Genomic DNA, 144,179 nt, shown 5'->3' with positions numbered 1-144,179 from the left:
AAAATAAAAAGTAATATTAAAATAAGTAAGTTGATAATATTATAAAAATCAATACTAAATAAATATATAATATAAGATATATAAATATTCATTAAACATCTATCATGTTATTATAATTTGATATAATGCAAGAAAATTAAAATATGTATATATACAATATAAGAAGAAAAAAATATAAAATATAAACATGGAAAAGCTAAATTAAATATCTATCTGAAAAATGTATATAAAAAATACAATATAAAAAATAGAAATATCACATTAAACATCTATCATAATATTAAAATAAATAAATATACAATATAAGAAATACAAAATATATTAAAAAACTATATGAAAATTGTATACTAAAATAAATAATAAGTAAATATACAGTATAAAAAATAGAAATATTACATTAAACATTTATCATTATATTACCATTAGATATAAGTAATAAAATTTGATTAAGTAAATAAACAATATAAGAAACAATTAATAATTAAGCCCTTTATCCCTAAAAATCAATAAATAATATGTAAATATACAATATAAAAAATGAAAAAACTACATTAAACATCTATCTAAATAACGTATACTTTTACATTTATTATTTCCAAATATTTTTATAAGTAAATGTATAATATAAAAATAAATAAAAATAAATATTTAATATAAGAAATAAAAATATTAATTAAACATTGATTGTAATATTTCCATTTAAAATAAAAGCAAGAAAATTAGAATAACTAAATATAATATACAAGAAAAAATAAAAAAATAAGTAAATATACAATATAAGAAAAAGAAAAACTAAATTAAACTTCTATCTAAATTTTTTATAATAAAATAAAAAATCAGTAAATATACAATATAAAAATATAAATATTACATTCAACATCTATCGTAATATTAGAATAAGTAAATATGCAATATGAGAAAAAATAAATAATAAGTAAATATGCAGTAGAAGAAATACAAATATTACGTTAAAAATTTATCTCAATATTGTTATTTAATATAAAAGCAAAAATATTAAAATAAATAAAGATGCAATATAATAAAAAAAATTAAACAATATAAGAAATAATAATATTACATTAAATATCTAGTGTAATATAAGTATAATTAAATATTCAATATATAAGAAATAAATAATAAAAGATATATAATATAAGAAGTAGAAAAAGTATATTAATTATCTATCTGAAAATGTTAAATAAAATAAATAATAAGTAAATAATTCATTAAAATATATTTTAGTATTACCATTTGATATAAAACAATAAGAATAGTTAGATAATTAATATTTGAAAAATAATATAATTCTGCGCGTAGCGTGAATTAATCTTTCGTTTTAACGAAAGTTCTTATATGAGCGATGAACAGGTTACAAACTTTCGTAAGAATAGTTGGAAAAAAATAAAATAATTAATAATGTTATTTGCACTAAATTATTTTCTTTATATCATTTTGCAATGATATTTACAAGTATAACGCTGCAACTTTTTTCCTTCCGTAAGCCTATGTTTAGAGATCTCGTTCGTACAATTGCATTGAAAAGGCTTTACTCCATACCTATTGTTTCTCGTCATTGTTATGTCTGACAATTCAATGCATTTATTAGGATTTCTGCAAGTTCCATTGTGCCTCTCGATGCAAAAACACACTGGCTTGAACTTAGCTTCCACATCTAGAAATTGATAACATCCGTAAAAATCAGCATTTTATATAAACAATTAGTAGCACAAACAAAAAAATGTGCTACTCATGATAAATTGTACTAGAAACCATGAGCACAATATCACACCTCATAATTCAATAAAATACCATAGAAGTTTTTTTACTTGGAGGAAGTTAGGTATGGGGAATTCGGTTCCTCATTTCCATTATATATGTCGGTTTTCATTTTTCCTGTTTTAAAAAAGTGGAACCATTTTTTTCAAAATGTTTCAGTTTGGTTCGGGTTTGGTTCCGATCGAATTAGGTAACCATTTGGGTATTTTTTGGATGTTTTTGGGTATTAGTGGTTACTTTCGGATGTATTCAAATATTTTTGTGTATTTTTTTTTGATAACTTTGGTGTTTTCGGTTATACAAGATATTGCTCTTCTTGGTTCGCTTTCAGTTTCTTTGGTTCTCAAAAGATGAAACCATTAAGATATTCTTAAGTCCAGTTCAGTTTTGATTCTGTTATATTATTCAATTCTTTTTTTTTTAACACTGAAAGAATATCATTCAAAGCCAAAGGCTGATGCAGCCAAATGTACCAGGGTGGACAAAAGGTGCACAACACCTATCAGACAGAAACAAAAGCCAACCCAATAGGGAGGAAACACTCATACGGAAAAAATAAAAGATGAAGCTAAAACAAAGAGACAGCCACTAAGAGTCTAGACCCTAGGAACGTGGCTCCGGAGACCAAGGTCTAGGCTTCTCCTGCAATCGCGTGCTGAAGCCAAGATGGACCATTCCGTGCTATATAAGATTGGTACCGATGATCAGAAGTTACACTCTCTGCAATTCTCAAAGCTATAGAGTTTCTTGCTGGGATGTGGTTGAGGCTCCAACCCCTCAAAAGATGTAGTTGAGATCTGATGGAACATGACACCCGAGAGGATTCAGGAGCACAAACCTGACCATCCCCGTTATATAATACGTGCCGTGCGTGAGCAAAGGAAGACTCAAATATTATGTTGTCAAGCCTCAACGATTTCATACTCTCAACTGCCATAAGATTGCCCAGAGTTCAGCTTCTTCAAGTGATTGAATCCTAGAGTAGGAGCGTCGACTATGCATAAGCACACTCCCTCTTGAGTCTCGAGTAATCCATGAGGCACCACAATTGACCACCCCACTCACCCAGGATACTCCAATATTACATTTAATCCTACCTGGGGGAGGAGCTTGCCAAGTTGTAGCATGCGGTTGATCAAGGTCCAGATCATGAGGCCTCATCTGATCCGGAAATTGGCTGCGAACCACTCCTCTGCATCTTCCTCAGCTTTACCCAAGATTGAAACGGAGATAAACGAATCTTGTCAAAAATCAATCCATTTCTGGCTTTCCATATATGCCATAAGATTCAGGGAATACTCTGTTTGAGTTTGGTCGGAACATCTTTGCTTTTAGTGCAAGCAACCAGATGATGTAAGTTAAGAAAAACAGAGTTCATAGACAAACCCAAAGGAGGCATAGGCAGTCTCGCTGCTCTCCATACATCTTGTGCCGCCGGACAAGTGAAAAGGGCATGACAAATTGTTTCCGGTCTCATTCCACAGTTCTTACATGTAGTATCTACTTGGATTCCCCTCGATCTCAACTGATCAGAGACAGCCAAAGCTCCAGCCAACGTTCTCCAAACAAAATGGCTTATTCAATTCAGTATGGTTCGGGTTAATATGTCCACCACTAGGAGAAACTTAATGTTTGCTTAGTTTTTGTCAGAGATTTGTGTTTTTCCTATCATTTCCTTTGTAGTAAATCTCTGTTATACAATCTGAATATAGGGGATTCAATAAAACCAACAAAGATATGATAGCCAAGTCAAAAATCATACAGACTGAATATAGGCGATTTCAGTTGTGTCAAAATCTTTTTTTTTTATTAATTATGGATATTCCATATTCATATAGTTGACCAAGTCAAAAATAAATAGGAAGAACCACTTGGTAGCATCAAAATGTGTTATTCAACTAAGTTTTTAAAATGCCCACCGAAAATGATTTGTTTGCATATAAAATAGGGAACAAAATTGAATATCAAATGAAATAGAATAAAAAATAAATAAAAAATTAAAGAAAGAGCTAAAGGAAATAACTTACAGAATTATATTTATTCAAAACTAGTGTTATCGATCGTAATTGCATATGTTGTAGTAAGATTAAAATATAAATGATGTTGTAGCTTTCGATTCAATCAATGGATAAGAAATTCGATAAATTCAAAGAGCCAAGATTGAATTTTAAACCACGTTTATTTTTTCAATCACAAAACAACGTTCTTGGTTAAGTAATAATCAATATCTTAAGTTATAAAAAATGGCATATTACCTTGAACATGACTCAAAACAAGTGATATGCATAAAGAAACCATGAATAAAGTACCAGACCTCATGGTTCACTGTAAATTCTATAAATTTTATACTTTTGTTTACTTTTTTTTTTGTAATAGATGTTTTTTGTTATTTTTCGATCCTCCCCTTTATATATGCAACTAGGTGATAATCCGCGCCTTGCGCAGAATGAAATTATTATTTTTAGTATTTATAAGATAAAAAGACATACACTACAAGAAAACGTAGCAGTAACAACGGCGGTTTACGACGAAATTATTTCCTCGTAACTTTACATGGGCTTTACAACGCAATTACGACGAGACATTATTTCGTCGTAAACTCCATGGTAATTTACGACGAAAAAATTTCGTCGTAAAGTCAATGTAAGTTTACGACGAAAGTACGTGGAATGCGAAATAGTTGTAAACGTTACATCGACATTACAACGAATCATGTTACCGTTATATAAAGGTGAAAACGTGCATTCAATGTGCTTTAACTTACCTAAATTCGTTGTAAAGTCGTTGTAAATGTTCCATGTAAAATCCATGTAAAACATTCCTTGTAAAATCATTGTTATATTTCTCTATATATATATGTCATTTCCCACAACTCTCTTCTTCACAACACACAACTCTCTTCCTCTCGAACCTGATGGCGTTTAGACTATGTTCCTCATTCAGCCACCAATTACTATTTCGAAGATGACGATAAGGAACATGAGTCATTCGTCTGTCTGCCAATTCAGTGGAGCGACAAGGAGAAGTGGACGGAAGTGCAGTTGGTTTATACTTGAAAGGAACCTCCAACCATCGTCAAAGGTTCCTCTCAAGTACAAACCAGCTGCACTTCCGTCCATTTTTGTGAATGTTAATTATATGAATTGCAGTTAATTATGTATGACTTGATTATTTGTTTAATTTGCAGCATGTTTGTATCTCAAGTTGAAGAAGCAATACCAGGAATATCTGCAACTGATGTGGAGACACGTAAAGATAAGCACTTTGTCAAGTGGTTAAAATCACAGGTACGTAATATATCTCATACATTGATTAATTAAGTAAGTGTTTTGATACTTCAATATTAATTAAGAATAACTGCTTTTTGCAGGTTGATTACGACGATCCTTATTATCCCGTATGGTTTCACGAATTGGTTCAAGGTCCAGTTGCAAAGGTCACCACATCACCTATGTATTTCACACGAGGATTTACCTTTCACACATACGAGTATGGGAGACATCGGGCAACGAGTAACTACGGAATATGTGTGAAAGGTGAAACGGACTTTTACGGGATCTTGCAGGAGATTATTGAAGTGGAATTTCCGGGGTTATTGAAGCTAAAATGCGTCCTCTTCAAATGTGAATGGTTCGATCCTGTTGTGAACCGAGGGATTCGGTATAACAAATTTGGTGTTGTGGATGTCAATTTTGGGAGAAGATACAACAAATTTGAGCCTTTCATTTTAGCTTCACAAGCCGAGCAAGTAAGCTTCCTTCCTTATCCTCGGCTTCGAACTTCCGGGATAAACTGGTTAGCTGCTATCAAAATTACACCTCGTGGACGCATTGTCGCTGGAGAAGAACCGCCCTTGCAAGAAGAAGACGCTATCAATGAAGTTGAGGTACCAGAACAACCAACTGATGAAATCCTTTTGATCGACCCGCAAAACTTTCAATATGAAGATATTCCCGAAGATGCGACAGATGAAGCACGTGAAGACGAGTTCGAGAGAAGCGACGATGATGATTGTAATGATAGTGATGAGAACGAAAACGATTTAGAGTGATGTAATATTGATGAGAACGAAAACGATTTAGAGTGATGTAATATATGTCTCTGATGTTGTATTTCTCTATTGTAACGTATGTTTAAAGAAATATTGTTTTTTTACCATCCTAATGTATGTGTAACAAATGTTGTTTTATATAATATGCATTTGTGTTAATTTTAAAAAAATTATTTGGAGTTTTAGGGTTTTAGAGTTTAAGTTGGAGAAAGAGCACAAAGTAGTAGAGAAGAAGAGATATGATGTTAGATGATATGTGACTTTGGGGTTTAGGGATTTCATTCTCGGTGTTTAGGGTTAAGCGTTGTAAAATCGTCATAAACCGATTTTTCGACGTAATTTCGTCGTAAATGGAAAAACGCGGGCCTGGTAACTTCGTCGTAAACGTGGGCCTTGTAAATTCGTCGTAAACCAATGTTTCGACGTAATTTCGTCGTAAATCGAAAAACACGGGCCTGGTAACTTCGTCGTAAATTAAAAAACACGGGCCTGGTAACTTCGTCGTAATGTTACGAGGAAGTTACGAGGAAACAGTTTTTATATATATGGGAGAAGTCGAAGATACGAGCACTGCTCGTATCTTCCTCCCTAACTCCTCTCCCCCTCTAAGGTAACTTTCTCTCCCTATCTTTTTTTTTTTTTTTATAGTTTAGGTTGTTAGTTTAGGTGATTAGTTTAGGGAATTAGTTTAGGTGATTAGTTAACGGAATTAGTTTAGATGATTAGTTTAGAAAATTATTTTAAACAATTCGTTTAGGATATATATTAATTTAATTTTTTAAATTTTCTAGATGGCTCCTAGACCGAGACCAGCAGCTCCTGCACCTACGTATGCGGATTTGTTTGGCGATGGATCTTCCTCTAGCGGTCCATCGTCTTCTTCCGGGACAGTTCCAGACTCTCACACATCTCGGAGAGTTTCTTCGACCCCTCCTCCTCTTCCATCTCAGATGCCTCCCCCACGAGCTCCACCTGTCGCCCCGGATCAGCCTGCCCCACCGGCTGCAGTTCATCCCGATTTGCGGGTGCCAGCTCATGCACCATTCGCAAGATACACCGTCGAGGATTTGCTTACCCAGCCCGGACGAGAGGGTTTACACGTTCTGGACCCCGATAGACCCCCGGGTACTTATTGGTAAGTACATAAAATTATTAATTTAAAATTTAAAATCTTTGATCAATTTTTTTAACAAATTTGTTATATTTGCAGGTTTGGGGCTAACAACCGTGTTAGCCGGAGCGTTTCAGAGACGATGAAGGGATATTATGACGGCCCTTATCCCAACTGGACCATGACTCCCGATCACGTCAAGACGACGTGGTTTAAATGTTTTGCGGTAATTATATTTACATATTATTAATATTTATATTGTTAATTAAATAATTATTATTATTTTTTTCTAATCTTTTAAAATGTTTGTTTTTTCAGCGAAGGTGGAACTGGTCCGTAGGAATCACCGAGAGGGTGAAGAGCGAATTTATTGCAAAGGCGAAAACTCGTCTTTGCAACACCGTCTCCGATTGGAAGGACAAGTGGGAGATTTACGGCTATGAGGGGAAGCCGAGCGGGGTCACAAAGGAAGCATGGGATGGCCTCATCACCTATTGGAACGAACCCAGCTCCATCCGCAAAGCCAACTCCTGCTCCGCTTCCCGAAGAACGAGGGATAAAGATGGCCATTTGCCCATGGTTCATAGATCCGGCCAAAAACCCCATGCCGGAATTCGTCTCGAAGCTGTAAGTTTTATTTAAATTTATAATTTTCATTATTTTAAACTTGTATTTATTAATTATATTTAATTTATTTATTATTGTTGTTTATTAGTTGGAGAAGACGGGAGTTTTGCCATCTCTCTCGGACTTATTCAAGATGACTCACGCCTCACCAGATGGGGTTTTTGTGGATCCTGCATCCGAGAAACTCTTCAACGCTGTGGCGTCTCGGGTTGAAGAGCAAGAGACGCAACTTACCCAACAGTCTGCAGATGGATTACCCGTCAAGTTGTCAACCGTAGAGGTCGACCGGATCTTCGAGGAGGTAAAATTTAATAATTTTAATTTTTTTTCTTTATTTTATTATTAACTCTAAATACGGTTTTATATATATACATATAGGTGGCTCCTAGAAAGAAGGGAAGGACGGTTGGAATAGGTTCCGTTAACGAAGTTGCAAGGGCGACTTCGTCATACTATTCGAGATGGGACCAGGACAACGACCGGATGCAGGCTCGCATGGATACCCAGCAGTAGCGTTTGGACTCTCTCGAGGGTTTGCTGGATGTGATGGCGGTGGGAAATCCAACTTTGCAGAGAGCTTTGGCGGAGAGACGAGCAGCTCTCGGGATGAGCCAGCCGGATCCCGAAGCAGGAACGTCTACAGACCCGAACCCCTCAGCCAACTACTTCGATGACCATGATGTTGGCCTTTAGTTTCCTTTTTTAATTTCTTTTGTTTTGTATAAAAAATTTAAATTCTATTTAATTAATGAATTTATAGTTTAAAAAAAAAAATTATTTGGTTTCATATTTAATTTTATTTCAAATATTTTAAATTTTAAAATTATTGTTTTATAAAATTTATATAATTATTATAATTAATTAATATTTTAAATATGGAGATGTAAATTCGTTGTAAAATTCCACGTTAAGTCCTCGTAACGTTTACGAGGAATTTACATGAAGTCGTTGTAAAGTCCTCGTAAAATTTACATCGACTTTACGTGGAAGCCTTACGTGGCTTTTACAACGAACTATTACGAGGTATTTACATCGTCATTTACGAGGGCATTACGACGAATAGTTTCCTTCCGCTTTACGAGGAATTGACTTCCTCGTAAACGTAACTAGGACTTTACGACGAAACCTCCGTTACGACGAGCGTTTAACAACGAAACGCGTATCGATGTTAATTCGTCGTAAAGCCCCTATTACGACGAATTTACAACGAATACCGCCCTCGTAAAAAATATGTTTTCTTGTAGTGATAAAGTCTGTTAAATGTGGACGTCAGTTTGATTGTATGTTGGATTTTATTGTATTTTACTCCTTTGCAATATAAGAACCATTTGAAAGTCTTATTTATTTTGGTTTGGAGAATTCAGAAAAGTGCTGGAGGTTAACGATGAAGAATATTGTAGAAGAAGTCTTATAAATTAAAAGCTCAATTTTATTAAGATGCATAAAGGTAAAACTGATAATACGATTTAAATATTGTCATAGACTAAGTTTTTGAAATATATGCAAATCCCCTATTCATAATTAACTCAATCACGCATATAGAAAAATAGGCAACTGTCATATAGTAAACTTGAAATAACCGAGCTGAAGCGTGATTTATCTTCATTGATTTCAATAGACGTTCCAACTCGGAACCGACTGGTTCGATTCGATAAACCCACAATCAGAAGTTCCAACTTGGAACTAATAACAGTCGTGTATGAATATAACTTTTTTTTTGTTTTTACGTGTCTCTCTTAGCCATTCATCTACAACAAACTACACAACACAAGAAAAAAAGGAGACTCTTCTAGTTTAGCTTGAAAGCTGTGTGTTTATCCTATAGATTATGTACCGATTATCAACTCTGTTGCAGAATCTCTATGATCTCATAAAACTTCGACCCTTTTTGCCTTCGCATGCACCGCCTTCATTAATTTGTACGTGATAATAAAGAATAAACAGTATGCTTAAAAGAACGTATGGTAGCTAAGAGTCTGCTGGCCAGCCATGCAAACGTAAAATTATTATCATTGGCAATGTAAAAATGTTATCACTTGTGTTTGAGCTTGACGAAAGAAAGGGGAGAAGATTTCGTGAGCTGCAGTAATTTGTCATAACGATAATTCTAAGTTTGACGAAACAATGACAAAATAGTTCTCTTTTTAACAGTAATAATCAACAGCTACGCACAAAGATGCAAAAGAAGTCGCCTCACAAAGCCGATCTAATGAACAGAAACTTACAGGTTCTCTTCTGCTCTTCAAGACTTCAACAATGGACTAACGGATGCGTTGGATTTCTCACAGGTTCGGTCGAGAAACAAAGTTCTTTTCATCTCCGTTTGCGTGACACTTGTCCACGACTAAAGTCCCCATCTCAAGAACCTCGCCGAGAATAACCTAGATGGATCGTCGTGTAGGCCATGCGAAGAAGGAAGAGGAGACTTCTATGTTTAGTTGACTAACGGATGTGTTGGATTTCTCTATTTTGCCTGAAACACACAGTTCTTTCATTTCAGTTTGCAATTTATAATCATTTATGTCTATAAAAATTGTCATCACCTGATGTCTGATGAAATATATTGAAACCTCGAAGGTGTGAAGAAGATAACAAACTGTTTAGAAAGTGTTTCAATCCTCAGGCTAATTTATAATCAAAAGTTTATTAATAAGATCACACAAAAAAAAAACACCAAGATACTCCAAAAGATGAAAAATAAGGAAACAAATATTCGAAAGTGTCTCTCTAAACGACATGTGTCAATATTGGTGTAAACGCATTAACTGCAATGCTCTTCTTTTAATATAGGGCTTTTTGCAAAAGTGACTCAAAACTTGGAGTCAAACAGAAAACTAACATTTTCTTTTGACTCCTTTTTTTTTTGAGATTTTAACCCCACACCTGCATTTTATCTACGAAAATGCCATTAACATTTTTTTTTTTTTTCAAAAATGGCTTCTTTACTGTTTCAACCTCATCTTCTTCAAGTATTTACAATATTGCCACTGCAATGAATAGTGGCAACAACCTTGTACGAACTGTTTGGAGCTTTTAATGCCCTTTAATGCACGTAAATCTCTTTACACTCTCTCTGTTTCAATTGTTATGAACTAAAAACAACATTTCTTTCACTTTCTCTCTATATTCATCCAAAAAACTCAAGCTTTTGATTCAAAATATGGGCTATGGTTGACAGAGCCATATTTCTTTCGTTTTGACTTACGGTTGCTTTCGTTTGAGGTTCTGGGTGGTTGGAGAAGACCCTGTGTGCAAACGAAGTCATCTCACCTAGTTTAAGGTACGAATTTGAATTTTTTTTCAAGATCTGTTCGCGTAGAAGACTTACTAGTAAGTCATCTGTATGTAGAAGACTTACTGATGAGTCTTCTGGTCAAACGGACGACTTAAATTAAGTCGTCCAGCTTTGTTTGTTAAAAAAAAACACTCCAGACGACTTATATATACGTCGTCTACGAGAAACGGGCTAGTTTTGCATTTGACCGAATCGTGTCAGATCTTTGACTATTTCTGGACGACTTATAATTCAGTCGTCTCTGGGAAAGTTAAAATTTCAATATTTTATGAAAACTTGACGACTTACGTGTAAGTCGTCCTAGGTTAGTTTTGTAATTGAAAAATAAAACTTCATAATTTAACTTTAACCAGACGACTTAATATAAAGTCGTCCCTCCAGAAGACTTAATTTAAAGTCGTCCGGGGAAAGCAAAGTCGTCCAGAATTTTTCCCAATTTTCTGGTCAAACCTTGCTTATCCCGGACGACCTTAAATTAAGTCGTTTAGCTGGACGACTTTCATCTAAGTCGTCTGGAGAAAGTTAAATTTCAAGTTTTATTTTTCAATTACAAAACTAACCTAGGACGACTTACACGTAAGTCGTCAAGTTTTCATAAAATATTGAAATTTTAACTTTCCCAGAGACGACTGAATTATAAGTCGTCCAGAAATAGTCAAAGATCTGACACGATTCGGTCAAATGCAAAACTAGCCCGTTTCTCGTAGACGACTTATATATAAGTCGTCTGAAGTTTTTTTTTTAACAAACAAAGCCGGACGACTTAGAATTAAGTCGTCCCTTTTAATTTTCAATTGCAAAAGTGACCTCTTTAGACGACTTACCTTTAAGTCTTCTGGACGACTTAATGCTAAGTCGTCTGCGGCAATGTTTATTGAACTTCTTCATTTTCTCTATGTTTACTAATGTGTTTTATTTTGAATATTTGCAGATGATTTTTCAGTTACATGCAGTGTATGGAGAATGGTTGTTGAGAGATTTCCGTTGGGATTTTGTGGTTGATGATCTCAAAGGAGCAAGATTGTTTTTATTGAATGAAGATTCAACACATGCTGAACTTGTTGCAATGGCTCAAGAAGATTATAACCTGGACATGAGAACAGTGAGTGTGGAGATTAGCTACTCATTACCAGCAGAAATGATGATGGCTCCAGGCAGTCTTCCCATTCATGTTACAAGTGATAGACAAGTTCGAAACTTGCTGGAGATACTCAAAACCCATAGAGTATGTCTTTGTGTATCAAGCCGCAGCAAGGTCGAAACGGTTTCAGAGAAAAGGGATATTGATGAAGCTGGTGAATGGGAAAAAGATGTTGGTGATAATGATGAAGCTGGTGAATGGGAAGAAGATGTTGGTGATGATGATGAAGCTGGTGAATGGGAAGAAGATGTTGGTGATGATGATGAAGCTGATGAATGTTTTGAAGATGTTGGTGATAATGAGTTTGTTGAAGATGAAAATCAAGATGGGGAGGAGGAAAATGGGGAGGAGGATGCTGATAATTCTATTGTTGGTGAAACGGATCAGAATGGTGGGGATTACAGTCTTTATGGAAAGGTTCCAGATGAGGACGAGGAAGATGATGATAATATTTGTTTTGAAGAAATCCAAAAGACATATGCTAAGACAAATGCTATTGAAGGAGGAAAATCGAATGGTACCAGTATCTATGTCAACCAGAGTTTTGTTAGCAAGGGTGCACTGCTTTCAGAGCTGCGGTTGGCAGCAGTGAGGGGTAAGTTTTCTTTCAGATTATACAAATCAACGAAAACTCTCGTTGTGGCAACATGTCCGGTTAGCTATTGTGGATGGAAGGTCAGAGCGAGTGTCAAACATGGGACAAACACGTTTTGGGTAACAAAGTATGTGGAAAAACATTTATGCTCAGCGGGAGACCGAATCGCTCAGCGGAGACACTGTACTCCGAAGTATGTAGGTAGTCTTTTCATTGATCGTGTTGGAATCATTGATGGGATAACTCCGCAGCATATCACTGATGCAATGAGGAACATGTTTGGCATGGCGCTTGATTACACCACTTCATACAGAGCACTGTTATATGCACAAAGATTGGTGAGAGGATCAGCAGAAGAAGGGTATTCGCGTCTGGCATCATATCTCGAGCAAATCTCCATTGCAAATCCTGATTCTATCACGGCGATAGAACTTGATTCTATGAAAAGATTTAAGTATCTATTTCTCTCTTTTGGAGCTTCTATCAAAGGTTTTAAGTATCAGAGAAGGGTCATTGTGGTGGATGGAACTCACCTAAGTGGAAAGTATGGAGGAACTATGTTAGTTGCAGCCGCACAAGATGGCAATTTTCAGATATTCCCATTGGCTTTTGGGATCGTGGATGAGGAAGATATACCTTCTTGGGAATGGTTTTTCACAAAATTGGCTAGTTGTATATCTCATGACAAGCCTCTGGTGATAGTCTCCGACCGGCACAAGGCCATTAAAAGTGCGTGTGATAAGGTGTTTCCTTGGGCAACCCGAGGAATATGTTATTATCACCTTCAAGATAACATTGTCAAAAAGTTTAAAGGGAAACATCTCATGTACTTGGTGAAAGGGGCTGCTTATGCTCACACGGTTTACGATTTTGACCGGTACATGGCTGAGATACGGAGTGCAAACCCGGAACTTGCAACGTATTTGGAGAAAGCCGACGTCAGGCTATGGTCAAGGGTTTATTGTAAGGGGAACAGGTTCAACATAAAAACAAGCAACATTGCTGAATCTATTAATTCCGCACTGAAGCGAGCAAGAGGATTTCCGATTACGTTCCTGCTGGAGTTCATAAGGCAGAAGTTAGGAAAATGGTATTGGAAAAGGAGACAAGATGCTTTGAGTCTCACAACTGAACATAGCCGGGCTGTTGAATACTTGCTTGCTGTTCGAGAAGAGATAGCGGGTATGATGACGGTCGAACCAATTGATGGATGGCATTTCTTTGTCAAAGGTGGCAAAATGGACTGTGTGGTTGATTTGGAACATGCAAAGTGTGATTGTGGTGTCTATGGAGTGGAGAAAATACCTTGCTCTCATGCTATAGCTGCTGGAATACATGCTGGTTTGCATATCTCCACACTTGTATGTCCACTGTACTCAAAGAATTATCTGTATGCAGGATACTCAGAGAATATATATCCTATCGTGTCACAACATATTGAGGAACGAGAATGCTTTCCTCCAGAACTAAAGCGTGGTCGGGGGAGACCGAAGAAATCAAGATGGCAATCTTGGTTGGAGCTATCTAGGATGAGAGGACACAAACCCAGGAAGAAACACAGGGCACGGAGATGCTCAAACTGCAAGGAAACTGGCCATACGAAACCACAATGTACACAACCAGTTGACTAGTTGTCCAGAAGACCTAAATTTAAGTCGTCCCGTCTTGATTACCCGTCCAGACGACTAAATATTTAGTCGTCCAGTGTATTTTATTTTTAGACGACCTTCTACTAAGTCGTCCAGTGTATTTTATTTTTAGACGACCTTCTACTATCCCTTCAAGTGTATTTTATTTTTAGACTACCTTCTACTATCCCTTCAAGTCGTCCAAACCTTCTAGACGACTTATTTGTAAGTCGTCCAGTTGGAAAACCTTTCAGACGACTTATAATAAGTCGTCCAAACCTTCTAGACGACTTATTTGTAAGTCGTCCAGTTGGAAAACCTTCCAGACGACTTATAATAAGTCGTCCAAACCTTCTAGACGACTTATTTGTAAGTCGTCCAGTTGGAAAACCTTCCAGACGACTTATAATAAGTCGTCCAAACCTTCTAGACGACTTATTTGTAAGTCGTCCAGTTGGAAAACCTTCCAGACGACTTATTTGTAAGTCGTCCAGTTGGAAAACCTTCCAGACGACTTATTTCTTCCAGACAACTTATATCATGTTCAAATACAAAAATCATGTTAAAAAATCATGTTCAAATACAAATCTAATCATACATGCCCACGAACTTATCACCATCCACATTTTCTTTCAGATGCTGATCAACAAGCTCCTTCCATATATCCACCGCCATATTATCCCTCATTTTCTTCGCGTTGCACCTAGCAAAGTCTTTAGGGTCAAAGGAGCCCCCGAGCGCATGACATTCAATGTACTTTACAGTGTACACGCCACAATCACCATTGTTGGCCGTGGGTACACCTTTCAGCGGTCTCTCATATGTGTATGGCTCCAACCCGTATTTGACCCGCATTTCGTCGGTGGCTGCGCACTCAACAAGCAGATAAGGGACCATCTGGAGAAAAGGCTCCATTATCGCATCCCATGCGTCTGGTACACTAGATGAAGGTATGCTGTCCCAGACGACTATGTGCCTCTTAGGGATCGATATCCAAATAGCAACCCAATGCTTGTCGTCCAAGTTCACTGGCGCATAGATATCATCAATGTCCTCCCCCCACTTCTTGTTTGATTGGCAAAATGAAGGTATTGATCCGTCATAAAAATACGACGCCCCACCAGGTAGAACTCTTCCTAAACCTTTGTGATCAGGTTCCGATGTTTTGAAGAGCTGATACTGCTCTCTCCAAGACTGAGAAAAGTTGTGATCCAGGAAGCACATTCGCTCGCTCCTGAAAGCTTGTGGGTTCTCCTGATACCTCTGCCTTAGCACATTAATCCAAGCATCTATATGCTGCATATTAAATATAACAAGTTAGAAGTTACCAGACGAAGACGACTTATATTTAAGTCGTCTACGTGGTCGTCCAAGTAGACGACTTTCCAGACGATTTATCTTTAAGTCGTCTGGAAAGTAGTCTACTTGGACGACTTTGTAGACGACTTAAATCGTGTGCAGAAGACTTACGCAGTCTTCCAGCCATCCTCTGGCTGTCCGGAGGAAGTGGTACCACCTTGTTGGTGATGTACGTGGTTTGTCCTCGATCTTAGTTAAATAATGACTGCAAACAAAAAAGCAATCAGTTTTGGACGACTAAATCAAGCTATTATGGGTAAAGCAATCACTTACGGATCAGTTTTCAACCAATCAGCGAGTTCCTTCAACTTTTCTTTGTTTACTGGCGGAAATGGATTATAGGCTGCCACTTTATCTTTTTTTTTCTCTGCCATATAAGGAGATCTCACAGTAGGAGCAGGTTTCTTCGCTCGTTTACTCTTTGCACGCTTGTCCAATACAACCAGGCTCGGTTGTGAAACTGGATCGCTTGGCTCGGTGGAAGCGAGGCTCGGTTGTTGATCTGTGGAAGCGAGGCTCGGTTGGTGATCGGTGGAAGTGACAGCAACAATCTCTTTGGAGGTGACACCATCTGCTTTATTTACCGAGTTCGCCTCGGTTGCTGTATCCTCCGGCAACCATCTCTGCAATAAAAGTTGCACACAAGTTAACCCTGGACGACTTAAATAAAAGTTGTCTGGACGACTAGTTGACCCTGGACGACTTAAATAAAAGTTGTCTGGACGACTAGTTGACCCTGGACGACTTAAAATTAAGTCTTCCGTGGTCAACTAGTCGTCCAGACAACTTACGTTTAAGTCGTCCAGGGTCAACTAGTCGTCCAGACAACTTTTACAGTCGTCTGGACAACTAGTTAACCCTGGATTTGATACTAACATCTTTGATTTGAGGAGGCTGTTTCTTTTGAGGAGGAGGCTGTTTCTTTTGAAGAGGAGGAGGCTGCTGCTGTTTCTTTTGAGGAGGAGGAGGCTGCTGTTTGGTTTGATGAGGAGGAGGCTGGTTACTAACCACGGTTTCATTGGCATGAGGGGTAGCCTGTTTGTTTCTACCCCCGGTTTCTTTGGCAAGAGGGGTAGGCTGTTTATCTTGAGGGGTAGCCTGATTGGTTAGAGGTGGAGGGGTAGCCTGATTGGTGACACCAACCTTCTTCTCCACAGCTTCCAATCTATCAGACAACTTCCTAAACTCCCTCATGCACTTATTAAACCCTTTTTTCATAGCCTCAGCTACGCCCTTGAACATAATTTCCAACTCCTCTCTGGTCACCCCTCTAGCCTCTTCTCTAGCCTCTTCTCTAGCCTCTTCAGGAGCCTCTTTACGAGCTTTCTTCCGAGGTCTTGGATTGTCTTCCTCCTCCTCCTCCTCCTCCAACACAACCATCTCTTTGGCCTTCTTCGATGGAGTCACAACCTTAGGTTTTGTATTGACCTTAGTACCAGTGACTTCCCAGCAATCCATGGTCCACTTCCACGGTCTCCGCTCATACATGACTTTAATGATGTTCTCCGCGGGCAGGTCCTCAACCTCAGAGTCCCATTTTGGCCACATTTCACTAATGTCCTTCTCAACAAAGTTGATCACGCGGGTCTGCAGTAAATAGAAGAATCGAGTTAGATATTTGAAAAAAAATACTAAATAGACGACTTAATTATAAGTCGTCTACTAAGTCGTCCAGCTGGAAGACCTTCCAGACGACTTATAATAAGTCGTCTAATAAGTCGTCCAGATGGAAGACTTTCCAGACGACTTAATTAAGTCGTCCGATAAGTCGTCCAGCTGGGAAGACTTTCCAGACGCCTTATTATAAGTCGTCTAATAAGTCGTCCAGATGGAAGACCTTCCAGACGACTTATAATAAGTCGTCCAGATGGAAGACTTTCCAGACGACTTAATTAAGTCGTCCGATAAGTCGTCCAGCTGGGAAGACTTTCCAGACGCCTTATTATAAGTCGTCTAATAAGTCGTCCAGATGGAAGACTTTCCAGACGACTTAATTAAGTCGTCCGATAAGTCGTCCAGCTGGGAAGACTTTCCAGACGACTTATTATAAGTCGTCCGATAAGTCGTCAAGCTGGACAACGTCTGCGCAGTCTTTTGGATTGAAGTAAATACCTGACTCAAGATAGCAGCTTTCATTGATCTGCGGCCTCTGCTGCCCTCGTAAGCCAGTATCGGTGGAGACGGACTGTCTGCTCTGGGACCACCAATACTAGCACCCAATTCCGGCATAGCTGTGTACGTCCAGACTTGAAGAACTTGTATAAACCCATCCACGGTGTAACAGCCAGCAATTTCTTTGTTCCACAAAGAGTCCATCAGCACCTTAAACGCGACTCTCCCCCATGGATAATTCTCAAACCGTTCTAAATCCATCACTAGCCTTGCCAGAGTAGATCGTGTAGCGGTTGAAAACTTTCTCCCTTCAATGAATCCAGTGAAGATGGAGAGGTACGCGAGCCGCTTGCGATCTTCCCTGGACCAATCCCCGCATCTCTTCAGTGCTGCTATTATCTGATCAGTAGTTGGCCCAGCTTCCAGATGAACTCCCAGCATCCCCCAGAAAGAAACCATCTCTGGGGTAACGTCACATTTTGGTGTCTCAAGGTCCTCGATGTACTCGCAGTTTAGACCAGTGAGGTTTTCAAACTCTAACAGTGAAAACCTCAAAGGTTCTGGACCAACGAGAGACCACATCTCATACTTCTTCTTAATGTCCAGCTTGAAACTGAGCATGTAGTGAACCAGCCTTGAAGCCCAACCAAATCCCTGCTCCTTGAACTTGATGAAAACTCCCAAACTCGACTCCTTGAGCTCTTCAAATTCGTCATCAGTAAGAGCTTTCCTAAGAGCAGTATGCAACTTGCTGTTATCCGTATGATACGAAATGCTATTGTGGGCTTCTGGCTCTTCCCCTGATGTGTATAACCTACGGGGGAGTTCTGGAATATCCATCCTTTTTGTCTGCAAAATAATCAAAGACAACAATATAAGTCCAGACGACTTATAATTAAGTCGTCTGGAAAGTCTTCCAAATGGACGACTTATATTTAAGTCATCTACTAAGTCGTCCAGTTGGAAGACAAAGCCGGACGACTTAAATTACTTACAAGTCTTCCAGTCGCAGAAGGAGTTGGAGTACTCGTCATTGCGGTTATAGATCTGAAAAAATAAACGTGAAACGGTGAGAATGAGTAAATTGATAGAGACAACGTTTTATGTTCATCTTTTCCTCGAGATTGATGACTTAGCGGCGTTAGGGTTTACAGAGAAACGGCGCTAAGGTTTACAGAGAAGAAGCGGCGGCGCTAGGGTTTAGAAGAAGCGGCGGCGCTAGTGTTTAGAGGAAGCGGCGGTGAGAACGTTGGTGACCACGGTGGCGAGGGCGACGGTTTGTTCGGAAATAGTGGAAGCGGCGGCGCTAGGGTTTAGAGGAATCGGCGGCGCTAGGGTTTAGAGGAATCGGCGGCGCTAGGGTTAGAAGAAGCTGCGGCGACAACGGTGAGAATGAAGTGAGATAGATAGCCGACGTTGAGAACGATGGTTTGTTCGGAAATCGTGGGAATTCGAAATCGCCTTTGAGAGAGAACTGTTAGGGTTTTGAGAGAGAACTGTTAGGGTTTCTGAATTTCGCGAAAAATGAAACAAAAAAAAAAATCACCTTATATATTGGGTAAATAATCCGGTTAGCTTTAAAAGTACATTGGTAAACTTTAAGGTTTGGTCCGGTTTAGACGACTTATTCTGGCTGATAATGTACAACAGACGACTTAATATTTAGTCGTCTGTTTTCAGACGACAAAATATTAAGTCGTCCTAGACCCTAAAATGAACCCCTAAACTAAAATGACTAGATTAACTAACTAACCACGTTATAAAATCAAATTATACTTAAATAGTGTTTACTATACACAGAAATGAACACGCATAAGTAATTTTAAAAATTTTCAAAAACGGTTTTAATGCTTTCCAAAATCTAACCCTAAGAACACATACAATACTACAACATATGTTGATGAAACATAAACTAAAGAATATCATGACTCACTACTTTCACTCATCTATGCTGAAAACAATTGAAATTTGTTATATCTTAATTTATACCTCCTAAGACATATGTTAATTACATAATTCCCATTTTTCACTTATCAAAATATTTTTTACAAAATTTTTAAATTATGTTTAAGACTAACTGTCCAGACGACTTTCAGTTAAGTCGTCTGGACGACTTATTTTCAAGTCGTCTAAACAGACGACTTGCGAGGGGTAGAAACGTAAAAAAAATTCCGTTTTTTTGTTTGGTCACAAGGGGATAATTGTAATTTCAATAGCCTTTTAGGTTACTTTTGCCTTTGACCCAAGTTGGGGTATTGTTTTGGGTTTGACTCCAAGTTTTGAGTCACACTTGGCAATTCTCCCTTTAATATATAAGGGATACACTCTAAATGTAGGCAGTTCAATAAACCAACAACAAGATTGACAATTTAAAAAGGAAATAAAATATTTAGAATTTATTTTTAAAAATAAAAGGATAAAAAATAAAAAATGTAATGGCAATAAAAATGATTTTTTTTAACATGGTTAAAGTCGTTCATACTAAACCCTATACCCTAAATTCTAAACCCTAAACCCTTAGATAAACCTAAAATATAATAAATAAATAAAAAATAGTAGCAGCTGTAAAAAAAGATTTTTTTAATGTTGTTAAATCCATTCATACTAAACCCTAAACTCTTAATCCTAAATATTAAACCCTAAACCTTTGGATAAACCCTAAACCCTTGGATAAAGAGATATTCCAAGGTTATGAGTCTATCTATGGGTTTAGGATTTACTCAAGGGTTTAGGGTTTACCTAAGGGTTTAGGATTTAATGTTTGGGGTTTAGGGTTTAGTGTTTAGTGTTTAGTATGAGCGGCTTTAACAATATTAAAAAAATCACTTTTTTATTGTTATTATACTTTTTATTTTATTTTCTATCCTTTTATTTAAAAAATTAAATTCTAAATATTTTGTTTCTTTTTTGAAAAAATCTGCATATAAAATAACCAATTTTAATTGGTTGGTGAACCTATAGATTCATCAGGGGGTGAACCCAACAATTTCTCAAGATACTGTAATGCCCGGTTTACATAAATTATGGACCCTGTGTTTAGATTCTTTATCCCCAAAATTATAACTATATTTCTGTAAATTCACAAATTAGGACCCTAGTCTTTATATTATGTAACAAATCTGGACTCTAAGTTCTTAAAAAAAATTGTCAAAAAAAGGACCATGTGCTTGTGCACCTTGAGCACACCATAAGAGCTGGTACTGGTTATAATCCTATATAAAAAGTAAAAAAATAAACACTACTCACAGAATGCTACACATCAACATACTATAGCAATATACGAGATACTAAAATCCTAAGACTAAAGTCACTAAACCCACATATTTTCTATTATTTATTTAATAGCATATATTTTTCTAACCTAATATTAATCCGATTTGATTACAAAAAAAAAAACTCTTGAATTCTTATATGTAAACGGAGGTTGCGTAAAACCAAAACTATCATTTAAAATAAAAGCTCTCCACAATGTCTCTTTTCCTCTGTGTCTTCAGCATAATTTTCTATTTACTTTAGGTAATTTTGGTTTGATTTTGTTTGTAAGAACTCTTTTTGTGGTTTTTCAGAGGTTTTAGTTTTAGTTTTGTATTGAATTTAGTTCACATAATTTATGTTTTATTATCACCAACTTGATGATTTCATGACCATACATTTATATTTTAAAACATGATTTCTCTTAAAAGAAGTAAATTAAGAGAACTTGATCAAACCGAGCAGAAATACAAACTAAACCAAAATACAAACCAAACCGAAAATACATATCGAACCAAAACCGATCTAGACCAAACTAATTATGGTCTACTTCAGTTGGAAAAAAATTAGAACCAAATTAATCAAACCGAACGAACCCAAACCGAACCGATAAAATAATCGAAGTGCCCACCCCTAAGAAGAATACAACCTTCCCTATTAATATTTGTAAAAAAGATTTTCCATTTATGAGGAATAGCTTTAATTTTCTGTCTATTCTTTTTCTTTCTCTTTATTGTAGAGTATTATAAATAAAAAAAAATCATTAAATTTGATAAAATATAATTATTTTTCATCATTTCTGCAATTTTAATTTTATTTATATCTGTTATTTTTCTCTTTGTTTCTAGTGTTCATACTACGGTTACCAGTTAAATTCTCTGTACAAAGGCATAGACAGATAGAAGAATACTACGCCTTTAACAGGTGGGGCTACATGCTAATTTATAAATTCTCTGTACAAAGGCATAGAAAGATAGAAGTTGTCAGCTCTTATGTCTTAAATTGTTCCATGGTGCCCAAAATAACTCAAGTTTGAATCCGATCACTTCTTTTTGTTTTTCAGATATTTTTTACGCACTTTATTACATTTAGTCACCCTTTCATAAAATAAATGTTCATTTCTGGATTGATGTTGTTGTCTAATATAAATGATTTTCTTTTTTCCTTTTCTTTAATATTAGGTTTTAACTTTTAAAAAATTACTCTATTTAAATTTTATTTTAACAACTATTTTTATCAAGTTTATATTTTTCTACACTTAAAACAAATACAACAACTAAAATTAATACACTTTATCATAATAAAATTATATATAATATCTAATTTTTAGTATTACTGAAAAATATCTAGCACTACAAAGATTGTTTTATCTTTTAATATGACTTTTTAAAAAGAATTATATATTTTTTTTAAATAATGTAATTTTAGAAAATATAATATAATATAACTAAACATATGTTTTATTGAATCATTTAATTTCTCGTTAATATAATATATATATATATATATATATATATATTGTGTCCCATATTAAATTAGTTTCTAGATCGACCTCTGGTTGCACTGAGTTCTTTCAAAGCAATGAAATATAAATGCTTGGTGTCTGGATCCTCTACCGCTCCTGACATATTCGCGTATAACAGCTTGATTCATGTGTTATGTATGTTTGGAAAATCTAAAGATGCTTTGGTCGTATGGAATGAAATGGAAGTATCTGGCAATGAACCTGATAATTCGATGTATCATATACTGATCCAAGGATCTTGTAAATCTTATCAGATGGATCATGGATGATGCAGTGAGGATTTAACGGGGTTTTCCTTGATATTATTGTGTATAATTCTCTTTTAGATGGAACCCTCAGGCCTCAGGGAGGGGCCAGCTGCCCCTACTAAAATCTTTAAGTTGCCCCCAATCGTTAATTGGTGGAGCAAATGGAAACTAGAGCTTTCTCTATGAACTTGGTTACTATTAGTTCTCTCTTGATCGGATTCCACAAACGAGGGAGGTGGGATTGGAAGGATGAAACACATGCGTGAAGGAAAATTTGTGCCTAATGTTTTGATGGAATGCTGGAGTGGTAGCTTCCCTAAACACACGCAGAGCAAAGATAAAGATTACACCCTAATGTTTTTTTACAAGTAAAGGAAGCTTCCTAGATATCATGAGCATGGTGGATTCAAAAGAAGAAGAAGCTAGGGCTTATGAAGAAGATATACTGGTGAGGATGATTGTGTTCCATTTATTACTCAATATTATGTAATTGTAATTGATGTAGTTTTAGGAAGTGAGATACTCTTTACAATGTAATCACTATTGTTAGTAAGATCATCAGAAAATACACAATTGAAACGTATACCACACTTTCAGGACCTCTAACTTCTCATACATTTTTTTCTTAATCATCTGCACTAACCATTAAGGAAGAAAAACCCATCATCACATGTTTTTCAATCTTCTCCCCGGTCAAGCTAGGACCGCAGGAATATTCACGCTCTTGTTATGCATTTTAAAGCCCTAAAACTCATCCGTTCATCTAAAAACCAAAGTCATCACCATCCAACATTATCGAACTATGATTCGTACTTAATACTTAGACCTCGTAGCCGGACTTTCGATGATCCATGGAACCAAACTCATCATGAGGTTCACCTTCTCTCAACATCTCAATCATTTCCACAGCCTCTCTCATCTCCATCCTTCTCTCTTCTTCTTCTTCACAACATCTCAACCCTATTTTCAACAAACTAATCATTTCCGCTTTACAATTCTTCTTCCCTTTCATTTCCTTGTCAAACACGTCACCTGTTTTTTTCTCTTTAACCATGTCATTAACCCATGTCACAAGACTCATGCCCGGGTCATAACCTTGCGTTAAATAATTCTCAGGGAATCTCCCTGTCAAAAGCTCCAATATCAACACACCGAGACACCAAACATCTGTCTTTTTTGTTATGGCTTGTCCTTTCTCTGGTCTATACTCTGGTGATTTGTAGGCAGTCATGAAGTTATGTGCATGGTCTGAACTCATCACCGGTCTTAGAGCGTAATCTGTTAACAATGGCTCGAGTGATTCGTCTAAAACCACATTGGATGACTTTATATGACCATGAGGGATAGTTAATGTTGGTAGCTCCTTGAACAAGTAAGATAAACCATTTGCCAATCCTTTTATGATCTTTAAACGTGTTAACCAATCCAATCCAGGTTGATCCGGGGAATGATTTGCTGAAAACATAGAAAATAAAACTCAAATTTTTAGTAATCCCCGGTAAAAGACCAAACTGCCGGTTGGTTTTAAGATGAAATCCGTTAAATGTATAATATAATGTTAAAATATACCATGAAGATGGCTTGCCAAGCTACTATTAGCCATTAACTGAGTGACTAAGAGCTTTTCTTCTCGCCGGTAATAGTAAGCGACTAGAGGCAATAGATTCGGATGGTTTAATCTCCCTAACCTTCTCATATGCTCATGAAACTCATCTCTTCCAACATTGTTCATATGTTTATACCTCTTCACAACCAATGTTTGTCCGCTGGATATCGCTGCTTTGTATGAAGCACCAAATGTTCCACAACCAAGAACTTCAGCTGAAGCTCTAAGAAGATCTTGAAGACCAAATCTTTTAACGTCGTCCCTCACAAATAGAAGCCTGCCTGCTGGATCAGGCATGGATCCTCTCCTTGCGTGATTGACAACGGATTCTGCTGGTTTATTGATCTTGTTAATCTCGGGCTCATGATAAGTGTAGCTTTCTACCCTTTCTTTACCAGCTGAAGGATAATCTGACAGGCAGTTTCGTCTTCTTGATTGGATGAAACAGATCACAAGCGCGATGATCACTAGTATTATTCCAATAGATATCAAAACGATTGCTATAGTGTTAAAAGATTCGCTCTTCTTCCCCTGGGGAGGACTAGGATGAGATCTTGGATCAATAGAACATGGATTTAAGGGAGGACCACACAAGTCTTTGTTACCTACAATTTACAAAACATAAGACATTCAATTCATTTTATAAATTGAAAAATATATTTTATCCTATCATGTTAATCTATACATACTAATGAAAATGTACCTGCAAAAGAGCCAGGATCCATGTTTTGAAGGCTTTCAGGGATGGGTCCATCTAGATCATTGTTTTCAAAGCTAGCTAACTTAAGATCCTCTTGTTTAAAATATGGTATATGCCCTTGAAACTGATTACCATTTAGCCTCACCTCTATAAGCCTTGGCAAAGAAGTTAAAGAAGCAGGGATTGCCCCACGAAAAGCGTTATTCGCCAAGAAAATCTTCTTCAAATGGGGCATATTTTGAAATGCATCTGCCGGTATCTCCCCCGAAAACCGGTTATTAGACAAATACAAAGATCTCATGGAAGTAAGCCTGTTAACCTGAGGCATTGGGCCAATGAAATCATTGTTCATGAAGCTTATGGTTCGTAGATTCTTCATAGGAACCAATGGTTCCAGGTCTAACTTCCCGGTTAAGCTCATTCCCTCAAGTTGTAACCCATAAACGAAATTGGTACATAGAACACCGAACCAATTCGCGTCATTTCCTCGACATGGTGATGTAAATGGATCCCAGCTATTAAACCCCGAACCATTTGCTAATGTATCTTTGAATCTCAGGAGACAATCTGCGTCTGAATCTGGCACAACCATCTGAGACATTACGACCGGGCATAACACGGCGATAAAGATGACGAGGAGAGTGCAAGAAGGTAGAGTTTTCCTGAAGGCCGTGTTACACGCAAGCGTAACCGGGTTCTCCCAAGTCCGCATTGCGGTTACACGCACAATGGAACCAATATGATCTCAGTGAAATCTTTAATTCTTGTTCTTGTCGTGGCTTCCGTGAAAGTCAAGAAATTGCATGAATGGAACGAGGGAAGAACAAAACCTACCACGAATAAGCAGAAGTGTGTACGTAAATTGGCAAAGATGTGTGTTTTCCCCTATTTTCTTCTTTCTGTTTCCTTTTTTTATTTGTGTCATCTTAAAATTATTATTAGGTGAGAGATATCCTTGGATAGCCATTCAATTATCTTGTTTTTTAAGTTATATATATATATATATGTAATTCTGATTTGTCATTTGATTTTTTGTTCCAACCATAGTTTTTTTTATTTCTAATGATTTAATTTGGTATAACAAATCTCAAGTATCTATTCTATTAAAATATAGTCTTTTTATCTATTGGTTTTCGGACTATCAAAATATTATAACGGTTAAATAAAATTGACCACACTAATCATTATCACACTATGCTTTTTAATCTAATGAATAAAATAAAATATTATAATATTATATATGATAAAAATTTTAACTGAAATTTTTTAAATCTCAACTAATTATGATATAAGATATTATTATTTATATATAATATACAATATTAGAGAATATTCAATATACTCCACAGCAATAAACTTATAAAATCTTTAAAAATTTGTAAGGATTTTCAGTTCAATACAACATCTAAACTATAAATTTAAAATTTTCAAGCCAACATTCAACACTATCCAATTGTAAAATGTACTTAAAACTTTGTCTTACTTAAACAATTAATTTTCTAATCATTTTTCCAAATGGATAATGTCACTGAAAATTAACACCTGCTGTTCCTAGTTAGGCATTAAACTGGTGAATTATATTATATAGCAAGTTTTTTTTTTTTTTGCTTAAATTTGGATATTATATAACAAGTTTCAAAAAATAGGCTTTGCTTGCACATCTGCTTTCTTAAGTAGTTATCCCATATTTTATTCTCATATTTAGATCATCAGACTAGATTTTCTTTTCTTTTCTGTGTTCAAATAAAAAATCATTTGTTAAGATCGATCAGGCAATCATCAGTTCATCACAATATAAATTAGGTACACTGTCGTACTCACATGCTAACCACCTGATCTGTCAGGGCCATCACAATAAATATTAGGTACACTGCCTTGAAAACAGGTTTGGCTAAACTGACATGAATATATTTTTCGAACTGTTGTGATATTGATTATTATCTTATAAGCATTTACAGAGAATTTACACAGTTTATTATGCATGCATACGGTTCACTAGTCCAAGTGGTTACCGCTTGAGGATGATTAGCAGACTCGGAATTGGTTCATCAATTCTGAATTTACAGTATTAAGTAGTCACAATATAAAATAAGATAAATATGATTGTTGTGAAATTTGTCTCGCTAATTAGTACCATTTTGTCTTACTAATTTGTTTTGAATCCTGGTTAGTAGTAATATCATGGAACTTTTTGTTGTTAGACAAAACCTTGCTGTAAGATTCATAGGTAAATTAGAAAATTCACAACTGATCTCAAAGATCTTGCAGCATATAAATACTTGTCAAGCTTCATCGTTTAAATGTATACTAGGTTGAGATTCGCATCTTGCGCGAAAAGAATATTGTATATATAAATTATTTGTACATATTATTATTTATTTTGTGTTCTTTTACATATTATGAAATAATAATGTAATAAATATATATTGAATAATTGATAAGTCAGTAATTATTATGTTTTTATTATTCAAGATCAAAAAAGTTATTATAATCTAATAAATAACTTATCAATTATTTTGTGTTAATATTATATTTTGAATATTGATCAATAATATAATAAATATATATTGAATAATTGAATAATTGATAAGTCAGTAATTATTATAATATTTATTATTCAAAAGAATTAATTTTCATATATATTGTAATCATATTAGGTAATTATATAGTTTTTTATTTATGGAAAATGAATAATATTTTGTTGTATATTAATAATTAATTTAATGGTTAATTTAGTGAGAATATAGTATATGTTTAGTTGGACCAACTTATTTTTCTAAGGATTCTAATAAGTATCTAGTTTCTAATAAGTTATTCTAGTTATTCTAATAATTAGTATTTTAGTTATTTCTAGACATATTTCATACCTCAAATGTTGTAATATTCCTCAAATAATTAATAAGATATTAACACATATCTTATATTATGTATTACAATAAAGTTGCATTTTGTCGCTCGTCCCTTCCTATTTACGAAATCAATGTTCTCATCACTCTTTCTATTTGGGCTTTCTATTTGGGCTTCACACACTCTTTCTATTTGGGCTTCACACACTTTTAATTTATTTGTGTGTTTGTGGGTTTGATTGTAGTTAATACTTGAAGCCCATAAAATTGAAAAACCTTATTCAAACAATATGTGTCGGGTCGAACGGATCTGCGAAACCGTCCTCTTTACTCTTCCCTTTCACAATGAATGGACGCAGTAACGGTAATACAGCATTATACATCTCCTATCATATATTAAAACTATTCCAATAAATTGATCAACAGAGAATTATAGACTATTCATGCCCTCAAACAGTAAAACAAATAAAAACTACCTCTAAAATGCACACTCATCACTCAACTTACCCATTGAAAAACTATCCAGAAATAATTTCACGAGTAACATGATTTTCGCAGACAAACGTGTAATATTATGAAATCAACATCAAAATTAACAGTGTACAAGAATATCAATTGGAAATATAGAAACTCATATAACAACTCAAAACCCCAAAATTAACAAACTAACCAAAATTTCATTTTCTCTCCTCTTTACTTTCTTATATTACTCTCTCTCTCTAAAAACTAATTTTGGTTTTTATTGATTATTTTACCAATAAACCCTTAGGTGAGCCGGCTGTGAGCCGGGTTCCGAGTGAGCGGGACAGGTTGTCACAAAAAAAATCGATTTTTTGTGTGACAACCAATCCCGTGGACCCCACCGATCCCGTGGACCTCAGGTTCACAGCCCTGCAGGGCACCGACCCTTACATGTGAACCCTCACTGACTCTTCCATGTAGATTATTGATGCGCTTGGCGTTACTCGAACTCAAGACCTCACCCTTTAATAACTCTCCCAAAAGACAAGTTTTCACCAATTGAGCTGCATATGAATTGGTGGCAGCTTGTCCTGTGGGAGAGTTGTTAAAGGGTGAGGTCTTGGGTTCGAGTAACGCCAAGCGCATCAATAACCTACATGGGGGAGTCAGTGAGGGCTCACATGTGAAGGGTTAGTGTCGGTGCCCTGCAGGGTTGTGAGCATGGGATCCACGGGATCGGTGGGGTCCAAAGGATAGGTTGTCACAAGAGATTGGCGTCATGCCCACGTAAAACCATTTTGGAAGAAGGATAACCCGGTTGTTGAGGAAACCCTAATTCAACACCAGGTGCAAGAGCAATAGCTACACAAGTTGCGGATACGATCTGGTAAATCACACTCTTCACTTCAAACTCTTTGGTCATTTCTGGAATCCAAGGAACTAAATCGAAAAAGATAGGCCTGGTTTCAATGCACGAACTTGTGCTTCTATTTTCTCGATTAAGAGATCCATGGCATCGGATATGAGTTTACCAGTCGTGTTTGGTGGGAGATCTGCGGTTGTCTCTACGCCAACATGGAGACCTTCAACAGGAGGAAGAGTAAGAGGGTGGAAGAAAATGATGTCAAGGAACAGATTGAGAGATTCGAGCTGTTTCTGAGCTTTCTTGGGAAGCAAGTAAGTTATGTGATGACCTTTCTCAGCTAATTTGTTGGCTAGATGAAGATATGGAATCATATAACAAGAAGCAAAACATGGGTACATAAAAGCATGAAGCCTGGATCCCATTTTCTCAAGAGAGCACAAAAGAAGAAACGTTTTTTTTTTAGTATCTTCCCTCAAATTATAGAAGAAAAGTCACTTCTTTTGATTTGAATGCTCCTCATCTTCTACGTTTCTCTCTCTATATATCTATTAACTTTCCTTGGTTTTTTTAAGGATGTATAGTTTTTAATTGAGATTTAGTCAGGAGGTGGTGCTAATTGGTGGATCGCATGAGTTAAGTATCAGAGTATCTTGTCCAAGGAAGAAGGCACATGGGGAGAATCAACCAGTCCAGCTGAATTACGTGATTTGCTTCTTTTGATTTGGATGCTCTTTGATGGAGATTTTCCTCCTTGCTCAGTTTATGTTAAGATAGATGAGATTCCAACCTAAAACTAATTAGTGATAAGAGGAGTGGTCCATACATCTTATATATTAATTAGGATCTCTTCCAACTTCCGATGTGGGCTATTTGTCCCTAATACGTCCCCTCGAGATGATGGTTCCTTGAGCGTTAATCTTGGAATATTTGGGCAAGAATCGATGGGCCAATTTTAGGCTTGATCGATGTGGATCGGGTTGGACTGCGTGGATCAGGCTCTGATACCATGTTAAGCTAGATGTGCTTCCAATCTAGAACCAATTGGTGATAAGAAAAGTGACTCATCTATATTATATATTAATTAGGATCTTTTCCAATTTCCGATGTAGAACCTTTGTCCCTAATAGTTTATCTCTCAGTATATATCTAATAACTTACCTTGGTTTTTTAGGTTGAGTAATTATTAATTGAGATTTGGTCATGTTAGGTGGTAGTAATTGCTGGATTGCATGTGCCATATATTAAATGTCAGCGTATATTGTGGAAGGAAGAAGGCACATCGGGAGAATCAAGCAGTCCAGGTGAATCAGGTGAGGCACGTGAGTAAGGAAGGTAACAAAGTTAGAGAGAGAGAGAGAGAGAGAGAGAGAGAGAGAGAGAGAGAGAGAGAGAGAGAGAGAGAGAGAGATGCTTGGACCTTGTGTAACTGCGTCTGATTGTAATAGGAGTATTACTACTATAGTGGCTTAGAGAAGAATCTACGCTTTGTACTGAATAGAACAAACGACATGCATGTCTTTACTAGTGAGGAGCGAGATGCTACTCCTCTTCTTTACAATTAGCCTGGTTTCACCAGCATGCATGACTTGCAGATTGCTAAGTCCTTAGAGAATGTTTTAGCAAAGCTACATGACAAAAAAAGTAGTTACTTATATATCTTCTAAAAAATCTTGGCATTTTTCTTTGTTCAGTTGGACGCGGAAGTTACTTTCACTGAATTTCTAGTTTCCCGCTCGGAGTCTTGTGAAAACTACATATTTGTCGAAGTTTTTTTGCTGGTTTATATACTTTCTATTTTGTCTAAAAATCACTAAGCCACAGTGTTTTCACAAATATATATTTTTGAAATAATTTTTTTTCTATTTGTGAAACAATATTTTTTTCCAAAACATATGTCTTTGTCGATTGGAGGTAGTATTACTAATTTGAATTTGTTGATAGGTGGTCGTAATTAGTGGATTGAATGAGTATCATGTGCTAATTGTCATTGATCTTTGTGATACCGATATCCGATCAAGATAGCATAGAAATATGCTATATGTGAATATTCTTTACGTGGAATCACCGTAGCCTAGTGGTTAAGGTTTAACGGCTTCTACATCTAGGTCTAGGGTTCGAATCATTTATTATCGGTTGTTGAATCATTTATGTCGAATCATCTGTGTAATCTTTCTATAATTGTAATATCATAATAAATCAGCGTTAAAAAAATATATATATCTATTATTATAAAAGAGTGGTTGCTTCACTCTCATGAAGCCACATGGGATGCCATCTAGATAAGTCATTTCATATCATTGCGACACGTGTCCAAGATTCAATCCGCATTGTTTCAATTTAACATCGATTGCTTTGTGTTTTGTTAATGGGCTTTCCCGAAAATTAGATTAACAATACTGATATAGATAGTTACTGATTTTTGGGCCCAAATCCAGATAAAAGAGAAGTCCATATCGATGTTATCTTCTTCCTGCCTGACAGTTCTAGGGTTCATCTGCTATACCTCCGCTTCTATCTACCAACAATGGCTGTTCTGAGATAGTCGATGGATCAATAACCTTCCCGCCGGACTCTGCTCATGAAGTTTTAGACTCGATGCTTCACCTACCTCCAAAAGGTTACAAGTCATATTGATTCGACATAATTAACCAAGACTTAACTCTTACGCTCCACTATGACTACGATCTCGAATTCAATGAATCTATCCATCTTCCAATCGGTGATTCTCACCTATAAAAAGATTAGTATTCATCCATTTATGATCATCACCAAATTTCCTAAAATCAAGAGAAATCTTACTTTCCGTATTTGAGAGCAGCGACCGGCGGTTTGAAATGAAAGATGCAGCCATAGACTCTGGGTATCTATGGGCTCACAACAAGTCACCCCTGCACGCCCTGCAACGATTCAACCATCTTTATGGCTGGGTTTTCGTGTGTGTTGGCACGTTCGTCGTCCTTATCTCTCAATTCAGCGGATGAGTTTCGAACCAGAGGTTAGATCATCAGTGAAGAGACTGAAACGATTTCCAACGACTGAGGGGAAACTGTCGATATAGAGGATTTGAAGATGGATTTCAGGCAAGTTTGTTTCTTGAGGCAGAAATCGCCGTTGCAGTTGGAGCAAAGATTCATGGTAGTGGAGCTGTCGAGGAAACCACAGTTGTTAGAACAGAGACGGTGGCCTTCAGGCGTCTGAGATCGATTCTCTTCCGCCATAGATTTTGAGAGAAAGTTCGAGGCTTTAAAAAATAAATTAGTAAAAGAAAATTGATTTGAAGAGACGAAGAATCTGCATAATCTAACAGAAATGACATGCACGGACCGGAAACTGGTTGATTAAGAGTTTAAGCACAAGTCAATTAACCTAATGTGCCAACAATACCACAATCGAATGGTATATCATTGTAGCATTTTAGAATCAAATCCACAGAGAACTAGAGACTTATAACACCAAGAATACACAAGCTTTCTTAATCTAAACAAATAGAAAGAAGTTTATGATCTAAACTAGTGAAATAGAGAGACACCTTAAAGAAAATACAAGCAAATAAAGACAAGCTCTTAGGTCAAGTTATTGATTAGAGTGATAAAATACTATCTCAAGATGCTCAAACAATCAACAATTGCTAATCTTTAGGCCTAAGATCACTAATTTGAGCTAATCCACTCCCGTGACAATAACTCCTATGCTAATAAAGTTTTTAACATCAATTCCCATTGGTTAATTACCATCAAGCATGCATGAATCACAAGTCCTAATAGCCACTAAACAACCTTAGCATCAACTCCCGTTGGCTAAGCAAGTAAAGCACATTGATTGATATTTCAAGCATTTCATCGAACACCTTCCGGGCATGAAATAACTTATGATCAAGATATGATTTCCGAACCTATATCTAGCATTAAACACACCAGTCAAGTAAAGATCATTTAGATTAAGCACATAGCATCATAGATCAAGCACTAATCATTCTAGTCTACTAAACCCAAGAACTCTAAAGGTTCTACTCACTAATCTCCATGAAACCACACAAACCCATAATAGACTGTTGGATAAACAAGAGATCAAGAGATAGATAAACAAAGGTTAACAAAATAAATACTTAAACCAAGCAAGATTCACAAGATTCAAGTTTAGAAACAAGAGAAATTACAAAACTATAGCTTAGGTAGTCTAGGGTTTTCAATCCCTTAAAATACCTTTTATAGACAATAGAATCGAACTGGGTCGATCCGGGACAAACCGGATCAAACCAAGATAGAAAATGGGTAAATTGATTTCTGGGTCTTGACCACGGACTGGCTCGGTCCGCGGCCATAGTCCGCGGTCAGATATGCTCCAATTCCGCGGCCAGGTCTCGTCTGCGACACGTACCCGCTGCCATCTCTGCTTAAACTCGACCTCACTGCCTTGAATCCGCGGATGGCTTCATCCCGCGGCCTCCACCCGCGGCCCATGCCTTCTTTACTCGACCTCAATGGCCCAAATCCGCGGACGGCTTAAATCCGTGGCCTCCACCCGCGGTCCATCGTATCTTTGCGGTATGATTGATATGACTCCAGTAAATCGGTTATAACTTCTTCAATACAGCTCCAAATTACTTGAAACTACCTCCATTAGAAAGCTAACTCAATTTCCTATGTCCTCGGAAAAGATGAGCTTCAAAGAATATATTTAAGACCTTCATCCATGTTGATATTTCAACCTTTTGTGGCTTAATCTCCTCGAAAATCATTAGAACCACTCTAAAACCTGAAAACATACAAACGAACATGCAAATGCACTATATAATACTAAATGAAATCTAAATGAGCTAGAATGTGATGAAAATGAATGCTTAAAAGATGTAAAAATGCAAGACATCACTGGTCACCGAGAGAAACACAACAAAAGGAAAACAAAATATCGGTAATAAAAGAGAAAAAAACATTCCTCCGTTTTCTCAGCAAAGAAACAGAGATGAAAATAAGAGATGGGAAGTTTATTAAATGTCTTTATTAAAAAGTGAGAAGACAGAGAACAGATGAGAGAAATCAGGAGAAGAGGAAAGATGTTTTAACTGTTTCTTGAGATAAGAAAAATATGAGGCCTTACAAATGGGTCTATACAATTTACCATTATTATTATATCAACCTATAAAAATAATTGTGTGAAATCTATACAATTTATTTTGTTCATAGTTAATTGTATATAGTTTCTATAAGAGAATCAAATAGTGTTATGTAAAAATACTTATATTTTTCTGTAAACCTATATTATTAGTAAGAATTAAAGAATATTAAAGCTTAAATATTCATATTATGAAAGTATATAATTATCTAGCTGAATAATTAAGTTTAGTACTTTCTGAAGCAATTAGAAATAAAATAAGTTGAATATATTATACAAATATAGAAATAAACAAAAAATCAATATATAAAAAATTTAAAAAATCAAAAGAAACAAAGCATAAGAAATGTTAATTTATATTGTAACTACAAAATCACATATAGCAAAGTGATCAATTAAACCAACTAAACTTTTAAAAAATGAAGCCCTAAATGTGTGTCTATGATGTGGGGCCTAAGGCAATTGCCTCTTTGAAAATAAAGTAAACACGGCTTTCCTCACCGACAATGGTTTCAAATTTTGACGAATCAAATCCGTAAAAAATGTACAAGAACAAACCAGTGCTTCATCAAATGAAAATCCCGGTTGTAGACCCCAATTAATAATGCACACAGTTAACAGATGTAAACCTAGTTATTTTGGGAAAAATCATTATTACATTAGGACTCGATTGCATTTTCTCAAAAGGTCACCTAATAGTTAATATGATATCATTAGTGAAATCTAAAAGAAATATTTACATTGATCAAAAAAATCCTTACAATACATAACATTTTCTACAATTTATGAAGTGTTCCAGCCATCTTACAACTCATCTATAAATATCGAAATGAAGCTCATCGCCATCGAGACGACAAACAAAACAACATAGATCAACATGGTCCAAAGACATCCCTTCTCAAAGCTTCAAAGTATCCTCAAGTAAATTCATGTTGACATAATTGCACGGGTTTCACTTTTCTCTCAAACATGTATTTGTACCTAATGTGAGCAGAGGGTTTATGAAAAAACAAAAGATAAAAAGTGACTATAGGTAGTACTTAATTAACATACTTAAGAACACTTGAGTAAGCATAAAAATAAAACGTATGATAATGCTTTGCTCTTCAACGTTGAGGACAATAAACATAAAAACAAGAATCATTTGTAATAGATGGATGATATAATGATCATGCAAGCATATTTCGTAGATTATATGAGAAAAAAACTTCAATTATATATTGTATTAGCATGTGACACAACTATACTATAGATTTCTAACCCAAAACTTATTGTTAATAATTATTTTGATCACCAACTCATTCTGAAGAAATAACAGTATTATACAAATACTAATATGACATTATTCAAACTAATTATATATATAATGCAAATACATCAACTTAGATGATGGAGAAGAACAAAAGAAATTAAAGATAAATGTCCTAGTACCCTTAAAAGTTATAAATTTAATGGGTCTCAAGCCAAAAAAAAAATAAAACCTTTAACAATTTTTTTTAGGGAGATTTACCAAATATGACTCAAAACTTGATTTTGATTGTAAAAGTATACCCAAACTTGAATCAAATGCAATAGTAACCCAAAAGCCTTGTGAAATTACAGTCAGCCCCTTGTGACCAAACAAAAAAACAGAACTCATTTTTACCAATATATCCCCGCTAAGTCTTCTAAGTCTTCTGAGATTCTGTTAAGTCTTCTGGACGACGTCCACGGAAGTCGTCTGGTATAGTTGATCTTAAAAATAATTTATAAATTTTGTAAAAAATATTTTGATAAGCGAAAAATTAAAATCATGTAATTATAAACAGTTTTAAGTGATATAAATTAAGATATAATAAAATTGAATTGTTTTCAACATAGATGAGTGAAAGTAGTGAATCATGATATTCTTTGGTCTAGGGTTTGACAACATATCTTGTAGTATTGTATGTATTCTTAGGGTTAGATTCTGGAAAGCTTAAATGTTTTTTTGAAAAATTAAATTTTTATCTACATGTGATTATTTATGTGTATAGTAAACACTTTTAAGTTTAATTTGTTTTTTATGAAGTGTTTAGTTAGTTAATTTAGTTTAGGGATTATGTTTAGGGTCTAGACGACTTACATGTTAGTCGTCTGGGAAGTCTTCTAACTCCCGCTAAAAAAATTTTAGTTTCCCGCTAAAAATATTTTAGTTTCCCGCTAAAAATATTGAAGTCTTCTGGGCGACTTACAAGTAAGTCGTCTAGTAAGTCTTCTGATCGAAAATATTTAACCTTATTGGAATTTTTGTCTCTATATATAAAAAAACATTTACACATTATCTCTCCTCCTCTCAAATGGCTGCAACAAAAAAGGTATGTTCCTCATTCTAAAACTCTCCAACCTCTCTGTAATCTCTTTGAACTTATAAACACCAAACTTTATATCAATTTATTATTTTTGTCTCATGTCTTTCTCACTAGTTTATCTTGTTTTGCAGGTTTTTCATCACATGGTTCTCATTTTCCACTCATTTAAAGGTAGATTTAATAATTTTAGATATGTATTTTTGTGTGTTCTATAAAGGTAGATCTATCTAATATTTCACTCATTTTCTCTGTTTTTAAGCCATTTGAACGTTTTTGGAGATGCAGGTTTTTCATATCTTGATTTGGATATGCATGGGTTTTTCAGATCTGGAAGACTTCTGGGCTAGAAGTCTGACGTAGTCTTCTCCCATGTCTCCCTTTCATAATAGATCTGAGCGTTTTGGTAAGTTCTTATGTTGATTTTTCTTCATTTGGTAACCTCCTGTTGCATAAAATTCATACTTTTTTTCCCAAACTAAAACTCTTCAAACCCACTCTAATCTCTTTGAGTTGAAAACACTAAACTTTTTATGAATTTTTCATCTTTGTCTCATGTTTTTCTCAATAATCTATCTTTTTGTTGTAGGTTTTAATAAGATGGTTCTCATGTACTTTGTATGTTCTATAAAAGTATGTCTATCTAATTTTCCATTCATTTTTTTTTCTGTTTTTAAGCCATTTGAACGTTTTTGATATGATATGCAGGTTTTACAGATCTGAGTTTGATATATATGTTTTTCAGATCTGGATCAGACTTTGGAAGACTTATGGGAAGTCTTCTCAGAAGTCTTCTAAAATATAATGCGCTAGAAGACTTCTTTGAAGTCGTCTGGAAGACTTCCTAGAAGTCTTCCAGATGACTTCCGGGAAGTCTTCCAGACGACTTCCGGGAAGTCTTCCAGACGACTTCCGGGAAGTCTTCCAGACGACTTCCGGGAAGTCTTCCAGGCGACTTCCAGGAAGTCTTCTGACGGGGTCTTCTTCCATATCAAGTGGAGTCTAAGCTTGTCTTTGTAGAGGAATGATCTATAATAGTTTTGTTTGTGGTCTGTTTTGTGATTTGCATGTGTAATCTTTTAGTTGTGATTTTTTTTGTAAATTTGAAGAGATATTAATGAAAAAGTTTGGTAAATATGTTCATTTTCCACGACATTATCTTGCCAAAATTACTTAACATAATTGAAGTTTTTGATACAACTTCAATAGCAAAACACAATAACACAAAAAAAATTCCACAAATTTATTACAACTAAGGGAGAAGAATTCTCAAGAAAACTTACTCAAATTCACAAAAGATAAAACATTACATAAGTTCAAAGCTAGAACACTTTCATTAGATACATAAGTAAAAAGTATATCTTATGATCTGAGAAGACACATTAAACCATGTTACTTGATATTGTTGAAGTTACTTAACACTTTTGAAAATTAAATAAACATATCTTAAAGTTAACAAATTTACAAAAACTAACGTAGAAGACTTCCACGGAAGTCTTCTCAATTAGCTAGAAACTTTACTAAGCATGAATGTTGGTAACCTTATAAATATCACCAATTAAGTTATAAATTTCATTCAGTAGCTCCAATATTGACTAATATACATGAATTAACAAAAAAAAAATTAAAAAGTCTTTATAGTTTTAGATAAAATGAAAGTTTATTAAACATTGACGCAGATGACTTCCACAGAGGTCATCTGGTAGACTTCTAGGAAGTCGTCCATTTAGGTTAGTTTTTCAATTGATTTTTAATCTAGACGACTTACATGGAAGTCGTCCATCTTTGTTTGTTAAAAAAAATCGAGACGACTTCCATGTAAGTCGTCTAGGGAAAATGGGTTAGTTTTGCATTTGACCGGATTGTGTCAGAAATTTGACTTTCCTGGACGACTTACATGGAAGTCGTCCAGTAGAAAATTAAAAAAAATTAATATTTTGTTATACCTAGACGACTTCCATGTAAGTCGTTTCAGGTTAGTTTTGCAATTAAAAAATAAAACAAAAAAAAATATTTTTTTCTAGACGGCTTACACAGAAGTCGTCCGTCCGACAACTTACATGGAAGTCATCCAAGATAAGCAAGGTTTGACCAGAATCTCGGAATAAAATCATGGACGACTTTCGTGTTTTGATGGACGACTTCCGTGTAAGTCGTCTAGACAAAAATAATTTTTTTGTTTTATTTTTCAATTGCAAAACTAACCTGAGACGAATTACATGGAAGTCGTCTAGGTATAACAAAATATTTATTTTTAAATTTTCTACTGGACAACTTAAATGTAAAACGTTTACCTTAGTCGTCCAGGAAAAGTCAAATTTCTGACACAATCCGGTCAAATGCAAAACTAACCCGTTTACCTTAGACGACTTACATGGAAGTCGTCTCGATTTTTTTTTTAACAAACAAAGATGGACGACTTCCATGTAAGTCGTCTAGAAAAACACATTTAAAAGTCAATTGCAAAATTAACCTCCGCATTGACCAGAAGACTTCCATGTAAGTCGTCTACAGTGGACGAACAGATCTGAAAAAAAAAACTAATTTCATAGTTTCAACCAGTGAGATAACTTGTTTACCACACAAAAGTCTTCTCCAAGCACCCAGAATCTCAAACAAAAGTTACCAACCAAGAATCGTAAGCTTCAATGGCTCTATGAACCATAAAAATTTTAGAATCAAAATCTTGGGTTTTTTTGGATGAATATGGAGAGAAAGTAAAGAGATGTTGTTTTTGGTTCATAAGAATTGAGAAAGAAAGAGTGTAAATCGACTTTTAGGTGCATTAAGAGCTTCAAATTGGATGTTCATGGTGGTTGGTGTATTGATGGCAATGACAATATTGTGAATACTTGAGGAAGATGAGGGTGATATAGTAAAATATGCATTTTCAAAAAAAAAAAAAAGTGATGGCATTTTCGTAAATAATCTGAACTTTGGGGGTGAAAGAGGCAAGTCAAAGTTTTAAAAAAAACATGGGTTAGTTTTGTGTTTGACTTCAAGTTTTGAGTCATATTTGCAAAAAAAAACTTTTTTTAACACGATTGTTCATTTAAAATTTATTTTGCCTATTAAATAAGTGCGGTAATAAATAAATTCAGACTAAACTAAGCTTAAATTGTTTTAATATGTTTGTACATCACGTGAAATATAGTTTACAATAATAAAATTATAAATTTTGAGTAGTAAAAAATTCAAATCTTCTAGACCAAAAATTAACAAAACAAAAAGAACATTTTATTTTTTTAAATAATTTATATTTTAATAATAAATATAAATATATACATTATATTGAAATAAAGTAAAATGAAAGAATTAAAAATAAACATAATAGGAAAAACCCCAGGCGTAGCCCGGACAGACCCTATTTCTTTATATAATATTTCTTTTGTATTAGGCTTAGTGTATATTTGTATAAAAACGACCAAATGTGCTTGAATAAGTAAAACATTTTTCTAAAACAATGTTTATTGGCATGGAATCAAAGCAATCTCGTCTTTTTGCTCCTTTTCTTCTCGTACAGACAGTCATTGGAAACATTCCTTCAAAAGCTGTTATCAAAATTTCTTGGAGAAGATTATCTATTAATCCTTATGACCTTTCACCAAGTGATAGTACCAGTGCGTGATTTCTCATATATCTCTAACGGAACTATGATAAATAGTAACGTCAATTTTGCTTGTGTGGGTTTCACCTTACTTCAGACCCAGTCCAAAATTCCGATCTAATAAACTAAAGGCCTAGTAAAAACTAATAGGTTTTCTACCGAAAATAAGATAATAGGTTCATAAAAAGGAATGTTCTTCCTGAGTTTAAAAGGGTCAATGTCGATCTAACTTAGTCAACCCAAATGTAAAGAAGATAAAGATATTAAAGAGGTCGCCGAATTACCACCACATCACCGTTACAATTTTCCTCTAAACAACTATAAAAGAACGTCAAAGGAGAAAGAGGAGACCCAAACTTCATACATCTCAACTGTATCCAAATTACTTTCAAATTTATTTGCATTCTTATGTTTCTTGTTCATATTAAACAAAAAAAATATTTCTTGATCATCACAGTTGTATAAGCTGAAAGATCAACAATATACATTTTTATACATAAATTATCAATAAGAAGTCTTTTTCTTATTTATCTTTTTGGTATGTTAGTTTAAACCCTAACTCTAATTTCTGAGTGGATTTTGAGATCCATCTTTTAACGCTAGAGGAAAGGGAAAATCAACACAAAAATCCTTTAAAGATTCTAGTGTTAGACACACAACACAATGATTGGAGTAGATCTATCAGGAAACAGCTCGGACCTCACCGTAAAGACATCAATTCAGGGCATGTTGTTTCTCCATCCGGATGACCCATCTGGATGGAGATGAGAGTTTTGTTCGTTTAAGCACTAAAAGTGCAATTCATCTAGATGGATCATCCGGATGACTTTCAGAAATTTAGGCTTAATTTTGAAAATCAGGTGGCTGATCCAAATTGAACCATCTGGATGGAGATGGTTATATCAAAATGGTATAATGTCTATTCACTACAAGAAAACGTGAGAGTAACGACTATCATTTACGACTACAAATTTGTAGTCGTAAATTAACTTCGACGTTACATCTAACTTACGACTATGTTAAAGTCCGTCGTAACTTAGACGTAATTTTGCTACTAAAAGGTTTAGCCGTAAATTGGTCGTAAACTAACTTCGCATTTACGACCAAACTTTCAGGTAGTCGTAATGGATCGTAAATGTACGACTAAATTACATCGACAAGCTACCATCTGATTAACGACCAATTTACGAGAAACGTAGTTGCACATTCGTGAGTAAGTTATTATCAAACGTAAATATGTTATTTATTATATAATTAATGAAGTTATATATTTATATATACATGTTGATGATCCAGATTGATTATGATGATCCATTCTATCCTCAGTGGTTTCACGAATTGATACAAGGTCCGGTCGCTACGGTCACCACAGCATCTATGTATTTCACACGAGGCTATACTTTTCACACTACACTTCTATGGAATCTTACAAGAGATCATCGAAGTAGAGTTCCCCGGCCTGGTGAAGCTGAAATGTGTTCTCTTCAAATGTGACTGGTTTGACCTCACCGTCAATAGAGGTGTTCGGTATAGCAAGTTTGGAGTTGTTGATATAAATGCTACACCTCAAGCAGACCAAGTTTGTTTTATTCCATACCCGAGGATCAGACAATCTAGAATATCTTGGTTAGCCGCTATAAAAGTTACACCTTGGGGCCGAGTCTTGACTGATGCCGTAAATGAAGTAGAAGTACCTGAGCAAGCTATAAATGATATCTTACTTGTTGATCCACACAACCAGGGATATGAAGAACTTCCAGACGATGCAACAGACGAAGCCAACGAAGATGAATTTGAAGAAAATGATGAAGTGGATGATGTTTCTGATGACGAGTGATCGAGTTTGATTATGTTACAGTGTTTGTGTTTTATTATATTACTAAACTCTTTGTATTGCATTACAAATAATATATAACTTATTATCATGTTTTCTCAATTATATATGAACTTAGTTTTAAAAAAAAATCTTTGTACTTTGGGGTTTAGAAGTGTATAAAACTTATGATGTTTGGGGTTTGGGGTTTGGGGTTTCGGTTTTAGGATATAAACACAAAACGAAGCTAATTAGTCGTAAAGTACGACTCAGTTACGACTAATCTTAATTCTTCCCACATTGGTCCCTAATTGGTTGTAAAGGATTTCGTCCCACATTGGTCGTAATTTTAATTCTTCTTTACGACTATTAGTCCTTAATTGGTCGTAAATAAAAAATCATTTAGTTCCTAATTGGTCGTAATATTATTTGGTCCCCCATTGGTCGTAAATTTACATCTCCTTTACGACCGCTAGTCTCTCATTGGTTGTAATATTACAACCCATTTACGACTAACACCAAAACTCTATATATACTCGAACCTCGCGAAGCCATTTGGTTGCTCATTCCCTTCTCTCTAACAACGACTTCCCTCCTCTCTAGGTAAGTTTTTTTTTTGTTTTAGTTTTAGGTGGTTAGTTAGGTGATTAGATTAGGTTTGGAATTAGTTTAGGACGAAAGTAGATTAGGATGGAGTTAGATTATGATGGAATTAGAATAGGTTTAGATTATTTTTATATAAAGAATTTGAATTGTTTATAACCATCTATTGTTTTTGTTTTTTTGTTTTTCAGATTGACGATGATGCTATGGCTGGTGGTAGAAAGAGACTTAGGAACCTTGCGCCTAGAAACTCTTACGGGAGTACCTGTCTCGGACAGCCGGATCCATCAGCTTCTACCTCCGGCACATCATCCGACTTCTTCGACGAAATAAACCTTAATGCTTAATTTTTTTCGGTTTTAATTAATTTGTATTTTGAATGTTTTATATTATGGATATTATTATGTTTACGGATGTTAGATATTTTCTTTTAATTTTATCAAATTTTAAATAATTAAATCAAACTAAATTTAAATATTTGATTTTAATTAATATATAAAATTCGTAAATAAATACAAAATTCGAAAATAAATAAATAAAGTTGGTTAAATTTACGACCAATGAACATCTAAAGTCGAAGTAAAGTGGTCGTTACCTTACAACTAATAAACATCGACATTAGAGGTAAATTGGTCGTAAGATTACGACCAGTATACGACTAATATGTCTAGTCGTAATATTACGACCAATGTGCCTCTAATAATTAATTACGACCAGCTTCTAACGACCAATCGATTTTTAAAGTTAATTGGTCGTAATGCCCATATTACGACCAACTAGCTACTAATACTGTAGTCGTTAAGGTCATGTTTTCTTGTAGTGATTATACCCATAATGTAAATCACAAATTACAAACCTAAACATAATATCATTATGTCACAGACGAAAACTAACAAAAACCACAAAAACACATTTTTCTGTCAAAACCTAAAAACGCATTTTTCCGTCAAAACCTAAAAACGCATTTTTCCGTCAAAACCTAAAAACGCATTTTCTCGGAAAACCGCAAAAGTACATTTTTCCGCCAAAACCGCAAAAAACGTGTTTTCCCGCCGAAACCGTAAAAATTTGTTTTCATGCTAAAACCACAAAAACGCATTTTCACGTCAAAACCCCAAATTTTCCCACCAAAACCACAAAAACGCGTTTTCTCGCCAAAATCGCAAAATGCGTTTTCCCGCCGAAACGCATTTTCCCGCCAAAACTGAAAAACTTGTTTTCCCGCCAAACCCGAAAATCTCGTTTTCTCGCCAAAACTGAAAATTGTATTTTTCCGCTAAAAAAAATTGTTTTCCCGCCAGAACCGAAAAATCTCGTTTTCCCGTCAAAACCGAAGTTACAATCTGTTTATTATTAATATTTTTTTAGATTGAAACTTTAAAGTTTTCTTAAATACATGTTTATCAATCTTTTTGTTTATTATAAGTTATTACTATAGTGAATTTTTAATACAAATCTAAAAAAAGTTTATATGAAATTATAATTTATAAACGTCAAAATGCTAATTTTAAAATAATTCTAATGTAAATATATTAGACTAAATAATTAGAGTTGATATATTTAAAATTAATATCAATTAAATCAAAACAAAGGTATTTTAGTAATTTGTTTACTAAACTTACGTGGATGAAAATGAAAATAGAAAAACAAGCATAAGATCCATTTAGATGATTCGTTATCTGGATGGACAAACAGACAGTCCTAAAAATCTAAATGGATCATCTGGATAGATCATATAAATAGATAATTTCGATGGAGATAACACATGGTGAAACGAGCATCCCTTCAATCCATCATCCAGCCAGGTGCATGACAGCAATTCAATCCAGATGACACGCCCATCATTCAGCCAGGTGCATGACAACAGTTCAATCAAGATGAAATTCCCCTCATCTAGCTATGCGTATGACAACAATTCAATCCAGACGAAACTCCCGACACCACGGCTCAATTGCGGTGTTACCAACGACACCGATCATCGATCTGAACGATTGTTATCCCATGTACCTAATGGTTTACGAAATGTTTTCTCTTTTTTTTCTTTATTAAACGTACAAGGCATCATGATACCGTGGAATAGCTATGAATATGACTTAGTTATGATATGGACCATAACCATTGTGTCAGAGTTTGAATGACTGTCGAGATGAAACAAATATTACATGCTGTGGAGAGGTGGAATTTTGGAGAATAAGGTTTATGATTTGTTTTTTGAATATCTATAATTAAGATTTAAATTTTTAAATAATAAGTTTAAAAATATTTTTTCTGGATTTCAAAATAAAATTTCAAAAAATAAAATCAAAATCAATTTTTTTGGGTAAAAGAATCAAAAATAAAAGTTTTGAATTGAATAATTTAAAAAAAATATATAAAAAGGTTTGAATTTTAAATTTTTATTATATATCTATAAAGTAAGCGTACAGTTGTCATTTACCTCTTAAATGAAATTTGTTTTGATTATTTTCTTTTTTATGTGTTTTTCGGTCAAAAACAAATTTTGCAGGGTCTTTTAGAAAATTTACTCTTAAATCATTTTTATACACTATTTTGATAACTTGAATTAAGAGAAATTGTCAAAAATACCACTTTCAAATTATCATTTTTCATGTTTACGCTAACTAATTTTACCCTCATTTTTAACGAAGGATAAAAAATATTTATAACCATTTGATTAACTTTGACAAAAGAAAAAAAAATTACGGTTAACTAATCTAAACTTAAAACATCAAACTCTAAACCCTAAAACATCAAACTCTAAACCCTAAAGCCTAAAACATCAACTCTAAACCCTAAACTCCGAAACATCAACTTTAAACCCTAAACCCTAAACCATAAACCTTCAAATCCAAACCCTAAAACATAAACTCTAAACCATAAATCATCAACTCTAGACCCTAAATATCAATTCTAAACTCTAAACCCTAAAACATCAGCTTTAAACTCTAAACCCTAAACCTTCAATTTTAAACCATGTACATCAAGTTTAAACTCTAAACCTTCAAATCTAAACTCTAAAACATCAACTCTAAACCCTAAAACATCAAATCTAAACTCTAAACGTAAACCCTAAACCTTATATTTTCCGAAATTCGAACCTTAAACCCTAGAATGCTGGTAAAAACAAATCGATAATTCTAATCGTAGTGACGTGGGTTTTAAAACAAAACAAATCATAACCCAAAAATGCTGGTAAAAATTTAACCGGTCCCGGTTAATGGATCGGTTCGGATGATTTCGGTATCCTAGGAAACGGTTGGAGAGAGATGTAATTTTAATCGGTTGGGAGCATATCTCCGCTTCACGGTGGTCCGATCGCAGTCGACGTCATTCATTCACTCTGCTCTCCTTCAAACTCTGTAAGCTATCTTTAGACCATCGATAATTCTAATCGTAGTGACGAAGAAGCTGGGGCCACGTGTTCGTTTTACAGGTCGCGGTTTCGGTTTTGATCATAGAAATTACAAAAGGCATGGATAAGTCGAGCGCGTTAGAGTACATCAACCAGATGTTTCCAACAGGTCAAAGTTTAGTCATGCTCTCTTTGTATATTTTGATTATTATATATATATATATATATGTTTAGAGATTCTTTTCATGATGATAAATCCTGTGAAAACTTGTGCTGCTGGTTAAATGATTAGTTTAGTTAATTAATTTCGTATGTGAGAAATGTTTTATTATACAGAAGCATCTCTATCTGGCGTTGAGCCACTTATGCAAAAGATTCATGGTGAGATTCGCCGGGTTGATGCTACCATACTATCTGCTGTTCGTCAACAGGTGAGCTTTTATTTAATTTTGTTTTTGGGTGTACATTGAATTAATAATTATATGCACAAAGAAAAGCCTATTTATGTTGGGAGAATATAATTTTGGTTGAGCTCAATGATACTCCAGAGTAACTCAGGAACTAAAGCAAAAGAAGATCTTGCTGATGCTACACGTGCTGTGGAGGTTAGTTTCTCATTCTCTGCGCACTGCTTAAATATATATATATCATTTCCTGTTTTCGTGTCTCTCTTTCAATTAAATTTGTGGGAATTTGTCACACAGGAACTCTCATATAAGATTCGGGAGATCAAATCCAAAGCTGAGCAAAGTGAAACAATGGTCCAAGAAACATGCCGTGACATTAAGAAGTTAGATTTTGCGAAAAAGAACATAACCACTACGATCACTGCTCTTCATCGCCTCACAATGTTAGGTAGGTCAGTTAGCAGTAATTTAATTACTTCATCATTTTCACCATATCTGTGACATGATGTTGCTGGTTAACCTATTTTTCGTGGGTCTACTATAAGTTGACCAAGTGCACTATGCATAAGCTCTCTAATGAATTTTGTTACTTTGGCAGTCTCTGCTGTTGAACAGCTTCAGGTGATGGCGTCAAAAAGACAATACAAGGAAGCAGCTGCGCAGCTAGAGGTACCCTTTTTTTTTTATATCAACAGTTTTTAGCGTTTGTTACTTCTGTTTTGTTGGTTATAGTTCACCCATAGGAGCCCTCTTTTTCATTTTGAAAATCAACTTTAACCCTAGGCCACTTAGCTTTATTTCCTAGCACTTTCTGATTATACTCTTAAAGATTCTTTTCTGTAATATATTTCAGGCCGTAAGCCAATTATGTAATCACTTTGAAGCATACAGGGATGTTCCTAAAATCACGGAGCTCAGGCAAAAGCTTTATAATATAAAGCAAATCCTTAAGTCCCATGTATTTTCTGATTTTTCCAGGTAACTAATACCTTAGTGATTCGACCATAGTTTACATACCACAGAAGTAGCCATAAGAGGTTCACTATAAGTCTGTAATACTAGGTGGTTAATCCTCCGTCTCTTTCTCAAATTCTTCATCTTCAATCTGAAGAAGATTATAGCTTGTTGGCTGGCATACTCTCATGTTAGAATAGTACCTGCACAGTGATTAGGTTATTTGCTGCTTCTTTTTAGTGCTAAACTCTAAATTTCTGATTTTTTTTTTCCCCTATCTCTCATTCTCCACAATCTCCCTCTTTATTTGCTATTTGCCTAAAAGCTACTTTCCCAAAAAATGTATATTGTTGTGATCTCAGTTTAGGTACCGGGAAAGAGACGGAGGAAACAAATTTGCTACAGCATTTATCTGATTGCTGCTTGGTTGTTGATGCTTTGGAGTCGTCTGTGAGGGAAGAGGTGGTAAACAACTTCTGCAGCCGTGAGCTTACCTCATATGAACAAATCTTTGAAGGAGCTGGTATATTGCACATAATTCCGTATAACTAACACTGAAAGTGCATTTTCATATATTCTTGGACTTTATTGCTAAGAGGTTATTTGTTGGCAGAATTGGCAAGGCTGGATAAAACAGAGCGGCGATATGCATGGATAAAGCGTCGAATCCGTACAAATGAAGAAATCTGGAAGATTTTTCCTGCTTCTTGGCATGTGCCTTATAGACTTTGCATCCAGTTCTGCAAGAAAACAAGGTATTACCTCTTGAGTTTTCGATGAACATTTATCTGGCCTGCCCTTAACTATGTAGTAGTTCATCATATTTACTCAGATATTCTTCATTTTTCCGCTTTGGAGTTTTCAAAAAAAATTAGGACATGGCAACATAACATCCCTCATTCTGAACTAGATAGTTGACCCCCACTTTTATTTTTAGGAGATGGCTACATAACACCGCTACTATGCGTGAATATTATTGAAAATTATATAAATAAGGAAATTTGATACATAAAAATTGATTCATATATGAATTATTAGTGACTAATTTTTGGGAATGATACATAATTTTGGAAATCATAATAAATGCATGATTTGTAATAGCTACTTATTAAAGTTTAGTTTAGTCCGTTTAGATGAATGTTAAAGGTTAATTGTTTTTTTGTAAGTACCACATTTTGAGTAGAATTGTTTGCAAGTCTCTCTCTAACTTCTTCTTCAATATATATAAAATTTTCTTTTTTTGGTGTGTATTCGTTGATGCTTTGTAGTCACTATGCTGTGAAAGTTAAGCGCCAGTAATCTTAATCTAAAAGCAATATGCAACCTTCTTAAACATCCTGTGTTCCCATCATTTTTATCAGGAAGCAAGTAGAATCTATTCTGGTCAACATGAAAGAGAAACCAGAAGTAGCTACATTGCTACAGGTCAGGCTTGCTCTCTCTGATCAATAGTAGCATATGCATGCTACTTGTCCTAACATAAAAAAAATCCACTATATTTATTAGATGGATGTATATCTATAAGAGCTGTGTGTCACCACTGAAGAGTATCTGATGATTATAAAATATGTTATCCGGACCCTCTTTTTCGCTGTCATGAAATCCCGTTACTTCTTGATGTTTTGTGGAATGTTTCAGGCCTCTATTAAAGTTTGATTTCATTGAATGATTAGGCACTACAAAGCACAGTGGAGTTTGAAAAGGAACTTGAAAATAAATTTGGTGGTGATGTTGCTACGAGGGATATCGGAGATGACATAGAAGAAATTGGTACATGGGAAAACAGTAGTCAGAATGTATCTAAAATTCGCAAGAAGTATGAAAAGAAATTTGCTGCTGGTCAAGAATCCGGGGAAAGTGTATGTTCTATCTTCTTAATATTTACTATGGAAAACACTAGTGATGTTTTATGATCGCTTAAATTTTATTCTGATAGGGTTTGCTGCGTCTGTTTCAACAGGAAACAACCGGAAACAAAGATTTATCTGTTCCTGGAGCTGGGGTATATTCCCTTGTTCTAGTTATTGGATTTTGGCTGTTGTCATTTCTATTGTAGTTCGGAAATTTCTTGAAAATCAAGTAAAAGTGGCTTTAATGCTAATAGTAGGCATATAATGCATTGATAGAAATTTCATTATCTGTTTGAGCTTCAATAAATGGAAAACTGAATGACATCTATTCACTTGAGCTATTGTGTCGTTTGAAGGATTTCTTTACTCACTGGTGTAAATCTCGACCTGGCAGTTCAACTTCCGTGGAATCATCTCTTCTTGCTTCGAACCTCATTTAACCCCATATATTGAGTTGGAAGAGAAGACACTTATGGAACACCTGGAGAAAGTTGTTCAGGTAATTTAGTTTTTTCACTTAATGAAATTGTTTTCGTTCAAAGCCTTGTCAAGTTCTCCTAATTTCCTAATTCTCGGTTCCTTCTATCAGGAGGAAACATGGGATATTGAGTATGGAAGTCAAAATAACGTTCTACATAGCAGCACACAGGTGAATACCTATGCAAACCTCTTTAAGTAGAGTTATCTGAGATGTGTTAACTCTGACAGAGATTTACATCGTGAGCCAATGTATTAACTGGTTCACGACTTTCACTAGGTATTGGCATGGGTAGTTTGATTTTATATTAGATGATATCACTGCTAGAAACATAGAGCCTACAATTCAGTCATTATCCATTGAGCTGGGCAGAAATATCTGGTCATGTTCAGGTGATGTTTGAGTAGTTAGTAGGAAAAGTTTCTGTGTGAAACTGGATATTATACTCAGTTTGAACTCTGCAAAGTATTTTTGTGCATAGTGGCTATTGATATTAGTAGATTAACTGGTGAAAACCTGATAACATTCCTGTACAATCTGTGTCTGTCACATCATATCTTGTCTTCTGTAGACATTCAAATTTAGTTTTGTTCCGTTGTTTACTGTTGCCTTGTATGCAGTTGTTTACCGATATAAAGAAGAGCTTGAAACGGTGCAGTGTTCTCAGTAAGAACCAGACTTTATTCAATTTGTTCAAGGTATATTTCTCATTCGCTCAATATGGGTTTTATATATCTACTGAGAATTTGAGCAATGCCTTAACTTGTCGGGTAACCAACGTTGTTTGTGGGAGTATCAGAATTTTATTTGGAGAAACATTTGGTAGTTAGATCAACTTTGCCGCCTAGGTTTCAACAAGGGAGGGCGTATACATTTGTGCTCTTTTCTTTAATAGTGTGTGCAATCCAATTTATATGCTTTAGTACACGATTCCTTATTAGATGGATGGAGATTTCGACTTCATTCTTTTCAAAGGGTCTCCTCTTTACAGGTCTTTCAACGAGTTCTTAAGGCATATGCTACAAAGCTATTTCTTAAGCTCCCAAAAGGAGGCACCGGTATCGTTGCTGCAGCCACAGGCATGGACGGACAGATAAAGGTGCTGAGCGTATCTGCCTTCTTCCTGTTTACCATGTGTGCTTTCCACCTGTTTTATCACTTTATTTTCTTCTTGCAGGTCTCGGACAGAGATGAAAGGGTGATATGTCACATAGTTAATTCTTCCGAGTATTGCCACAAAACCGTAAGTTTTTTTTTGAATTCTTGCCTCTTTTCACTTTCAGCACTCTCAGCATGCAGCATATACGTGACAACTATGTGTAGCATAGTTACTTACTTTCTCCATGTTGTTGTGATGTGATCTTACACCTCCAAGTTATTTGCTTGCAATTTTTTTCTAAATATCTGTACTACTCATGCGGTACATTTTCAAATATGTTTTCTGCTGCTTCTGTATAAAAAAAAAAATGGAATGCGAATTGTTATGTTGTTCCGGGATACAAGGTGTGTGACCATGTCAGTAGGATTTTGTCTAAAAGTTTCGATTACCGAACATCAATGTGGGACTTCTCAAGGATTATTTGCTCTGTCTTGCAGTGTGGTGAACTGGCAGAAAAAGTATCAGAAATTATTGACCCGCACTATGTTGACGTTGTAGACATGTCAGAGGTCCAGGTACTGATTACAACTGACATATTTTTTTCCCTGATGTTATTTATTTTGGATTCTTCTCAAGCTACGTTGCTGGGCAGGATGAATTTTCTGCGGTCATAACGAGATCATTGGTGACGCTGGTCCTTGGAATCGAAACTAAATTTGACACAGAAATGGCAGCGATGACACGTGTTCCATGGGGGGGCACTTGACAGTGTGGGTGACCAGTCTGGGTAAGATCTAACTGGGAGTTCAAATCGTTCTATTGTTTTCGATGCCCATATCACTAAAGCCTAAACATACTTGCATATTCTTTTAGATATGTAAATGGAATCAATACAATTCTTAGCGGCAGCATCCCTGTCCTCGGGAACCTTCTAACACCAGTTTACTTCCAGTTTTTCCTCGACAAGGTAACCTATTTATGCTGTGATAAATACTCCTCATACTATTTTAGGACCTGCGATAAATTTATTCTACAGTTCTTAGTGCTTACTTGTACAAAATAGATATTTATTGCTACTTCGTTCACCAAGAATATTTCATTACACTCCCGAAGCTATTGACAATAACAGTTCAACTGTTTTAAGACTTGACCAACTTTGTGCAGCTGGCATCATCCCTTGGACCACGGTTTTATGCTAATATTTTCAGATGCAAGCAACTATCGGAAGCTGGAGCTCAACAGGTCAGTTTGCGTACCCGTATATCCTCCATATGCATGACTCTAATTCTTTCCGTTGTAATTTCTCTAGTACTCAACCAGTGAGTTGGCTAAAGTCCATGCTAAAAAAAATCGGTTTACCTAGTTTATCGTATGTATCCAGAGACTACAAACTCAGTCTAGTCTCTTCGATTCATTTCCTTAACTTCAGTACTAGGATTGTTGAAGTATTCAATGTAGGGATGATCATTTTCATGCTTTGAGAGTTAAAACGTAGCTTCATGGAAGATGAATTTTCTGTTTTTTTTTTTTCTTTCTTTTTGGCTTCACAGATGTTGCTAGATACGCAAGCCATGAAGACGATTCTTCTAGAAATTCCTTTACTTGCCAGACAGGTTAGCTATCTCATCATTTACCATATTATGTATATGTGCCTCTGCTGGTGTCTCTGTATTTAGATATTGGTGTTATCTGAGCATGAAACATTTGGTATCATAGAGCATTCTATGTTTCAGTATGATATTGTATTATACCAATTGAGCCTTTTTTTAAATCTGAAATTGGTGATATCACTGCAGACTTCGACTGCTGCCAGCTACTCTAAATTTGTGAGCCGTGAAATGAGCAGAGCTGAAGCACTTCTTAAGGTCATACTATCCCCAATCGATTCAGTGGCAGACACATACCGTGCACTGTTTCCAGAAGGAACTCCCATGGAGTTTCAGCGCATCTTGGAACTTAAGGTGATTTTGTCTTTTCTTAATCCATTTCAGTACTCAGATTCTCTAAATCCCAATTAGCTTGAAGTCAGAGTGCTGTCCACAGTATGGAGGATCATGGCACCAATGAAACCAACTCTAGACCTTTTTGTGGTGTTGATGCAGGGTCTTAAGAAAGCTGATCAGCAGAGCATACTTGATGATTTTAACAAGCATGGCCCAGGTTTCACACAGGCCTCTGTTTCAGCGGCAATGCCACAACCGGTTCCAACCCCACCTGCACTGCCGCTGGGAATCACTAATCCGGCTACAGCAGCTGGGTTCATAGCAAACAGCGAGGATGTGTTGACGAGAGCAGCGGCTCTTGGCAGAGGAGCAGCAACCACTGGCTTTAAGAAGTTCATTGCACTTACTGAAGCTGCCAAAGACCGCAAAGATGGACCTTTAAGGAGACTCTTCAACGCTTGATTCGTTTATTTTCTACCTCAATCTCAACTTTTGAATATGAATCTGTGTTTTCGTTTCCTTGTCTATTAATGCAACTTCCAATGGATTTTCTTTGGCTGTTTCGTTTTTCTTTTTTCTTTTTCTGAAAAACGGTAACTACCACTTCTTTGGCATTCCTCTCTTATGTCACAGTGTTGCATCAAGTTTAAGATTTCCATTTTATATGAAATGGTCTGTCAAGTGCGTAAAATTGTTAGGATCTGAATGAACTCAAGTTCGAGGGTGAAACACTTTATACGTTCTATTTTTGAAGCACCAATGTTCAGATTTATGTATATTTACTTTGTGAAAATTAAGGAGTAGGTAACTAGTATCTTAAGTTATCGTCTAAAAACTGAATAAAAAAATTGTATCCGACATTTCTCAGTAAGTCAAAAGAAGTCTGGAAAAAAACTTGTTCTGGCAATATATATGAGAAAACTTCATAAAAGACACATACAACCATCATCAAAGAATCTAAATTTTATAGTTTGTCAACTTCCACTATTTTGATTCATGATCTGTACATAAACATTCTTTCTCTTCCCTTGATGATCAATGAATTTTAAAATGGGCCTTGACTTGGGTTGGGCTTCCGCTACTTCAAAGGAAGACAACATCTTCTGTTGGAAAGGGGCAATAAAAGGAAGCATAGAGACTGTGTTTAAAAGGAAGCATAGAGACTGTGTTTGAAGGAACTGAGTACAGACTCTCACTCTCTTTCTCCAATGACTATCCTTTCAAGCCTCCAAAGATCAAGTTCCAGACTACTTTGATGTCTATGGCAATATCTGCTTGGACATTCTTCAGGTTAGATATATATAAATATAACTTCCACTTGTGTCTTTTGTGCTAGAAAAAATTCAGTTTTCACATTTTTTTGTCTTTGTGGGCAGAATAAATGGTCATCTGCTTATGATGTGAGGACAATACTACTATCAATCCAGAGTCTTCTCGGAGGTAATTTACCTTTGATTTCTTTGCTTGTAAGCTCTTTGGTTAGTTAATCTAATACCTAAGTGTATGTGTGTGTGTGATGCTCAGAACTGAACATCAGCTCACCATTGAACACTCAAGCAGCTCGGCTCTGGAGCAACCAAGAAGGTAATGAAAAAAAAAAAAATGCAGGTTTCACATTCCATCTTCTAAGTTTCTCCTCCATTATGTGTTTCTTAAGGTCTCTTTTGTTTCCCTCTGCAGAGTATAGGAAGATGCCTCCCACCACTGCATGAATCAATCAACAGAAGAAGCACATTGATTTGTTTTGCTTTTACTATTTGTTTTTCTGTAACAATTATCGTTCAGTTTTATTTTTGAGCCAAATAGTGACATAATAATGTGAACGAGTGAGTTTTGATTTGAGAATTTGTTCCTAGCTCACCAAATGATGAAGCTTTTTCTGATTCCAGTTTCCTTCACTTGACATAAGATCACATTACTTTTAATGTGGATGAGTAGGTTCTTCCTAAACATTTACACAGAAGCTTTTCATATGCGTCTATATAACTAACAATTATAAACAAATATTGAATAAATATATGTACACACACTGACATAGACCAATTATATAAACATTATGATGATGATTAATCATGACTGTAAAGAGGAGGCAACGAGAAGAGCAGAGCCAATGCTAGAACCATCTTCCATGGCTTTAACGACGACGTATTGACTCACTTCTTCTCCTAGAATCTCAACCAAAGCTTCCTCCATGTATTCTCTAAACATAGTGTAGTTCATGTACAAACCTCCTTCTACTCCAACAACTGTTCTTCTCTGCATCTGCATTTCGCCTCTGCTCCTCCCGCTCGTGATTCCTCCTCCACCATCTCGACCTATCTTCTTCAAGATCCCCGCTATTCCCGCTGCTGCTAGCCTCCCTGCTCTTCGTGTCACCACGTCGCATATTTTCACCATCAGCTTTCTCACCTTCAATGGTACATCTGATAGCTATGGAAGGTGGTTAAGCTTCTTTAAGTTCCATATAACATTTGTTTTTTAACATAATAGATGAGCTTTTAACTTACCCCTAAGTCTCTCAAGATTCTTGCTACTTCTTGTAACTCAGGTGTGTCGTCTTCATGCATAGCTGAGACTGAGTTTGTTCTGAGAGATTGAAGTATACAATGTTAGTTGTTCCGATAACGTGAGAATCAAGCATCTAATTAGAGCATTAAGAACCAGCAGATAAAGAAGATATGTACCTCAGAACATAAGGCTGAGAAAACACAGACGAGGAAGGTCCAAAGATATCAGATTCTTGTGACATGCGAAGAATCACTCTACGAACAATGTCACCTAGATACAGCCCTGCTATCATCTTCTCAAATCCCTACATATATATATATATATATAAAAGAATCACTGCTTGTTCTTCACCTGAAGATATATAACTTATGGATAAAGCAAAGATGACTCTACCATATCGTTTGGATTAGAACTCTCTGCATCCAAGTCAATGTCATATGCAGTTCTAGGCAGATGTGAGGACCAAAAATTTCCCCACTCCATATTGACCACCTGAAACATATAAGAAAACATTTCTTCATCTGAGGAATCTTAAGCAAGATAGCTTTCTTTTTTTCTTTTTTCCTAATAGACTATATTAGTACCATGCTTCCAGAAGTTGTAAGCAGACCCTGACACTTGATTATGGCGTCGGTTCGCTCCAAGTAACACGCGTTACTACCTGTTCCGAATACAACCGTAACAACCGTGTCTGGATCATGATAGTATCCAAGTGACAGTGCTCCAACAGTATCATTTACCTAGCTCAAAAAAAAAAGGAAAACTGAATTTAGAACAACAAATCATCATTTTTCTAATAATTAGCCAAGGCATCACAATTTTTCTAAAAGGGGAACTTACAAGAGCTGCAACGTGGATATCAAGGCCTCTTCTGTTTAGAGCTCCTTGTAGACATTCAGCTATGTCTTTCCCAACCTATAAAATAAATTAAAATTTGCATGTTGACATGACAAAATAACTTTTAATGAGCATATAACAAGAGATGGATTACATGATTACATTGTCACAAAATCATAAGATAGCTAACGTTTACTACTAATCCAATCAAAAGACTCGCTACTTTATCTGAAAACCAAGCCAAAGTAGAAGAGAATCTAAAAAGTAATGTTAAGTATACCATCTTAATTACTAACCATTTCACTAATCTCAAAACCTTTGGTCCATTTGATTAGAACTCCGGAAGATATACAAGTGTGCTTGACAGGGAACGAAAACGTAAATGCGAGTTCCCTTATAACACCTTGCGAATTAGATTCGTTCCCTTCTTTTTGGATAAACCTTTCCAATGAAGAGGCGAGAAAGTTGAAAAGAACCTGCAATCATTTGAACATGAAATATAACGGATACTAACATTAAGCAACTTACATTAATATAATAGCAAACAAGGGACTGGTGAGAAATAAAAAGAGAGTGTGAAGAGTCACCACCTCGCTGGTGCTATTCATCAAATGGGAAGGTATAGGGTGTCGTTCAACATCTTGAACATCTAGGTATGACCTCTCACCACCCAGATGAACCCTTAAGATCCTAAAGTAAGTGCCTCCAAGGTGTAGTGCGTAATAAGTTCCTTTCTCCGTCCTGGAAGTATAAAAAGTCAGTCAGTGCAACACTTAAAAGAGAATCCAATGGCTAGAAAATATAGGAGGAAACAAGTGCATTGTCCTTGAACAGTCGCAATCGAGTGGATAGGAACAAGATGCCAAAGTAAAGGTCAGCGAGATAAGAGAGCGATAAAAAAAAAGAACACCTACAAGCTTTTACACTAGATATGTAAACGTCACATAAAAAAAAAAAAAGGAACAGAATCTGTGCCTGTGAGAAATGGTACCCACTGACACTTCTTTAGCTCCAACTAAAGCTCAAAGACTAGGACCCGTTTACTCCCATTTTAGAGCAAGACATTGTAACTCTATGAATCAGGCAGCAACAAAGTATTCCACTTTACAAAAATAAAAAATAAAAATAAAAATAGCAAACTCAAGGGACATGGACAAAGATAACAAACAAAAGAAAGATCTCTTTTTTTTTAATACCAAAAGTTTCAAACCCAAAACCACAACATATGAATATATGATATTAGTTTTGTCCCAGTGGTCGTCATTCATTCGGACTGCTAAAGATTATCTTCACACATTACTCTATCAATCTATGATTCAATCCCTAATTAGGACATGGACAAGGTAAACAACCAAAAGAAATTTTTTTTTTTTTTTTTTTGCATGTCAGGAGGTTCGAACCCAAACCCAAAACCACAACATTTAATATTAGTTTCGTCCTATTGGTCATTTATTCGAACTAGGGAGTTGAGGTAAAGATTGTCTTCACACATTACTCTTATCAATAAAAGAAGGAAAGCTTACCCATTAGGCAAATCATGAACATAAGTGAGAAGCATTTTAAGCTTGGAGCCACCTTCAGAAGCCAAGCCAGCGTGCATCTCCACCGCCATAGCGTCCACCACCTGCCTCAACCTCCCCACGGGAGCATCACAGCCTTCCTCAAACTCCTTCAAAATCTCAACCACAGTCCTCCATTTCCTCCTGCTCTTCACTCTCCTCCTCACCATCACCGCCGCCACTGAACAAGCCGCCACAACCGCAGCCGAGGCGAACGCAACCGCCACCTTCCCCATATAACAAGAACCTAACCAAATACACAGTTCCTATTCCGAGAAAGAGTTGAGGAGTGAGTAGCGTCGATTAGATAACCAAGAACGAATCCATTTCACCATCATCAACCTTCTCTTTCGACTTGTATTGCTTAGCTCTGTTTCTTCTCTACTAACTGGTGTTAGCGGTCCAAACAATTCGAACTCGAGTTTCTTGCCGGCGGTGATACTGACGACAGAGAGAGAGAGAGAGAGACTGAGACAAAAGTGGAAGGAGAGAGAGAGAAGGGGTTGGAAAGCGAAGTGGTGAATATATATTTATTTATTTATATATTCGTGTAATTACATTATACCCTCTCGTCTTTTTTGGATGTCGACGGTTTCGTTTTCTAAATATGTTTTTTTCTCAATTTGATCCAAAAAAACATAACTCAATTAATTTTTGTCGCCAAAAATCCATTTAAATTACATACTCAGTTGAAAAACATTTGTAAAAAAAACATATTATATGTAAAATTGAGGACAAGAATTCAAATTTATATTGACGAGGAAATACATTTTATAAATCATTATTTAGTTTTATAGAAAAATTACAATAAAAACAATTATTAGCAAACAAATGAGGTGAACTAAAGTAAAAACATTAAAATATTTTAAGTTTTTTTCCTAAAATTTATATAGATATGTTTGTAATTGTTGTAATTGTGATTAAACAATTTTGGTGGGATCCTCTCTTTCTCTAAATTCCAAAAAAAAATTTCGACGAGTTTGATTGCCTCTCCAACGGTTGGCTTCGGCCGTCACCGCTGTGAGAGGGCCCCCTTTCTGCGTCTCATCTCTGCCACCACATACTGAGTCTTCTTTCTAGGTCTCGAGATCTGTGGTGGTGTTGTGAGAGTGGAGCTTCCAAGGCGGTGGTGTTTTGTGCGTTGGTAGGTGAGTTTGGTCGGGACTCTAGCTTCATGCGGTAGATCTGAAGGGTCGGATTAGGTGCGTGGACCCCAAGCTCTCTCTGGTTCTCTCCTCCTTACACACAGCGGTGGAGTGTTCTCCGGTGATGAGGCGCGACGGCTCGGTTTTCATTTAGGGGTGGCTTGACGTGGAAGGGTTGGTCTCTCTGGATCTGGACCGACGACGGACTTTCAATCAGTTTTGATGTCTGCTTTGAGGACGGCGGACGCGGCTGAGACGGAGGAAGGCTGGAGGCGAGTGGGTTGCAGGGTGTGGTCTAGACCAATCTAAGTGTCTGCTCCGGACCAGCTATACCGACCAAATCCGGTGGTTTCCTCTCCCTCTTGCGCTTTTTTTCTTCTTTTCAGATGCTCTCCAAAGGTGGATCTCACTGTTTGCGTCTGGTGGGATCTCTCACCCTTTGCTTCTTCGGCTTTCTTGTCGCCATAAGCTCTTTCATCTTCCGGTTAGTTTCGCTCCGATGTTCCGGCTCAGGCGATGAATCGCGGTCGACGTGGCGCCTCCTCGGAGGAAGGTTCTGGCGAATTCAATTCGGTGGCGGCCGTCATCTCTCTTGCTCTCCTTGCGGCTAATTAGGGTTTCTAGGTCTACTCTCGGTTTGTGCGCTGGTTTGGTTCTTTTCATTTCTTAAGTTTTTTTTTTAGTTTTATTTAATTTACAGTTGTTGTATGTTTGAAAAAAAAAAACCAAAAATATTTAATATGAAAGCCTTTAAAAAAAAAGTTATGTCTTTAATTTTAGTTAACTTGCACTTCTTTATCAACCTTGTTATCTTTCAATGACAAAAAGGAAATTTCACGTTTATTATTTTTTAAAAATATATATAAGAGTTATTTTCGTTGTGGTAACTAAAAGTGAATAAACGTACGACCGTTAAGAAGGAAAAAAGAAACATGTTTAATAACACAAACCATCTTTATTACTCTTGAACCCACATTTCTACAATATATTACCGTCGTACCCAGTCTCCTCTCTTTCGTTCTTTCTTTAATCGCACTTTAAGATACCAAACGTAACTACTTGCATGTAAATTTCCTATCATTTGAATCATTTTTAAACAAAATAAAGTGAAAAGAGTAATGCCCGTTTGACCTTTGACCGGTTGATTTAATAAGACTCTCATTTGAATATTATTTCAACGGCGTGCTCCTTTCTTGCTGCCGTTGGGAATCTCTAAGATACCAAACGTAACTACTTGCATGTAAATTTCCTATCATTTGAATCATTTTTAAACAAAATAAAGTGAAAAGAGTAATGCCCGTTTGACCTTTGACCGGTCGATTTAATAAGACTCTCATTTGAATATTATTTCAACGGCGTGCTACTTTCTTGCTGCCGTTGGGAATCTCTCATGATCAATCATTATTATAATTCGAAAAATCTCTAACCATCAAATAAATTAATTAGCAAAATAATCATCCGAACTTTGGCAGATTACTGATAACGACTCGTGTGGCCCCGAGTCTAGTCCAGTAACCAGTTATGTAACGGGTCTGAATTGTAATTTTCGCGTTCTCTTCTTCTTTTCCTAGCATGCTCTACGCTAGCCAACTTGGCAAATATTTATGTGGTTTTTCGCATTGCATTATTATTTTCTGCCCGCCGTTACTCTCTCTGCTTTTAATTATAAGTAATTTTGCTTAAAAATACGAATATTTAGAAAATTGTTATTCAAAAGAATATAGTATCTTTTAACTAATTAATTTAACCAATTATTAAAAACCTAACATTATTTTATTGGCCACACAATATCTAATAAATGAAAAAAATACATTGAAATATGTAAACTACTTATATTGTGAAACAAACTCTTTTTGCTAAAACTACTTACATTTAGAAACGGAGAGAATATTAATTATTTAAATTGATTAATTCACATTTTTTTTTTGATTAAATTAATTCACATAATTTGTTAGCTAAGCGGCAGAGGCATGCTAACGTTTCATTAAATGTTTTATAAAATGATGACCAAACCAACCCAAAATTAAAATTAAATTAAATGTACAAGATAACGCACATAGTGACGATTGAAATGTACTTGTAAATTGAAATTCTAAAAACGTTAGTTAGTATTTTAAAAATTACTTAAAACTACATTTAAATTTTACAAAACAATACCTAAGTTTTCTTATCAAGTTATTAGTGTTTTAGTGATCGTGGAATAATATTAATTGTTTTTATTTTGATTTAATTTTTTTAATACAAAGTACTATTTTATATTAAAAATTTTAATTTTGAGAATGAACTTATGAGTGTAAAATCCAACAATTTTATAATGTTAAATATGTCGAAAATTTCACTTAAAGTTCATTTTATAATTGGTTTCGGTAACTTTTAGTTTGAAATAAGATACAAAGTTATGAAAAAACAATACATTTCTTTTCTCTCAAAAAAAAACAATACATTTATTTTGCAAGGGATCAATAACTTCAATAGTATCGAATGTCTTTTGCCGTATGAGTGTAGCGAACAGCAGCATGAAAGCTGGCACATTTTAGTCTTACATTATCGTTTTTTCCATCAATTTTGTTTTATAGGCAAAAAATGTTTTTATTGTTGGGAAATTAAAATATCTAACAGTGGTGAGGGGCAAACAGCGTCAGAGCCCCTGTTCAAAAACGCGGGCGCCTAGCCGAATAATCGGCCGCCTAGGCGCTCGACGTTAGGGTTCCGAGGCGAATAAGCCCAAAGCGGCTTACTTAATCGGATCCCATTAACTCGGCCGCGTAATCAGATTAATCGGATATTATACCGATTTTTAACCGATTATTAAACTTAATTTTGAAATTTTTGGCGAGTTATTGGGAGTTATTGGGCTTTGGGCTTTTTGAAAAGCCCAACTTGAAGAATTATGAAGAGAAGGCGAGTCAATATATAGAACTTCTGAGGAGTGCTTCTGCTTAAGACTAACCGATGTGGGACATTGGTGTAAGTGTTCTAATTTTTTTTTTCAAATTAGTGCAGGTAAAAAGAATGGTACCTTGGAGTATCGAACCCTCTATCTCTTTTAACAACTTATGCGTCCCAAGCAACTGGACTACGAAGCCCAGCTGATCATTTGTCACATATTATTATAGATGTATTAAAACTTTATTATCATGTTTCTACATAAAATATGTTAAATCGTATTAAAATTAATCTCCGCGTATACCCCGATTAATCCCCGATTTTTTGGTAACTCGCTAGGCCTGGGAGTGCCGCCCGACTAGCGCCTAGCGTAGTTTCGAACAGAGGTCAGAGCCCATGAAAACGCACGTTGCCATTTAACCCCAAACAAAAAAAGGAAAGAGTTCGTCCCCAGTTTGACAGCTCACTGCCACTCAACAATAGGACCCACAGGTTTCTTGTTGATATTTACCTTTCTTTGGGTCTACGTCGTCTCTTTTAGAGGTTATCCGCGTTTTGGTCTCGTATTTCGAACGTGATTGTGGTCACGTGACTTGACACTCATGGCTCACCTCCTTACCCTTCGCTGACGCAACGCTCTCTCCTCTTACCCGGTCGTTTTGATTACTGTTTTTTTTTATCAGCTGTTTTTACTTTCAGTTATCTGATAATTTTTTTTTTTTTTTGTAAAACAGTTATCTGATAATTTCATAGCATTTAATGTTATGCATGTAATTTACTTTTTACACTTACTGAATATTTTGATTTTCGCTTATTCTTCACATACAAAAAATGATTCTTTATTTTGTCTGATAGGTGTATTAATAAGGATTAAAACAATTAAACAAAATAAATAAGAAAAAGAAAGATCACTAATCTAAAAAAAAAAAAGAAAAGAAAGATCACTAATCCATTCTTATTTAGACCCACGCATTATTTATTTACAAATGGGGCCCCTAGAAGCCCAACTATTTTACTGGCTCAAGTCTTTTGCTATCTCCCGTTTGTCTTTCGACACTTCGACAAAATTATAAATGAGATGATGCGAGAAGGAGAGAGCGAGAGAATGGCGCGAGTTCTGCTGCTGCATCCTTACATAGCGGCGAGTTAGCGACGATGCAAACATCTTCACCAAACGAAACGAAATATGGGGTTTTGGTTTTGTCTTTCTTTTATTGACCGTGAAGTGTTGTGAATCTAGACAGCAGGAACTGGTGGTGCAGCCTCAAGGGATCGCATCGCAGTAGAGGCAAGGGAAGCTCTTCTTAGACGTGCATCACAAGGAACGTTAAATTTTCATACTACTAAACAAGTGTGCCCATCTTTTTCTTTTTTCTTTTTAATTCTTTTTCAAGTCTTCTTTGCCTCCCTTATTGTTGTTCAATAGTGTGTAGTTGGCGATCCTGGGACCTGGATGGTTGAAACTGTAACAGCCCGATCCCCCGGCGTCCGACTGGGGTTATCGAAGGGGCGTTATGGACACGTGTCTACTCATTTAGACAACCCTACGTGTCCCGTTACTGGTCCCGAGAGACGAGCGCATAACCTTCTTTGAAATACCGTCACACCCACATCCATATACTTCTACTTACAGTCCTGTGCACAGGGAAAAAATGGAAATGGAGGGGTGAGCAACAAGTTACTCAGTGAAGTGGTTCTAGACCAGCCTGCCCGCATGACACTCTATACTACTCTATGCGGGAACTAGGGCTGACTAGCCACTACAATCAGTTAATGCATTTTATCATTTCCTAACGTCATCTATGATTTTCCACATTCACTTCCATTCATTTCTAACAACCTAGTGATCAATCAATACAATGATCTCACTCATTGCCACACACGTCAAACCCTAGACTTAACCGACTCATCTTACCAGTCCGACTCGATCCTATGACACCTTTAACTCCCTGTTACCCAACCATGAGCTAAAAACCCTACAATGCACATCCTTTTCATCTTTTCGTCCTTTTCAACAGTGGGTAGCCCCAACTAGGCTTCTACCCCATATTCTTGTGGATTGGCCACATCTCCTATGGGTGCTTCCATATTCTTGTGGATTGGCCACATCTCCTATGGATACCTAGCGTGGACTACTACCCCACATACTTTCCTTAGACCCTCTATATGCTTTCCCACCCATGCTTAACCTTAACATCATTCTCTCATACTTTTTCTTATCCTTTCACTTCCTTATCATTTTCACTTATCCCTTCCCATTCTCATTTACCTTCCTTATTCATTCATACTTGTACTTGGACTCAATTCACTAGACGCCACCCGTTATCGGTGCCACACACAATACACATCGCATTCAAGTTCTCCTTCAATAACTTTTATAATCATTACTCATCTATCGTTCTAGCATTTATTTCTCTCTAGCATCCTAACTTCAATCACAACAACACATGGGACAACACATCCAGACATACAAGAATCAACTACCAATCAATCATCACCACAACCATTCAATTCAGTTCATCGAGTCCCATTTATTAGTATGAGGGTTCTTATGCATCATGATCCATTCATCTATCATCCTAGCAATACCATGTCCTATCAACCTAACTCCCAATCAGGGTCTAATCAAACCTAACTCCAACATAAAGGAGTATACAGAATCATGAAAGAAGGTTGGGTTCGAGACACTCCACCTTAGTCTAGATCTGGATCTGGATCTGGAACAAAAGACAAAGGAGATGAGATCTGAACAGATCTGGAACAAGTAAACAAGAGAGACGAGATCTGGTCACCACCACAACACCACACAGCCACCACCATCACCACACTCGGACGATCACCCCACCACCACTTGGACGACGACCACCACCACCACCGGCGGCTCGGCTTGCTCTTGGGGGACTCTCGGCGAGGAGAGAGGAAGAGATTCAACAGAAAGAGAAAGGAGAGGGAGAGAGAGAGAGGCGTGAGAGAAGAAGAGAGAAAAGGAAAAGAGAAGCTTGACGGCTAGGGTTTCCTGGTCTCTCTAAATCTCTGCAGAGCTTCGCTCAAGTTTCAGAATGAGAGAAAAGAAGGGCTGCGTCTCTTTTTATAGGAAAGGATGAAGGGAACCCTAGGTTTTTGTCAAATGGGCCGTAGAGAAGTCCATTCTTTTATGAAAATTTTTTTTTGGGCCAGGAACCGAGCCGTTACAGAAACAGTCCCCAAGGAGGTGGTTCTAGGCTTATACGTATGAGTTGGACAAAGAAGAAAAAGAGATGCTTATCAAAACATTACTTTGTAAACCAATTTGCGTGTGAGGCGTATGCGTGAACAAAAATCACAGTTTCATCAGAAGACATAAACAAAGAAAAAACTGCAAAAATCAATGAAGTGTATAATTTACAGGTGAAATGAAGAGTAATAGATCCAACAGGTTCTTTTCTGGTATAGATATGTTCAATAAGGTCCCAACATTCTACGTTCCATTACATGACTCTGGTCAAGATCAGGAACATTCTTGCAGTCTCGGTCTTCCACTATATACTCCTGATATGATACGATACAGAAACAGTGTTAGCTAACCATAGGGATGTTCCTCATAACCAAACATTTCACGTAGTTCTTCACCGTAGAACTTGTAAACTAGTAAACCCCCAAGAATGCTACAGCCTGTTAATACATTAAGACTTTGTTGTTATCATATAAACACATTGACTTAGTATCACATGTTGATAAGAAGCAGTCACTTTCCTATCAATAACAGAGGAGTTACAAGAGAAAGCTGTCTTGCTCTCCAAGAGAAGCAAAGCCCAAGCGACAAGTGGCACAACCAACTAACTTGCGAATCAGAGTGTTTGAGAATTGATTTGGTTCATCGCTATAGTGTTGACGAAGATCGTTGAGCTTTGAGAGAGAAGAAGGATTGGAATCGGAAAAAGGTCCCAAATTCGAATCGGGTTCGATTCGGTTTGGTTCGGTTCGATTCAGAACCTTAAAATCTAAATCTAATCTGGAAGTTTCGGTCCAGATACCATTTATATGGCGGACTTTATTCTTATTTGTCATAGTAACTCTATCGTTTATGCTTATTTACTCCACCTAATAAATCATTTAATTTTCTATTTATTTTAATTACAAAAATGTCAGTAAATACTAAATTACCCTTAATAAACTTACAAAACTACAATTAAACCTAAGCTAACCCTCTAACCTAATCAGAGTCTTTTCTTCTCTCCTCTTCCCCTTAGAACTTGCGTCCCGACCACCCCGACCACCCCGACACCACTTTATCCCTTTTCCTTTTGGCGCAAACCCTAATCGACGAAATCACCTATTCTTCTTCTCCTTGTTCGAAATCAATCTGAAATCAAGTGCGACGAATCACCTCTCTCTTACAGAAGCTTTCAATTTCGTGTGTCTCCTTCAACAGAAGCCTTCGGTTCCATCTTCCTCATTTTCGAAAATCTGGGTAAGTTTTTTCTTTCATCCTCTTTCTTTTGAGTTCTATGTTCATTTGTAATGTGGGTTCAAAAATAATTGGTAGAAATTTGTGTGTGAATGGTTAAATGATTATTGGAATGGAAAAATAGAAGCGATTTGAAAGGGAAGCAATGTGGATCTTTATAGAAATAGGGTTTGAAAGGGAACAGATTTATCTATGTTGATTGAAAGCGATTTGGTTATAGTTCTTATTAGTATTAGTGTTTATGTAATTGTTTGTGTGAAACTTTGGAATGTAATGATACTAAATTGAATGTTGGATAAGTGAACATATGCAGATTGAAAGCCGGTTTCAGTTTCAATTATGATTGAATGTTTTTTGTTACAGGATATCCAGAAGATCGAGATAATGACAAGACCAAAACGTGGAGGAAAGAAAAATACTAAGCAGAAGAAAGGAAAGTCTACAAAAAGAAACATTGCTCGTGTAGAATAACAACATGTAGAAGAGCTTTCAACTAGAAATGATAGGGATGATTTGTCAGCACATGGAAACGAGACTGATCATCCTGCACAGGAGAATGAGACTGATCATCTGTCAGCGACATCTCAGGTACTCATTCCCAAAATTATTTCTCTCGTTTTAGTTAAATTTTTTTGCTATTGTTGGTGTATTACTGATGCGACTAGTATTACTAGGAAAAAAAATTATATGACCCTTATTCCTTCTGGACAGATTAATAAATAAAATGTTAATATAATTTTATATGGTTTTCAGGAATGCCAACCATTGCCACCTGATGTGCTATACTTCAAGAACACCGAGTTCACCAAGACATGCAAGATACAGAGCAAGTGCTATGTGAGTAACACAGTGGCTACCATCAAGACGCTTAAGCATGAGTTGAAGTGGTTCGAGAACCACCCTCAGTTTTGTCATATTTTCCACATGCCCGATGAACCATACTTGAAGCTGCTGGGTGTGTGGATGCTTCTATTGCGAACCATTCCCTTAGTAGAGGGAGAGGACACATCTTGGTTTGCGGTTAATGGTGTGCCCATCCGGTATTCCATCAGAGAGCATGCACTCATCTCAGGTTTGAACTGCAGTGGATACCCGGATAAGTACGAGGAGTTGGGGAGCTATGAGTTTGTAGATAGGCATTTTGTGTCACACAAAGCGATAACCATGAAATCTGTTGAAGAGAAGCTGTTGAGCATGAGAGCGTGTGGGGATCGACTCAGGATGGTGGTGCTCTACTTCTTGGGCACTGTTATCAGAGGGAGGGGAAGGTATAATGACCCCTTTGACTTTCATTCTAAGAATCGTCAACGATGTGGAGGATTGCAAAACCTTTCCTTGGGGTCGCTTGACGTTTGATGATAATATCTGGTCCATTAATCGCTTGATGAAGTGTCTCAATGGGAAAGCTAAGAAGAATATCAACTTTCCTGGCTTTATACTTCCTTTGGCGGTAAACTTCACTTCTTTATATGAGTTTTGTTTTGGCATATTCTTGTTTGTATGATTGCTTTATTTAAAAAAAATTATATTTGTAGATGCTGGCATTTGAGTGTATTCCAGCTCTGAATGCTTAATTCAGAGAACATGTAGCCGGTTGTCTTGCTAACTGTCCAAGGATGTGCAAGTGGTGGTTCCAAAGTAACAGCATGAAGGGTTATCCACTTGAGGATTTGTACAATGCACTTGGAAAAACGAAGGTATGTGTTTGATATTGTTTTGGATTTTTGGTTTTATTAAGTGAGTGGGATATAATAAACGTTTTTTTGTTCTATTTTCAGGTGATTAAAAGTGTTTTGGCTCCTACTATTGATGAAGAAACTCTCATGGCGGGTATAATGGAGGACGAGCCAGACTATGAAAATGAAGATGGACCAAGTAATTTGTGGAGCTCATGGCTTACTGTTAAGGAGAAGCCTATCTGGTGGAAAGATCTCTATGAGTTAGATGTGGCTGCAAGGAAATTTCCTACGAAGAAAGACAAAAGGAAGGTGAATGAAGAAGCATCCTCCTCTAATGCAAGTTTGGAGGACGTTTAAAAGGGATTGAAGATAGGTTGATGACATGTTTGAGTGAAGTGAGTGTGAAGGTGGAGACAATGAACAAGAGGCTCTATGTCATGGAAAAGAGCCAAGTCGTTTTAAAAAGGAGGAGTAAGAGGATGAAGGCAATGGAGAAGAGGCTTGAGGACATTGAAAAATTGCCAATATCATTTGAAAAAGAATGGCAGGAAGCAAAAGGCGATGGTAGAGAGGATTGATGCGCTTGAGAAAGAGATGAAGAGGAAGGAGAACGAGAACGGTGAGGGTTTTGACTACCAAAACATGGATTTTGACTGGGATAGAGGACGTTTTGTAGATGCAGAAATGGTAGAAGAACCAGATGGTCAGAAAACTGAAGAGACTGATAAAGAGGAGGAAAAATAGGAGGCTGAGATCGAGAAAAAAAAGAAAGATGGTGAAGAAGAGGCTCAGAAGGAAAATACAAGTTCTGAGGAAGAGAAAGAACCAGAAGTTCAGGTTGAAAAAGATAAAGAAGCTGAGGAAGAAAAAGAACAAGAAGTTGAGGCTGAAAATAAAGAAGGTGGAGCTGCTCAGACTCAAGCTGAAGATGATGAAGAAAAAGGTGAAGAAGAGGTTGAAAAAGAGGGTGAAAACACTGCTGAAACTGAACCTCCTCTTGAAGTTGAAGAAGAGGTTCAAAAAGAGGTTGAAGAAGAGGGTGAAGAAAATGTTGAAACTGAACATCTAGCTGAAGTTGAAGAAGAGGTTCAAAACGAGAGTGAAGAAGAGCTTAATGAAGGTAAAGAGGTTGAAGAAGAACCTGAGGAGAAAGAGGCAGAGCTAGATGAAGGGAAAGAGGTTGAAGAAGAACCTGAGCAGACTGAGAAAGAGAAAAAAAGGTGGATTCTTACCGTGTATATAACACATTGACAGAAAAAAAATTCAGAAATTATGTACTTTCTGAAATTCACCCCATTATGGACTTCCCATCAAGACATTAGTATAGAAGTGAATGATGTTTTCTATGAAAATGAGAAGTTTTCTACCAATTTGAGAATTTAAGAGTATTTTATATCGAATTTGGCAAATAAACACATATATGAACATATTATCACGTAATATATGAGATACGTCTTCTAAAAATAAATAATAAGACGAAAATAAAGGTTCTTAGAAACATGCATAATACATAGTAATTCAAGGTATTTTAAGGTAGTTACTAGGTAGTACAAAGTAGTACCTAGTAGTACATATTACACATAGTAGTCCACAAAAGTACCTAGTAATTCATATTACACATAGTAATCAATAGAAGTACCTAGTAGTTCACATTACACATAGTATTACATAGTAGTACCTAGTAGTTCAGCGTTACCTACTAGTTCAAAGCACAAGAGTCCCATGTTACTCGGTGGTTGCAGAAGTACTTCCACATTCAAAATACTCATACAAACGTCCGCCTCTCCTTCCCCTGCCCCTGCCTCTTTCCCTTCCTCGTCCTCGTCCTCTTCTTCGTCCATGAGATTCTCCGGAAGATGGAAACTTTTGCTTTTTAGTGGGTCCTTTCTTTTTTTCATATATCGGGGGAAGAACTTTAAGTGATCGAATCTCATCTGGTATGACCCATTCAGACATATGAGGAACATGATAAATCATCCTACAGTATGCCAATGCCCACAACTCCACCAAATAGTATTTCGAACAGTAATCTTGTAGATGAAGATCTCTTCCTACGCTCAAGAACTTGGCAGCAGCTGCAGCATGAACACATGGGATTTTGTCTATATCAAAACACATGCAGGTGCACATTTTTCTTGCCAAATCAACCGTATAAATCTTTCCGTCACTACCATTGACATTGTACTCAAAGTGGAAGTTGTTTATCTCAACAACATCTAAACACCTCGCTTCCAAACATCTTTTTAACAACTCCTTTTCCACTGTTGGCACAAGCTTCTTTGTGACTGGTATTTCAGCTGCCTTCTTCCTATGTTTGTTAAACCATTCAGCAATTTTCTTGATGATAACATCAATCATCGGTAGCAAGAAGAATTTCCTCGCTTCCCGAAGAACACCATTAATGGATTCTGCTGTATTGGTTGTGTTAACATTGTATATGTCTCCTTCAAAGTAACATATTGCCCATTTTCTCACTTCATCACTTTTCTCCAGATATGCCGCAGCAGAAGGATACCTTCTGGAAAAGCCCTCATAGAGATTATCGAACTCAACCATTGTATAAGCATGTGCACACTCTATAAACTTGCTTGCACAAGCGTCTCTGTTGTTGAAAACATGTCCTTTGACATTTTGAGACAAATGCCAGATACAATACTCATGTGCGGCCGTTGGGAACACCTCACGTATTGACTTGATTAAGCTTCCATTTATATCCGAAAGAAACACCAATTCGCCTTCATCTGATATCACTGACATCAGCTTATTCATAAACCACGTCCAGCTTTCGTCTTTTTCACCATCAACTACACCAAATGCGATAGGGTAGTGGTGACGATCAGGAAGTGGTGACGATCATGATCTTGAGCCGTCACAACAAGCAGAACTCCACCATAAACATGCTTAAGATGTGTTCCATCCACAATGATAACTTTCCTCATCGCTGCGAACCCTTCTATGGAAGCTCCAAATGCGAAAAATAGATACTTAAATCTTTTCGCCGCATCCACTTCAACATAACTTACTGAGTCATGATTCTTCAACTTAAGCATGTACATATACGAGTGTATCATAGAAAAATCTCTTCCGGAGTACCTCGGAATTCATTAGCAGCCATCCTTTTTCCTCTCCATGCTGTGGCGTATGACACATCAACACCAACCTTGTGGGTAACCATACTGATCAGATCATTTGGTGTTGGTGTGTCATATCTACCGGGATATTCTTCACTCAAAACAGATGCGACAACCTGTGGTGTGCCTCTCCTTCTATTTCTAAGGGTACTTGTAGTTACTACTGAGCATGTATGAGACTTGTTGTAAGTTCTAACCGTCCAAAGATCTGAATTCTTAAGCTTTGCTACACGCAAATACCACTTGCAACCTTCTTTGGCTCCTCGACATTTTGCCACAAATCTCACAGTATCAGACTTAGTTGTTTCATACTCAAAACCATTCTTATGTGCACCCCTCTGAACTAGAACTTGCATGGCTACCTTAGTTCTGAATTCTTGACCCTTAACCAAATCGAGACCATCATCCCATTCTTCTTCTACTGCTGTCGTGGCTTCAACTACTCCTCTTGCAGCTTCAACTCCTGCTGTTGCAGCTTCAACTTCCACTCTTACTTTTGTTCCTTCATACCCATGCTCTAAATTTTCATGCATCTCAATGTCTTCATGTTGTTCGGCTGTGTAAAGCGCGACCATGCCATCCATCTCATGATCCTGATCAGTTCCATCTTGCTCAGTTCCATCTTGTTCAGTTACATCTTCCTCGGTCCCATCAGAAAGACCAACATAGCTATCATCAGTTTCATCATCATCTCCATCAAAAAGACCAACATAGCTATCATCAGTTTCATCATCATCTCCTGAAAGTGAATATGTATGAGATAGCCATATGTATCATCCATGTCGCTGCTGATCTCCACATGTAAAACACTTCTACATTTATCATGATTTACTTGCATGAGATAGCCCAAAACGTCTTCATCACACCAAATATATGATGGCTTGTTCAAATACAATACCATTGGAAAGTACCTAATCTTCACCATCCCATCTCCATTTTCCTTAATCTTTCTGAATATACTCTCAACCAATTCAGAATACGTAATCTCTTCCACAGTTGTCTTCATCACTAGAGTGTGAATTTCATCTTCTTCCGAGATCCATCTTCTCTCACCCCCATCTTTGATGTAACTTCCTCCGTAATCAAAACATATGATTGTAATAGGAGAGGCCATAGATTACCTGAAACAAAAATTATGATTAGTTAACCGTTTAAAGAATCTAAGTTGTCCAAGATCTTTGGTACATATTCAATTTAGTAATACAAGTAATACATGTTTTACCTTAGTAGTACTAGTAATTCCAGTAGTTTCTATAAATTTTCACTTTTGTTGATTTAACCCTTTTGACTGACCAAAAGGGTATTATACAACCCACAATATCATCTACCAATATTAAAATGTATTATTTTGATTTAAAACAATGAAAAATTAGCATAAATATACAAAATAGTCCTGTAACTTCATTTTTATACCAATATACCTAAAATTTTAATTTTTCATCGGTTTAAGTCTGTTTAATCAACAAATAACGTCTTACAAAACCCACAATATCGTCTAACACCTTTTTTATGTTTTTTTTCTATCAAAATCGTGTTAAAAAGGAGATTCTTCTTCAAATTTTACTTTCATATTTCTTTGAAAACTTTCACGATCTTTACAGGTAAGTTTTTTATTTTTTTCGTTACTCATAACACATAGAACATAAGTAGTATATTATTATGAAAATTTCATGAAAAAACGTATCAATTTTCGCCAAAAAAACCTTTAAAAAAGGTCAATGGAGCTTGAAGGGGAAAAATGATTCGTAGGTGGTTGGAAAAAAGGGAGCAAGATGCGAGAAAAGAGAACAAGATGGACAGCTGTGGGAAAGAGAGAGGTAGATGGAGTGTGAGTTCGCCTGTTAGGTGTCCAATAAATTATGGGTTTTATGAAGGTTGAGAGGTCGGCTTTTTAATTTTAAAATTAGAAATAACACATGGGGCCTGCGAGATAAAGATAATAATATAATAGTTTAGGGTAAAAAATAGAATGGAAATATGATAAGGTAGTTAGAAAAGAAGTGTGATAATGAGAATACAAAATTTGCAGGTGGGTGAATATATATTACTTTACTTATATGGCCCCGGCATAATAAAAAAAGTACGAGGGACAGAGTGGAATCTTAAAAAAAAAAAAAACATTTGAAGAGGAAATGACACGTGGATTATTTTACAACATTTTTCCATCACTCACTGTTGTTGGTTGATCGTCTCTCTCTATCCAATCCCTCGTTAACTTCGCACAAGTCGTTGCGTTGAGTCAACAACACACATCAGATTCAAAGTTTTTTTCTCGGCCGAGAGAGAAGAAGAAGATGGCGGCGACTGTGCATTCTCCGATCGTGACTTACGCATCGATGCTGTCGCTACTCGCTTTCTGTCCACCTTTCGTCATCCTCCTGTAAGCCCTCATTTCTTCATCAGATCGGCTCGCACGATCTGTGATCCTCCTTAGTCCATAGCTTAGATCTTCAAATCGTTTTACATTAGACATTATATGTGATTGGTTGTTATTGACTGAGATTGTGATTAAGCAACGAGTGTCGATTTGTTGGTCCATACCATACAATGTTCTTTTGTTTCCTAATAAATTTATGGCCATTTTTATATATTATTTCTGATTTGTAGAGTTGAGTTTGACTTCTTGAAACGTAATATTTACATCTCTGTTATTTAATGCAGATGGTACACGATGGTTCATCAGGATGGTTCTGTTGTTCAGACCGGTAGCTTCTTGTGGGAGAATGGAGTTCAAGGGCTCATCAACATATGGCCAAGACCCACCGCCATCGCTTGGAAGATCATCTTTTGCTACGGAGCATTTGAGGCTGCTCTTCAGCTGCTACTCCCTGGTAAAAGAGTTGAAGGTCCCATTTCTCCTACGGGGAACCGGCCGGTTTACAAGGTATTATGACAAACTTAAGTATTCAGATGGACTTTGGGTGTTGGAAGTTGATGCTAACAAAACAAAAACAAAACAACTGTTTCTTGCTGCAGGCCAATGGTATGGCTGCCTATTTTGTGACACTAGCCACCTATCTTGGTCTTTGGTGGTAAGCAAAGTTCATTTCTTTTCGAATGAAATGTTTACAAGGTAACTTCAGTTTGGTTCAAGTGTATGATTTGAGTTCTTTTTTTTGCTATTCAGGTTTGGGATATTCAACCCAGCAATTGTCTATGATCATTTGGGGGAAATATTTTCGGCGCTAATATTTGGAAGCCTTGTGTTCTGTGTTTTGTTATACATTAAGGTAAGTGTGTCTCTATGCCATGATGGTGTATTGTGTTGCTTTTCTTTTTCAGTGTAAAATTTCGCTTTTTATGGTTCTAAAGCTTGTCTTTTTGTCTTGTACAAGGGTCATGTTGCACCTTCATCAAGTGATTCTGGTTCATGTGGTAACCTGATTATCGACTTCTATTGGGTGAGTTATTTCTGCTCACCAAATTCTTATTCTTCTGAGACTACTGGTTGGGATTACTTAAAGATCTAACGTATTGCCAATGTTAGTCATATACTCATGAATATCTTGCTTTTTCTAGACAGTAGGAGGTCATGACTTCGTGAAATTCCACAGTTAGTCAAGTCAGTGTCTTCTTAGTAGCATTTCTTCATCTAATTGACTTAACACAAACTAGTTTGGTATGAATATGGTCTTAAATATCAGAAGGTGAAGGAAAAGAATAGTGTATCCAATAGTGTTATTAATCATAGTCGTATCTCACTCTTTGCGTCCAGCTTATCATTAACACATGCAACTTGCAGCATTCCTATGCTCACTGTATCTTTTCGTCCTGATTTGCAGGGCATGGAGTTGTACCCTCGAATTGGTAAGAACTTTGACATCAAAGTTTTTACTAATTGCAGATTCGGTATGATGTCTTGGGCTGTTCTTGCCGTCACGTACTGCATTAAACAGGTATTTTCTAGATAGATTTTCACACTCTTACGATATAACCTGGAGGTTCCTTTGAATCTTTGTTTGATCAGTGAGTCTCCGCACTTCCAATTTGTGGTCACTTTTTTACCAGTATGAAATAAACGGGAAAGTATCTGATTCAATGTTGGTGAACACCATCCTGATGCTGGTCTATGTCACCAAGTTTTTCTGGTGGGAAGCGGGTTACTGGAACACCATGGACATCGCACATGACCGAGGTATGCTTGTGGTACATATATCAAATTACATTATCATCAGCAGCAAAAGTTGCTTTACTATTTGGCCCTTAAAGCTAACTCTTCCCATGCTTTATAATTTTTTTTTTAATTTTCAGCTGGATTCTATATTTGCTGGGGTTGTCTGGTGTGGGTGCCTTCTATTTATACCTCTCCAGGCATGTACCTTGTGAACCACCCAGTCCAACTTGGAACTCAGGTGCAAGAAATAAAACTTTTATTATCCAATATAGAGGATGCGATACATGATAAATACCCTTGTGTGTCAATCAAATGAAGAACCTTAAAGATACAACAAGAAAGGTTAAGCTTAATGTCACAGTACCAGAATCTGGTTTCCTAAAGTATTGTTCATTACTTAGAGTTATAGTATAGAACGTTTAACATATGTTTGAATCGTTTCTTATTATGGCTCATGATTCTAGTCGTCAGATATCAGTCTATGTAAGCACAGTAGTAGCACAACTACCTTCATGAGAACATGGGACAGTTCTATTTCTATCTCTTAAAACTTTATAATATCCTTCCTTTGTCTGCAGTTGGCTATATACATTTTGGTGGCGGGATGTCTTTGCATTTACATAAACTATGACTGCGATAGACAAAGGCAAGAGTTCAGGAGGACAAACGGTAAATGCTCGGTTTGGGGCAAAGCCCCATCAAAGGTAATGATCACAGTACACTGGGTGAAGTTAAGCTAATTCCCCCTTTTCAAATTCTAAACATTACTATGAGTATGAACAGTTATTGGTCTCGTGGTTTGTTGCAGATTGTGGCGACATATACGACAACAGCTGGTGAAACTAAAACCAGTCTTCTCTTAACCTCTGGATGGTGAGTTTATTCTCTACTTTATGCTATCACTACAATTAGTTTTACATGTTGCCCATCACAACAACATGTTTTTTTTTTTATGGTGCAGGTGGGGATTGGCTCGTCATTTCCATTATGTTCCTGAGATCTCAAGTGCTTTCTTCTGGACCGTACCGGCTCTCTTTAATAACGTAAATGCTTTCTCCATCTCTTTGGTTTGTTATAAGCTTTTGTTGCAAGAGCTACATTTTAAGACTTAAATAAATATTTGTTTGGACCAGTTCTTGCCTTACTTCTACGTCATATTCCTCACCATTCTTCTCTTTGATCGAGCCAAGAGAGACGATGACCGATGCCGATCAAAGTAAGCCACCAAATCTGAATTAATATAACCACTTTAACACATTATCTTTGTTCTTACTTTGGGTTTGTTGCTTCTTTTTGGTTAAGGTATGGAAAGTACTGGAAGCTGTACTGCGAGAAAGTCAAATACAGGATCATTCCGGGAATCTATTGATTGTATTAAAGTTTGTGTTCTCTTCTTCTCTACTTTGTTTCATTAAATGGAACGTTTGAACTATCCTAAGACCCAAAAAATGAAGAAAAAGCAAATTGATGCGTGTAGACATTTTTTTGCTGATTTGTAAGCTACGTTTGAATTTCTAGCTATGGGTTTTGATATATTTAGTCTAAAGTTAGTAATTTTACTAATATTAGACCCTTTTAATGCATAAAATAAGTTATAAAATATTAACTATACCAGTTCAACTGTGTGACAGTATGTATTTCTACCCCTATTGACAATCTAGACCAATACTCTGTTAACTAAGTCCCAGAGATTTTATGATATTTGTATTTGCAGTTATGTGGCAGACCTCTCCCAACCCCTGTTCAGGAACGCGCTAGTCGGGCGGTCGGGTTGGGCCTAGCGTCTAAAGAGAAAATTGGAGATTAATCAAAAATTACGCGGGGCGGAATTTTTAGACTGTTTACTATGTTATAAAACAAGTTAATTTTTAATTGTGTATAACATTAATACATTTTCATGTTTAAAATTGTATAAAACACACAAATAGAATATATAAACTTAATATAGTGTAATTTTCATCAAAATTATGAATATAAATGATATTTATAAAAATATTATTAAAAATAAATAATAATAATAAAAAATAGATTAGGTGGCCGCCTAAGCGCTAGTCTAGGCGGAGAAAATCAGATATCCGATTTTTTTAACCGATTTGGCATAAATCGGAGCGGAAGAGTGACGCGTAGCGCCCAGACGGCCGCCTAGGCGGCTAGGCGACTGATTTTTAGAACAGGGCTCCCAACTAATTTGACAACTCATGTAATTGATGTTTGATTTGAATCCACACAATTCTAGTTGTAACACAGATTCACCAAATGGCGATTTATATATGAATATTAAGAGAACTTACAAGTCCGAACTCTTTAAAATACCATTCTCTGGCTTTCTGTTTAAATTATACTCCCTCCACTTCGGTATAATGATGTTTTAGGTGATTTTCGTCTTCTCATAATAATAGACTAGGTAATAATCCGCGCAAGACGCGGGATGTGATCATTAGTTTCATTATTTTTAATAAAAAGACATTAAATCTGTTTAGTCTGGATATTGGTTCGGTTTTAAGTTTTTTTTTGGTTTTTAATCTTCTAAAATATAACTATTATTTTAAATTAATATTTATTTTAGTTTATTCGGTTAAAATGTTGATTTTTTTTGTTTTTTCTGGTAAAAACCAAAAATTAGTATTATTTGTTTATTTTCATGTTATGAATTTTACATAGTCATCATGTCGAACTTCGTATTATAGTTTCTAAACAGATAATAGTTTAAGAAAAAGAAAAGAAAATTATTAAGACAAATCATTTCGCTAAAATTTGGTCGGTAGTGAAAGAAGCATTAAGAAAAAATATTTCAACTTTCAAAAAAAATTAGATACTTCAGTTGTGGTGAATACTTAGTTACTAGGTGCTCACATCAAGGTGCACATGTATGTGTATGTAAAAAGTATATAAAATAGTTGACAAATATATAAAGATATTGTTAATTAATATTAAATGACATTTTTGTTCAAAATAATACATGAAAGATAAATTAAAATTAATTTAAAATAAAAAGGGCCTTGACATTAGTCATTTTTCATATAAAAAAAAATAAAATTGTATCCGTAAATAGGGGTGGGCACAGATCGAATATCTGGATATTTGGAAGCATTTCGTGTTGATTCGATCTTTAGCCACCTAGATATTCGGTGAGTCGGATATCCAAAATGTTTTAGAATTTTAAAGAATATCTGATTTGATCCGTAAATAAAATAAAATTTTAAAAATAATTGAAAATTTTAATAATAACAATTTATTACAAAAATAAAACATTATTTATGTTTTTAAATTCCAGTACCTAATATAATAAATTTAATTCGTAAAAATATTGTGAAACTGATATAAGTATAATATATATATAACATATATATATATATAATTCTTTACATATATGTATATATATATGCATATAACAGATCGAATTAGATATATGTTCCTAAAAATATTGGTATTTGTGATTTGCTTCTTTTTTGGATATTGTATTTTAGTATTTGATTTGTTTCGAAGAGTTACGGATATCCTGATTTTTTGGTTCAAATCAAAACGGATAACGAATTCAATCAAAATTTATGAATATTTTGCTCAACTTTATCCGTAAACAATAAAAAATAATATATATTTATATAGTTTGGCTTTTGATTCGTTATCTATTTTTATTCGAACCGAAAAATCCAGATTTTATTAGAACCATGTATGTGAGTTTTATATTAAAAAAATCGCAAAATACATAGTATGAACACATTTATGAATATAGTGTGAACGCGTTAGCATATTTATTATCAAATTATTGTGAAGATGCCACATGTCTAATATAGTGTGAATGCATTTATTATAATGCTTCTCTTTTAATATATAAGGGATGGTGTTTTTACATATCTAGGTAATTTTACTTTTGTAAAAAATTGTGTAACTAATTACATTTTTAATACTCCCTCCATTTCTAAATAAATGATGTTTAAGGGAGTTTTTGATGTTTCAAAATAGATGATGTTTTCAAATATCAATGCACTTTTTAACTTTATCAAAAACTGTGTAACTAATGATATTGTGCAGTATGTTTAGTAAATAACTTTTAATTTATATTTTAATGATACTTTTAAGATAAAAAATAAATTTTTTAATAGTTGTGCACAATCATAAAACTTCATGTATTTTGAAACAGAGGGAGTATTTATATTTAGAGTTATTCTTGGGTTCATCGGGGTTTACCAATCAATAGAAATTTGTTATTTCATACTCAATATCTTATAGAAAATAAAAAAAATATTGTCAAATATATTATGTATTGAAAATAAATAAAAAATAATACTAATTCCAAAATAAAAGAATTTTCTTAAAAAAAATTTAACGCCGTCACCAAAACACTAAACTCTAAATTCTAAACCCTAAACCCTTTGGTAAATTCTAAACCCTTGGGTAAGCCATAAACCCTTTGATAAATCCTAAACCCTAAATCAAAAATACTAAACACTAAATCTTAAAAATACTAAACTCTTAATCATAACCTTCAAACCCTTGGATAAATCCTAAACCCTAGGATTTATGGTTTATCCAAGGATTTTGAGTTTAGTGGTTATTATTTAAGGTTTAATATTTAGAGTTTAGTGTTTAGAGTTTAAGATTTAGTATTTAGTGTTTTTGATTTTGGATTTAAGATTTATCCAAGGGTTTAGGATTTACCCAAAGATTTAGGGTTTAAAATTTATGGTTTAGAGTTTAGTTGACGGTGTTAATTTTTTTTTTGAAACTATTATTTATTTTTATTTTTTTTATTTTAAAAATATAATATAACATAATATTTTTTAAACAAATACTTAATATGAAATAATAGATTTTTATTGATTTCACCCTAGATTTCTATTGATTTCACCCTCTAGGGTGAACCCAATAATAACTCTATCCCCTATATATTATTTGTGAAACATTACAACTTCTTTTTGTAGTCATATGTCATCACTACGATGATTTTTAGAATTATTAGAGAAATAGGTTTGTCCTTCTAATTATATAATAAGCTTTTTATTAAACTAACCATAAATTCATTATTAATGTCATTTATTATTTCCTTAAATAAAGATTATGGAATTGCCTAATGTGGCTAAAGTATATATGACAATTAATGATTTTGAATAATAAAGATTCATAAAAAAATAATGTATCTTCTATCAAATTTGTTTAATTTTAAACTATTAAAATAATTTACAAAAATCGCAATAACCATATTATAAAAATTTAGATTTTTCTGTATATGTTATATTTTGAATTTAAAAAAACGACTATAAATTACTAAAACTGTTAAAAGTCTCACATTCAAATTTTACGATCCATGGTTTAAAATTTTTGTTATGACAAAATACAAATGATTAGAAAATCATATAAGTAAAAGTCTACTTTAATTAATCATTAAGATTTAAAATATATATGTATATATATCATTCTAAATTAAACTATAAACCATATTCAATAAATAAATATTTTAGTTTCAAAATTTACTTTGAATAATTTTTTTTGCTAAAAGTTTTGAACTAACATTGATAATTTTTTTTTAAATTATAAATTATTAAAATTATTAGTTCCACAATGAAAATTTTGTTATCAGTAATTTAAAGTTTTTGCTATTAAAGATACACATGATCAAAAAAACATATGAGTAAAAAATATCATTTAATAGACATTAATATTAAAAATATACTATGTATGTTAATATCATTTAAATTTAATTACATATCCTATCAAATTTTTTAAAAAAATTGTTTGGATTAATAAAACTGATTTATACGTTCGCACCAATTTAATGATATATGTAATAGTTACTGACTTTTAATTATTCAATATATCCTTTTTATATTATTTGAGGAGCACTTTTATTAAATAATCTTACCCTCATGTGTGATCACTACAAGAAAACACAGTTTTAGCAAGGAAATTTAACGAGGAAAACTATTCCTCGTGAAATTACGATGACTTAACGATGAAATTGCGAGGAAATAAAGTTTCCTCGTAATGGCCTTGTAAAATACCGAGTAAAGCTTTTCCTCGTAGAATCGTCGTAAGTTGACGTGGTTTTTCCGAGAAAAATGTGTTTCGTCGCAAATTCGTCGTAATTTTAGCATGATTTTTACGAGGAAATAACTTACGAGGAAAGAACGAGAAATCCACCAACTTAACACGTTTTTTTTGCCACCAACCTAATTTTTCGTCGTAAATTCCTAGCAAAATTCAACTACCAGATTCGAAAATTTTCTATATATATGGAGGTTTGAACATAATTTTAAGCACACCAACAAGAAAAAAAAAGTGAAAAAAATGTCGGGCTTGGGAAATATTTTCGAGTTGCGGAGGTGGATGTATATGCATAGAGATGCTAACGGGAGAGTGACGAAAGAATATCTTGCTGGGTTGGAGCGTTTTATGCATCAAGCAGATTCTACACCGCTCGCCCAAGAAAGCGGTAAAATATTTTGTCCTTGTAGGAAATGTAACAATTCAAAGTTGGCAAATCGTGAAAATGTTTGGAAGCATTTAGTAAATAGAGGTTTCACGCCAAATTATTATATCTGGTTTCAACATGGAGAAGGTTATAGTTATGATCAGAATGAAGCTAGTAGTAGTAATAGCAACTTTCAAGAAGAACCGGTTGATCATCAATTGCATAATGCACATAGTTACCATCAGGAGGATCAGCCGATGGTAGATTATGATAGGGTTCATGATATGGTAACTGATGCATTCGTAGCTCATGATGATGAAGATGAAGAACCTAACATAGATTCAAAAAAGTTTTATGAAATGTTAGATGCGGCAAATCTAGAGAAGGTCTCTCTAAATTGTCATTGGCTGCTAGAATGATGAATATTAAAACTGATCACAATCTACCTGAAAGTTGCATGAACGAATGGGCAGATTTATTTAAAGAGTATTTGCCGGAAGACAATGAGTCTGCTGATTCTTATTATGAGATTCAGAAACTGGTTTATAGTCTTGGGTTGCCTTCGGAGATGATAGATGTTTGCATCGACAACTGCATGATCTACTGGGGAGATGATGAGAAGTTGGAAGAATGTCAATTCTGCAAGAAACCACGATTCAAGCCGCAAGGAAGGGGACGTAATAGGGTACCGTACCAAAGGATGTGGTACCTACCAATTACAGATAGATTGAAAAGATTGTACCAATCGGAGCAGACTGCTGGAAAGATGAGGTGGCATGCCGAGCATACTCAGACGGATGGTGAGATGACTCATCCATCAGATGCAAGAGCCTGGAAACATTTTAACAAAGTACATCCGAATTTCGCTAGCAATAGCCGGAATGTGTACCTCGGATTATGCACAGATGGATTTAGTCCATTTGGAATGTCAGGGAGACAATATTCATTGTGGCCTGTCTTTCTTACGCCATACAACCTGCCACCGGAGATGTGCATGCAACAGGAGTTTTTATTCTTGACCATATTAATACCCGGTCCGAAGCATCCAAAAAGGTCACTTGATGTTTTCCTACAACCACTGATAAAAGAGTTGAAGGATTTGTGGTCAACAGGGGTGAGGACGTATGACTGCTCAACGAAGAAGAATTTTACGATGCGAGCTATGCTTTTGTGGACCATAAGTGACTTTCCTGCCTATGGGATGTTGTCTGGATGGACTACACATGGGAGATTAGCTTGTCCATATTGTAATGGAACGACAGATGCATTTCAACTGAAGAATGGTAGAAAGACAAGTTGGTTCGATTGTCACCGTCGATTTCTTCCAGTTGGCCATCCGTACCGAAGAAACAAGAATTTGTTTAGGCACAAAAAGGTTGTGAGAGACACTCCTCCTCCATATCTAACTGGAGAACAAATTGAAGCGCAAATCGACTACTACGGAGCTAACGAAACAGTTCGCTGGGGTGGTAATTGGCATGTCCCTCGTAATATGCCTGATTCTTACGGTGTTCATCACAACTGGCACAAGAAGAGTATATTTTGGGAGTTACCATATTGGAAGGATCTTCTTCTGCGCCACAACCTTGATGTGATGCATATAGAGAAGAATTTCTTTGAGAACATCATGAATACAATATTGAATGTCCCAGGGAAGACAAAAGACAACATAAAATCGAGGTTGGACTTGCCGGATATTTGCTCAAGAAGTGAGTTACATATAAAAAGCAATGGCCAAGTTCCCGTTCCAATTTTTAGATTGTCTTCAGAAAAAAGTCGGTTTTGTTCAATTGGGTGGCATCAGAAGTGAAGTTCCCTGATGGGTATGTTTCAAATCTTTCAAGATGTGTTGAAAAGGGTCAAAAGTTCTCCGGGATGAAGAGTCATGATTGTCATGTCTTTATGCAACGACTTCTGCCATTTGCATTTGCGGAGCTACTTCCAACAAACGTACATGAAGCACTTGCAGGTAGTTTACAATAGGACAATAATATTAAATTGGTTTAGTTTACAATAATAGTATTTGACTAACAATGTGTTTAATTGTTTTTGGAATAGGCATTGGAGCATTTTTCAGGGATTTGAGCACACGCACTCTTAAAGAAGAAGTCGTAGAACAGCTTCAGGAGAACATTCCTATCTTATTGTGCAACTTGGAGAAGATATTTCCTCCAGGCTTTTTTGACGTGATGGAGCATCTAGCTATCCACCTCCCATATGAGGCATTGCTTCGTGGACCGGTACATTACGGATGGATGTATCAGTACGAGCGAGCCATGAAATATTTGAAGGGAAAAGCAAAGAACCTCGCCAAAGTTGAAGGTTCTATAATTGCTGGAAGTTTGACAGAAGAAGTTTCTCACTTCACATCGTACTACTTTGCGTCAAAAGTACGTACCCGAAGAAGAGCTCCAAGAAGATATGATGATGGTGGCGTTGCGCCCACATATGCAGTTGTTGGTGTTCCAGAAATCTTTAGCCAGATTGGACGACTTGGTGGGAAATCAAAACAGGTTTGGTGGTCGAGTGAAGAAGACGCTCATAGTGCACACACCTATATTCTACTCAATTGCGAGGATCCATTGATGCGTTATTTTGAAAGGTAACTTAAATTGAGTATACATTATATAATTGAGAGAGATTAATTCATGTAAAATGTGAATTTACAGCATGTTTGTTTCACAAGTCAAAGAAACATTTCCTGGTATATCCACAAGTGACGTAGACAAAAGAAAAGATCAACACTTTGTTAAGTGGTTGAAGAATCAGGTATTAATCAAATACTTTTAAAATTTTCATACATGAATGATTTGTATTTCAACGTTCTTTTTATTTTTAAATAGGTTGATTATGACGACGATGCAGATTATCCTAAGTGGTTACACGAAGTAATTCAATCTCCACTTGTAAAGGTCACCACATCACAGATGTATTTCACACGAGGCTATACTTTTCACACATATGAGTATGGTAAACAGCGGGCAACCAGTAACTATGGAATTTGTGTGAAAGGAGAAACAGATTTCTACGGAATCTTGACGGAGATTATTGAAGTCGAATTCCCAGGGATATTGAAGCTAAAATGCGTCCTCTTCAAGTGTGAATGGTTCGACCCCGTCGTCAATAGAGGTGTTCGGTTGAACAAATTCGGTGTAGTAGATGTCAACGGTGGCCGGAGGTACAACAAATTCGAGCCCTTCATCTTAGCTTCACAAGCAGACCAAGTTAGCTTCCTTCCATACCCACGGATGAGAGAGTCGGGTATAAATTGGTTAGCCGTGATCAAAGTTACACCTCGAGGACGAATCATCGTAGGAGAAGAACCACCATTGCAAGAAGAACAAATAAATGAAGTTCATGAACCTGAACAAGAAATTGATGACATCCTTCTCATTGATCCGCATAATCACGAGTATGAAGATCTTACCGAAGATCCCACGGAGGAAGCTGTTGAAGACGAGTTTCATGTAAATGATGATGTTTCAAGTGATGACGAGAATGTCGATGAATCCGATTAATGTATTTCATATTTGTATGAGTTTGATTTATTATATATAATTAAAGATAATGGGAGTTTATTTATAAATAAGATATCGACATTAATTATAAGTAAAGGAATTGTGTTTTTATAATTTTCGGTTTGGATTAGAATGAATTGCTTGAGGTTAAAGGATAGAAGTGTTTGATATATGAAGTAGAAGATAAAGAAGATGTGGTTTGGGATTTGGGGTTTCGTTTTAGGGGTTTAGAGACAGTCGTCGTACTTTCCACGTTATCTCACGGGAATTTTACGACGATTTATAATACATTACCTCGCATATTCCACGGTAACAGTAAACGTCGTAAGAGCCTCGTTAACTTACGTGGACTAAGAGACGATTTATAATTAAAAAAGCGGACCTCGCTTATTCCACGTAAGACCAAAACGTCGTAAGAGCCTCGTTAACTTACGTGGAATGAGCGAGGTTAGCTTTTTTATTTTACTTTTCGTCGTTAATTCGTCGGTAAATATAAACCCTAAACTAAAATGAAACCCAAATCCCTAAACCCCAAATGTGCAAACCCTAAAACTCCCCATCCTACTTCATATAAACTAAAAAAAAATTAATTTTCAATTTTATATAAACTTAAAAAAAAAAAGAGAAGAAAGATATTGGAAACACATATGACGAGATACGTAAGTGTAGCCCACATAAATCTACATCATTTGTATTCAAATATCTTCTTCTTTTTTTTTTTTGTTTTTAAACCTTTCATATATGATTTGTAGCGTGTGTTTGATTTGTTGTGTGATATGTCAAATTCAAAATTTGTAAAATTGTTTTCCAACGTATTAAACCTTTCAAATTCAAAAAAATATATATATTGAAGTTAAAGGGTTAGAAATATATGAAGTATAAGATAAGAAATATAAGAAAGATAGGGTTTGAGGTTTGGAGATAAGAAAGATAGGGTTTGAGGTTTGGGGTTTAAGATTTTAGGGGTTAGCAAAAAAAGCCTCGCTATTTGCACGTAAAATCGATGATAAAAACAAAAATCGTCGCAAGAACGACGTTAAATAAAACACGGGCCTCTGTATATCCTCGTTAATTTGCTTGGGCCTTGCGACGAAACGAAAGACGGGCCCACGTAAAATCGATGATAAAACAAAAATCATCGCAAGAACGACGTTAAATAAAAGACGGGCCTCTGTATATCCTCGTTAATTTGCTTGGGCCTTGCGACAAAACGAAAGACGGGCCTCTGTCTTTCCTCGTTATTTTGCGACGAATTTTCGACGAACACTAATCCTATATATAGGCGAAACCGCAGCCCTCTTCATTTCCTCTCTAATTCCTCTCTACAGCCTCTCCATTTCCTCTCAACATGGTAACTCTCTTTCCTCTCTAAGTAGTTTAGGGAATTTAGATTAGGTGGTTAGTTTAGGGAATTTAGTTTACGAAATTAGTTTACAAAATTTAGGTTTCCTCATTTTATTAATTACGTAGTTAATACTGTTCATAATTTTTTATTTACTCTTGACTTTAATTTAGAAATTTAAATTTTGCAGACTATTCGTAGACACCAGCGTAGTGCTCACTACTCGCAGATGTTCGGTCCACCGGGTAGTCGGTTAGACCCGCCTTCACTTCCCGGTTCTTCTTCAGCTCCCGGTTCTTCGGGTCAGCAGGAGACCGTCCCCGAGACTCAATCTTCTCAGAGAGTCTCGCCTTCTTCTACGGCATCGCCATCAGTTCCTCATGTGCCTCCTCCGGTAGCTCCTCCTCCGATGCCAGCTCCTCATGTGCCTCCTCAGATGCCCGCCCATCAGGTTCATGCTGATTTGATGGTGCCAGCGAGTTGTCCTTACTCTCAGTACACTGTTGAGGACATTCTCGGTTTGCCAGGCAGAGAAGGCTTACCGATCATAGACCCCGACCGACCTGAAGGAACACTTTGGTATGTATGTTACATTTATTTTTTAAAATTCATTTGTGACTTTAATAAATATTTAAAACTTTGAATTTGTTTTTTTTTTCAGGTTTGGGGTTGATAACTGCCTTGCAACAGAAGTAACCGAGACGATTAAAGGTTACTTCTCCATGGCACATCCCAACTGGAAATCCACTCCGATCTACATCAGAAGGACGTGGTTCAAGATTTACGCTGTAAGTTTTTACAATTTATTCCTGATTTATATTTTTTTAAATTTTATTTTTCTAAACTAATTATTAATATTTTTTTTTTGCAGCAAAAATTTAATTGGTCCATGGGGGTCACTGAGAAGGTGCGGAAAGAGTTTATCGACAAGGCGAAGAAACGTTTGTTGGACACGGTCTCCAACTGGAAGGGTGACTGGATCGTGAAGGGCTATGAGCGGGGCAAACCCACAACCATCACCACGGACGTGTGGGATGGCCTCATCCGTTACTGGAGGGATCCTGATGCCATGAGAGTCGCCCAGTCTTGCTCCGCCTCCCGTAACTCGGTAGATGAGCACGGCCACAGGGCGATGCAACATAGTACGGGCCAAAAGCCACACGCCCGCGTCCGTTTGGAAATGGTACGTAATTTAAATATTTAACTTTTTGATTTTTAATATATATATATATATATAATAAAAACTTTCTTAACTATTTTTAGGCCAAGGAGTTGGGACGTTTACCGACTCTTATGGAACTTTTCGATCGGACCCACAAGAACAAGGCGGGCGCATTTGTAGATGAGAAGTCTGAGAAGATCTACAATGATGTGGCAGCTCGTATTGACGAGCGTGAGACCCAGCTGGCGCAGGAGTCCGCCGACGGATCACCCGTCGTCTTATCCACAATAGAAGTGGATAGAATTTACGAGGAGGTAAATTTTATATAAATTTTTTATTAATTCCATTTTACTTTAAAATTTAAATTTTAATATATATTTTATTGTTTTTTAAGGTCGCCCCAAGAAAAAGGGACGTGTGTTGGGGATTGGTTCCGTCAACGATGTTCCGAGAGCGACTTCCTCTTATGGCCAGAGACGGGATGATGAAGTCTCTCAGCTGCGCGACGTGTTGGAGACGACACAACATCAGCTGTCGTCGACACAAAACGAGTTGGCCTCGACAAAATCGTCGTTCACAGCTCGTATGACTGGTCTCGAGAACTTCTTGGACGTCATAGCGGCCACAAATCCGGAATGGGAGGCCATGTTCAGGACCATGAGACAACAAAACCCCATTCCAGGCGAGACATCCGTGCAAGTCAACGAGGAAGATCTCTCGAGAAGGAGCGAGGAATTCTACGACGCGGCAATGCAGCATTAGTTTTTTTTTTTGTTATTGTATTTTAAAATTCAAAACTTATTTATATATTATATAATTTCATTTTAATTCGGCCAAAAAAAATTTTATATTCGATTTAATTTCAATTAAAATTTTATTAATAAATTAAATAAATATAATTTTTATTTATAAATTCAGTAAATAGAAAACAAAGTAATTGCGTCGCTAATTCCCGATGTATTAACGAGGAAAATTAACGACGAAATATCGAGGAACAACTAAAAAGGATTTTACGTGGATTTAGTTACGATTCTATTACGACGAATTGTTTTCGTGTTCCTTACGTTTTTATTACGACGAATTTATTTAGAGGTTTTTGCGGGTCTTTTACGACGAATCATTTACGAGTTTCTTACGAGGAAGCACAACGACCGCGTTACGTGGAAACCCCACGTGGTCTTTACGACGAAAACTTAATTCTTCTTTACGAGGAAAATATAACCTCGCTAATTAACGAGGAAATGACGACGAATCTTTTCTTACGACAATCATATAACGACGAAACGCCTTTCATCGCCATTTTCTCGTAAGCCTTCTTTTCCGAGGAAATAACGACGATTTTGGCCGTCGTTAAATTTGTGTTTTCTTGTAGTGGATTAACCAAAATGCCATTACTTAGGTGTTATCACTAAGGCTCTTCTCACAACCTTACAAGCCCTCTTTTGCCTAGATCAATTACATGTCATTATAAATAGGCAAAATTATACTATATGTTTCATATAGAACCGAAATTATTCTATCTGACATCCATTAGCTAAACCTGAAATAACTAATTTATTTGTCTTAACCAAATCCAGAATTTTATGTAGATTCATCTATGGTATAACAACTGTGTTCTAAAATAATCGTTGAGCCATATATTAAATTTTGAAAACATATTCATCATGTACATTGAAATAAACAAATTTATATTATATAATGTAAATTACACTATGTTAAAAACTCGACATTTCAATTTCAATGACCAAAACTTACTCATTCACTAACACAATAAAAAAAATCCATATGAGGATGACAACTACAAAAAACGTGTAAAATAATATATAACAGTTTTGTAATATCGTGAAAAAATTATCTTGCTAACAATCACTGTACGTTATTAATAATATATAACATTAGCATATATTCTAAAGTTACGTGAAAGACAAAGGAACCAAAGACAAAAAAAATTATATGTTACTAAAAATATATAACATTAGGATATACTCAACAGTTATGTTATCAAATATGAACCAATACGCTTACTATATCAAAACTGTTGTTGTCTTTGATTAATATGCTTATTGTAGTTAAAAGAGACCAGATAGACATTTAGTCTAATTAACGCAATTTAGACAATTTTTAATAATCTTAAAAACCTGAAATATTATTTGGGTCTCATTAGTATGTACCAACTTGGAGTAGTGTCGAAGTTAAATTCAAAAAAAATTGTAATCTTATAAATTTTTATTGCCATCTATTTTTTTTTTTTTGAACAACCATTGCCATCTATTTATATGTTGCATCAACAGGTGTGTAAAAGGTAACTATATATGCAATGTTCTTAATTATGGCCATATATTTATTATAGCGACATTATTGTATATACATATAGCCATATAGGTGACTCGTGTAGTGATTATAGTGTGTGTTAAGGAAAGTATTTATGTAATATGTATCACTAATTTAGCAAAAATAATTTGTGTATCTTTGACTCAATATAGCGATATTATGCTATATACATATATGACCATTGATTATAATGTGTGTTAAGGAAAATATTAATGTGATATGTACCACTAATTTAGCGATTTATTTAAAATTTTCTGATGCAATCGTTTTTATACTTTAGTTGTCATATTATCATCTATAGTCGAACTAATCATGATAAACCACTGTTCCATGTTTCTACAGGACCTTTGTGGAGATTTGGTTGCTGTAAATGATATTCAATATATAGAAGATCTGCAAGCAAAGGATGATTATCAGATTGCTTTTAATCGTAGACAATTATGGTTTTTTTGAAAGAGTCAGAATTTTTTTGGTAAAACTATTACATAAAAATTATGAGTTATTCTTGGGTTCACCCACCCCCTAGGGTGAACCTAAAGGTTCAACAACAACAACCAATAGAATTTCATTATTTCAAATTCGATATCTTTTAAAAAAGAAAACAAAATATTGTCAAGTTATATTATATTTTTAAAATAAAAAGATAAAAAAAATAATAGTTACAGAAAAAAGAATATTAAAAAAATATTTTTTACGTCGTTAGCAAAATACTAAACCCTAAATCGTAATTCCTAAACCCTAAATATGAAACCATAAACCTTTGGGTAAACCCTAAACCCTTGGATAAATAATAAACTCTAAATCAAAAACACTAAACACTAAAACCCTAAATCCTAAATCCTAAACCCTAAACTCTTGAGTGTATTAGTGTCTAGTGTTTTCGGTTTAGAGTTTATTATTTATCTAAGGGTTTAGAATTTACCCAAAGATTTAGGTTTTAGGATTTAGGGTTTAGTTTTTTACCTACCGATGTTAATTTTTTTTTGTAATTATTACTTTTATTTATTTATTTCTTTTTATCTTTTTATTTTAATAACATAATATAACTTGAAAAATTTTTATTTCTTTTTGTAAAAAATATCAAATTTGAAATAATGAAATCCTATTGGTTGGTGAACATTTAGGTTCACCTTAGGGGTGAACCCAAGAATAAGTCCAAACTTATTAGTAAAACTATTACTTTTGGTAGTCAACAAACTCATTTCTTTCAATTCCAATACCTCATCAAATGGAAAAGTCCAAACATAATTTATATATTGATCTCTATATCAAACGTTACATCTATAATTATATAATATGTATATATTTGTTATAATGACTTTTACATTTCAAATATATATAGATTAAAAGTTATAAATTCTATTAAATAAATTCACTGCGCGGATGATCACCTAATATTTATTATTTCACAATATGTAAGAACATATAATACATAAAATAATTTTTATATATAATGTTTATCCTGCGTAAAGCGCGGATGTTAATGTAGTGAGTATAGAGTATAAAACGTCATGTAATATGAAAAGAATCTAATATGAAAAGAAGGAGTATTAAATGTCTTACTAATACTATAAAAAACTCTACGGCTTTGTTATGCATGTATTTTCATTTTATACTGTTTTACTGTTCTTTATATCATGTTTCCATAGTAGAAGTATTTCATTAAGTAAAATAACAACACAGGTTTCTCTCTTCTTTTGCTCTGTCTTCTCTCTAAATCAGATATAGAGGAAGGATTGAGATGAAACCGTTTAGTATGTTTTTGAATCTGGGAAACGGTGATTCTCTTACACCGCTATCGCTGGCTTTTGCTTCCGGGAAACAGTGATTCTGATAGCACCGGTTTCGCCGGCTTTCATCTCCGGGAAAGCGGTGGCTCTTATAGCACCGTTCTTTCGCCGGCTTCTTCTCCAGTTTCATCTGAAATCAAGTTCTCGATCTATGCTTCTGCTCTTCCTCTGTCCAATTGACTCTTGGTCTGAAAATCTCTGTTGATTTTTGGATTGATCGAAGATGATTGATGGTTTCTTCAAAGCGTAGATCTGTTTGACGTTTATGTCTTCTCTCTCTCGGTTGTTGTTCATTGTCTTTGGTTATGCTCTCGATTTCAGTCGATTGATGCTTTCCTATAATCAGAGTACTGACGTTGAAGGCTTAGGCGTTGTGGATTATGGTGTCTCCATCTTCCATTAAAGTGGTCCTCGGAATTTTTTAGACGGGTTCCTGTTCCGGTATGTTCCGGTGGATCGCCGCTTAAGCTTCCGACGGTGGCTTTCCAGTCGGTGAAGGTGGTGGAGGCTTTGGTTGGCACGTGTCCCTCGATACCTTCGTTTCAACACGTCGCCAAGTCTCGTCATTGGGTTTTCCCTTGGGCCCTTTTGTCTCTTGGGCCTTTGTTAAAGTCCGTTGTTGTTGCTCGTGTTTTCTTTTAGCCCGTTGGTTGGGCCTTTGTTTCTTTGTGTTGGGCTTGGTCCAGTTGGACCTTGACCCATTAATAAAAATTTAGATGGAAAAAAAAAAAAAGTATTTCATTAAGTTGATCAAAAAAAGCATTCCATAATTTATAGAGAATCTTTGGTCGGTCAATGATCTTAATTAAATCTGTGATTATGTTCTCACACACTAAAAACAAATAGAGAGAGAAATATGAGAAAAGGACAAAAGGTGGGCACTTAAAAGTAGAGAAAGGACAAATGAAAAAGTTATGAAAAGACAATGAACATTAAAAGAAGACAGACAAATCCCACACCCAAGCTTCAGCCTCATCTCAATTTCATAAATATAAATACATTTTTTTCAGCAAAACAACAAAAACAAAAGAGATGGTTTTTGGGTTATCTTTTGTCTTTGTTAGGGCGTGCTTGGACGTTTCCTTCTTCTCAGAATCATCACTTTACCAAAACAGCCTTTTCTTTTAACAAAGTTAAATAAACTTTTATATTAGAAAATAATAATATTCCATATCCACCTCATGTCCAGACAAAACTCTATAAAAGTGGGGGTTCCAATCTCGAATACAGACATACATGTTGTGTCGGTATATGCATTTATAATAAGATAACTCCAAAATGTATAATGACAAGTGGGTTTTCACTGAACTTCTTATTTTCTAGTTTTCTCTAAATCAAGAATCATAATCTAAACACAAAGAAATTAATTTCAAAATAATTACAAGTGAGACTTTTTAATGGTTTAATTATACAGGCAAGAATCTTTTTTTTACAAGTAAGACTTCTTCTGTAATACTGATTCTAGTGGGGATACAAACGGTGGTAGGCTGTTAGCAACATAGTCAGTGCAACATTAGTAAAAATACAACCAAGCGCTCAGCTTGGTGGTAAAAGAGGTACAGTTGTACTGCCCGTCACCCGGGTTCGAACCTTGACCACAACGGATTTAACATCCCTTCCGTTGGGGCGCTGGACCCTTTTCAGGGATAGTTGGGAATGTGGATGCCCAGATACCAGAGTTATAAAAAAAAAACATTAGTAAAATAAATGGAATAAAAATATGAATAGTCATTAGTTAGTCATATGTGAACATAACAACTACTATATGTTTTTTTTTTTGTCAACTGTAAACTACTATATGGTTTAACAATGAAATTGAACATTTGACCACTTTTAATTAATTCCTTAAAAAGGAATGAAAAGACAAAGAGGAAGAAGACAAAACCGACTATCACGCATTGTCTGGTACGTAGAGCCAAAAGGAACAATGCCCTCTGTTTTAGTGTTTTTTTTAGTTTCAATCCTTTCCCCAAACTACAATAGTCCACACGCTATACTCGCAAGATAAACCACTAGAGACTTCTCTCCTCTTCTTACACACATCTAACATAGATAGAGCCCCAAAAAATAAGAGAAGGCTTCAACATTTTCTTTCCTCTGATGCAAATTCCAGTAAGATTTTTTTTTCCTCTTTAGGTTCTCTAATTTTTTTGCTGGTTATTGTTCTATGATCATTGCTAGTTTCTTTCCTGTTCTTGTTTATAAAAAAATTGCTTTCTTTTCTTTATCAAATCCAGATAATTTTCAATCAGGTGTTGTTGTCTTTGAATCAGTTAGTACTTATCAATCTACATGTTTTAGAAGTATTGTACTTTCATCTAAAGTATTCAAAACCCTAATTCCTCTGTTCTTTAACTATTTTCACCACTTTTGTTAAAACTGCTGCAGATTCTCTGGATCTTTAAAAGAAATTCTGAATCTTGGGTTTGATTCTTCTCGTCCTAACTCTCTCAAAGTTCCAATCTTCCCTTAAAAAGGATTGAGCTTTAAGTCCTAGACTCTCGCTTTGATATGGTGGTTATGTTCCAAGAAGACAATGGAACATCCTCTGTAGCTTCGTCACCGCTCCAAGTCTTCTCAACCATGTCACTCACAAGACCAACTCTCCTCCCTTCTCCCTCCTCATCACCGTTTCACTCCCTCAAAGACCTCAAACCAGAGGAGCGTGGTCTCTACCTGATCCACCTCCTGCTAACCTGCGCCAACCACGTGGCCTCAGGCAGCCTCCAGAACGCAAACGCGGCTCTCGAGCAGCTCTCTCTTCTCTCTTCCCCTGGCGGAGACACCATGCAGCGTGTAGCAGCTTACTTCACCGAAGCGCTCGCTAACAGAATCCTCAAGTCTTGGCCTGGTCTCTACAAGGCCCTTAACGCAACTCAGACAAGGACCAGCAATGTCTCTGAGGAGGTTCATGTCAGGAGGTTGTTCTTTGATATGTTCCCTATACTAAAAGTGTCTTACTTGCTCACTAACCGAGCTATACTCGAGGCTATGGAAGGTGAGAAGATGGTTCATGTGATTGATCTCGACGCTTCGGAGCCGGCTCAATGGCTTGCTTTGATTCAAGCTTTTAACTCTAGGCCTGAAGGTCCACCGCATCTGAGAATCACCGGTGTTCACCACCAGAAGGAAGTGCTTGATCAAATGGCTCATAGACTCATCGAGGAGGCAGAGAAACTCGATATCCCGTTTCAGTTTAATCCCGTTGTGAGTAGCTTAGAGTGCTTAAACGTGGAGCAGCTGCGTGTTAAGACAGGAGAGGCCTTAGCTGTAAGCTCGGTTCTTCAGTTGCATAACTTCTTGGCCTCTGATGTGACCAACAACAATGGACACAGCCTGAGCGGCGACTCGGCCTCTTCTTTGCCTCTTTCTAATTCAAGAAAGATCGATAGTTTCCTCAATGCAATATGGGGTTTGTCTCCCAAGATCATTGTGGTCACTGAGCAAGACTCAGACCACAACGGCTCCACGGTGATGGAGAGACTATTGGAATCACTCTACACCTACGCAGCTTTGTTTGATTGCTTGGAGACGAAAGTTCCAAGAACGTCTCAAGACAGGATGAAAGTGGAGAAGATGCTTTTCGGAGAGGAGATCAAGAACATCATAGCGTGTGAGGGATCTGAGAGAAGAGAAAGACATGAGAAGCTCGAGAAATGGAGCCAGAGGATTGATTTGGCTGGTTTTGGGAATGTTCCTCTTAGCTATTATGCCATGTTGCAGGCTAGGAGGTTGCTTCAAGGGTATGGTTTTGATGGGTATAGGATCAAAGAAGAGAGTGGGTGTGCAGTGATTTGCTGGCAAGATAGACCACTATACTCGGTTTCAGCTTGGAGATGCAAGAAGTGAATGATATAATAAACACTTGTGACTTATGTATTCTCTTTTTTTTTTCTTTTTTTATGAGCAGGGACGCAATCTTACTTGTCTCTTGACTGTGACTTTCTGTCTCTTTTTTCTTGTTTTGGCGAATGCTTCTTACTGCCTTCTGCATATAACATGCCTTTTGAGTTTCCAGCACTGTATTTCTTTGTTGGGTTCATTTTGGTTTGATCTCAAAACCGAATTCAAATCGAGCTGAAGATAGCTAAATGTATGGTGGTTGGTTAAAGTTCTTCAATAGTTTTCTCTTCACTCTTAATCACGAAACTGTTGCAAAGCATATGATTCCACCGTTTGTGTATGTAAAAAAAAAAATTAACCGATGGACCATGGAATTCACTCATAAATTGAAGTTAATTACGGTTTAATATAACGTATACAATACTATTTACACCAAAAAAGAAAACTCATTAGACACAATAAGACTAAGGACTTGTCTCCTAATCTTTCCCACTTGATAAAGACCAACAAATAGTGAGAGATAAACTTGAAAACCAATTAAATTCAATCTAAATAACTAAGATAATTATACAAATAATTATAGGAAAAATTGCCAAATATGACTCAAAACTTTATTTGAACCTCAAAAGTATCTCAAACTTGAATCAAATGCAAAAAAGTAACCCAAAAGCCTAGTGAAATTAAAATCAGCTCCTTATGACCAAACAAAAATACAAAATATTTTTACCAATATAACCCTGTAAAGTCTTCTAAGATTTTGTAATTCTTCTCAAGTTTTGCAAGTTTTCTAGACGATTCTCGTATAGTAGATCTTAAAACTAATTTATAAATTTTGTAAAAAATTGGCACCACCCCAAACTGCACAAGATGCAACTCAGCTGAATCTATCAACCACCTGTTCCTTCATTGCGATTTCGCTTGCAAGGTGTGGAGGCTAGCCCCCTTTCTTTCATGTATTGATACTAGAGGGTTGCTAGATTTAGCTACAGATTGGCAAACCCTTTGCAATCTTAAGTGTCTGCCCCCGACGGGTGTTGCTCTAGGGCCGCTGGCTCCTTGGATTCTGTGGTCTCTATGGTTGGCAAGAAACAACCGTATTTTCAACAACAAAGACTCCACACCGGAGGAAGTGATCACGAAGGCCATTGCAGCAGCTCAAGAATGGCTCCGGGAACAAGTCTCAGGCACTACGCTGAAGGCTTACCCCCCTTAAATAGAGACCTACTGAACCAACCACCATCACTTTGCTTCACACAGATGCGGCATAGAGGACAGACATCAACTTGGCGGGACTAGGATGGACTATAAAAGAAGAAGGACAATCTAGCTCCTTTATGGCACACTGCCACTTTGTCAACTCCCCTCTGGTTGCTGAAGGACTGGCTCTACGAGAAGCTCTCATCTGCTGCATCGCCAAGGGCATCCGGCGTATAAGCTGCAAATCTGATTCTCTCCAGCTCATACGAGCTATCCATGAAGAGGCTCCTAATTCTCAGATTTATGGAATTGTCTCCGACATTTCAAACCTTTCATTTGCTTTTGATTATGTCTCCTTTAGCTGGATTCAGCGATCATACAACAAGGCTGCTGACGCTTTAGCAAAGCAAGCCCTGTTGAATGAAGCTTATGTATTTTCTCCTTTGAACTTTTAAGTTTATGAATGGAAGTAGCAGTGTTACAAAAAAAAAAATTGTAAAAAATATTTTAATAGGGAAAAAATTGAAATCATGTAATTATAAACAGTTGTAAGTGATATAAATTAAAATATAATAATAATGAATTGTTTTCAACATAGATGAGTGAAAGTAGTGAGTCATGATATTTTTTGGTTAAGGGTTTGGTAAGATATGTTGCAGTATTGTTTGGTTAAAAAGTGTTTAATTTTTTAGCGAAAGTTAGAAGACTTTCAGGGAAGTAGGGAAGTCTTCTAACCGATAAAATACTAATCGTCAGAAGACTTCCTGGAAGTCGTGTACACCCTAAACATAAACCCTAAACTCAAATAACTAGTTAAATAGAAACGAACATTTCATTAAACTTAAAAAGTGTTTAATATTCAAAAGTGTATAATCTCTTTAAACTTAAAATCACCAAACTTTATATCAATTTATTGTTATTTCATGTCTTCTCAAGTGCAAATTCTAGGGAAAGAATCCCAGCTGCACTCAGACTTGGGGACCAAGCAAAATCTCCTGTAAGCCAGAGTAGAGTGCCAGTAAGCTTAAGACTAGGAACATCGCTTCCTGGGGTCGTGATGGAACCAGTGGAGAAGGAGAAACCGGTTAAGAGGAAACCAGGTCGTCCCCAGTAAGGAGAATGGTCCCAGCAAGCCCAATTACAGTAAGGAGCACAGGTAACAAAAGAAGGACAGTACAAACTGCAACTACGCCAAAATGCCGTAAAAAGCTCCACTCGGAGGGGACACAGACTGGATCAAAACAGGCACGGGAGAAGAAAAGAGGAGAAACTTCGAGGCCTGTGACATCAGGAGCTCAATCCCACTCATCGGACAATGTACCACTAAGTCGAATGATCCCCAAGGTACCTAGGAGGAGATCGGATTTTCAGGATCCGGCCGCACCCCCGCACCCGCTCCTTAGCGATAGGAAGCTGGAACTGTCAGGGGTTGGGGAATCCCCGGACAGTTCGACGTCTCAAGGAAATCTCAAGGAAGTTCCGACCGATATCATATTCCTAATAGAGACTAAAAATCCCAATGACTTCGTACTCCGCAAGTGCGATCAACTAGGATACGAAGAACATCACCTTGTTCCTCCAACTGGGCATGGAGCTGGGGGATTGGCTTTGCTTTGGAGACAAGAAGTGAAACTGACCGTGTTGTACTCTAATGCACATGTAATCGAGACAATGATTGAATTTGAAGCAAAAAATTTCTACTCGAGTTTTGTGTATGGCAGCACGGATAGGCACCAAAGAAATTTACTCTGGCAACAATTACTCATATCTACAGAAGCTAGAGATGCTCCTTGGTTCTTAACTGGAGATCTAAACGATCTGCTCAACAGTGATGAAAAGGTGGGAGGTCCGGATAGACCGGAGGGCTCTTTCTCCGACCTCCGCACTTTCTTCTCAGAGGGGGACCTGTACGACCTTCACCACTCTGGAGATCCATTATCATGGAGAGGGAAAAGAGGAACCCACTTAGTGAGATGTAGACTTGATAGGGTAGTTGCTAATAGCTCATGGGCAGAAAATTACCCGACAGCACGATGTCAGTATCTAGAGTACGAAGGGTCTGACCACAAGCCATTGATGTCGTTCCTGGACCCAATGATCATGAAACGGAGAAGCTTATTTAGATACGACCGAAGGCTCAACGAAAATGAGGAGGCAAAAAAGCTTATTCGGGAAACTTGGGCTGCTGCGCCAGAATCTCTGGTACTGGAGAAGCTAGCAACGACAAGACGGACGATCTCAGAATGGAATAGGCTTCAGCAACATAACAGCGGGACTCTAATAGATCAATTGAAGCATCAACTAGAAGAAGCCCTTACTAGCCCTATGGATGATACCGTTTTGATCAAAGGGATCAATGACAAACTTGGCGAAGCGTACCTGGCGGAAGAAGCGTTTTGGAAGCAGCTGAGTCGGCTTCTCTGGCTCCAACTTGGAGATAGAAACACAGGTTTCTTTCACGCCACAACAAAGAACAGGAAGAGGGCGAATGCTTTCACCGTAATGGAGGACACAGACGGCAGACTGGTCTACAAAGAAGCAGAAATAGCAACGACTGTTGTGGAATACTTTAAAAATCTGTACACCTCGGTGGAAGGAACCAGATGCGACACAGTCCAATATGCGCTTGACCAAGTCATTACTCAGGAAGACAATGAAACTTTGATTCAAATACCCTCGGAGAGTGAAATAAAAGCGGCTGTGTTTGCAGTAAAAGGGGAGAAACCACCCGGCCCAGACGGGTTTTCCGCGAGCTTCTACCACACTCACTAGAGTGATATTGGACCAGACTTAGTTGGAGAAATTCAGAATGCATTCAGGAACAGAGCACTCCCTCAGGGAATTAATGCCACACACGTCTGCCTCGTACCTAAGATTAAGAGTCCTCAGCGTGTCTCGGATTACCGACCAATCGCATTGTGCAACGTCTACTACAAGGTCTATTCTAAGATACTACAATTGCAATTGCAGCCGCTGTTGGAAAATATCATCTCTGAAAACCAATCGGCATTCGTCCCGGGGAGAGCTATCAGTGATAATGTACTTATTACCCACGAAGTACTACACACACTGAAGACGTCGGATGCAGAGAAAAGAGTGGCAATGGCGGTGAAGACGGACATGAGCAAAGCGTACGACAGGCTTGAATGGGAGTTTATAGCTTCAGTGCTCGAGAGACTCGGATTCCACCATCATTGGATTGGTATGATCATGCAGTGCATCTCAACAGTTACATATTTCTTCCTCATCAACGCCTAGAGGAAAGGTTATAACGAGTAGAGGGATCCGCCAAGGCGATCCCCTTTCACCCTACATATTCATACTATGTAGTGAAGTGCTCTCGGGTATTTGTAACAAAGCACAGCAAGAGGGACTAATTCAGGGGATCAAAGTGGCACGGAGGAGTCCCCGGATAATCTGTTATTTGTGGACGACACAATGTTCTTTGTACAAGCAAGTAAGGAATCTGCAATAGCACTTAGAGCGATTCTGACCAGATATGAGGAGGTATCGGGGCAAATTATAAACAAAGAGAAATCCTCCACTACTTTTTCACGCAGAGCTCCAATGGAAGTGAAACGAATGGTCCACGATGAACTTCAGATTCAAAAGGAAGGAGGGGTTGAGAAATATCTCGGGTTACCGGAACACTTCGGGAGAAAAAAAAAAGATTTATTCTCATCCTTGGTGGATAGGATCAAGCAGAAAGCAATGGGATGGTCAAATAGATATTTGTCTGCAGCCGGGAAACTTGTAATGCTACAGAGTGTGTTATCACCGATTCCATCACACTCTATGACTTGCTTCAAGCTCCCGGTTTCATTGTGCAAACGGATACAGTCTGCATTCACTCGATTCTGGTGGGATGACAACAAAGGGACGCGGAAAATGGCTTGGATAGCCTGGGAGAAGCTGACGCTATCGAAAAGTAATGGAGGTCTGGGTATAAGGGATGTCCAAGCCTTCAATGATGCGCGCTTGGCCAAGCTCAGCTGGCGTTTTCTAGAAAAGCCAGAAGGCTTGTTGGGAAGAATACTGTTAAGCAAATATTGTCCAGAAGGGAACCTCTTAAGTTGCTCAGCGTCGAGCTCTGCTTCGATGGGTAGTGGGGGATGGAGCGTCTATAAAGATTTGGGAGGATTCTTGGCTGAGTCTCGAAAAACCTCTTAGGCCTATGGGACCGGCTACAAGAGAAACTGCAGAGCTGGTGGTGAGAGACCTCATCCATGAAGAAACGGGAGAATGGAACAGAGACCTAATCCAGACGATCTTGCGCCATGAAGAGGAACGTATCCTATGCCTGAAACCGAGCATTAAAGGAGCACCTGATGTCTTACGATGGCTAGGAGCAAAATCTGGAGAATATTCAGTAAAGACAGGGTATCATGTAGCGATGGCAGAGGCCATGGAAGAGATCCTAGAAGATGAACCTACCAATGAGCTGAACTGGAGGAAGACAGTGTGGAACCTTAAGCTTGCACCTAAAGTAAAGATGTTTACCTGGAAGAGTTTGAAGGGCATTATACCGGTAGGAGAAAAACTTCTGGAACGGCACTTAAGCGTGGATCCGTGATGCAAACGATGTGGGAGCTCGGAATCTATCAATCATCTATTGTTTCACTGTCCTTTTGCTCGAGAAGTGTGGAGAGTATCCCCGCTCGACGGAAGCTTTGATGTTAGCGGATTGACAGATTTAAGAGCAGATTGGACGGACATTCACCAACAAAAATGCCTCCCCCAACAGGAATCACTACATCGCCGTTAGTGCCATGGATCATATGGTCATTGTGGAAAGCAAGAAATAAGTATGTCTTTGAAAATTATGCTGGGAATCCAGCGGATACACTATCACAGGCCATTATTGCAGCAAAGAAATGGAGTGAGGCGCAGGGAAAAAAGGAGAAGAGACCCCAGGTAACTCTCCATGAAACACCTCCACAATTAACTACGGTGACGAGATCGGATGCATCTTGGTCGGAAACAAACAGAGGTGCAGGGTTGAGCTGGGTGGTGACGCACCAGGGGAAGAAGATCGTGGGACAGAGAGGGACCAGCTTTACCTCGTCAGCCCTGATAGCGGAGGGAATGGCGCTTAGAGAGGCAGTGGAGGCATGTAGAAACCTTGGCATAAGAGAGGTGCAACTCTAGGCAACTAATCAATGCCATCACAAGTGACCAGCCAATACTGGAGATTTATGGGATTGTGGAGGATATCCTTCGATTGTCTTTAGACTTTGAAACTGTTGCTTTTGTTTGGATTCCCCGATTGAGGAACGCAGAGGCTGATATGTATGCAAAACAGGCGTTGTCCTTGATTGTAAGAGAGGTGGGTGAGGCTGTTTTAATGCCACCACCAAACTAAATGAATGAATGGAAGTAGTTTGTGACAAAAAAAAAAAAAAACGGTAGTAACTTTTTTTAAACATGGTCTCTCATTATAGAGAGCAAACGCATAAACTGTGTCTAGAAGGAATCAGAGCATTAACAAAAGACCAAATAAAAGAAGCATACACTACTAGAGTCTTTCTTGCGAGTACTCTCACACTGAAGCAGGAATCATGTCCAAAACTTTCATCATGAACGCAAACTTAAACGCATCTTCCTGAAGCTTCTCAAATCTGCACCTCAGTATCAAACATACCAGAAACCAACCTTCGTTAGTTTGAACAGAATTAGAGTCCAGTACAAAAGGATGCGTGTTTGTACTGTTGAGAGACAAATGCACTACGTTCGTTCGTACCTGCCAGATTTGGAGAAATGTCCAGCGCCAAGCTCACATTTGAACAAAAGCAAGTTGTTGTCAGTCTTCATTTCTCTCAGTTTCGCCACAAACTTGGCCGGTTCAGAGTACATTACCCTTGGATCTATTGCCACAACCAGTTTAAAAAACATCAACAAGTCAGAAACTATAATAATCATGCCTGTTTTAACCGTATTCAGAAACAAATTTGAGTCCAAACTGTATAAATACAGTTGAATGCTTACCATTTAACCCAGCAGTAACAAGAATATTTGGATAATTCTGCGCCGTAACCTGTTATATTGGAATAAATGCATCATCAGCAGAGACCACCTGTATGTCATGTATTGTAGATAATACCTAAGAGAGACAATATACTCACATTGTCAACAGGGGAATACGACTTCATATAGAAGTAATATTCTTCCTTCCTAGGGTCACCCCACTCCTACAAATGATAGAAACCAACATTAACACATGTAAGAAAGAAACTATGTTGTTATTCCATGTTATATGGCATTGAACAAGCATCAAACCCCACCTCCCATTCTGATGTCGTAAGCGGAATAGTTGGGTCCAGCATTGTTGTCAAAGCGTCTACAAACGGAACTCCAGCGACAACCACCTTGAACAAGTCAGGCCTCATGTTAAGAACGGCACCCATCAGCAGCCCACCAGCACTTCTTCCTTCCACACACAGTTTCTCCTTTGAGCAATACTTAAGCTCTATTAAAGACTCAGCACAAGCGATAAAATCTGTGAACGTGTTTTTCTTCTTCAACAGCTTCCCGTTCTCGTACCACTGTCTCCCCATTTCACCACCCCCACGAACATGTGCGATTACGTAGATAAAACCACGGTCTAACAGGGATAACCTTGATGTCTTGAAATACGGATCCACAGAGATCTGTAACGATGAGAGTAATTTATAGATTAGCACCATAAAAATATAAGTGAAAGGACCATAAAAGCTTCAGCTCAAAGTACCTCATATGAGCCATATCCATACAGCATACACGGATCAGACCCATCGAGCTTTGCAAGGTTTTTGTTATAAACAATAGACATTGGAATTTGAGTTCCGTCAGCTGCACTGACCCATTTCCTTTCTGTAACATAGTTTGATGCATCAAACCCTCCCAATACCTGCAGCAGGTTATAAATAAGATCAAGCGATGACCGCGTTTAAAGATAAGGCAAGCTTGTATACTGAAAAAAAAAAAAAAATTGTAAAAGCAAAGTAACAGCCAAAAAGAAAAAAAAGTGGTTTACTTACTATGTCAATCTTCTTGATAGCAGAAGTGCCACTATCCATGTCATAGTCATACACCGAAGGAGGTGTCTTCAACGAGCTGTAGCAGAACCTTAAAACACTGGACGAAAATTCAGACTCTGTTGAGTCCGCTTTATAGACCGGATCAACAAAGCTAACACAACGACCAGCTTGGAGACCGTTCAGAGGCTGTCCCTCAGCAGGAAGCCTATGAACCGTTATCTTTTGAAGTCCCTGTTCACGCTCGAATACTGCTAGATGATCTCTAAAGAGCTGAATTTCCTGAATCTTTACACTGTCCATATAAAAAATATTGAATAATTATTAATTGCATATATGATACAAGGAACAAGGTGACCCTAAATTTAATAAGTGCATAATGCATCATAAAACACAATGACGATCTCTAAGAGAATGTTATACCTTTCTCTATGTGGAATGAGAACTGTTGTTTTAGATGTGTCATCAACTGAGCAGGCGACCACTTCAGAGTTGTAAAATTCACTGCTTCGTCTCTGTATGAAAAAGTGGTTCCCTCGATGACTAACAGATGAATCGATGCCATCTACACGAGGTGTCAGCACTCTGAGACCATCCTGAGGATTGGACACATCAAGGGAGAAGACAAATCTTGTAGTTTTGCTTTCGGATGCAACAAATATGTACTGGTGGCTCTCAGAGGCGTGAAGATCAAGAGAAAACATATCATCCTTCTCGTGGTAAAGGCATACATCACTGCTTTGTTCTGTCCCCAACTTATGCAACCAAACCTGTAACAAAGAAACACGAAAGCCACAAAGTTTGACTGCCGAACATAGTAACCATACAAATGTCATAATTTTGATAAACAGTATTTAAACTAATATCAATACTTAATTAATCAAAATATAATTTAAAAACAGATGTAAACCTTGTCAGGCCGCAAGATTTCATCCATAGTAACGTAGACCAAAGCATCATCACCAGCCCATTGAATATAACAAGTTACTCCTTTTAGAGGCTGCCCTACTGGTTTCAGGGACTCAGAGTCAATGACATGAACGGCATATATCTCATCACCTTTTGTGTCCTCTGCATACGCCACCAACTTATGATCGGGACTAGTCTGAAAACAGAACCAAGAAATGAAAGTATGAGCAGGTTTGAAACAGAACTCTTGAAAGGGATAGCAAAAGTTCAAACCTTGAAGGTACCAATTCTGTAGTAGCCATGCTCTTGGGCCTTGAGATTCTCATCCAATATGATATGCTCAGGAGGAGCATCGGGCCCAGTTGGCATGGTATCATGCACAGAAGGCTCGGCTTTGTTGTCAGCGACCAAACGCCTACAGTGCTGAACATATTCTTTGCCTTGAGAATTCTTCTTGTAATAGTAGTAAGGACCCTTGCGTAGAGGTGCAGATATGTCATCTTCTTTGATCCTTCCTCTGATCTCAGCAAACAGCTGATTCTCAAATTGCTTAGTCCCTGAAAACAGCTTCCACAGTCAACACTAGGCATGAACATAAACCGGACTAGAAATCACAAATACCGTTTCTTTTTCTCTATACCTTAAAAGTCAAAACTAAACAAGAACATGTTCAATGAGAAGTTCTCACAAAGGTTCTCAAAACATTAAAAATAAAACAAAATATTATTTTGAGTATCTCAACAATAAGAATTTTTTTATAACTTAAATTTTATAAATCTCCTCGAAACCGGGAATAAGAATCCGAATTACAATAAGAATTCTCTTTCGAGTATCTCATTTGTGATTTGAGACATTAATTTGAGGAGAGTTCTTATGTTTTTCTTGAGATACTCTGTAAAGTACTATAGATATTTATACATACATACATATGAAAAACTAAAAATATTATTTAGCTATATTTAATTTAATTTTAAAATATTATACATTTAAAAGTACATTTTACAAAATCAATAAATCAAATTTTGAAAAATAAAAAAATTAAAATTTTCAAAGGATAAACTTAGAAAGGTGCTATTTTGGTCATTTTAGTTTTTGAGTACTATTTTTGTGATATAAACTTAGAAAAGTGCTATTTCGGAGATTTGACCGAACATAAATTATCCAAATATTTTTTATCTGGATTATATGAAAATTATTTGATAGTTTAATCAATAATCTGACTCTAAAATTGCTTACTCCCTGAAACAGCTTCCACAGTCAATACACGAAGAGCGATTAAACCCTAATCACTAAGAACCCTCACTCACCAGACATGACGGAATCAGTGTATTCGTTTTCTGCACGGAGGTAAGAGAGCATGTCGGGATTGCAACGAGAATCGTCGCGGAGCCAGTAGTAGTTGTCAACCCTGACGTCACCGAACATATGCATCGCGTGCTCCACTTTCTTCGCAACATGAGGGGATCTCGTTTCCGCCATGTCTCACGCTATGATGATGACGCTCCGATTTTTAGAGTGTGACGAGGGAAGGGGAGAAGCAGACGACGAGGTTGCGAGAAAGTGGAAGTCAAAAGGAAACGTGGTGATTTTATATAGCGAGCGTAAGACAGGCGACGAGTTGTTAGATAGATATGCCCAAATACGGTTACGCTAGATTCTAGGATGCGTATCATTTCATTAATTTGAACAAAACCAAACAATCCCAAAACAATGCTGTTAGTTAGGATTTTCGGATATATAGATCCGATCTGGATCCTATCTGAAACTAGATTTCTTAATATCTTGTTGGTAAATATTTTATTGTTAGGATGTTACCAGTTGGTACATTACCAGTTGTATAGTCTATCTTGTTGGTAAAATTATGTAGTGCCATTGTACCTGCAACAATTCTTTTTTGAACATGTATGTTGTACCTTTGTTTCTCTCTTAAAACTCGTCATTTTCTTTTTCACACACCAAAAATCTTTTCAATAACAGATTGTAGGAAAGAATGTCGTTTGTTAAACATTTCTTTGTAACTACTAGGTGGACTAGCTCCATCGTATTGGTTAGGATGATATCTTTCGCCTCTATACGGAGTAAGAAATCCATGTCGAAGAGGATAACCAGAATTTTCCAAATAATACTTTCCAAAAGGGACAGTCAAAAATTGATGAAGCCCCTACATTGCTAGTGCTAGAACTTTTGCATCGTGATCTGATCCCGGAATATCTATATATGCATATATAAACAACATGTCCATATTGCATATAGCTAAAACATTCATTCTCGTGTCACTTTTTATGTTCCAATACGTTTCTGAATCTTTTCCTGCAATAGTGACAGAAACATGTGTTCCATCGATTGCACCAATAAATCCTTTAAAGTAAGGCCAATAATTTCTATTGGATTGTAACCTAGGATGAGGTGCGTGAGTTCATCTGGACCAGGTCTAAGAAAATGAACCGCAATTTTTCCGAGAGCACTCAACACTTCATGGAATTTCCTGCTTATGGTTTCCTGCGAATGACCGATTATCTTCCCAACATACCTCTGAGTTACATTTTGAGCACATATGTTAAGGAATATTGCAACACTTTCCTTGATGCTTGCGTTATCAGTCTCCTTCAACTGATAATCCTCCTTAAGCTTTTCATATAACTGAATGTATACCCGTGGATACATTTGAATTATGTTATAGCATTGTACATCGTGGCCATGAAGTAATTCGTATACATATCTTCGACAGCGTTCTGAATCTAGGTTCATTTGTTGCCTTTCTATACTCACAGAATAAGGATTGATGAAGGATTCTACAAAATTAGTGCTTCCATCTTCTGCTTCATCATCTTCAAGCATTCAAAAAAATGCTTTTTCTCTAACAAAAATGGTAATTTATTAAAATAAAAAAATATTATTTGATAAATAGGAAACAGAAAACAAGAAATGATTATTGAAAATCAAACATGAATTAAAATCAGACAAAAGAAAATTATTCAATTTTAAATTTTCTTATTCAACTTCTTGGCAGATATTTAGTTCTACCATCATCGTCGGGTAGCGTAAGATAAACACATGCATGTGTCTCATTACTTTGAAGCACAGTCACTGGTCCCCAATATAACAAAGAGTCATATTGAAGACCAAGGAGTGTTTGTAATGAGGCAATTGCACGTTCAAGCTTGTTATCTTGGGCTCGTTCATTAAGTTTTATTTGTTTCATGTAAGCTTCATTTATCACGAAGTCATATGAGATATTTGTTGTTCCTTGTTTACGTGCTGAAGATGAACTACGCGAAGTGTTTCCGTACACCTGTTTGGAACTCTGGTTGTAGGAAGATGGTGTTTCGTTTTGGTTTCTTGAAGGCACATCAAAATCATCTTCTAGGCTCACAGTGTCGTATTCATTCTCGGTAACCGTCTCAGACTCCCTATTCTGATCCACTCCAGAACCTGGATAGTATCCATCATCGGTTGAAATATGTTTGCCTACAAAAAAGTTGATCCAATTTGGCGAGATCAGTGAGGGGGTGTGCCCGGAGCTCTGAAGTATCATGTATTTCCTAAATTGAAAAAAAAAATTGCTATACTTTTCTAATAAAAAACAGATGGATATGATGTTCAAAGATTACCTGAATACGATCATTCCACCATTCATCATCCATTTGAATAGCTTTTGTGGCCTCGTGAAATGAAACTTCAGTCATACAATCCAATCGACGATAAATGTCGTACAGTTTTTTATAGAATAAAACTTTTTTTCAATGGAAGCCATTCTGGATTTTGACCAGTTGCTTCTCGAAATTCATTTCTAATTCGCGTTTTACTCACTCTTTTAAAGGACCAGTACACCAATTTGTTTTTTCCATGTTATTCTCATATATTTCTAGAAATATATGAACCCTGCTATCGTTCCATTGTATTTCGAGAAATATATGAACAACAAAGAAAAACACAAATCAAAGTGTTTATAAAAGGTATTTTGTTGAACTATTTTTTATAAACTCAAATCAAAACATCAATAAAATAACCAGACCTTAACAAAACTCCAAACTGCTTCTAAATAATAGTGTAAAAAAATCTGAATGCTTAGAAAAGTAGAAACATTTTGAGAATGCTAAGACGAAGCAAAAACTAGTTTCCCTAAAAAATAAGGAATCTATTTGACCAAGATTGGGTAAAAATGATTTTTAGAAAATCAAAAACTAAAAACTAGAATAGAATCTAACAAACAATCAAACTCTTCATATCTTGTTGGTAAATATATTTTTTGTTAGGATGTTGTTCTAGAATTTGGTTGTAGAGATTTTAGGTGATGATTGTTTTCTTAGATTTTGCATTTTAGGTTTCAGATTTTGAAAAATATGACAGGTTGATTTAGATTTTGGTTTTTAGTTTTTTTTGTCTTCAATATTAATAAAATGAAAATATTATTAATGTTAAAATGTTTATTATGAAAAAAACAAAAAAAAATACTATCATAGAAACACACATAAACTTATTTTCAATGAAATGTTTAGACTTTTCTAATTTATTTTATGTATTCAATATTCCTCTTTCTTGGCTTTGACAATATTTGTATTACCCATTTATAGTATAAATAAAATTTATGGTTGTTTATTATTCAATAAAATTATTTTATATAAAAAACTGCAGAAAGTATAAAATAAAACTATATTGAATCCTTCAAAAATTCAGAAATTTGATTTTGAATGTCTTTTATAGTGTTCATGAATGTATTATGTTATTCATCGTAATCTAAATCTGAGTCTTCAGTTGGCACATTACCAGTTGTATAGCCCGAATTGAGATGTTATCTCCTAAATTTAATAGCTTTACTAGATTCTGACCCGTCCTTAAAATGGCGGATATATTTTTTGTTTTACTTTTTTTTTTAAAAAAATTTATTTTTATATTTGTATGTTTTTAGTCATATTTGTGTTTTTTTGTATAATATTTCTATTAAATGATTAATAATTTTTTTAATATTGTATTAAAATAGGTCACACCTATATCAATAGGTTGAACCACACCTATATCAATAGGCCATGTTCCTGTTTTAATAGAATTTTAGTTTTTTATAATTTTTTGTTTAAAATTTTCTTGAAAATTTTAGTTTTTATAAATTTTTTTGTAATCAAATTAGTGTTTAAAATTAACTTAGTTTGATAGAATAAATACATAAATTTGGTAAAAAAAATCATTTTTGAATTTATACACAAATATGAAATTAAATTTATTTTTACCAAATCTATGTATCTATTCTATCAATTAAATTAATATTAACGCACAAAATAATAACAAAAAATACAAATATAACAATTAAATTTCACAAAAAAAAAACCTGTCAAAATCTAGATTCTATTAAAAGTCCACTTAAACCCGTTAAACTCCATTTTAACATTATGCGTTTTGTTAATTGATAAATTTAATGTATGTGTAAAACTTTCAGAAATAGAATAAATTAACGTCTAGTCCAATAAATTCTAACTTCTTGAGCTGATATGTAAGTTATGTTATTGTAGTGTGATAATGATTTTTTATGAAATATATCAAAGTTAATTATAATCTAAAATTATACTGTAATAGTTGGTGAAAATAGTATTTATTTTATTACTAATATTAAGGGTGAGAATAAAAGTGAAAAATATTTTGTATATATAGTACTATTTGTTTATGTTACAGACCAAATCATTTTAACAATTTATATTATAAAGTTTGGCCAAAATGAGGACATGTAAACTTTTAAATTTGTTTATGTCTGTAACTATAAAATATGTTAAATGTTGTTGATAATGTTACATGTAGATGACTATTATATATTTTTAAAAATAAGTTAGATATGGAAAATTAGCATGTCCATTATTTTTATGTAAAAGAAAACTAATAATTATTGACATAAGAGAAAACTAAATATATGCATACGAATGAAAATTTGTATGCAAAATATTTAAATAATATCTTATCATTATTAGTTATTCCGCTAACATCATTTTGAGACATCTGCATTCTAAATTTGATTAAATTTAGACTTTGCTAAACAAAACTACAAAAACTGTTATATATATAATTTTGGGTTTAATGAAGAGTAAGAAACAATATTTTAAATGTGTCATTCTTGTGTCAAATCAAAAGATATATTAATATTCAAGTTCATCCCACAATTCTTTTGTAATGGAACTAATATTTATTTTTAAATAATAGAAAAAAATCAACCATTTTTGTTTAACACGAAGTAGGCTTGGGACGGATCTGGATATCCGGGAAATTTAGGGTACCCGGATCGGTGGATTTAAAATCCAGATCCGGATTCGTGGTTTCCAGATATCCGGATTTCGGATATCCATCTCGATATTCTATTATCCGCGGATATTCGGATCCAGATCCAGATCCGTAAAAATAAATAAAAATAATATTTTTTTAAAAAAATACTAATTTTTAATATAATACATCAATTAAATATTTATATAAGATTTATAAATATATTTATATATGTATATAATATTGTAAAAACTAAAATATAATATTATAAGATTAATTCATGTATACATATTAATATACCAAATATAAATATTAATGAAATTTAAAAATTAATGTGTTTTAAAAATACGGATCCGGATCTGGATATCCGGACCAGGCTTAAAAATTAAGATATCCGGATCCGGATTCGGTTTGGACGGATCCAAAATTATACTATCCGGATTCGGATCCGGGCACCCTGGATATCCTATTCTCGGAGCGGATCTCGGATCGAATCCGGATCTCGGATAATAAGTCCCAGTCCTAACACGAAGTCATGGAAAATAATATGGAGCAAAACTCTTGAAACATCCCTAATTAAAACATCCCTAATCAGGTTAACGACGTAGATTTTTATTCTCCACATGGACAAAACTCTTGAAGCTTCATGATTAAGGACACGTGGACGACTCTGATTGTAACACAACAAAGGAGGTTGTTTTCTCCAATAATTCAGTCGCTTCTGATTTTTCCGTTTGATTTACCCATTACACCACCGGCGAGAACCATAAACCCAGAATACGACATGAATCCATCCGTCTATCTTCATCTTTCTCTGACCATACCAAGAGCTAACTTCATGCAAAGATCAATGTGTTTGGTATTGTAAACATTGATCACAAAACAATACAAATGAGAGATCACGTTTATATTTACTCGGACATATACTGTCATTTATTTTCATAACCGTGGATTTTAATAAGTACAATTGAGAACTATGGATCCGAAAATATAAGAATTAAGGGGAGGTTACGATATTATCATATGTGGTTAGTGTTTAAATATAATTAAATACAGTTACATAAAGAAAATAATAAGTGATTGTTTAAATAAATAGTTGGACTCAACTATTATCAATTGGTCATGTTCCTAATTTAATAGTATTGATAAAATTATGTAGTGTCATTGTTGTTGCAGTAACTCTTATTTGAACATGTATGTTGTACCTTTGATTCTCTCTTGAAATCTGTCTTTTTTGCTTCTACACACCAAAAGTTTTTTCAATAACAAATCGTAGTGAAAAATGTCGTTTGTTAAAACATTTATTTATAGCTACTCGGTGGACTAGATTAATCGTGTTCGCTAGGATGATATATTTCTCATGAGTAATAACTCCAGGTCGAAGAGGATAACTAGAATCCCCCTGATAATACTTTCCGAAAGGTACAATCGGAAATTGATGAAGCTCCTCAATTGCTAATTCTAGAATTTTCGCATCATGAGCTAATCCTGGAATACCTTTATATTCATATGTAAACAACATGTCCATATCGCATATAGATAGCCTAAAATATTCATACTTGCCATACTTTTCATGTTCCAATATTTTTCAGAATCTTTTCCCACAATAGTTACAGAAACATGTGTTCCATTGATTGCACCAAAAATATTTTAAAGTAAGGCTGGTCATTTGTGTTGGATTGTAACCTTGGATGAGGTTGTGTGAGCTCATCTGGGCCAGGTGTAAGCAAAATTTTCGAGAGAACTCAACACTTCATATGGAATTTCATGCTAATGGTTTACTGTGAATGACCAAATATATTCCCAACATACTTCTGAGTTGCATTTTGAGCACATATGTTTAAGGAATATTGCAAAACATTCTTGTATGCTTACATTATGAGTCTCTTTCAACTAATAATCATCCTTAAGCTTTTCACATTACTGAATGTATACCATGGATACATTCTAATTATGTTATAGCATTGTACTTTGTGACCATAAAGAACTTCATATATGTATCTTCGACCACGTTCTGGATTCAGGTTCATTCGTTGTCTTTTTATACTAACAGAATAAAGATCGATGAATGATTCTCCAAAATTAATACTTGCTTCATCATCTTCAAGCATTCGGTAAAATGCTTCTTTCTAACAAAAACAGAAAAAAAAAATTTCTTAAAATAAATTAACATTATTCAATATATAAATAACAGAAAACAAAAAGAAATATTCAAAAACAAACAATTATTTAAATACATCAAAAAACGTTATTCAAGTGGAAATTTTTTAGTTTTCTTATTTAACTTCTCGGTCGATTTATGTCATCCTTTCAAGATATTTAATTCTAGCATCATTGTCGGGTAGTGTAAGATAAACATGTGCATGTGTCTCATTAGTTTGAAGCACAATAGCTTCTTCCCACTATAACGAAGAGTCATATTGAAGACCAGAGAACGTCTGTAATGAGACAATTTCACGTTCAAGCTTGTTATCTTGGGCTCGTTCATAAAATTATGTTCATTTCATAAAAGCTTCATTTGTTATGAAGTCACATGAAACCTTTATCGTTCCTCGTTTATGTGCTGAAGATGAACTACCCGATGCGTTTCCATAGACCCGTTAGGAACTATGATTGTAGGAAGACGGTGTTTCATTTTGGTTTCTCGCAGGCCCATCAGAATCATCTTCTAGATTCACAGTGTTGTATTCATTCTCAGTAAATATCTCAGGCTCTGATCCACTCCAGAACCTGGATAGTAGCCATCACCGGTTGAATGCGTTTGCATCCAAAACATTGATCCAATATGTCGATATCAATGAGGGGGTGTGCCCAGAGCTTTGAAGCATCAAGTATTTCGTAAATAAAAATATTAATATTAATTTATTATACTTTTTAAATAAAAATGGGCTATGATGTTCAAAAATTACTTGAATACGATCATTCCACCATTCATCATCCATTTGAATGGCTTTTGTGGTCTCATGAAATGAAACTTCAGATATACAGCCCAATCGACAGTAAATCTCATACATTTTTTAATATAGTATAATTTGTTTTTTTACGGAAGCGATTCTGGATTTTGACATGTTGCTTCTCGAGATCTGTTTCTAATTCTCGCTTTATTCTCTTTTTCAAAGGACCAGTACCCCAATTTATTTTTATCCATTTCATTTTCATATTTCAAGAAATATATGCACCATGTTATAAATCAAGTGGTGAATGTCCATAACCGGCCCGGTCCATAGCCGACCCAAACCCTAGAAGAAAGAGACATTGCCGAAACCCTAGAGAGAGGAGAGAGAGGCGGCCGCATGCCTTAGAGGAGAGAGAGAGGCGGCCACAAGCTTTAGAGAAAAGAAACTCTATTTTCTTTTCCTTATATATGTAATCTTTCCATTAATGTATTTAGTAGTTATCCTAAATCTAGTTGGATTAGGATTTGTACTCTTTCTTTTTATCTCTATCTTGTAACCCTTACATAAGGGATGTCTTATTCATTAATGAAATACGCAGAACTATTCAGTCTTCAATCTTCTAATTACAACACGTTATCAGCACGATTGTTTTCTGCAATCTAAGCTAAAATCGCCAATCCCTTAAAATTAACCTAGCCGGCGACTTTAACCTAATCTCGATGAACCCTAATTCGTCCTAGCTCGCGTTCCAGCTCGTCAGCAACCGATCAGCTCCATCCCTAAGGTGTTCCTGATCCTAGACGACCTCAGCTTCTGTTCGCATCACAGCCAGCTCGTGTTCCCGATCAACCAGCTCGCAATCCCGATCAGCCGCTTGCAAACCCGATAGGAAGCAGCTCGCGAACTCGATAGGAAGCAGACGCGTCCCGTCCCGTTCTGCTCGCATCCGACGACAACCAACTCGCGTCCGTCCGTGTGCAGCTCAAGGTTCATCCGTTCTCTTTGGTGGTCCGGTTTCAACCCTACAAACAAAGGTATACCGATTAATCTAAGAACATAATGATCAAACCCTAAAACCCTAATCCATTATTATGGAAATCCAGTGTTCTTGATAAACCCTAAAAATTGGTATAACCTAAAACTGATCATCTTATAATCACTAGATTGAAATCGATTCCATTAGAACATGTTGATTGATTGTTCTGATCTGAATTATGAAAACCCTAAATCTTGGAATCGAAAACCCGAAAACCCTAAAGCTTGAAATCGATTTTAAATTGTTCTTGCTTGATTGAATGATTGATGATCTGAGTTTTAAGATTAATAGATTGATTGAATCTCGAAACTAAAATCTCAAGTCCTTGAAACCCTTAACCTCATGTTGATAAAATCGGCCACTTAAATGTTTAAAACCCTAAATCTCGTTTTAAATTCCTAAAGGCCTTGAAACCTTAAATCTCATATTGCTTAAAATTTGAATGATTGATTTGAGGTTTAGGATTGATTACATATTGCATGAGAGTTAGGTTGCTAGATTACTCTGATTCTGAAACCCTAAAATCTAGCCGCATATTACCAACCTTGAAAGTGGTAAACCCTAATTGATATGCAACTGAATGATAAGATTGAATGCATCTAAATTGATTATCTTTGTTTGCATTATATTCTGTTGTGGCCGTGTCATTTTGCTATGAACCACACCGAACGGCCGTGTGGCCTAACCATTCCGATGCATTGTTCATACTCGCGGCCTTGTGCCCTTGATAGATCACATTGTTTGCATCATGTGATTGAAAGCCGTGTGGCTTAATGTATCATAGCTTGGCCGTGTGGCCTAGAGAGACACCATATCTGAATGGTCGTGTGACCTTGCTTGCATATCTCATGAACCGATCTCTAGGATCGTTGTATCACATTACATGGCCGTGTTGCCTAAGCATCACATATAGACCTAGCATTCTCGACTTGTTTCGCACCATGATCGAGTAGTAAAGTGTTTTGGTCGAGAGACTTATGAAATCATATGCACTGATTATTTTGAATTGGTTGCATCCTAAATCATGAATTGATTGATAATATGATTTCAGATGCCGAGATTTGAGCCCTTGGATTATGTTGTCATAAATCTCTCTGGAGATAATTATCTAGAATGGGCAATGAACACTTCAGTTGTCCTGAAATCAAGAGGACTCGGAAGGAGTATCATTCAGGGTGATTATGCAACTAGAAGTGAAAAGTTAAGAGCCATAACAATTATGCGCCATCATCTCACTGAGGATATGAGAAATCAGTATTTATATATATTGAGAATCCTCGTGACCTTTGGACAGAATTAAAGTCCAGATACGCAATGGTATTATTACCAAAGGTCAGGCATGAATGGATGAGTCTCAGATTCCAAGCCTTTGAGTCTGAGGCCGAGTATCACTTCACTTTGTCCGGAGTCGTTTACAAACTGAGACTATGTGGTGAAGTGGTAACAGATGAGGATTTACTCTACAAGACATACTCCACATTCCATCCAGGAAATCTGTTGTCAAAACATATCTATATAGAAAGAGGTTTCACCACCTATAATGACCTGATCTCTTGCCTAACGGTAATTGAGAATGATAAGTTGCTAAAGAGAAGCAGTGAAATGAGATATCCTGAAGCAAATAAGACTGATATGGATCAGGATGAATACAAGGCAGTCGTGTCCAATGTAACTAATGGTGTGGCCGGCATGTCTATTGACTAAAGAAAGATCTCGACATGCTAATTGTGTTTTAAGTCTTTGATTTGTGTTTTGCTTTAAACCTAATTGTCATTCACGATTTTATATATAATAATAGAATTGATTTGAGTTCATTACTATTATATCTTGCCTGATCTTACTTGATAATGTGAATGATTGATAAAGAAATCGCCTAAAAGGCATTATGGTACTGTATAGTAGCCTAGTAAGAAATCTATGGCTAAGGCATTGCCTAAAGGGCATTATATACACCCAAGAATGTATGACCCATTGAGTTAATATGGTTTCCAAATAGAAACAATGGGCAAAAGGAAACAAGTTCCTTCAGATTTAAGAAAGAAAGAAAACGCCTAAGACCCTTTTAAGAAAGTGGTCAAGACTATACCTATGTAATCTACTGATCAAAACTATGCTACAGATCAGTATGATAAGAGGCAAGAGCCGTGGTGATTATACTGATATATCCCACGAAAATTATACACTTTATGGCAAGACCGGATTAGCCATCCTAGTCTAAACTTGATGCAAAGATTGATATTGAGAAGGCACAAAGAGTTATCCCATAATATCTCACGTTGTGAAACATGTACACAAAGGGAAACTCATTAGGCTTTATTGTCCTAAGCATCACGAAATTATAGTATGTTCATGACGGGGAGAGAGGATAAACCCGTGATACATGATCAATACTACAAATTCTTGAACAAATTCGTGAACCATGGTCTATGACCATGATATAAACTGTTTGGCCGTGCAGTCCATTACCTATAAGGATCGGACATCCATCATAAAGCTTAGGGACATCATGGATTTACATGTATATAAAGTAAAAATATATCAGGCCATATAAGTGAGCATAGATATTCCCATCTCATATTGAATACGGGTCATAAACCAGACATACACCATCTTAAGAGACTTTGAATAAACCACCACAGACATATATGTGCCGTCTAAGATGGAACCTCAGAAGAGGATTGGGAATATATGTTGGATAAGAGTATGACTTTCTCCCACGACTTCTAAGAGACCTTGAGCCATATATGAGTGATCAGAAAGTGGCCAGGTACACGGATTGCATGATCAATGAATCCGACTATCCAACATTAAAAGGAGAAAGCTATAAGCTGGTAAAGAGTAAAGAATGATAAGACACAGAATGGTATTAACCATCATTGTCTTGGCAAGATCCTCGGACTAAAGAATATGATTTATGACGTCCAAAGAAAAGAAAGATTATACATAGCTAGCTAATCGAGATGCCAGACACTGACCCGAAAAGAAAAGAAAAGAATGACTAAGTCATAACCAGCTTAGCACCAAACGAAATCTGATGTCCTAGAAAGAGACACAGTCAAGTTGCTACAGAGTCTATACAAGATAGACCAAAGTGTTCCATAAGATAAGAAACCTCGGAAAGAAAAAGAGAAAGGTGCATAGTATACAAATCCGAGGTCATAAGGAAACCAGACCAGATATTGAGAAAAGGCTGCGCAGCTAAACATCTAAGGTACCAAACCATGTATTTTGGAACGCCAAGCTACTAGGTAACAAAGGTCCTGGATAATGAAATCTCAAATCGATTACATCATGTCTGGAACACAATGGAACCATATATAAGTGTCGACACATAAAGATATATTTGTACATAAGAGAGTAGCACTTGAACATAAAGATATAAACGATGATCAGAACCCATGAAAGAGTATTCATAAAGAATAAAGATTAGATTGAAAAGATAAACATGGGGTTTAAAGTATCTATAGAGAAAGATAGGCGTATTGGCCACATACATATATACAGAAACGCCATCTGATATAAACTAGTGAAATAGATGGGTCTTGTGAGGGAAAAGAAACCGTGAGATATGGTACATGATCACGAGGTGTAAAGGTGTTCATGTTTTCCTACTAACAACATTCGATCATAGCTTGTTACACAAGGATACTCACAGAGACCAAAAGAACAGATTATAAGGAGATGAACTCCTATGTGGTGGACGCTGCTACACAATTTCGAAATTGACAAAGGTCTGGTCATAAGAAAGAAATTAGATTGACATATAAAGATGTAGTAAGCAGCATATGGATCACTGGATAAAGGACAACATTGTTCCTAAGCTGTTCATGGACTGAAACAAAGCAGCTGCATATAGTATGTAATACTAGTAAAGGAGTTCTATAAGAACGATCAAATTTAGTCCATATGTAAACTAATAAAGAAATTCGAATTCCTTGTGTTTATACTAAACCAACCTAAAGAGAGGTTAAAAGGTTTATACAGATCTGTGACACTAGCATGGACCGACTAGATTGTAGTACGGGCTAGTGGAAAAGAAAGATCAGCCCAAAGAAAGGTAATTCGGATTGCCTCAGCTTGCTACATCGGATAGCATGTTCTCCGGATAGACCAATCCAACATCAGATCCCTTAGATAAAGATCCGGCATAGCAGAACAGTCTGCTGCTGCTGTGAGGCTGAGAGGAGACATTTAATCTATCCTTCTCGATCGGATACCAATAGGTTACAGTCCATAAGAATGTGTGATCGAAGTCCATGACCTAATGTATATTCAGTGTGTGATATGATCCACGGCAGAGAGGTCATGGGACGCCATCAAGATATGGATAAAGGACTGCAATGTCTGATATATATGGCATTACCGAATGCAAGAGTGATTGATAACCGAGGTCCACAAATGTATTTGGCCGCAGAGCCATAGTTTGATAAGACTGTAAAATCCTTGCAGCCATGATCTTGGACGCTCATGGAACGAGTTGCGGACATATATAGACAATGTCTATAATTCAAAACATGAATCGATCAGAATATAGTATGGTCGATGGTAGTCCGCACTTTATCATCATAACCAATCATAATAGCCAAGGTATTCGAACGCTTATGTGGTTGAGATCTATGACTCAACATGATAATAGAGAAAGATCAATGGACAAGATATTGGTACACATCCGTGTAGAAGATACACCGGATCATAGGTTTACAACCTGAGATTATTAATTCATGGAACCATGCTCGGTATACTGTCCATATACACACGTTTTGCAAAGACTCATGCACACATGAGTTTGCAAAGAACCGACAGTGATCTTCGAGTACAATGCAATACGCATTTCTCATCACATCTACTTTACTAAGACACATGATGTCAAAGGACATGAGAAAAGGCCGAAGAGGTCGAAGTGGTCCAATTACGGTTCAGTAATAACTTGATCGATTTGTTTACTTCTCACCTACACGTTCAGGAAGATCACGCATCAGTTGCGTAGACTAAAGAACTTCCACTGAGGTTCACATCAGGGGAAGTAGTACGTGTTGTACTCTTTTTCTTTCATCATGGTTTTGTCCCACTGGGTTTTCCTGATAAGGTTTTAATGAGGGAACGTGAAGCGTATTACAATCATGTATGGTTATGGCATCCAAGGGAGAGTGTTATAAATCAAGTGATGAATGTCCATAACCGGTCCGGTCCATAGCCGACCCAAACCCTAGAAGAAAGAGACATAGCTGAAACCCTAGAGAAATGAGAGAGAGGCGGCCGCATGCCTTAGAGGAGAGAGAGATGCGGCCACAAGCTTTAGAGAAAAAGAAACTCTATTTCCTTTTCCTTATATATGTAATCTTTCCATTTATGTATTTAGTAGTTATCCTAAATCTAGTTGGATTACGATTTATACTCTTTCCTTTTATCTCTATCTTGTAACCCTTATATAAGGGATGTCTTATTCATTAATAAAATACACAGAACTATTCAGTGTTCAATCTTCTAATTACAACACTATGTTATCGTTCCACTGCATTTTTCTCTTTAATGTTTCTATGGTACATTAGTTAGTCAATTAAACTATATAGTCAGACAATTAAAAACATTTTTAGTAAATAAATACCTCTTTGCCATTTGATGATTCTCCTTGTTGTGCCATACCTAGAAGAAGATACACCATTAATAGTTAAATTTACGTAACTTAATATTATAAATAGATAGCTATATAATTAGATTCTTATATACTGTTATTCTAATTTTACAATAATGCATATATTTATGCCGTAACTATATTTAGAATAAAAATTAATTGTCTATGTAGACACATATTTTCATATATATGTATATACACACACATATATTTAACTATATATTTTATATAATAAACTTGCACATATAATATATACAGAAACCGTGCATAGAAAACAGTAAGTTGAGCCCAAATGAATGAAAAAGTTGGCGACAAAAAAAAAGTAACATATGTTTACATAATTTTTAAAATAAATTTTAATATTGAGGGAGAACCAAAACATGCTGGAGAAAGAAAAAAAAATCTAACTATCACCAAAAACATGCATACATATTATGTTTTGATTAAGATGCCATCACTACAAGAAAACATATTTTTTACGAAGGTAATATTCCTTGTTAATTCGTCGTAAAAGAGGTGTTACGACGAATTAACATTGAAAACCGTTTCGTTGTTAAACGTCCGTCGTAAGGGAGGTTTCGTCGTAAAGACGAGGAAAGTTTTCCTCGTAAAACGGAAGGAAACATTTCGTCGTCAACGAGTAGTAATACTTCGTTGTAAAGTACTCGTATTATTTCGATGTAAACTCCATGTAATCTTTACGAGGATTTTACAACGCTGCCCATGTAAGCTCCACGTAAACCTTACGACGATGTTACGAGGATTTCGTTGTAAAATCCATGTAAAGTTTACAACGAATTTAAATCGTTTCTTGCCATTTAATATTAAATTAAAATTAAAATATTATTTAATATTCTAAATTTTAAAAAATTTAAATATAAAATGAAATATGAAAATCAAAATATATATTTAAAAACTATTCAAAAGTCATAACATAATATTTAAATTTATAATACAAAAGGAAACAAATAAAAAAACTACTACAAATTATCAAAGTAGTCGGTGGCGGTGCTCGGTTGAGAACGGTCTGGATCGCCATCTTCGGGATTCCGTATTGGCATCGCGAGAGCTGCTCGCCTCTAAGTTAATGCTCTCTGCATAGTCGGGTTTCCCACCGCCATCACGTCCAGCAGATCTTCAAGAGAGTCTAAGCGATCCTACTGGCTATCCCTCCGAGCTCTCAAATGAGAGTTCTCTTCATCCCGTCTCGACACGTATGACGTTGCCTTAGCAACTTCGTTAATAGAACCTACGCCCACTATCCGTCCGTTCTTTCTAGGAGCCACCTATAAAAAGATATTAATATAGTTAAAATTTATTAAATAGTTAAATTTATTTAAATAAAATTATAAAGTTTTATCTCTTCAAAGATCCTGTCGACCTCTTCGGTTGTCAGTTTGACGGGTAATCCATCAGGAGACTGCTGGGTTAATTGCGTCTCCCGCTCTTCAACCCGAGAAGCCACTGCGTTGAAGAGTTTCTCGGATGCCGGATCCACAAAAATTCCGTCTGATGTGGCGTGAGTCATCTTGAATAGATCAGACAGAGATGGTAAAACGCCCGTCTTCTCATACTACAAAAAAAATAAATAAAATTAAATATTAAAATTAAAATTAATTAAGGAATTCAAAATAAATATTAGAAACAAACTTACAGCTTCTAGACGGATTCCGGCGTGAGGCTTTTGTCCGGTTCTGTGAACCATGGGCAAATGACCATCTTTTTCCTTCGTTCTTCGGGAAGCGGAGCACGAGTTCGCCTTACGGATCGAAGAGGGTAGCTTCCAAAAGGCGATGAGATCATCCCATACATCTTTCGTGAGCTCGGTGGGCTTTCCCTCATAACTATAGATCTCCCACTTGTCCTTCCAATAGGAGACAGTGTTGCAAAGGCGGGTCTTGCCTTTGCCTTTACAAACATGCTGCAAATAAAATGAATGCATTAGAGCATATATAATTAACATTTTTCATATAATTAACATTCACAAGAATATTTACCTCTCAAAGGAACGGATTATTGCATCCTCGTAGTTGAGCAAAATATAAGTGTGGGCATTATGCTTATCTTCTTCACATGACCACCATACTTCTTTCAGTTTACCACCAAACCGCCCAATTTGACAGAAAACATCAGGAACACCATCAACTGCATACGATGTCGGTACTCCTCCATCATCATATGTTCTAGGAACTCTTTTTCTCGTACGAACAGTTGGAGCAAAGTAGTATGATGTGAAGTTAGATGTTTCTGCTGTCAAACTCCCAACAACTATTGAACCTTCGACCTTTGCAAGATTTCTTGCTTTTCCCTTCAAATGTTTCATGGAACGCTCAAACGGATACATCCATCCATTGTGAATAGGTCCACGAAGCAATGCTTCATACGGGAGGTGGACAACTAAATGCTCCATGACATCAAAAAATGATGGTGGAAATACCTTCTCCAGATTGCACAATATGATCGGAATGTTCTCATGAAGTTGTTCGATAACTTCTTCCTTGAATGTATGTGTGCTAAGATCTCTGAAGAATGCATCGATGGCTATATATTGCAAAAGTAACCCAATTAATAACATTTCATAACATATGTACATATATTATAAATAAATATTTACATGCAATTGCTTCATGTACATTTGTTGGAAGTAGCTCGGCAAAAACAAATGGAAGTAGTCGTTTCATAAACACATGACAATCATGACTCTTCATTCCTGAGAACTTTTGACCTCGTTCAACACATCTTGACATATTAGAAACATAGCCATCATGGAACTTAACTTCTGATGCAACCCAGTCAAACAAAGTTGTTTTGGCTTCTGATGACAACCGAAAGATAGGAACAAGAACATTGTCATTGCTCTTGATATGTAACTCACTTCTTGAGCAAATATCTGGTAAGTCCATCCTTGACTTCTTGTTATCTTTTGTCTTCCTAGGGATGTTCAGTATTGTATTCATGATGTTGTCAAAAAAGTTCTTCTCTATATGCATCACATCCAGGTTGTGACGTAAAAGAAGATCCTTCCAATAAGGCAGCTCCCAAATATACTCTTCTTATGCCAATTGTGCGCCACACCATACCCATCAGGCATATTTCCAGGAACATGTCAGTTTCCTCCACACTTAACTGTTTTCTGAGCTCCGAAATAATCAATGTCTGCTTCAATCTGTTGGCCGATGAGATATGGAGGAGGACTGTCTCGGACAACTCTTTTGTACCTAAACAATGTCTTATTTCTTCTGTACGGATGAGAAATGGGGAGAAAGCAACGATGACAATCAAACCAGCAACTCTTCCTACCATTCTTCAGTTGAAAAGCATCTGTCGATCCAAGACAATATGGACAAGATAATCTTCCATGTGTTGTCCAACCAAACAACATCCCATAAGTAGGAAAGTCACTTATCGTCCACAGCAGAACTGCTCGCATCGTAAAATTGTTTTTCAACGAACAATCATACGCCCTCAACCATCTAACCACAACTCTTTTAGCTCTTGTATCAATGGTTGAAGAAAAACATCTAGCGATCATTTTAGATGCTTTGGCCCAGGGATTAATATGGTTAAGAATAGAAATTCTTGTTCCATGCACATTTCCGGCGGCAGATTGTACGGCGTAAGAATGACTGGCCACAAAGAATATTGTCTCCCAGACATTCCGAATGGACTAAATCCATCGGTGCATAACCCAAGATAGACATTCTGAATATTTCTACTGAAATTTGGGTGTACCTTGTGAAATATTTCCACGCTCTTGCATCTGATGGATGAGCGACCTCGCCATCCCTCTGGACATGTTCGGCATGCCACCTCGTCGATGCAGCAGTCCTCTCAGATTGATATAACCTTTTCAACCTGTCTGTAATTGGTAGGTACCACATCCGTTGGTACGGCACCCTATTCCTCCCACGTCCTTGCGGTTTGAATCGTGGTTTCCTGCAGAATCGACACTCTTCTAGCTTCTCATCATCTTTCCAGTAGATCATGCAGTTGTCGATGAAAACATCTATCATATCCGAAGGCAACCCAAGACTACAAACCAATTTCTGAATCTCATAATAAGATTCAGCAGACACGTTATCTGCTGGCAAATACTCTTTAAACAACTCCGCCCATGCATCCATGCAATTTTCAGGTAAATTATGATCCGTTTTAATATTCATCATCCTAGTTGCTAGAGACAATTTAGAGAGACCTTCTCTACAACCAGTGTAGATTGGTTGATTTGCAGCATCTAGCATTTCATAAAACCTTTTTGCATCCAAATTAGGTTCTTCTACATTTCCAGGTCCATCAGCTATTGTTGTAGTTGTTTCTAAAAATGCATCAGTAATCATTTCTTGAACCCTATCATGAACTACCATCTGCTCTTCTTGATGGTAATTATATTCATTATGCAAATGATTCGGTTCTTCATTATTACCAGCATCCCCAAAATTATTATTATTACTACTACTAGCTTCATTTTCACCATAACCTTCTCCGTGTTGATACCAGATATAATATTGTGGTGTAAATCTCTGGTTTACTAAATGCTTCCATACAGTTTTACTACGTGCAAATTTTGAATTATTGCATTTCCGACAAAGGCAGAACATCTTACCGCTTTCCTGCGTGAGCGGTGTAGAGCCCGCCTGGTACATGAATGTCTCTAGCCCGCTCAGAAATGCATTCGTCACTCTCCCTTCCGAATCTTTATGGGAATACATCCAACTCCGTAACTCGTAAATATTACCGCCATCCACCATTTTTAAACAAAAAAATTTGGGAATTTTTGGGGGAAATTTTTTTTTTAGAATTTTTTTTGTGATTTTTTCTTCCTGAGATTTTTTTTCTTTCTTTTCGTTTGTGAGTTGTGAGAGAGTGAGTCGTGAGAAATAACATATATATAGAAAAAATTTCGAGTTTGGTAGGTGAAGTATAACAAGGATTTTACTAGGAATATTTTACTAGGGTTTTACATCTCTCTTACATCTATTTTACAATGATTTTACAACGAAATTAGGCAATTCAAAGCGCATTCAATAAATATTTTCACCAATAAATAACGGTAACATGTGTCGTCGTAATATCCTCGTAAATTTACGACGAATATTGTTTGCCAATACTTTCATCGTAAATTTACAAGGTATTTACGAAGAAACGTTTTCCTTGTAATTTTACGTCGTCGTTACGACGAATTTCAGTTTCGTCATAACATCCTCGTAAACTACCTGTAAATTTACGAGGAAAGATTTTCCTCGTAATGTTTCGTCGTTACGGGAACGTTTTCTTGTAGTGCATGTAAGAAGGGGCAGTTTGCGGGGGCAAAAGACCTTCTCGATTGGATGGGGGAAGGGGGTTTGAAACAGGATATGTATAATTACAGCACTGTAATTAGTAAAGCTTCCTAAAGCTGGAGACTTGGGTGATGCATTGATTATACTCATATGGTAGTGTAGTTTAGTTTAAGGTTTACGTTGGTTTGTGTGTTTGTAGGGTAGTAGGTGTAGGTCTTATATAATACATTATTTAACTAAAATTAATTAAAATAAAAAGAAGAACCCAACAGAATATAGATTTTGGTTTTTACTTTATGAATTAGTAAAATGAATCAAAAACTAGTTTCTCTGAATAAATGGAATAGATCTATTTGATCAAAATCATGATCGGAGAAAAAGTAGTTTGTTGGAAATCAAATACCAAAAACTACTTCTTAGTTTTAAAGACTATGGGGTGTATTCAATCTACAACAAAGATGATTTGATTTTAATGAGTTTTTAGATGATTTTATAAGAATTCTAATCTATCATTAATAAAGCTTTCAAGTGGGTGAAAACCAGAAAACAATTAATAAAAAAGAAGCATTTTTTAACCTGGTCGATTGTTCGTATACATCAGGTGAAAGACCACCATGAACACATAGACCTACATGGAGGAAGCAACATTCTTAAATATAATATACAACTTATGCATTCATATAACTCTAAGAGAAGATACATCATAATACAATGCCAAAGACCATGATGAAAATACTTACAGTGCCATCTATAATAGCTGAAAAAGGGAAAAACGGCCAATTCCGGGTTCCTCGAAAACGTTTTCTTATGGTTTGGGGGGGGGGGATTCGAACCCAGTGTAAAAGAATTATTTCGTGCACTGTGAGCAGCAATACAAATCTACTTTATCACCTAATTAATCATAGAGTTAATCAATAAGTATTGTACAACTAATTAAACTCAAAATCTTGATGTCCATTGGTCGTGTTCACATCAAATGGGGGTAATCAAGCCGAGCAACAGCGAGAACCTAAATTCAAATATAAATTATTTGGATTAAAATATATAAACACATTGAAACTTACAATTTCCTAAAATTTAACATTTGAGCAATTCTTTTTTTTTTGACAAAACATTTGAGCAATTCTTACCAAACCAAATATATGTATATGTGATGTATTAAACCAATGAACATGGCGAGAGGTCCTGTGGGGGATGGGTCATTTTGGGGAACCCGTGTTCGAAGTCCCCCTAAACCAAATGAAAACGAATTTTTTTTGGGGAACCCAGAACGGATGAATGATAAATATGTATATGTGATGTATTAAACCGATGAATTATACATGGCAGAGTGGTCCAGTGGGGGATGGGTTATTGTGGGGAACCCGGGTTCGACTCCCCCTCTAAACCAAATGAAATCAATTTTTTTTTTGGGAACCCGGAACCGATGAATGTTAAATATGTATATGTGATGTATTAATATGATGAATCATACATGGCAGAGTGGTTGAGTGGGGAATAGGTTTTTGTGTGTAACCCGGGTTCGAACCCCACTTTAAACCAATTTAAAACAATTTTTCGTTTTCAATAAAACGATATCGTTTTGGGCTTAATTTCCACGTAATCATCTGTTAAGTCCACGTAAGACTCCGTAAATATTTGACTAATGGAGACACGGTCATTGTATGAATTTACCGAAAAGTGTTGGTTGACGTATGAAATTTGACTATAATTTGTGTTGAAGTATGTTTTAGCACCTGGTGTGAATGTATGTACTGATCGGGACCGCGACCCCTTGTTGATGTATAAATTGGTTATTTTCCTGCTGAAAAAGTAAGGTAGTCAAAAACATCCGTGCAATATCTCCAAACGTTAGCATTACCTTACTTCCTTTGGCATTCGTCATAGAAACCATAGACCTATCAAATATAGTTTAAGCCAACAACTTTATTAAAAAGGTAAACCTCTAATGTAAGAATATGTAATCATAACTGTCACCAGATACTGGAATGCACATTTTATTTGTAACATGAGGTATACTCCTCAGCTTAATCATATTGAAGATTTACCAAAAGTGTGTTCAAAATACAAATATCATATAATCTTCTTCATTCACAAAAATTATGAGATATTGCGTAGGAATAGACATACATTAAGAACTTCCAACAAGAAAACTCATGGATGCAAAGAATCATTTTACTAAAGCATTGCAAAATTAACTCAGTACTCAAGTAGCAATGATGCATCTTCAGTACGTGATGATCATGTAGCAGAACCGAACCGGAGAGTATCATCACGAACCAAGGTTCCCAATCGAAAGTATTTGGCGTAAACCAAACTAGTATTTTATTTAAATATTTTGTGTTATTGTCTTAAGCATAATAAGGAGAGAATTGGTCTTCCTTGTGTTGAGGAAACCCTCTTTCCCATATTTTCCATTTCCCTAGTTTGTAGGAGTTGATCTCTTCTACGTTGTTTGGTTCTCTAATTCTAATGGAAAAAAACAAAAATGGGTAGTCTTAACTACCAAACAAACAATTGTTCTTGAGTTCTATTTGAAGCTTTGAATGGGACCAACATTTGGTATCAGAGCAAACTTTTGCTATAACCTGAAGCTATATTATGGTTATGGCAAGCAACAAAGAGAGATTGGCAGACCTGGAAACAAGTATCGGAATGGTACAAGATGAAGTTGCCAAGATCAACAAAAAAATCGATGAAGAGATGGCTGCAAAGTTTCCTGGCATGGAAGACTCTTTCAAGAGGATGCTGTCTGATGCAGTGTCAAGTCTTCGTGAAGAGGGATCCATTGTACCGAAGGGAGGAATTCCAACAGAGACGATGACTGGTAATCACGAAGTGGGAACGAGTGCGGCTGGAGGGATCAGACGATCAAAGATACCTTCACCCTCCGCTTCCATTTAGAGAGGAGAGAATCCTAATCCTCTTCCCAACGGACCTAACCGCCGGCATGTGAAACTGGAATTTCCCAAGTTTTGAGAAGGAGATCCAACGTGATGGGTGAGCAAGGCGAAACAATACTTCGGCTACCAAGAGATGCCACTAGAGCAGAGAGTCAGCTTTGCTTCGTATCATCTCGAGGATGAAGCCAATGAATGGTGGCATGCTACAACAAAGGCCCTCTATGAAAATGGAGTCTCAGTTTCGTGGGACGTCTTTGAGGAAGAACTTTGGGCACGATTTGGATCAATTGCTGCTGAAGACTTCGATGAGGCTCTCTCCGAAATTCAACAAACTGGTACCTTGAGGGAGTATCACCGAGAATTTCAGAGGCTTCAGAATAAGGTGTCAGGATAGACGCAAAAGGCGCTCATTGGAACGTATATAGGCGGTCTCAGAGATGCTATATCGGACAATATTCGGATGTTTCAACCGAAGACGTTAAAGGCGACAGTGGAACTTGCTAGAATGCGTGATGAACAGCTCCAACGCAGTCAAAGATTCTCTTCCACGACCAACCGCAACACTCAAAACTCACCGGCGAACACTAAGCCGGAGGGTCCGGCGACAAACCACTAAGACGCACCCACAATGACCCCGGAACACTTGAGCTGGGATGAGATGAAGCGTAAAAGAAGTCTTGGCTTGTGTTTCAGCTGCGACGAGAGATACACTCCAGGCCATAAGTGTCAAAAGTCGCAATTACTTCTCATGGTGGAGGAGGATGATGAATCAGAAGAATCAACTAGAGTGGAAGAAGCGGAAATGACGTTGCAAGCGCTACCTGGGTGGGACACGCCGCAGACCTTACGAACGCCGGTGAAGATTAATCGGCATATATAAGCCGGTGGTACTGATCCACAGTGGGTCAACCCACAATTTCATCAGCGAGAAGGTGGCTAACAAATTGAACTTACAGATCTAAGCAACCAAACCTTTCAAGGTCCGAGTCGCTGACGGACATCCACTCCGGTGCAAGGGTGTTTATCGATCGGTTATCACCATAGTCGACGATCTGAGTTTCACCATTGACTACTATGTGATTCCTTTGACGGGACTCGAAGTCGTTTTGGGCGTACAGTGGCTGTCTCAATTGGGCCCGACTTTGTGTGATTGGAAGGCCCAGACGATGGAGTTTAATTAGGCCGGTTAGACTGCAAAGATCCAAGGCCTCGAGAGTAGCCGGATTTCACGGGCCGAGCCAACCGAGATGGCAAGGGAAGCCCGTATGGGCCATGCCTGTTTCGCCTGGAGTATCCAGCAGCTTCTGACTGATGCTTCGGCAATACCGGAAGCGGTGAATGGTCTCTTACAAAAATACGCAGCAGTTCCAGTCCGTTTTCATCTTCGGTACTTCTGGTTAAGAAGAAAGACGGGTCGTGGAGGTTTTGCACTGACTATCGAGGTCTGATTGCAGCCACCGTTAAAGACAGATTTCCAATTCCAAATGTAGAGGATATGCTCGATGAAATCCATGGCGCCACTATCTTCACCAAGCTTGACTTGACAGCCGGGTATCATCAGGTTCGAGTACATCCCTCAGACAGCTTTTTGCACCCACAATGGACATTACGAGTACTTGGTTATGCCGTTCGGGTTGTGTAACGCGCCGTCAACGTTTTAGGCACTCATGAATTCAGTCTTCAGGCAGCATCTTCATAAGTTTGTTCTTGTCTTTTTCGACGATATCTTGGTGTACAGTCGGACCTGGCAGGAGCATCTGGAACATGTTCGCATCATCTTCGATCTTCTCCAACAACATCGGCTCTTTGTCAAGAAGAAGAAATGTGAATTTGGACGGGAAGAGCTAGAGTATCTGAGACATATCATATCGGCTGCAGGAGCTAAGGTGGATCAGTGCAAAATCAAGGAAATGGTCGACTGGTCTCCTCTAACGACTGTGACAAAACTGCGAAGGGTTCTGGGCCTTACTGGTTACTACCAAAAGTTCGTGGAGAACTATGGGATCATTGCTAGGCCTCTGGCGAACCTTTTGAAGAAGGGGAAGTTTGAATGGACAGCAGCAGCAGAGACAGCTTTTGAAGCTCTGAAGACGGCCATGACAAGCACTCCAACTCTCGCTCTCCCTGATTTCTCTATGCCATTGATCATTCACGCAGATGCTTCAGGAGACACAACAAGGAAAGCGGATCGCTTTCATGAGCAGAGCTCTTGGCGTCGCAAAGCAAAACTGGTCTACCTATGCTCGGGAAATGCTTGCTATCGTGATTGCCATTCGTACGTGGAGGCCATACCTCATAGGTCGCATATTCACCATTCTGACAGATCAGAAGAGGTTTCTTTTTGTCCTTGAGCAAAGGATCCTTACTCCTGAACAATAAAAGTGGATGGGTAAACTCTAGAGTTATGATTATGAGATTACTTAGAAGCCTGGAACTGCTAATGCTGCAGCAGATGCATTGTCACGCCGCAGAGATAGTCCTTTCCTTAATGCGATAACAGGACAGCACTCAGCAGTGTGGGAAGCGTTGCACTTATCGGCCACAACAGATCCTTTCCTCATATGCATTGGCCTTCAAGCCGACACTGCCCCTGGCAAACCATATGACCACCGCAACAGTCTCCTCTGCTACAACAACCGCATCATCATTCCACCAGGATCTCCTCAGATCACAGCTTTGTTGAAGGAACACGACGATTTACACATTGGAGGACATTCGGGTGCATTGCGCACGTTCAAGAGACTCGCACAACAGCTCTTTTGGCCATCCATGCATAAGTCTGTTCGGGAATACATTGCTGCTTATGATACTTATCAGCGGGTGAAATATGAAAGTTTATCACCAGCGGGGTTGCTTCAACCACTTCCAATACCGACTCAGATTTGGGAAGATGTATAGATGGACTTCGTCGATGGATTGCCTCGTTCTGATAATCACACCTCCATTATGGTCGGCGTGGATCGTCTTACAAAATCAGCGCACCTCATTCCGCTCTCTCATCCTTACACTGCCAAATCCATCGTCAAACTCCATGGCATCCCAAAATCCATTGTAAGTGACCGCGACCGAATCTTTGTTAGCACTTTCTGGTGTGAGCTATGGCGTTTGTCAGGAACACAACTACGGATGTCATCAGCCTATCATCCCAAAGCCGATGGCCAAACCGAAGTCGTCAACAGGATCATTGAGCAGTATCTTCGTTGCTTTATCCACCACCGCCCTAAGCAATGGAGTACCTTTATGCCGTGGGCAGAATACTGGTACAACACAACCTTCCACGCGTCCACTGGTATGACGCCGTTCAAAGCTCTATATGGTAGAGAACCACCTCCCCTAGTGAGGTACGAGATTGGCACTACACCGGTCCTGGAACTCGATGAACAACTGGCGGCACGTGATGAGATATTGCAGGTTCTGAAGCACAATCTTGAACGAGCCGGCAACAGAATGAAACAAGCAGCAAACTTAAAGCGTCGAGACATTGCATACGAAGTTGGAGACTGGGTTTATCTGTGAATTCAGTCGTATCGACAACATACTATCTTCAAGCGCACTTGCCATAAGCTGTCTACAAGGTACTTTGGCCCTTTTCAAGTTGAAGAACGCATTGGACATGTCGCCTATCGCCTTAAGCTCCCGGAAGGTACCCGTGTCCACTCTGTTTTTCATGTGTCACTAGTTAAAAAACGAGTTGGAGACGCCACACCAACATCTGGAACGCTCCCACCACTACGCTCCAATGGTCTCTTACGATTGATCACAGAAGAAGTGTTTCAAGTACGAGCTTCACAACAAACAGGGAGTCAGCTCCGAGAATTGCTAGTACAATGGAAGGATTTACCAAAAGAAGATGCAACCTGGGAGGATTTCGAGCAGCTGAAACAGAGTTACCCTGATTTTAATCTTAAGGACAAGATTCGTTTTGGGAAGGGGAGTAATGATGCATCTTCAGTACATGATGATCATGTAGCAGAACCGGACCGGAGGGTATCATCACGAACCAAGGTTCTTAATCGCAAGTATTTGGCGTAAACCAAACCAATATTTTATTTAAATATTTTGTGTTATTGTCTTAAGCATATTAAGGAGAGAATTGATCTTCCTTGTGTTGAGGAAACTAATGGAAAAAAAAAACAAAAATAGGTAATCTTAACTACCAAACAAACAATTGTTCTTGAGTTCTATTTGAAGCTTTGACTGGGACCAACATTCAAAAACACATCTTAGTTAACATCCATGTCTACGTCTGCCACGGCATTGCCACATGCACAAATATAACTTTCAAAACCAGTTATAGCAATTGCCGAAGAAAATCAAAGTTACGATTCTAAATGATACCAAAGGAGGGATACTCGCATAATTATTGTCCAAAATGATGGCATGGAGATGGAGGCCGATGTTGATAAAAAAAAAAAAAGGAATTTAAAACTTAAATAGCAGTTACATAAATCGAAGGAATTTTTGGGATAAAGCTTCAGTCGTGGTGCACGTCACAAATGAAGGTAATTAGATGATATGTTGTGACCGGTCAAATTTTCATATATATATATTTATGGTTGGCCTAAAATACTTAATTTTCTTTCTTTTTATGGTCAAATTTGTTTATTTTCATGATTTTGTCTAGGAGTGGACGTTTGGGTATCCATTCGGGTTTGGATTTATTCGGATTTCGGGTTTTCGGGATCAAAAATTTTAGCTCCATTCGGGTATTTCTAAATTTTGATTTGGGTTCGGTTCAGATCTTTGCGGGTTCGGTTCGAGTTCGGATAACCCATTAAATTACTTTTAAAATTTTAAAATCCATTATATATTTTAAATTACTCAAAATCTATAAACAAAATAATATATTACATATAAATTTGAATAACATATGTCAAAATACCTAAACTTAACATATAAATTGGTTTGGTTTGAATATTTGGATAGAGAATAAATAAATATTTTAAGTATTTCTGGTATTTTGAGTATATTTTAACTATTTTAGACATTTTTTTAATTATTATTTGTATATATTTTCAAGTATTTTGGATAAGGTAAGAGTATCAAATATATTTTGGATGTTTTTTAATATACATTAAATCTAAAAAAAAATAATATATAGGTTTATAAAAAAAATTTGGATACATTCGGGTACCCGAAATATTTCGGTTCGGATCGGGTTTGGTTTCGGTTCTTTAAATACCAAAATTTTAGATCTGTTCGGATATTTAATCAATTTTGATTCGGGTTTGATGCTAGTTTTTCGGATCGGGTTCAGTTCGGTTTCTCGGATCCAGGTTTTTTGTCCGGCTCTACTTTTGTCAAAAAAATAACAATTAACCGATCATATTCCATTAATTATTTAGATTCAAATAAAATATAATTATTGAATTTAAAGGACATTTCAGCATTTATTTGCTAGAAAAAAAATTATCACCAAATATGTGAATTATAAAGACTTTTGGTCTCCTCTGAACATTCAACTCCAAGTGGTTTGAACTTCTCACACTTCGTTGCTAAGAAGAAGTCATGATATTTTGGCCTTGTGTCCCGAGTCAACTTTTGAAATTGACAGACACCTCTTTGCTAAGTAGTCATGATATTTCCACGAACCTTTTCACACTATAATTAACCCAGAATTTTTAGAATGGGATTCTACTTAAGAACCGGTTCTTTGTTATTTTAATTAAAAGTTAAGAAACAGTTTCTTAACTTCCGCTAAAAACCTCATCCTAAAAACTTCGGGTTAATCATGCTTTTAGCTTTCTTTTTTTATTTAAAAATATATATGTATTTTTTTCTTTTAAAAACATATATATACATACAAAATGCAAGGAAATCATAAACCATGAATTTAAATAAAAGTACCAAATTCTAGTATCAGAAGTTCAGAACTAAAAAAACTAAATTTGACTACATAAACTTAAACATAAATATTTAAGTTCTAAACAAACAAAAAAATTAAAACAGAAACGACGAGAAATGGACTAATCACCTTTGTCTTTTGCCTGCATTTGTTGAATTTGAACCAAACTTGAAATATAATTGACGAGACTGATAACTACCTGGTCATCGTTGGGAATAATAATCATCTGGCCCGATGAAACTTGAATAATTAAATATCACCATTAACTTGTTTTGATCAATGTATTTTAGCCATGTCAAACATCTTCCTCAACGACCATACCATATTTATTTAATATTATATATATATATATATATATAATTAGTAATTAATTTTTATTTTTAGATACTGTTTTTATGCGGACAACTAAATTAAAAGTCAAATTCTTTACTTTCTCGGACACTTCTTCGAAGGAGAATGTATTCGATATAAAATTTGAGCTGATTTGATTTTTAATGAGGTTTTACATGATTTCACTGAATCGCAGAGATTAAAATGATTTTTGTTAAACCACTCTAAAATATCAACTAAAACCATGAGATTTGAGTTTTAAATTTTTTAACCAAGGAACTCCACCCAAACACTTTAAAATCACTCGAAAACTTTAAAATTCCACAACTTAAAATATTTTCAATAACACTAGATTTGAGATTAGTTCATAAAATGTCAAGTTAAATAACACTGGATTTTAAATAAGATTTTAAAATTCATGTTTGAATAACAGTAAATTTGTTATTTTATTGCAAATCACCCGAAACTCTCAGTTGAATATACCCCTCCGAAAGAAAAGAAAAAGAAGAGGAAATCATTTATTTTTAGTGAGGAAAGTACTTTTTATTTTCTTAGTAGTTTCCTTGTATATTATATTATATATATTCTTTTTTTTTCTTAAAGAATTCTTCTATATATATATATCCCCTTTTTTAATTGTTTAATCATCGTGATAAAACCAATTTTTTTAGTAAAATGGGGCAACAACAGCTTAAAGCCGAGATGCTATTTCAAAAAGTGAATCACAACGATGTCGAAAGTATCAAATCCCTTTGCCATGAAGGGGCAGGACTCGAGGTTTTTCTTCTTTCTAGTCCCATCTTCTCATCTTTATAATTGTAAGATTTCGTTTTTATCAGTTGCAACTGTGAGTTTTGGATGTAGTGGGCTGATAAAGAAGGAAGAACGCCATTAATCTTAGCTTGTGCAGAAGCAGAGCTATATGATGTAGCAGAAACTCTTAAGGTTGCTAGGGCTAAAGGTTACAGCGATACTGTGCGCGCAATCGAGGTATGCTAATAACACCTATTTCTATAATAAAGGAGTAAACAGTATAAGACGTTTTATGATTTAATACGCTTTTTAAACTGTTTGATTATGCAGAGTCTCATCTGCTTGTTCTCTGGCTGGATGCGTGAACTTTATGGCCCCAGCTTTCTTGAATTATGTTCTCCTTATCAGCTTCTTTCAAGAAAAGTGTGAGTATCCTTCTTTTTTATTTGTTTCTTGTCTTTCTTACTGTTGCACATGAATATGAAGCTGCTTTAGGACTTGTGTTTTTGCAGATGGGTTGTTATCGTACCAACTGATTCTCGAAACCCTTTGAAGTTGGAGTTATTTGTGTATGCTAGTCTTCAGGTACTAAATATAATCCTTTCTCTTATGAAACTAGGATTTGTTTCCAAGTTTTGATATTACTATACTTATGAAACTGTTTATTGTTTACTAAAGACTTTTAGATTAAAAGCATAAATAAATACATGATAGACTAGGTTGATTGTTTGTGGTTTTTGAATTAGTTTTTGGTTTTAGTTTTTCCAAAAACTAGTTTCAAGCCATTCAAGATTTTGCCAAAATAGTTTCCCTGTAAAATAGGGAATCTGGTTTTTGAGTCTCCTATGCAATTAAAAGGAAAAACCAGAATCTGTGTTTTTGGAGTTTTTTCTATCAAACATACGGCAACTGTTTTAAAAGTAATTTGTTTTTGTTTATGTTTTTGTTTTTTTTTAATAATTCCGGTACAATATATCTATATTTATTCAACACATTATTTTATGTTTTTTTTGTTAATAATCCAGGTACAATATATCTATATTTATTCAACACATTATTAATACTGATATTTCTTACGTGAAGTATGCCTCCTTGATAAACAAATATTTCTTTTTATTTGTAAGAGCCACATTTATTTAACAAAAAGACATGAAAACAAATCTTATAAATAATAATATTCTTTAAAACTAATTTATTCAATTATAATAAAATTAATAATTATAACTAATAAATTTGGTTAAATTTATATAAAGTTTTTAATACAAAATATTACTTAAGACATTATAGTGTACATCAAAGGTTATGAGAAGTATTTATTTATTTACTAAATAAATATTTATAATTGACTGATTATCTAGTTTAGTTGAATAATTAATGTATGCTATTAATATTAAAGAGAAAAATACGATGGAACGATAGTAGGTTCATATATATCTTGAAATATATTAAAATGAAATGCAAAGTTAAATTGGTGTATTGGTCCTTTGAAAAATAAGAATTAGAAATGAAAATATAAATACATTTTATTTAGTTTTTTTGAGTTAAAATATATTATGTAAATATAAACTTAAATATATTTAAAATACAGCCATTAATTTTTACAATATTTTGGTTTCTTGTTTTTATTTTTATTTTAAACTAAATTTATATTAGTTTACTTTTAGTGATACTTATGATATTTTTATTTTATTTTTCCTGAAAAATATTTTATCATTAATTATTTATTTTAATCTAAAAACAAAAACCAAAATCTAGTCACCAATCAAGTTTTTCAAAAAAACCAAAATCTACAGCAAAATCAAAAACCAAAAACTAAAAACTAAAACCAAAATCTAAAAACTAAAATCAAAAAACTAAAAACCAAAAACTACAATCTAAAAACCAAGTAAACAATCATCACCTAAAAAGTCTTATAATGACATAAACTTTGCATGAAACATACTTCATGATAGGTTAAATCACGAACCTAAGAGACCACTTAGGCCAAGATTAGAAAACGAACAGTAAAATGTAAGAAAGTGGCTAATGAGAACTGAGAAGATACATGATCCATTATACTTATGAAACTGTTATGATGTGTATATAATTAGGATGCACAACCCATGATGGAGATTCCTTTGTGGAAAGCAAACTTGGAGGAGCTTGGATCAGATCAGTCTGATGCTTCAGTGATGATTGTTTGTAACTTATCAAAGCTCAAGAAGCAGAGAAAAAGGGGATACATTTCTCACGCTAGGCGTTGGGCTCAAGTCGATAGGCGTAAGTGTACATAATTTTTTATTCTCTATTCTTGCTTTAAAAAATATTTAGTAACCATAGAAAGCTATTCTTCTTTTACTTGATGCTTCAACCTTTAATTGAAAACATTATTTATATTTTTTTTGTTTTAATCTCAACGTTTTTTTAGAAATGCGACTTAAGCTGGCAGCAGCAACCAAGGGCGACATAAAACAGCTGAACTCGTTTTGTGAGGCGTGTAAAGGAACTCCTCAGGTATGTTTTGCCATAATGATACGACTTAGGAAGTCAAGATATTTCCTACTTGTGTGTCTCTCTGACTCATTTGATAATAATTGGAAAGTTATACAGCCAATGAATCCTCCAATGTTTATGAAAACAACTGAAAATATCATTTCCAATGAGGTTACGCCATCAGTTCCTCTACCGAGAGCCGTAACGGTGGAAACAGGAGACGATTCTGTTCACTATCCATCATTCTCGTGTGCAGACTATGAGAGTAAAGGAAGTAGTGGAGGATCTGGAGTGTGTGTGATTTGTGAGGATGCGTCATCGGAAGCAGCATGTGTGCCATGCGGACATGTCGCTGGATGCGTTTCTTGCTTGAAAGAGATCAAAAACAAGAAATGTCCTATATGTCGTGCCAGCATTGATCAGGTCATTAAGTTATATCATGTTTGAACAGAAAAAAAAAAAAAGGAAGACAAAACTAATCATCTTATCTCCTCTATGGCTCGAAGATCCTCACCATTCATGTCCGCACCGGCTTCGTTTACGACTCAGTTATCTATTTTTTTTCCAATTTTATGTTTGGTTTTGTTAATCTTGGGATTTTATTATGTTTGAACGTCTGGGTTTCATTAGATGGTTTTTGTTTGCTATATACTCTCTGTTTCAAATTATATAGAAGATATTAATCATTTTGCTATAATTCAAGCGTTGTCTATTTTATTTGGGTTGAAATGAACAAAAAAGTGGTGAAGGAAAAACTTATAAAGTTTTCTAAAAGTTAGTTTAAAAAAAGGTGAACAACAAAAAGAATGATTTCAAAAATAGCTTTTAAGAATTTGAAGATTTCGAAGATTTGAAAAAATTGATTGACAAAATTTGGTATTGATGAAAATTTACAAAATTATAAAGCCTCTACAACCTACGCAACGATCGGGGGTTTGTATATCCAAATAACAAAATGGTGTCTAAGGAGCAACGAGGAATAATGTATTTTTTAACATTTCCGAAAAAAATCACCATTCACAAAGAATAATGTTTCTATCTCATAAAAAATAAAGTTATTTCTTGTTAAATATGGGATGGAACAACCATTCATTTTCATTCATGCAATTTTATTCATCTACGTTCATTTTCTATTCGTTCATCTTCTTTCCTTTCCAGAATGGTCATCGGCCTGACCCAGTCTAAACAAAAAATATTATAGATATCTATAAATATTAAATATTTATACATACATAAAATCAATTATACTGATAATTCAAATATTTATAATGACAATTACTAACTACATTAACTTAACTTTTTGATCATTTGAATATATTCGAATAATTTAAATATTTGTCAAATACATTCAGATATGGATCTGGAGGATCTTCAGTTTGTTAGACAAAATAATAAAGTATCCAATGCAAATAAACCTGAGGGCTACTGAAATACCCGACCCAAATCCAGCATTACTGCTAGTTATACATTTCGTTTGGTGAATTATTTATTACCGAACTTTGACGGCTTCATGATTTAATCAATCCAGCAATAACCGAAACTTAACCGAACAAAGCAAAGAGGGGATGAGAAGATTGGTCTTACATACAGAACACATGTATAACAACGTCCAGAGTCAGAGATCAAAGTTAAAAAAACTGCATCAAAACCACTAGAATTGCTAAAGTGACGATCACTTCCACAAGAAAATGTGTTTGTTTCCGTAAAAACAATGGAAGTGTAAACACAACATCAGAAGATATACCTTGCAAGAACATAAGCCAACGGTAATGGCGCTAACTTCGTCAGAACAATATGAGACTAACAATGTAGGATCATCACAGGAAGTAAGGAACACCTGTTCTTGGCCCTCTCATTTGATTGTTCTCTTCTGTCTCCGTGAAGAACTTCACGTCCCTTTCCTGGTAATAAAAGCATAACCGTCAGTGGGGACTGGATCAGATCATAAACACTTTCCACAAACAAGTCTACAGAAGAACACAAGGAGACAAGCACCAACTAGGTGACTTCATATATATATATATATATATATATATATATAAATGGCAAAAACATTGTTCTAACTCCATCTTACAAGAGCTACTTGTCTAACTTCCCATAAACAAGAAAGTCCGTTCATGTTCGGGTTAGAGAGAAGAGCACCAAAAGGAGCAACTTAATAGATACAAAAGGGTTAAGTAAACTGAGAGCCCTCTTGTAGGTTTAAGAACATGAAACACGAGATAATGGTATATATCAGTAGAAAAAGAGGAAACAAATGACTTGCCATGTTGTCGTTGAAACTCAACATAGAAGCCACATTCCCACAGCGGTAGCAGTAGTTAGGTGCAGACCACACCTTCACACACAAAAATAAAGAGAATAAACGTCACCAAGCAGATTATTACACTTCAAACCATAAGAAGGCACCACACTTACAGTTACAAGGCCTTTGTCTTGGAACATGTACTTGAGACCTTCTTGTACAAGCTGATGTGCGCGACATACTAGTTCAAGATTGTTTATATGGTTAAACTGCACACAAAAGCCAAAGTTAAAGAAGTGTTTCTTATACATATTATTCAAATTTTCAACAACCATACCTCAGTGGTAACCCTGGACCCGAAAAGCCAACCAGCGCCACGTGGACTAACAGCCCATGTTTCAATATCTTCAGGATCGCTCCACATAAGATCACAGAATGGTCCTTCATGCGGGATTTCGCAATTCCGGTCAATCAATCTTATCTAGAGGACACAATAAGATCTGAAGTGAGTGAATGAGATTTTAATCAATCATTAATCAAAAAGAGGCACTTTTTAACCTGGTCAATCGTCCGTACATCAGGTGAAAGGCCACCATGAACACATAGAACCTACATCGAGGAAGCAATATTTTTAAATATAGTACGCAACTTATACATTCATACACAATGCCAAAGATCATGGGGAAAATACTTACAGTGCCATCTACAATAGCGGAAAGAGTAAGATAGTCAAACACATCCGTGCAATATCTCCAAGCATTAGCATTACCGTACTTCCTTTGGCATTCGTCATAGAAACCATAGACCTAGCAATTATAATTCAAGGCAACAACTTTATTAAAAAAAAAGTGAACCTTCAGGGACACAAAATACAAACCAAGTGTAGCATGAAAATTAAACACGAAAAATTTAAACGAAAACAGTGAGCAGGAAGAAACTATGCAAAACACCATTATTTGATTACAAACATCACTAACGTAAGAATATTTTTTGTTCATACTGTCAGCAGATACTGGAATATACATTAAATTTGTAACAACAGGAGGTGCAGCTCTCAGCTAAATCATATTGAAGAGTTACCACAAGTGTGTTCAAAATACAAACTTATCATACAATCTTCTTCCTTGGCAGTGGATGTAAAAAAAAATTAATAAGATATTGCGATGAACTCTGTGTACTCGAGTATCACTAAAACGCATCTTAGTTAACATCCATGTCTACGTCTGGCATGACATTACCACATGTACATATATAACTTTCAGATCCAGTTATAACAATTGCGGAAGAAAACTCAAAACTACTCTATCTACTAGGAACTGCGTGAAGAGCATTGCAACAAATAAACATCAGCCAAACAGAATAAAATACATACCTGAGTAAGCTGTCTGCTTTCATGATTGCCACGCAAAAGTGTGATATGGGCTGGATATCTACACATTGACATACAAGAGAGAGATGGGTTTTAAGCACAACAGAACAATGCGGGTAGACAAAGTGAAACAGAAAGACATATGGAAAGCATACCTTGCTTTAAGAAGCAAAAGAATAGTGAAAACTTCAAGACTGTTGTAACCTCTATCAACGAAATCTCCCTGGGAAAAGCAAATGAAATCTCATAAAAAAAAAAAAGAGAGAAAAAAACAAGAAGAAGAACAGTAAAAGTCCATTACCATAAAAATGTAGTTAGTGTCGGGAACATGACCACCGGTCTGGAAAAGCTTCATAAGGTCGTGAAACTGGCCATGGATATCACCACAGACGGTGACAGGACTGTTGACAGGTTGTACATTTGATTCCTCAATCAGAATCTCTTTCACCTGTTATAACAGAAGACCTATAAATGTTATCGATAGAGGAGAGCAGAAGATTCGAAGTAAAGTTCCAATTCAATCGAAGAGGAGAAGAAGGTACGTATTCGCAGAGGAGGTGAAGCTCGTCTTCGGAGAGATGTTGGCCGTCTTTGACCTTGGATATCCACTGATCTAAATCCATGATGATTGGGCGTCTCTCTCTCTCTCTTCTTCGGATTTGGATCTAACAGAGCATTGCTCTCTCCGCCTTCGTTTCGTTTAGGGTTACGTAAAGAGACACGAGGAACCAATGTCTGACCCAAAACCCAATTTGGTCTTCAAACTCGGATCCGTCTCTCTCTCTTTTTAGCAACACATCATTCAAACATCACTTATTTGGGCATCACATTAATTATATATCATTATTGTTAGTTAGTTTAATTACTAGGAAAATTTGTTGAAGAATTATTTTTTTTCTGTTTAACAAAAATAAAATACATAATTACTTTTTATTTTAAAACAGTGAATGGTAGTACATGCTATTCACATATTTGCTAACTGATTTATGTTATATATTGTATAAAGGATAAAAAAAATATTTTCTTTAAATATCTTAACTTACATTTACATTTGTTTTGAACGAACTTACCTTTACATATTGACGAGGTCTTTTCGTATACCATGGGCAAAAATAAAAGTTTTAAAATTTAAATTATATTTTAAAATATATTTTTTTCAATTTTAAATCTTATTTGATTATATTGAAATTAAGATAAAAATAAATAATTTTATTTCAATTTATATTTAATAATATATATGTAATATTTGAAATTATAAACTTCAAAAGATTTTTTATCTATTTATTTTGGTTAGAAGATATTAAATTATATCCTACAAAATTAAGAGAAAATTTCTTAGGTATATAATTATCAAAAAAAAGAACTAAATAATATTTCTATAATTTTTAGATATTAAAGGAAACTAATAGTATGGTATTGGGATTAGAAAATTACGATTTAATATAACTGCATAAAATTTGAAAGAATTATTTTAGTAATAAAAATTATATAATTATAAATAAAATTAAATAATATTTCGAAAATTTTAAAATATTATTATATTTTTTCTATTATTATTTTATTTATTGTTATATTAATGATGAACTATGAGTTATTATCATATTTAAAAAAAAAAAACTTACCAAAAATATATATCAACATGAAATATAAATGTTTATGTCACAATTAACTTTAAGCCATTTTATTATTTTTTTTTCAAAATCAATATGATAATGACGCACGACAAATCACTTATCAAATAATGTCTAAGGAATTGGTATTTTGTCATGTTGTCTCTTTCTCTTGACAATTATAGACGGCAAGTAAATAAAAATCATGGTTGAAACATTTTTTAGTCCACAAAGGAGGAGAAAATAAAAATTATACAGTACAATATATTGAGGGTCAACTGGATTAGATACTGCGATATAGTTTAACTGTGGTTTATATAAGAGGAACACATAATGCCAAACAGTTGTGATTCGTTTAAAATAAATGGTTCAAAACAAAATATGAATGGTGACATATATAGTGAACAATGTAATTGTGTGATACATATAATATATTTGTAATTTACAAACTAAAAATCAGGGATTCAGATAATTTTTTTTAAAAATATATAGCTTTTTTAATATGTAATATATCTGAAATATGAAATTTAATAAACTATTACTGAAATTTTACAGCCAATATCTTATTTTATTTTAAAAATTATAATTGCCTAGTTGTATTAAACAAAATAAATTTAAGTTTTGTTATTTTTAAATTAAAAATGTAAAAAATCAATATCAAATGTTTACTATTGAATCATTATCATGTGATATTAATATAACAATCGATACAAAAATTATTAGAAATATAAAAATAAATACAAATTGGGTAATTTTAGAGAGTTTTTAATATGAATTTTAAAAAGACATGAATTAATATACATGTAGAAATATATAACTGTAATTTAATTATAAATTTATTCATTTTAGTATAAACTATAAGTGAATGGTAACATGTATAATAGATAATTGATATCACTCAAATTATCCCAAAGAGTGATTTTACTCTCTCAAATAAGAGGTTTAGTCGTAGTATTTAGGGATTAAATCCACAAGGAGTTAGGGCAAACAATAGATCATAACAA

At 35.9% G+C, this 144,179-nt stretch overlaps 10 protein-coding genes and 3 pseudogenes across 13 annotated transcripts; 7 read left to right on the top strand and 6 right to left on the bottom strand.

Annotated features, from left to right (window-relative positions):
• Window positions 1–22,971: 22,971 nt before the first annotated feature.
• On the bottom strand, window positions 22,972–26,187 carry LOC106378063 (pollen receptor-like kinase 5). The gene is made up of 3 exons (XM_013818251.3): window positions 25,030–26,187; window positions 24,290–24,931; window positions 22,972–24,175 (listed from the first exon to the last, which is right to left on the bottom strand). Exons 1-3 carry the CDS (start codon window positions 25,736–25,738, stop codon window positions 23,541–23,543), a joined length of 1,986 nt encoding a protein of 661 aa, XP_013673705.2. The 5' UTR covers window positions 25,739–26,187; the 3' UTR covers window positions 22,972–23,540.
• Window positions 26,188–29,015: 2,828 nt separating this feature from the next.
• Window positions 29,016–29,667, bottom strand: LOC125583504 (annotated as a pseudogene).
• A 16,249-nt stretch (window positions 29,668–45,916) lies between these two features.
• LOC106416583 lies at window positions 45,917–53,497 on the top strand (annotated as a pseudogene).
• Window positions 53,498–53,782: 285 nt separating this feature from the next.
• On the top strand, window positions 53,783–54,456 carry LOC106417882 (annotated as a pseudogene).
• Window positions 54,457–54,711: 255 nt separating this feature from the next.
• On the bottom strand, window positions 54,712–58,318 carry LOC106416669 (hexokinase-3-like). 2 transcript variants are annotated; one of them, XM_013857586.3, is made up of 9 exons: window positions 57,613–58,310; window positions 56,680–56,830; window positions 56,386–56,565; window positions 56,093–56,167; window positions 55,837–55,992; window positions 55,646–55,744; window positions 55,429–55,556; window positions 55,252–55,330; window positions 54,712–55,174 (listed from the first exon to the last, which is right to left on the bottom strand). In XM_013857586.3, exons 1-9 carry the CDS (start codon window positions 57,882–57,884, stop codon window positions 54,815–54,817), a joined length of 1,500 nt encoding a protein of 499 aa, XP_013713040.2. In that variant the 5' UTR covers window positions 57,885–58,310; the 3' UTR covers window positions 54,712–54,814. The 2 variants fall into 2 exon arrangements, with proteins under 2 accessions (XP_013713040.2, XP_022554127.2); XM_022698406.2 differs by having other exon boundaries at window positions 54,906–55,167; window positions 57,613–58,318.
• An 8,192-nt stretch (window positions 58,319–66,510) lies between these two features.
• On the top strand, window positions 66,511–68,162 carry LOC106414336 (uncharacterized protein At3g43530-like). The gene is made up of 5 exons (XM_048749972.1): window positions 66,511–66,563; window positions 66,633–66,714; window positions 66,880–67,394; window positions 67,706–67,823; window positions 67,905–68,162. Exons 1-5 carry the CDS (start codon window positions 66,511–66,513, stop codon window positions 68,160–68,162), a joined length of 1,026 nt encoding a protein of 341 aa, XP_048605929.1.
• Window positions 68,163–69,530: 1,368 nt separating this feature from the next.
• On the bottom strand, window positions 69,531–70,562 carry LOC106383230. The gene has a single exon (XM_048749971.1). The coding sequence runs from the start codon at window positions 70,560–70,562 to the stop codon at window positions 69,531–69,533; it is 1,032 nt and encodes a 343-aa protein (XP_048605928.1).
• Window positions 70,563–73,067: 2,505 nt separating this feature from the next.
• LOC106418552 (7-dehydrocholesterol reductase) lies at window positions 73,068–77,015 on the top strand. 2 transcript variants are annotated; one of them, XM_022698408.2, is made up of 14 exons: window positions 73,068–73,316; window positions 73,598–73,820; window positions 73,913–73,968; window positions 74,064–74,166; window positions 74,272–74,337; window positions 74,719–74,832; window positions 74,945–75,071; window positions 75,188–75,288; window positions 75,629–75,754; window positions 75,859–75,923; window positions 76,012–76,093; window positions 76,184–76,266; window positions 76,353–76,429; window positions 76,765–77,015. In XM_022698408.2, the coding sequence occupies exons 1-13, from the start codon at window positions 73,231–73,233 to the stop codon at window positions 76,417–76,419; spliced, it is 1,299 nt and encodes a 432-aa protein (XP_022554129.1). In that variant the 5' UTR covers window positions 73,068–73,230; the 3' UTR covers window positions 76,420–76,429; window positions 76,765–77,015. The 2 variants fall into 2 exon arrangements, with proteins under 2 accessions (XP_022554129.1, XP_013714731.1); XM_013859277.3 differs by lacking the exon at window positions 76,765–77,015 and having other exon boundaries at window positions 76,353–76,583.
• A 16,486-nt stretch (window positions 77,016–93,501) lies between these two features.
• Window positions 93,502–95,622, top strand: LOC106418683 (scarecrow-like protein 3). The gene is made up of 2 exons (XM_013859431.3): window positions 93,502–93,714; window positions 93,991–95,622. The coding sequence occupies exon 2, from the start codon at window positions 94,114–94,116 to the stop codon at window positions 95,449–95,451; it is 1,338 nt and encodes a 445-aa protein (XP_013714885.2). The 5' UTR covers window positions 93,502–93,714; window positions 93,991–94,113; the 3' UTR covers window positions 95,452–95,622.
• A 2,139-nt stretch (window positions 95,623–97,761) lies between these two features.
• On the top strand, window positions 97,762–99,414 carry LOC125583315. The gene has a single exon (XM_048749970.1). The coding sequence runs from the start codon at window positions 97,762–97,764 to the stop codon at window positions 99,412–99,414; it is 1,653 nt and encodes a 550-aa protein (XP_048605927.1).
• A 2,617-nt stretch (window positions 99,415–102,031) lies between these two features.
• On the bottom strand, window positions 102,032–106,286 carry LOC106416868 (protease 2-like). The gene is made up of 11 exons (XM_048750521.1): window positions 105,872–106,286; window positions 104,838–105,121; window positions 104,566–104,760; window positions 104,079–104,425; window positions 103,659–103,950; window positions 103,370–103,528; window positions 102,924–103,289; window positions 102,765–102,830; window positions 102,628–102,676; window positions 102,383–102,506; window positions 102,032–102,260 (listed from the first exon to the last, which is right to left on the bottom strand). Exons 1-11 carry the CDS (start codon window positions 106,041–106,043, stop codon window positions 102,182–102,184), a joined length of 2,133 nt encoding a protein of 710 aa, XP_048606478.1. The 5' UTR covers window positions 106,044–106,286; the 3' UTR covers window positions 102,032–102,181.
• Window positions 106,287–133,034: 26,748 nt separating this feature from the next.
• Window positions 133,035–138,644, top strand: LOC106416642 (putative E3 ubiquitin-protein ligase XBAT34). 2 transcript variants are annotated; one of them, XM_022698412.2, is made up of 8 exons: window positions 133,035–133,053; window positions 135,398–135,503; window positions 135,591–135,716; window positions 135,810–135,904; window positions 135,992–136,064; window positions 137,570–137,738; window positions 137,887–137,972; window positions 138,069–138,644. In XM_022698412.2, exons 2-8 carry the CDS (start codon window positions 135,402–135,404, stop codon window positions 138,396–138,398), a joined length of 981 nt encoding a protein of 326 aa, XP_022554133.2. In that variant the 5' UTR covers window positions 133,035–133,053; window positions 135,398–135,401; the 3' UTR covers window positions 138,399–138,644. The 2 variants fall into 2 exon arrangements, with proteins under 2 accessions (XP_022554133.2, XP_013713017.2); XM_013857563.3 differs by lacking the exon at window positions 133,035–133,053 and having other exon boundaries at window positions 135,346–135,503.
• Window positions 138,645–139,513: 869 nt separating this feature from the next.
• On the bottom strand, window positions 139,514–142,368 carry LOC106417438 (phytochrome-associated serine/threonine-protein phosphatase 3). Its single transcript, XM_048750520.1, has 10 exons — window positions 142,108–142,368; window positions 141,867–142,013; window positions 141,721–141,788; window positions 141,569–141,626; window positions 140,892–141,002; window positions 140,755–140,805; window positions 140,534–140,677; window positions 140,370–140,465; window positions 140,218–140,289; window positions 139,514–139,852 (listed from the first exon to the last, which is right to left on the bottom strand). The coding sequence occupies exons 1-10, from the start codon at window positions 142,186–142,188 to the stop codon at window positions 139,769–139,771; spliced, it is 912 nt and encodes a 303-aa protein (XP_048606477.1). The 5' UTR covers window positions 142,189–142,368; the 3' UTR covers window positions 139,514–139,768.
• Window positions 142,369–144,179: the final 1,811 nt, after the last annotated feature.

This window comes from Brassica napus, chromosome C3 (assembly GCF_020379485.1).
Source record: "Brassica napus cultivar Da-Ae chromosome C3, Da-Ae, whole genome shotgun sequence".
Classification (NCBI taxonomy): Eukaryota; Viridiplantae; Streptophyta; class Magnoliopsida; order Brassicales; family Brassicaceae; genus Brassica; species Brassica napus.
The sequence above is the reverse complement of the archived record's forward strand: the minus strand, read 5'-3'. Positions and strand labels throughout refer to the sequence as shown.

Excerpts from the sequence above, each read along its gene's own strand:
- LOC106416868 (XM_048750521.1), bottom strand. The coding sequence starts at position 106,043 with ATGGCGGAAACGAGATCCCCTCATGTTGCGAAGAAAGTGGAGCACGCG. Across the intron at positions 103,951-104,078 it reads CTCATTCCACATAGAGAAAG|TGTAAAGATTCAGGAAATTC; the intron begins GTATAACATTCT and ends TTATATGGACAG. Across the intron at positions 103,290-103,369 it reads ATGGATATGGCTCATATGAG|ATCTCTGTGGATCCGTATTT; the intron begins GTACTTTGAGCT and ends TCATCGTTACAG.
- LOC106383230 (XM_048749971.1), bottom strand. The coding sequence starts at position 70,562 with ATGTCAGTGATATCAGATGAAGGCGAATTGGTGTTTCTTTCGGATATA.
- LOC125583315 (XM_048749970.1), top strand. The coding sequence starts at position 97,762 with ATGGTCCCAGCAAGCCCAATTACAGTAAGGAGCACAGGTAACAAAAGA.
- LOC106416642 (XM_022698412.2), top strand. The coding sequence starts at position 135,402 with ATGGGGCAACAACAGCTTAAAGCCGAGATGCTATTTCAAAAAGTGAAT. Across the intron at positions 135,717-135,809 it reads ATACTGTGCGCGCAATCGAG|AGTCTCATCTGCTTGTTCTC; the intron begins GTATGCTAATAA and ends TTGATTATGCAG. Across the intron at positions 137,973-138,068 it reads CGTGTAAAGGAACTCCTCAG|CCAATGAATCCTCCAATGTT; the intron begins GTATGTTTTGCC and ends AAAGTTATACAG.
- LOC106417438 (XM_048750520.1), bottom strand. The coding sequence starts at position 142,188 with ATGGATTTAGATCAGTGGATATCCAAGGTCAAAGACGGCCAACATCTC. Across the intron at positions 142,014-142,107 it reads TTCACCTCCTCTGCGAATAC|GTGAAAGAGATTCTGATTGA; the intron begins GTACCTTCTTCT and ends CTGTTATAACAG. Across the intron at positions 139,853-140,217 it reads TGAGTTTCAACGACAACATG|GAAAGGGACGTGAAGTTCTT; the intron begins GCAAGTCATTTG and ends TTTTATTACCAG.
- LOC106418683 (XM_013859431.3), top strand. The coding sequence starts at position 94,114 with ATGGTGGTTATGTTCCAAGAAGACAATGGAACATCCTCTGTAGCTTCG.
- LOC106416669 (XM_013857586.3), bottom strand. The coding sequence starts at position 57,884 with ATGGGGAAGGTGGCGGTTGCGTTCGCCTCGGCTGCGGTTGTGGCGGCT. Across the intron at positions 55,745-55,836 it reads TTACAACTTCTGGAAGCATG|GTGGTCAATATGGAGTGGGG; the intron begins GTACTAATATAG and ends TATATGTTTCAG. Across the intron at positions 55,331-55,428 it reads TCTCAGCCTTATGTTCTGAG|AACAAACTCAGTCTCAGCTA; the intron begins GTACATATCTTC and ends TCAATCTCTCAG.
- LOC106378063 (XM_013818251.3), bottom strand. The coding sequence starts at position 25,738 with ATGCGGACTTGGGAGAACCCGGTTACGCTTGCGTGTAACACGGCCTTC. Across the intron at positions 24,932-25,029 it reads GGATCCTGGCTCTTTTGCAG|GTAACAAAGACTTGTGTGGT; the intron begins GTACATTTTCAT and ends TGTAAATTGTAG. Across the intron at positions 24,176-24,289 it reads CTTGGCAAGCCATCTTCATG|CAAATCATTCCCCGGATCAA; the intron begins GTATATTTTAAC and ends CTATGTTTTCAG.
- LOC106418552 (XM_022698408.2), top strand. The coding sequence starts at position 73,231 with ATGGCGGCGACTGTGCATTCTCCGATCGTGACTTACGCATCGATGCTG. Across the intron at positions 73,821-73,912 it reads GGAACCGGCCGGTTTACAAG|GCCAATGGTATGGCTGCCTA; the intron begins GTATTATGACAA and ends TTCTTGCTGCAG. Across the intron at positions 75,924-76,011 it reads CTTCTCTTAACCTCTGGATG|GTGGGGATTGGCTCGTCATT; the intron begins GTGAGTTTATTC and ends TTTATGGTGCAG.
- LOC106414336 (XM_048749972.1), top strand. The coding sequence starts at position 66,511 with ATGACAAGACCAAAACGTGGAGGAAAGAAAAATACTAAGCAGAAGAAA. Across the intron at positions 66,564-66,632 it reads ACTAAGCAGAAGAAAGGAAA|GGATGATTTGTCAGCACATG; the intron begins GTCTACAAAAAG and ends TAGAAATGATAG. Across the intron at positions 67,824-67,904 it reads ATGCACTTGGAAAAACGAAG|GTGATTAAAAGTGTTTTGGC; the intron begins GTATGTGTTTGA and ends TTCTATTTTCAG.